This window comes from Psittacula echo, assembly GCF_963264785.1.
Source record: "Psittacula echo genome assembly, chromosome: 7".
Classification (NCBI taxonomy): Eukaryota; Metazoa; Chordata; class Aves; order Psittaciformes; family Psittacidae; genus Psittacula; species Psittacula echo.
This window is the reverse complement of record NC_137740.1, coordinates 47,347,279-47,491,457: the sequence shown is the minus strand read 5'-3', so window position 1 is coordinate 47,491,457 and position 144,179 is coordinate 47,347,279. Positions and strand designations below refer to the sequence as shown.

The 144,179-nt window shown below is 41.6% G+C and overlaps 1 protein-coding gene across 1 annotated transcript; it reads right to left on the bottom strand.

The window, feature by feature from the left end:
* Positions 1-37,564: 37,564 nt before the first annotated feature.
* On the bottom strand, positions 37,565-139,666 carry EPHA4 (EPH receptor A4; the record flags this gene model as incomplete). The annotated part of the gene is made up of 17 exons (XM_080622595.1): positions 37,565-37,679; positions 37,966-38,121; positions 40,566-40,759; positions 43,096-43,245; positions 45,760-45,969; positions 46,516-46,577; positions 50,472-50,657; positions 50,851-50,964; positions 51,760-51,818; positions 57,099-57,210; positions 58,196-58,355; positions 59,543-59,667; positions 81,273-81,611; positions 96,996-97,151; positions 134,022-134,685; positions 138,608-138,675; positions 139,576-139,666. The coding sequence occupies 17 exons, from the start codon at positions 139,664-139,666 to the stop codon at positions 37,565-37,567; spliced, it is 2,961 nt and encodes a 986-aa protein (XP_080478721.1).
* Positions 139,667-144,179: the final 4,513 nt, after the last annotated feature.

The window sequence follows — 144,179 nt, the reverse complement described above, 5'->3', positions numbered from 1 at the left end:
TGAAGCTGACTCAACGATCAGCCTTTATCTGGTTTGCTCTGGGAGAACAGGCTACAAGAACATGCTTTGTCTGCTTTGTCCCCCGTTGCAGTTTTACGCCTGTCATTTCAGCTAAATTTGCTGTAGCAGAAAGATTTGTGAAAAGAAATCCTGCAGATTTCAGTTAAGTCGAGAACAGAAGGATGTCATGAGACCTGACTCTGAGAATGGCCACATCATGGTTTCTCCTTATGAGACACCAGGGAATGCACAGAAACTTGATAAATGCCTAGCCATGAGAAGGATTCATGCTTTTCAGATACTGAATGAACAGCAACACACGACACTTGTGTGGGAAACTTAAGGGTCATACTTCATAAGGAATGAAGCTTTGCTAGCACTGGTGTCTGAACAAGTAAAGTTTTTTTTAAAAAATTGGTTCAGAATGACCCAAAATTGAAATTGTAGCACATTTTTATTTTGTAGTTCTCACCAACAAAATAAAACATTCCATTTAAGATCAAAAGATTTTGTGTCAAGCTGAAAATAAACATTTTGATTTTAAGAGAACACGCTTTCTTATTCACATCAAAATTCACAACAAAAATGGCATTTTGATATTGTACTTTCTTTTGACTGAAACCATTTGCCTATTTTGACCCTAACTCAGCAACTATTTTTGTTCTCCTTGAACTCCCTTTTTCAGCAAAATCCCATTGGTCTTTATTTTTTTTGTACAGCTGTATCTCACAGCATCAAAAAAACCTCGGTTTTGAAAAGAACTGTTCTCAGTACATTTGCTAGAGCCTCACTGGCCATTTTATCCTATAGACCGAGACAAAAGATTTCCATGGAACAACTTCTGGAGGAAAAATTGCTAAGTTTGACCTTCACAATTAGCAAACAGGAAAACAGAATGAGAACTTAGGATGAGTTTTCAGTGTGCATTCTTCATCCAGTGCTACCAGTTTTGCTTTAGATCACAGAGGCAAAAGTTAAAGCCAATAAAATGTTTCATCTTTATCTCCTGCCTTGTTTTTCTTTCCTCTGTTCAAAATAGCAGCCTCCCCAGTGTGGAATAATTCCCCATAAAGATCTGTCTTGCTTTTTGTATCCTGTGTTGTTTTTCTCTGTCTTTACACCAGAAGTATCCCTGGAGTGGAATAATGCCCTGTAAAAGCTTAAAAGTACATGTGCTACATGTTGCCTATTTGTGTTTTAAATGCCTTCCCAGTGTGGTATAACACCTATTAAAAATCTGTCCTGTCTTTATGTTCCACACTGTTGTTCTCTGATACTACTGAATTCTGCAGATGAGTAGTGTCAGATTCTTGCAAATGGCAGTGTAGTAAAAACAGGTACTAATACCGTGAAAATAAATGACATTCTGAAATGTTTCTCCATAATTTCTAGAACAGTAAGAATAGGTGATATTCTTCATAAACCACCACTAACAGGAAGTACTTCAACTGTAAGAGACTGAGACACAAGTGTACTGAGAATCTGGGGACAGACATGCAAATATAGCTTAGGTATAAAAAGCTTACATCTACTCTCAGACCAATTTCTGCAAGTAATAACAAGCAAAAATCAAGCATTCAGACTGCTGTTCATGGAACAGAAAAATTAAGTGGTAGGGCTGTACACAGACAGCTCTCCATAATCCAGAGTAGCAGGAAGCCTGGATATGGTAGATAATGCAAAAGCATGAACGATGTACGTGCTGTATTCTTCAGAACATGTTGCTGAGACCCCAGATATGCTCAGGTCCACCAAAGCTGCTTAGCTCCTGCTCAGCTTGTTCTAATATGTTCATTCCACTTTCTTTTTTTCCAGTCTATCTATGCATGCTCATTTTCTTTTTAACTAAAAACCCTTCATCACGCACAAGCGCAAAAACCAAGTCCCAGCAATGCTGGAGTTTGATGATCATTTTCAGTTACATGTTACTGCTTTATATATTTTCTGCAGCAAATCAGCATCTATTCAGAAGTAATTTTCTGGTCTAAACTAATGAGCAATGAGTGTTACAAATACTGATGTTAGCGATTGTGCATTTTAAGGCAATTTTAGAGTGCATGATCTCTGTGGGAATACTCAAGCACATTTTGCTTCTCTTACATATAACTTCAAGTATTAGTGATAAAGTCCCATTAAAAATATTCTACCCTCTTGGCTTGGGTTTTTATCTTTGCTAATGTAATGCTAGTGGCTCTGATGCAATGTGGATGTCGTTGGACCAGTTTAATTGAGAGGAAACCTTTCAAATATGCCACAGGCTAATTCACTTTGAGGGTTAAAACAATGAATAACTGTAGGAAATAATATATTAGTGGGTAAAAAGATGAATTAATGGCAGTACTCGAATATCATCTCTACAGCAACCAGAAGAGCTGAATTAATAACATACCAGGGTTTTATTGTGGCTTCAGAATTACAGCTGTGATGACACTGTGAGTAGCTCAGCCTTCCCCTTTATTGGACCTTTTAGACACAGTAATCCCTTGGCCCCTGGAGAATGTGCTCTTTTGCAATGATCAAGCAAGGTTACTCCATTTACACGACCACCTCTTCCCCTAACCATTTCTTGCATGCACATGCATTTCTCCCCCTCCTTCCTTTCTCTCCTTCATATTCACACATAGGCCACACACCAAAGATTTTAGGTTATACCTGAACTCATGGAAGTCAATAGCTTGGAATTTGATTGCCTTAACTTCAAATCATAGTTCTCAAGGGAATAAATGAGTTCCCATTCTGCCCACAAAAAAGAAGTTGCTTGCAATAAATATATAGTTATTAAAAGAAAAAATAAATCCTTCCTAGGTAATACTAAGAAATCAGGAGGCAAACTATCCTGTGATGTCTCTTGGCAAAAAGCTGGAATGGTTGTCTCTACAACAAGGTGAAGGATACCAGATTTACACTGGGGTTAACAGTGGACAGACTGCACCGTGCGCTTCTGTTATTTTAATCTAATGACATCTTTCACAGAGGCCTCTTCGTGTGCATCTGGCATATCTATCTTACTGTACTTTCTTCTGCAGCAGGAATTTCAGAGGAAAAATCCTTCAATTACAGCATTATCTTCAGCTGGCTAAGTGCTTCCCTGATTGATACAAGTGCCCTTTTGTATCACAGAATCAGGGAAACATTTTTACCAACGTCTAGTTCTTGCCAAGTGCGGGATGAAGCTGTTAAATACTACAGACATCCGCTAATGTTATCTGTCTCTTTGGTCAAGAACTTTAGATTGTTTGCTCTATGAAAATTGATTCAAATGCGCCAAAAACCTACAAACCTCATGAATCTTAGGAGCATTTGATTAACCTGAGGGACCAAAGGGTTGTAAAGCATCACTTACCATGCTTTTAAAATATCTTTCTTTCAGTCTGTTGGAGAAAAGAAGGGCTTTGGGTGGGACTAATGGAACCCAAGACTCTTGCTTAGTTTGGTTTTGGATGTATTTTTCTAATTAGAAGAGGAAATGCATGGTGCATTCAGGAATTTGTGTGACTACTCCCTGAAAAATCTGACAAGAAAACAAGGAAAAAGATGTGTAAAAACCAGCAGAGGCAATGGTGGAGGGAAAGGAAAAGAAGAGGCAAGGAATCTCATCTGTAAAAAACTGCTGTGTTAGACCTGATCAAAATTACTTGGGCAAAAGCAAAGCTCTCAGGGTGAGAGCATAGAGCCTGGTTTGGCTCCAGGCTTTTTTAAGATATATGTATGCTGTCTCTAACCTCTCTGCATCTGGATCCTCACCTGATACTGTGTTTGCTTGCCAAGATAGGTGCTTTTTTAGAGAGGAAACGCTGTTTTTCTACACTACATACATGTAGGAGTTTGAAGCATGCATAGACATACCCAAGCTAGGGCTTACAGGAAAAAACCATCTAGTGATAATAACAATTGGGGGGGGGAGAAGAGAAATTAAATAGCTAGAAATCAGTAATTCAATTAATTCAGACTATAACTAAAATGCATATTTTTAAATAGAGAAACTGACTAAGTCAATGGAAGACATTACCAGAAGAATGGTTTAGTTTCTCAGTCACTTAGGTCTTTGAACTGCTTACAGTTGAATACGTTTCCAATGCATTTCCCCATATACAAATCTTTTCAGGTGCAGTATCACTCAAACTGAAGTGGTAATCCTCATGCCAAAATTGCTAGATTGGGTGCTCCGACCCACATCAGCACAATGCCAGGTACACATTAAAGAAGGCCTCCTCTTACTTCAGAGATCCAGAATTAATTCCTGGGTGAAGTTCCAGAGACCAAGTAGGAAAATAAAAAAATCCAAAATATCAAAAAATTACCTTTCCACTTTGTAGACTGACGGTGACTCACATTTTGTATAACTGTCTGAATTCAGGGTGTTTAGGCTGAATATCACCCTAGTAAACCTCTTCATCAGTTGCCTACAACCATACAAGGAAATCTAACTTTGCAAACAGATACATGCGAGACTGAAAATCAAGTTAGAATTGATAGCAACAGGCCCAGCAGAGAGAGAGGGAACACAAGAATTGTCGCTCATTTGAGATAGGGCAAAAAACTCACCCTTTCCTATTACAAATATTGCCTGTGTCAAAGCAATAAAATTATATACCTTGAACAGAAATGTGAGTTGTTATGAATCTGCCCCAGGCCAGCACGGTATGAACAACGCATTGTCAATGTTGTGAGTGTAGCAGGAGCCGGTAATCTTCAGAGATTACAGGTGAGGGGGCAGGCCTGCCATTTTAAACTAACAAAATGCATGTTGTCTTTAACTTACAGTTCTTCACAAACACTACCCTACATTCATTTTCAAGCCATTATAAATTGGGCCCTCAAAATCAGGTTTTCTTTGAGGTCTAAATTTGAATTATTGGCACTCCTCAGGGGATCAGGTTACTAAACTTTTGCATCGGAGTAATCTGGAATGTTTTGCATGCTGTTTTCAGATCAGCTAGTTTGTCTAATGAATGAGATGTGAAATGAGTTCTTAGGGCTCAGGAGAAAGCTGAAGGAGGATTTCTCCATCTCACTGAAACGCATAGCGTTAACCCTGCATACACTATTGCATGTCAGTATGTAACAAACACCCAGACAAACCAATCCATCACCCAACCTTCTGCAAAGCATTAGCAGCCAAAAGCAAGGAAAAAGACAGGATGACTACTTACTGAATTCCAGGAATTTTTAAAGAAAATAAAGGTTGACACATGAAACTTTTGCCAGCATAACAGTGTCTGCTGGAGTTCTGATTCTGTGTGCCAAGATCCCCATATGAACACCATGTAAGATATCCCTAGGGCTGTTGGTAGTTTCAATCCCAGAAACATAGACAAGATTAACTAGTAAATGCACTTTTTTGCTAGTATAAAGAAGGTCCAGTCTGTGTCTGTTTGCCTGTGCAAGCATGCCAGTATTGCTAAAACACATCGAAAGTGCTTGAAACTATTTTCTAATACCACAGTCTGAACCTTTGCCACAGGTAGGTTACTGCAGGAACTGAACGAGGATGTAGATTAAAGGGGAAAAAAAAAGTTTCTCAATTGCAAACTGTAAATGCTTTGTCACTTATTTGCATGCATAAATGTAAAGCAGAACATGTGGGTGCCACCCTAATATAAATGTGTCTCATAAGCTGTAATAACATCATGATTTCCATATATAACCTCCCATATATAAGCACTGAAGAGTTTCTCCACAAATTCCCAGGCCTGCCCCTACCAGCCAAGCTGGACTCTTTCCTTCTAATGCAAAACACAGGGTGTGAGTAGAGCAGGGAGTCACAGCAGGAAGGTTCCCCAGGCCAAACTGGAGCTTCACTAACATCTGTGACAACTCCTTTCTTTGTGCCTGTAAAATCATCCTCTTCACTATGAAGCTGAAGATGCACACTGCGTAAAAGAATGCAGTACCTGCTTTTGGTTCTCTTCCTAAAGGTAATACAATTGACAAATATAAGGAGTTCAGAGAACTCACAGACAAATGAAATGAGGGAAGCCATCAGATCTGGGAAAAGGCTTATTTTTCTAGTAAAACAGGAAGAAAGCAGGCTTCCAAAAATCAGAATAGCATAACCTGTTGGAGAGAAGGGACAGAGCCAAAGCTGGCGTTACTGTTGCCTCAGGCATTGTACTGTCCTTCAGTTACCAGAGAAATTGTTATCATTGAATGCCATCAGTCATATTTTATGCACTGATATCTCTAGCTGTCCAAGATGGCCCCCCTTTCTGGATAGCGTAAAAATCAGACTGTTATCTTCACAATAATATAAATGTCTAAGAAGCTGTTTCCCAAACAGCATATGGATGACTAAAACCTAACAAAATAATTTATTAAAAACAAGCTCCATCAGAAGCATAACATTCAGGGCCAAACCCGATTCAGCACTTTAAATAAACATAAGCAATAATAACTGCAGCTGCTCAGAAAGTTCCCAGTATCTCAGATTTACTCAAGGTTCATAGTAGAGATTCTCCTGTGGCTAACAGAGTTTTAGGATTTAGCAAGCTGCATTCTGATATGGAGCTCAAAAAGAAACAAATCACATTACTTCGTGAGCAACTCTGAAACCAAATTCTTTGAACATTGCCTATCGTTTGAACTCTCTCACCACATAGTTCTTCAGCAAATAGTCTTTGTTACTAAAGTCACAGTTAAATAGTGTTCCTATTTGTCGTTTACACTTCATAGATATAAAGAAGTATAGATAAAAATCTGTTAGTACTGTATGGCACCCAACCACCATTCACTGGCAGTAATTAAATCCTGCTGTAAAACTGCTACAAATATTTCCCAAAAGCAGGAACAGATGTTTTGTTGCAACCAAGCAATGACGAAAATCTGACAAGCTCCATATACCAAAGACGTGGGCACTTCAGAGAAAACTTCCTCTATGATTTTGCTACCACGCTGTCTCAATTTGCCAGCAATATTACAGAGATAAAACATGACCATTTTCTGGTATTATTATTCTTGTCTTTAGTAACACAATAAGTGTCAGGGCAACCCTGGAGTAAAAAAAATAATCATCATAATAATGAGGAACAAGGCTTACAAATTTACATTTCTGTTTCCAAATCACAATAAATTAGCACAATCACTCAGACTTAGTTACGATTCGCAAACCATACCCTCATGTGGTTTTTATAAGCCATGATTGTCTAATTAATATTGGTACTTATAAACATCTCCTGCTTATTCAGTACTACCTTTTTATCTCTTTTTTTTTTTTTTTTTTTTTTTTTTTTTTGTAGGTATTGAAATTCAATGAGTTGTTCTAAGCAGTGCCCAAGGTGTGAGATAGTGAAACGCATTCAACATGGGGGTGGGAATGGGAAGAGGGGGAGAATTTTGCATTTTCCCAGTTTAAGCCTGCTGCAAAGGGAACCTTAGTCTTTCCTTCAAAACGTGCCATTAAGCCACCCTGAAGAACTGCTTTGCAATATAGCAAACCTCTCATCCTGTTCTGGAGTATGTATATTCACCACAGGGTTGTCATGATAGCTAGTCAGTAGGGTGAAATGAAGATAGCTATTTGATCTGCAGGGATGTAAATTGATAGCAGAGATACCATGTTCCATCAAGAGTCACTGTAGCAACTGAAAAGCAAAATTCTCAATCGAGCTGGCTTTATTCCAGTGAAATGCAGTTTAAACAAAGAGGGAGAAGACAAAGACCAGATTTCCAAGGATGCTCAGCACCCCCAACTGGGGTAATATTTTTAAAGAAACAGCTCAGATCCAAGATAGGCACCTGTAAAAACAAAGGGTTCTGCTCGGTGTCAAGAATTTATGAAAAGTGGGACACTCGGACTAAATGTCTGAACAGCAGCTGAGCTGCCTAGAAAACCTGACACATAAATTACCTAGAAAACATAGTGCCTGCATAGGTTTCTTGACTGAAAAGCATGATGACACCAGCTACCACTTATTTAAGCTAGTGCATTTCATTATGTCAGGGCAATTGCTACCCTGGTACATATCTTATTAGCGCTTATTTATTATCAATGTTAAGGAGGTTAACTGCACTGTTATTTCCTCTGCTACTGGGCTTTATTACATGTCTGAGGCACAGAGTTCTGACTAAGCTCAGGCAGCAGAGGAAATAACAGAGGCCGTGGCTTAACAATAAATATCTTCTAAAGGAATATAGCAATCAGGTAGAGGAAAAACAAAGCAAATTTCTTCTGAGGAATATCAAGACAGGAAACCTAGAACACCCACTCTGATGAGACCTAGATGAATAACCCACAAAGGTCATTTATCCAATAAATTGAATCTTTATTTCTGTTGCAAAATACCTTTAAAGAGTGTGATCTTACCTTGCTTGGCATATTCACAGTGTTCTTTGATTTAACATTATGGATTGATTCCTATCAGTTGCTGTGGAAAGTCATTTCCTACTGTACAAGTAACATTAATTAGTTGCTGCCTGGTCAGAAAAGTTACTTTGTACTACTGCTGAGCTATCATTGCATGACCGCAAAAGCACTTCCACTACTGGTACTCATAATCAATCGGAGCATTCACATGTTTAAAAGCCTTCCCATTACACCTTCGAACACTTGCCAATGTGATTACAAGGGTAAATGCTATCAATAGGAGTCCATCTCTTAGAAAATTGTGCAGGGAGAAAAAAGGAAAAAACAAACAAACAAACACGTTGCATGAGTAATAGCATCTTTGTATTATTCATTCATTTAATGGGAGCTTTACTACAAGAAAACAGTATAACAGTCCAGTTACCTGTACACAAGATATATTAAATAGACCGTAAAATTTTGAAAAAATTAAGAAAACTATGATGTTAATCAAGCAGTAAACCAACAGCTGCAATTTTTGTGCATTTCAAGCAGTTAATGACAAGTGTTACATTTTAAATTCCTTTACATATCGTTAAAACTAGATTAGATTAGTTGGGGTTTTTTTGCAAAAAACCTCAGTCTTGAACAGGGAGGAAATCAGATCACTTCACAAAATAAACCACTTGGTTATTACACAAAATGATGCTTACCCTCTTGCACTCTCAAGTAATTTGCATGAGCAGGCTCAGCTGCACAGACAAAAACACAGCAATCCCTTCACCAGTCCCTGGAGTTCCTGAAATTTGTGAGCCAAGAAACTCTTGTGTAGACCTGGTGTTTCTCAAGGGACAGAAAAATTCCAGTTCTGAACAGGAAAAAGCATTATGCTGCGTGTTATGATACAGACATCTTGCAGCTATCTGTGTTTGCAGAGACAGAAGTGAACACGCGACACACACATAACCACCTTAGCTGCTGCATGTGTTTTCTGGCTAAACAGACATTTTCCTTACAATGATACTGGGAACACTGAAGCCCAAAGCACATATCAACTGACAGCCAACACAATGACTACTTTAGCTGTTGATTTTTACCTAATAGAACAATTTGGAATATATTTGTCGGATTTACTGTTACACATTCGAAAAACACCTTTTATCTTCAGTCCTCTCATTCTGACTCCCTCAAATACATATATGCATATATCCATGGATTTGTTTGGTATGCATGTCTGTAAAATAGCTCTTCACTTTCAACACTACTCTCACCAAATCCTAGGAGGAATATAAACAGGAGCAAGTCCCCAGCCTGAGGAGAGGCACCCACTGCTTGGGTGGTACCCGATGACCCCGCAGATGCAGATGGGCAGATATGGGGGTCCAGTGTTCCTTTATGGCAACCCATGCACCTACTAAGCAACAATAGCTGAAAAAGGGGAAGGAAATCATCCCCTTTACCTTCAGCTAGCACCCAAGCACTTTGCTGAACACCATTTTTGCCCAGGCGCTGCAGTTTGTTTTACTATAGGGCTGCTGCAAGATTTTCAGTTTTGTGGAATTAATGGTATTAATACAACCTCCCAAAGAGTCATTAATGTTAAAAAAAAATAATAAAAATAAATTGTAAATAGAAAAAAGAAAACATTATTAGGCTTGGGAAAAAAAAGGATGCTTTGTGCAGATGAAATCCCTGCTTGCCTTTCCTTTGTGTTTTGCATTGTATTGGCAGCAGGTCTTGGAGGGAAGCACCTTCTTGCACCCCATCAGGTTTTTAACAAAAGCACTCACTGTGCACATTAATCCCAAAATAAAAAAAATACCCAGCTCACAAGAGAGCATAACACTGCAGGGGAGCATAGTACTGCACCCTCAGGTGTAGGCCAGCAGCCATGGGCAGCCTTGGCAGCAGAGGACACCAACCATCACTTCCCTGACTGGAAACTTTCCATATTCAGCTTTGTTTATTTGAAGAAGAACAAAATTTCTCTCAATCCCACCAAATCCTCCTGGTTTTCCTGTTAAATCAGTCCTTCCGTCCCCGTCTGCCACAGCCCAGGCAGCACCGCTCCTGCAAGGGGAGGCTGCTGTGGGGCCACTGGGCTTGTGGGAAGGAGATGCCCAGCGTGGGTAGCACCAGGGGGGCTATGCCAGGGCCCCCAGCTGGGCTCCCCAGGACAGGGCACCCCTGGACAGCTTGACCCCACCACCTAGCCCTGAGGAAACATTCTTGTCAATGCATTCCTTGGGGCAAGCTTGTCACAGCAGCACGACTAAGAGAAGAAAAGGTCTCCAAAATCTGTGATTCACTTCTGATCGAAGGGACAGGTAAAGCCAAGGAACAGATAGGAACAGCAGCAATGGGATGTGTGGAAAAAGAAAGCTCAGTCACCAGGGCTCAGTCTCCTGCACCCACTCCGCTCCATTTTGCTCTCTTTCCTTGACACACGTCTTAGAAGAGCACTATGTTTATGCCTTCTGCTCTTCTCCCTTCCAGATGCCTCTTTACCTTTTTCCAATAGGCATCTGTAGGGCTGGTTGACTAGATATTTCACTGTGCTGGAGAAGTTTCCTCTGCTTTTTGCTCTTTTTTCTGCATAAACCAGAGGTGGTAGAAGCAAAAAACATTGCACAGATCATTTGGGCAATCCTTTCAGGAGGGATAAGATTGCTGTCTATTGCAGGTTTATTGGTTCTTTAATTAATACCTATAGGATCAATTTTCAAGAATCCCTCACAGTCTCACTTGGGATGTTACTTGAAAGGCTGAAGGCAGTCCAGAATATTTCCTCTAATATTCAAATTAGTTTTTCTTTTTATGTTCATTCTACTGCTCCTAATTATATTATAGCTTCTATGGTGTGACTGAATCCTTGGTTTTCTTTCATATACATCAATTACGTTATTTTGCATTATTTTGCTCCTTAGATGGTATCTTGCTAAGCATATAAAATTTACCAGAACTCCTTATGTTTACCTCTATAAAGTGGCCATTCCAGGCCACTTTGTTTCTCTGTTATCAGTATTTTTCAGGTCACTGATATCTCTACAAGATATCCCAAACACAAGCAAATAAGGATGCATACAGTATCGAGGTCATGCAATTCCACTATGAAAGTCTGAGGACAGCTAATCTGGGGAGAAATAGATGGCATTAAAACCCCAAGCAGTTAAAGCAAGACCCACTCTATGGTTTATTCACTCCAGGACATATTCCAATGAATGCAGCCCTAACTTATGCTAGCCTTTCTTCCTGTTATATCAGATTGCAGATCAAAGGTAATTTTATAAAAACAATCAATCCCAACACTTTTTACTACATAATTTCTTGCTATATCCCTCTCAATTTGGAGCATGATGCAGAACAGATTTGTTCTCATATATATTAGTTTGCATTTTTCCACAGTGTATTTCATTTTATTTTCAGCTTAAGAGTCAAATCTGCGGAATTTTACTTGATAAATCAGATTTTGCCCATAAGCAGAAGTGGAGTGGAGAAGATGATGCAAAAACATGCAAGAAATAAATTTTGAAAGAATATTAATTCATGTTAGACACAAACTTCCCCAGTTATATTAGTATTCACAATACCTTTTCCTTCCTACAAATATCATTGAAACTGAGTTTCATAAGATTTTCTCTGAACGCTTGGGAAAGCAAGTCCGAACTTTCTGTTCATGATCATTCACACAGCAATCATTAGGAGGGTTATGTTCATCTACTTAAGAAGTAAAAATAATGCCTTACACTTTGTGGCAATCTGGGCCGTAGACTATGCAGAGAAATATGGAATTCAGTTACTTTGACTACAGGACTGAATACAAAATGAACAAACAGCCTGATAGTGACTGCTAAGTATGGAAATAGTTAAGTAAAGAGCAAGCAAAATTCATTAAATATTTAATCAAATTGTTTTAAAATATGAGAGAGTCAATAATAATCAAAGTCTTCATACGAGTACTGTGGAAAGGAAAGGAGAAAAGATATTGAGATATAGGAAAGATACTATTCCTAAAGATGTGCATACTTTCTTCTGCAAGAGGTTAAGTTGGGCTACACAGTGTTAGACAACAATCAGATGAAAAGACTTCTGAGGTATGAAGTGATAAGACTGGGGAATAACAATTTGATCTACTTCATTTGGATGAGAAGTGTGAGGAGAAGTAGATGGAAGGAAAATCCTACTGGAAGTCTGGGCAAGCAGTATCACATGGAGTTTTCTAACCATAGGAGATACCCAGCCAAGTGCCGTCATGCCAAGGAGCACATTGATGCTCAGCAGCTAGTTTGACCTTGCTGGCATTGCAGGCATCCTGCAACTACCTCCCTTTGACCTTGCTTCCCACCTAGGACATAGAAGCAGGAATGAACCCTGCTCTGGATGAAGCTAGCTCAAGCTTATTTCCAGATGCAGGGCCCAGATTTCCAAATTTCTCTTCAGGGTGCCTGTACTCTGCTTACCTGAACAAGCTGGTGGACTTAAATAGCTTGCTTGCTGCAGCTGAAATCCTGTTTTAAAGCAGCTATGCTTTCTGAAATAATGCAGTAGAAAAATTTTGAAGAAAATTTCTGTCGGATTCAAGGCTTTTCTTTAGACAGAAACAGCCCAGCTGCACCCTGAATCCCAGCGTACGGATAGTGTCATCATGTTACCTTTCTTCTCTGTTTAAAATGGACACTGGATACAGAGAACATATCTTTCAAGCCATTATGGATACTATATCCTGTAACAGGATATTATTGCTATAACATCTCAAAGGGGACATAAGATACCACTTTCTTAGGTGACCACTGTCAAATAATGTATAAGCAAATTGGTGGATTGCCATACGGGGTTGGGGGGGGAATACCTTTTTCCTATAAATTCCACTGTTGCCCCAGTCAAACAAAAGAAGACTTTATTTATTTAGGTGCTCAAATAAACTCAAAGGCCTTATCTATTTAGGTGCTTTTAGAAGGTGCCTGAACACCCCCCAGGCTGAGAAAAGAATAAACCAGCATTCTCTGGAGAACCAGCTCCTGAACTAGGGTAATATTGACTTTCATGGAGTTATGCCTACATACAAGATGTGTCCCGCAATTTTCCATCTTGCCAACCTAGCAGGAGTGCTTTGCATTGCCATACAGGCGATTCCGGGTTTGATTTTCATTTCCTCTTCCCCATGTCAGATAGAGGTGCCAAATCTACTCAAGGATAGTAATCAAAACCGCATTCTTACTCTCAACCACATTCTCAGCTCATTCAGCCTTCAAAGACAAGTGTACCCCACTATGAGGTCAAATTGGCAGGTGCTCTAGGAAAAGGCCTGGCAGGATGAGAAACACCCTGCTGATAACAATCCAGAATCTGCCAGTTATTGTAGCAAAAAGTCTAGGAAAACCAAAGCAGCTCTCAACTCATTCTGGGACCTGCCTTGCTCTGTGCAATACAGGGCTGGGAAAAATCCTTGCTTGGAAGCCTAGTTGACAGCACATACATTAATCACATAGGTGTGCAAGGAAATAAGTAGGTGCGCAAATTCTTGAGTTATGCAATGAATTTCCCAATGCAGGCTTCCTCCACTTTAATACCGACAGTCTGTTGATTTTTTAATTATGAACTGAAAACCCTCTTGCTATCAGTTATAAACATAACAAGCAGGCTGCTGTTTAACTTCAAATTCCATGCCACTCATACAAGTTGTAAGTTTAGTCACCTTAGTATCTCTGAAATAAAATATTTGCTGGCAGGAAAATGAAAGTTTATCTCATATTAAATGAATTCATAGTGATACGACCTGCTAGTGAAAATTCCAGCCGGATGACTAGTGTTACTCTTGTAATACCATTAAACAAATCCACAGTCATAAAGAGCTTCTCAGCATATTTTAAACAGTAAAAATGCATGGGGAAAGATACTCTTGTGATTAAGGAACAGATCCTAAGTTTCTGACTTCTGTTCCTGGTTTTGTCACATATTGTCTGGGTGACCTTTACTAAAATAACTACCTCTCAGTGTACTTCAATTCCTACTTTGTAAACTGGGGATAATGAAACGTTCCCTTTATTTATAAATATACAGGAGTATCTTCAGTAGAGAAACTGTAACTGGCATGTTTAAATAGTGGAGCCTCAAAGAAAGACTGAGACCTTCTGACATTTTAATAGAACTAACCTGCAAAAACAGTAAGAAAATGATCACTGTTTTCATCTGGGATGGAGGAGTTGCCAACTGTGGAAGTCAGTGAGGTGCTAAATGACTTTTTTTATTTGATGCATTCACTAATGTCAGTGTTTTAGGCAGACTGATGCATTCTGCAGCTGAGGTGTTCGCTTCTGCCCTGCTCTCCTGCTCTGAGAACCAGCCATCCTCCTCCTTTCCCTGCCCTCCCCTCAGGTCCTTTACCTCTGTCTCCTTCCTATGTCTCCTTTGCTCTATTTTCAAGACTGTCAAGGCTACAAGAGGTTCACATTTGAGAGCTTCTGACGCACTCAGAAGTCATAAAAAGAGGATGTCTGCCTTCTGCAGAGAAGCAGATAATCTTTCATTCTTCTTAGGACAGCAGTTTTGTAAGAACTCGCTTTAACACACCTTGACAACTACTGGGATCAACAAATCTGTGAGAGGGAAAAGCTGTTACCAAAAATATCTTTGAAAATCTGACTGGCATCCCTTTATTTATTTAAGGAGGAGGAACAGAAACCCTAGCCAAATCCTTTGCTTACTTGACAGATATGCTGTAGTAAAGAAAAGTTTCCAAAAATGAAACTCTGTTGAAAGGCAATACAACACCTCACAGCTACAGCAAGTGGCAATAGGCGCCATGCAGGAAAACAAGCTTGTCTTGAATTCATGAATCGACAAACTGGTTTCTTATAATAATTATGAATCATCATAAACTTTAAACTTCTAACTCATTATATATTATTAACTGCTAATTCAGCTCTTCTCTTTCTTGTCTTTTGTCTCTTGGGAGAAATGGGAAGGCATTTCAGAGCTTCCTTGGAACCTATGCTTTACAGTTCATTACTTCAGTGCTATTCCCAGGAGCATCTAGTTACTGTCTCAAACAGGGTTATTACTCTAATTTAGAATGATATTAACAATTCTGTTAATCCATCTATGCTGCAAAAAAAAGTGTCCAGACAGTAACAGCACACGCTGATATGGAAGGTTTTATAGCAGAAATATGCTTTCATATCTATTATCCTATTCTGAGTTTTCGAGGACTGGATAAAACTGTGGCTTTGTTATAGTCTTGAAGTAGGAAGTAAAATATTTACTAAGCAAAGATAAGCCTTCCTAGGAATACATGTTGTTAATCAAACCTCACCCTCATGCCAGCGAATCAATGTCATAGAGCAGCTGAAGTTGTGTTTCAGTAAGTGCCAGGCATTATCAGGTTCATGAGGCCTTCTGTGGCCTCAGCAATGTCTACAATCTGTAGCATCATTTAAGTAAGTAAAATGTACAAACAAAAGTAAACAAAAGCTATGTATTTTCTTTAAAGAATAATTACTTACAAGCTGAAAGTAGAGTCCATAATTTTTGCATTTTGAAAGACTTGCCACAAGAGGTATGCTTACGAAAGACCATCCCCTGCCAATCAAATCAAGCAAGTAATGAGTATTTCCCAATAATTTTACAGAAGAGGAAGCAAGACCTAGGACCCAGATCTTACATGAGTTTAAGCATCTGATCCCTAAAGGTTTGAAATTCAAGTGAAGTTTCTAAAAACCATAGAGGCATGCAACCTGAAGTGTTCATAGGCCTGAAAATACATGTCTCTGATGGGATAAACATTCTACGTTCTTTCACTACCCATATTGCTTTGTAATGCTTCGATAGCACTAGTTGTTCAACGTACACATCCCTTGAAGGAACTGGAAAGTGTCTTATAGACTTGATTTCTTTGGATCTTGAATGAAAGAATATAACTCTTGCAAACAGCCTATTTAGATAAAGTTATTGAACTTAATTATAAGTGCTTATCCTCTCCTTTTGAAATGAGCAGAGGCATAATCAACCCTCTAACCAAAAAAAGAAACTCCCTCCAAAAAAAAAAAAAAAAAAAAAATCTCACAAAATCTCATTGCTTCCCAGTGGCCATTTTTCAAAATAACACGTGAAAATGAACAGAATTATTCGGACTAAGGAATATAAAATTAAATTACAACTAGGGCAACGTTGTTTAGGCTTATGACATGAGCATGGCCATCTATCTACAGATTAAGGAATGGAAAGCTGGTCTACAGGCTAATGAGTAGGTAATTTCTGTTACATCAAGGCAAAGATCAGCCTCTTTCATATCATAATTATTAGTCTGTTCAGACAGTCCATAATACAACCCAAACAGGAAAAAACATTAGCTGCAAGAAAGTATTGCTTGTTTGAAACTGCTAACACAATTAGTCAAATGTCTTCATTTCAAACCCTGTATGTATTTATCTGAATCTAAGTATATCCATGAGAAAAAGTAGTTCCTATGGTATGCAACAAAATGCTATGCTTCTATTAAAGATGACTGAAAACAGTGGAAATGAAGCTTGTTTATCTCATTATTATTGTGTGCTTCAACTGTATCATGTCACAGCCTTGTCCACCTGTACCAACACTTCTGTAATTGATTCCTAAAAGTCCTCATATGCTATGGCTTCCAGTTCCATTTAAATGCAGATGTGGACTAATGGAAGTGCTGCACATTTCTGAGCAGAAACTCAAGAAACATACTACTTGCCTATTCAGTGATCTGAATGCTTTTATTCTTTTCCTTAACAGCCTCTATTTTGTTGTGTGTATTTTTTTTCTTTTAATTTAAACAACATGGGTTTTTTTCCATGCTCTGTTAAAAGAGGAAGGGGGAAAAGAGCTAATTATATCTGAACTGAAGTGTAACCACGGCCCTATTAAATAGGTAGCAGTTATGGGCTATTGATCGCAGTTCACAGGAAAAGCTTGTCATGTAGTGTCAAGAGGTTAATGTAATTACAAGAGCGGGCAGCAGGATCAGCTGTGCCCTCGAATAGGCGAATAACTAAAAGCTGCTTTAGAGACACATAATGTTGTCAAAGCATAAATAATTCATCCCAGCATTCGAGAAGAAATTACTGCTCCGTTCCAGCGTATTATTCAGCCATTAAAATCCTCCCCTTATAAAGTCTTTTGATGTAGTCATATTTTTAGTTCTAAGAGCAGTTTTGGAGCATTCAGCTTTTATTAAGCCTTATATTGTACAGTTTTCAAAGTAGTAAAAAGGATATGAAATAGACTTACAATTTGTTTAATAACTGCATTGCGATTCAGATAAGAGGGAGAAAGCTGTGTGGATTTATGGAGTGCCTGTACAGTGCAAAAAGGAAGCTGTGGCTTGATGTGATGGAATTTCTAACTCCCTTAAGCTGGCCAAAATTAAATGGGCTTCAGCTATTTACTAGCACTGATAGCTGCAGCAGTCTTCACAGCATTTGGTGACCCATTTCCTGAGAGCCAGCTAAGGAGAGTCATGAGAAGTATCTGTGTGCCCAGCTATTTGCCTGTTTACAGTCTCTTGACTCCAGCTCTTTGTTTGTCCTTATTAAAGTCTGTGGCAATTCAATATTGAATGGCTTCTACTCTTTGCATTTGTAGCCTGAGCTGTCTTGCTGTTGGTTGCAACGTCTACAGTTGCCCATGTTTACTGTCAGGGATATGGTGCTAATTTATGTTAAATTGCAAGAAAAAGATTCTATGTAATTGCTTCTTTACCAGATTGCAGCTAGCCCCATGCAGATGGGTAGTTTTGTGGAATGACAGAAGAAGAAGGACAGGGTGTTACAAGAAACTGCTCTCTTCTCAACCTTGGCTTCCCCATACCAAGTTAATCTGATGCTCAGGCACTTGTGTTACTCAGCCAAAGCCTCCCAAACTGCCCATCAATAATAACTCCTAAATGAAATTCCTATTTAAATTTGCAAGTAAGAGAAAGCTCTGGGGCCTCAACCCATCTATTCACAAACTTGGGGTTGCCGTGAATTTGACCACACACATAAAGGAATAAAATGTAGAAAATGAATACATCATTTTGATGTTGCTGTTTAATTTTTGTTTTAATATTCAAGCAGAAAAACAATCGTTTGTTTGAGAATAGACTAAGCAGTTAAGAACTCTAAGAAGAACAGACATGGCTTGACAGAGAAAACAGGCTTTCATTTCCAGCTGACCAAAAGGAAAGCCGCCCTTTATACACACCCCCAACCAAGTTCTCCCCACCATAATTATTTGTCTTACTGTTCTGCTAGAGCCTAGTCCCCATTTTTTGCCTGCCCACAGACATGGCTAGAGGTAGAAAGCTGCAGCTGGAGACATAAGCCTTACTCTCCCCTCTGCTAACAGCTCTTCTACAAGAACACTGCCAATATTATGCAGTCTATAGCAAGCTTTCAGATAATGATGGCCATGGACCACTGTTCATTTCTCACAAAATAAACTGACAGCCTCTATACAATTGCATACAGGGTATATAATTACAGAAAACAATCACAGAATGAAATACTACAGCTCTCGGATACGACAGGGATTGGCAGCAGTCTGACAAAGAAAGGAATAAAAATTTAGTTATAAAGTTATAAAGGAAAAAAGGAAAATAAAACAGAAACTAAAGATAAAACTGAAAAGACCACAACTGCATGAAGTAGAAGCTTAGAAACAACATCAGAGGAAGGGTTCATCTGCAGAAATAAAAACAGAAAAACAAAAATAAAGAGAGAAAACCTGCAGAAAGCAAAAAGATACAGATTCTCCATTATCTTTTGCCTTATGAAAACCCTTGAAACACCACTATTCGGGTATAGCAGTTACTTTGCCGGCTTATTTTCAAGAAATAAAAACCAAAGTGAAGTCCTACCAAAATCTGCTGTTCTAATTTTACATCAGCTTTTAGAATCACAGAATCATAGAATAGTTAGGGTTGGAAAGAACCTTAAGATCATCTAGTTCCAACCCCCCTGCCATGGGCAGGGACACCCCACACTAAACCACGCCACCCAAGGCCTCATCCAACCTTGTCTTGAACACCGCCAATGATGGAGCACTCACAACCTCCCTGGGCAACCCATTCCAGTGCCTCACCACCCTCTCAGTAAAGAATTTCTTCCTTATATCCAATCTAAACTTCCCCTGTTTAAGTTTGAACCCATTACCCCTTGTCCTGTCACTACAGTCCCTGATGAATAGTCCCTCCCCAACATCCTTGTAGGCCCCCTTCAGATACTGGAAGGCTGCTCTGAGGTCTCCACGCAGCCTTCTCTTCTCCAGGCTGAACAGCCCCAACTTTCTCAGCCTGTCTTCATACGGGAGGTGCTCCACTCCCCTGATCATCCTCATGGCCCTCCTCTGGACTTGTTTCAACAGTTCCATGTCCTTTTTATGTTGAGGACACCAGAACTGCACACAATACTCCAAGTGAGGTCTCACGAGAGCAGAGTAGAGGGGCAGGATCACCTCCTTCGACCTGCTGGTCACGCTCCTCTTGATGCAGCCCAGGATACGGTTGGCTTTCTGGGCTGCGAGCGCACACTGAAGCCGGCTCATGTTCATTTTCTCATTGACCAACACTCCCAAGTCCTTCTCTGCAGGGCTGCTCTGAATCTCTTCTCTGCCCAACCTGTAGCTGTGCCTGGGATTGCTCTGACCCAGGTGTAGGACCTTGCACTTGGCATGGTTAAACTTCATAATGTTGGCATCAGCCCACCTCACAAGCGTGTCAAGGTCCCTCTGGATGGCATCCCTTCCCTCCGGTGTATCAACCGAACCACACAGCTTGGTGTCATCGGCAAACTTGCTGAGGGCACACTTAATCCCACTGTCCATGTCACCGACAAAGATGTTGAACAAGACGGGTCCCAACACCGATCCCTGAGGGACACCACTCGTTACTGGTCTCCAGCTGGACATCAAGCCATTGACCACAACTCTTTGCGTGCGGCCATCCAGCCAGTTCTTTATCCACCGAGTGGTCCACCCATCAAATTGATGTCTCTCCAATTCAGAGACAAGGATGTCGTGTGGGATAGTGTGGAACGCTTTGCACAAGCCCAGGCAGATGATGTCAACTGCTCTGCCCCTGTCCATCAGTTTCGTAGCCCCATCATAGAAGGCCACCAAATTGGTCAGGCAGGATTTCCCCTTAGTGAAGCCATGCTGGCTGTCACCAACCACCTCCTTGTTTTTCATGTGCCTTAGCATTTCTTCCAGGAGAATCTGTTCCAAGATTTTGCCAGGCACAGAGATGAAGCTGACTGGTCTGTAATTCCCCGGGTCATCCATTTTCCCCTTCTTGAAAATGGGGGTTATATTTCCCTTTTTCCAGTCGTCGGGAACTTCACCTGACTGCCATGATTTTTCAAATAGGATGGCCAGTGGCTTAGCAACTTCATTCACCAGCTCCTTCAGGACCCGCGGATGGATTCCGTCAGGTCCCATGCACTTGTGTACGTTTAGGTTTTTAAGATGGTCTCGAACCAGATCCTCTCCCACAGTGGGCCTGGGGTCTTCATTCTCACAGTCCCTACATCCGCCTTCCAAGATTTTTGAACAGGATATCGCCAAAGATGGAACGTTTTGACAACGGTACTTAAAGAGACTACATTTCTATGATAAAGAACTAGTTTTTATCCAGTAATTTCTTTACAACAACAAAAAAAACCCAAAACCAAAAAAACCCAACCCACAAACAACCCAATCCAACCCAAAACCCACAGATTTTCAGAAGAAAAGACTCAAAGCAAGTAAGTTGGTCCTTACCATGAATATCCTCATCTTTGAACCACATATATACTACTTTTCCATTTCTACTTCCTGTACACTAGTGTACAGATGTTTGCTGTATTGAAGGCAAATTTGTCTTGGCTTTGTGTGTATCTGTATGGTGTTGACAGTGGGATTTTGATGCTTCTTGAACTATTTCATTCAGAGCCTGAGTAACAAAGCCAAGTTTATTCCTAAGGGAAGTTGCATTATCTTAAATTTACTGTATGAGTGAGATATTTCCGAATGTGTCAATATTCTTTATACACAGGTTATAATTCCACATAATTAAATAGAAGAGTAGACAATGTTTGAAACCGCAAAACCAAGCTGCATTTAGGTTGCTATTCAGGCTTTCTGATGGTTCAGAAGTTGCAAACCACAGAAAAAAAATACAAAAGGTACAAAAATAGGAGCTTGATGCTGTTTTGCTGTTTTCCTGTCCCTTAGGGTTTGTGTGGCTGTGGCAGCTCTGAAATCACATCAGTGTGCATAGGGACAAGTTAAAGGCCAATCCCATGTTGTCCCCATCAGGTGGAGATTTACCTCAATTTAGGACTGTACTTCTTATCATTCCTGTCATTAAATCTCATCACCCCCAACCAGCTGGCCTGGTTCACACCTTACAGTAACGTCTGACTTCCTTGAACTTATCCTGTGATAAGCAAGGATCAACACTTGCTTCCTGCACATGCCATGTAGTAAAAATGAGATTTATGCATGTGATCCTGTGTTTGGTTAACAGTAGCTCAGTTGTCTACCTGACTATGAGAGAACACGCTATTCATTGCCATGGGTTCAACGTAGACTCAAACCCTTCTTAGGAAAACAAGCTAAAACATGAAGTTTCCACCTGGGTTCTATTTAAAAATCTGACAATTCAGCAGTTTTGAATAATACCTGTCACAGAACATAATCTATGAAAAGTAGACAGAGGCTTGTTCAGAAGCTTTTTGACAATATTTCCAGAAAGCTCGTTCCACGTTTTTAGTTCACCAAGCAGTCCGAACACCATCCTTCCAACAGGGGAGCACTGGCTAAGCCGAGTTCTTTTAGTGCTAAGGGATTCACTGGATGACTGAATAAACTTACACACAGGTTAAAAATCTTTCTTCTTTTGAAGACAATGATAAATCTCCCAGTGGGCCTGGGATTTAACGTGAGGATTAGAGCTGCTGTGAATCAATCCTCTACCAACTTTAGAGGAGTTAGGCCAATTAACACCAGCCAAAGGCACAGCCCTTTCATTCTACCCAGAAAGCAATAATATCCATTATTGTTTTTCCCAGCCAGCACTCTGCCGTTCTTCTGCACCACAATTTCCCTTCCATCTCCCACCTTTTCAATTTCTCAGTTCTGACTCTTGACTTGCAGAGCCCTCTGAACCCTTAAAAATATTTGTTCTCTGAAAAGTAGTACAAGAAAAATGCTTGGGTTTTTGCTTTGTCAGGAATTTGCTTTACTCATGTCCAATTAAAACAAAGATAAAAAGTAATCTCCTCATCTTCAGCAAGGAAGGAGATGGGGCTCTTAAAATATACAAATCTAGAGAAGTAACAGCAGAGAATGCCAGCCCCAGATCAGATGTGCATGGAGGGATGTATGCAATGCATCACAAACATCTGCTCCACATCTTGGGCCACATCCAGGGATGTCTTGAGCCACTGTCTGTATTCTGAGTTCTTTAACACAGAGCAAACTTTTTATTTTTAGATTATCTTTTGCTTTGATAATTAGTAAATACAGTCATGCATTTTTAATTCATCAGAACAAACACTGTTAATTTGTGACTTCACTTTTCATTCTGACAACTCTAAAAATGAGCAGATTCTCATCTTTGTAAAACTTTGTAACTTGCTTTTTTCCACGTATCTGTGTTACAACTTTTTTTCTCTGCTCCTTTTCTCCTTCTCTTTCTTGGTTTCCTTTTTGTTTCTCAGCCTGGCTGCGTCTCTGCCCCAGCCACCTCCTACTCTTAGACAAGCTTTTCAAAGCCTGGAGCCTAGACTGAAGCAAAGACAACCTCCTAACTCATCAGGGCTGCACAGATTTATACCTGCTTACAATGCTTGGTCTGAACTAAAGTGCTGTAAGACAAACTGCACTAGCTCTGTGCTATTTCATGCCAAGGAAACCCCAGCTGACTTCTAAAGCCATCTTTAAGGCCGCTTTGCACTTCTGGAAATCTGGGCCACAGAATATTAACAGGGTTTTTCAGTTTTGTGCATTTTTCTTTTAAATTACAGTTTCTTGCTGAGAAAGTTTGATTGATTCAGGCAACATAAAAAAAAAATCCCATACAACTCAGTTGCCCAGTCACACACTGAATTTAAAAAAGCAATGAATCAAAGAGGACAGTTCATGAGCTGAATGCTTGGCAGTGCTCTTCAGCAAATCCATTAAAACAATCCAGTTTGGATTACAAAATGATATATAAACAAAAAGAGCAACACTATAATATTGAATATTATCTACAAATGAGGACACAGCTGAAATGCAGCTGCTTTAACTGGTTCCCCCTTGAACCAAAGCCCCAGAACACAATACTGATGCCGAAAAGAAAAAGCTGCAAGATGAAACGAAGCAGCGCAGCTCCAATCCCACCAATACTACCCTAGGTAAATACTCAACTGTAAGTCACCTCATCTGCAGGGATGAATGCTAGCTAATGCAGTTACATATGAAAGAGGCATGGTTTTTTGCACAGACTCAAACTTTACAATGAACACAAGTTGTTCACAAATAAGACCCCCAGTTGCTCAATTTAAGATTCCATATGCTGTTCCCACTGATAATGAGATATTAAAGATTATGGGATAAACCAACATGTCATTCTGATTCAAAAAGGTAAGCTTGTAAGTCCGTGGAAATCCCTTTTTAATACAAGCAGAATGGGCTTAGCATTAGCATAAGTTTGCTCGACAGTCAATAAAAATCAGAACAAGGGTCGATGAGCAAAAGATTTATATTCCAGCAGGAAAATAAGACTTAGTGTTACAGAAATCATCTGGTTACTTGTCCTGTGCTAGGAAGGAGTTCAGGTTACATGAACACTTGGAATTGCCTGGGCAGTCCTGTGTCTATTGACAATACCACATACAGCTTCTCAGTAACATAAAGAGGCAAATTCATCCTCAGAACACAGAGCACACAAGTAGGAATGTGCATGATGTTGAACAACTGCTTGCTTTGTAAACAAAGGGAGGAAGCATTCCAGCACCCTACAGCACATTGCCTTTATTTCCTCAATAATTTAAGTAGAGCTGCTTTTCATTTATTCTTGAATTATGTTTGTATCTGCATTAGATACTGTAGTGATGCTCTCTGGATGTATGTCATTATGACAAGCACGAGCCTCTACAGTCCTGTAATGACAGCAGAGCTGCCAGGAAATCATAGCGCATTCAGGACTTGGGAAAATGGAAAATCCTCACCAGTGGCAATTTAAGAGTGAGGGATGAGGGAGGTTTAATGACAGCAGAGAAAAAACTGACATAAATGGGAGGTGGAGAATTGGAAATATGAATCAGTTAGGACAAGCATAGGAAGATAGCAATAAAAGAACTCAAAACAAAACTAAAAACCCCCAACCAACCCAATAATAAACAACAAAACAATAAACCAGGACTTTATCAGACGAAGTTTGACTTCAGGTTGTCTGCATCAAGAATGAGCACACTGAGGGACTGAAGACTCAAGCACAGGAGAAGAAACCCAGTACTGGCACAGCTGATAACACTATGTGGATTAGCTACCAGTTAATGAAATTTTTCAAATGAAAATGTGCAGGTTTCTGGAGAGAGGAGAATTTCAGGTAAAGCCTGCCAAGTATACCTAGTGATTCCACTGACAGCCCAGACTAAGCCCTCGCTTTACTTATTGCAGTATCCGGTTTCTTTGATTAACAAATACAAATCTGATCTCAGGCTCAGAACTGGCCATATTCACTTCTGAAATGCAAACCAAGCCCATTCAGCTTTTCTTCCTCTGCTGTGAATCACAAAAGCTTATTTCAGCTGTCTCAGTGTTTGACAACAATTAACTTTGTGAAGAGACCATATCGGTTTTCAACAAACTGCAAAACTATAACCTAAAAATAATATGCCCCTGCTTCCAGTTAAAATACATACGCACACACATACAGCATGATTCTGCAGGTGTTTCTGATTTAAGCCACACTTGTTTGTTGTCTGCTGCTTTCCCCAGCCCTTCAGTAAACAAATGACCAACTAAAGGTTTTACTATAATACAAAACATAACCAACACTGAATCACCAGCCAAAGCCATCAGATCTGGTGCTTCCCAGCTTCTGAGCCCAGAAATGTCCCTTGGGAGACCCCAAGACACACAGGACTCAGGTCCCTCCCTGGCTGAGCCTGGAGGCACACTGTAGTCAAGAAGGGTTCTTGCTGCTTCTACAGTTAATTCACATAGAGGCAACATTTGTTTATCCTGATACCATAACAACTCCCACACCTGCTGCCCAGCACAAAGAGGAAAAAATTACCTTGTACCTTCAGGGAACTGCATCCTTGTGAGCTCCTTCTCACCTTCTGGTTGACTGAGGAGCCAAGAGCATGGGAGCACTGCAATTGTGGCTTGCAATTAAAAGAGATGCCCAGCAGCTGGGATACACCTTGGGTAATTTCCATAGCTGGCAAATGTTAGATGCACACTGACCACTGCTGGTTTTATCCACCTTGCAAGGGTCGTGATGGAGACAACCAGGTGCATTTACCACAGACCGAAGCAAACATAATGTAGCTGGAGTCAGAGTAGCAGAAAGATGCAATGGCAGCAGCTTATGAGTCTTTTGTTCTTAACCAGACTACCCCTGTGTGTGGATAACAGGTGGCCCCAGAAAAAGAATTTTACCAACTAACTCCCTATCATTTTAATATGTCATCAGATTAACCCAAACTCTTCAAGTCAGGCTCGGAGACAGACTGGTGTTTTACTTACGTTCTTTCATAAGAACGAGGTTGGGGTTTCTGTTTGGTTTGTTATTTGAATTAAAATGTTCCCAAGACATTTGTTACTGTTATTAAAGAAAAGAGGCTGAACCAGGAAGAAGTCTGCACTTTATGGGGAAGGTGATTGCTCCTTGGGTCTCTGATCACTTGTGGCAAATATTCCTATAGGTTCCGTAGCATTTATTAAAATGTTCTCCATTGATCCCATGGGAGCCCATCACCAGATATGCCTGAAAATTGAGAGTGATGAGTGAGTCTTGCTGAATGAGGGCTTGTACCTTTGTTTGGATCTGAGTCACCTTTTGACATGTTGCTCTGTATCATACCAAAAGCATCCCTGTTTATTATGCACATTCATTGCCAGCTGGAATTGTCTTACTGTGTTGAAAATAAACAATAATGACATTAATAACTGGCCCTAGAACACACACTGGCAGCAGCCTTGCTGCGGAAATTGTGCTTTGGCACTTGACAAGTTCATTTTCAGTTGTGCAAGTAAAAGCAGTTGCCAGTGAAGTAAAAGCAACAGTGAAAACTGACATGGTTGTTACAAAGCCTATCTGAATTGTCTCCTAAGGGTGGTCCTGGGACAGGTAAGCCCATGCACACAGTGAGCTTATGGTCATATCCTCCAGAGCAAGCTCTTGCATGCTGGCACACTTGGCGTGTCAGTGCAATGCCAAACGTAACTTCAGCAGTCATTCTGCCAGAGACACGGGTGGATTGGAGGTGAGATGCTTAGCATTGCACCATGACAGGCAGCAAGAACAATGCTGTTTTCATGCACACGTGTGTATACAAGGCAATTTCATGCACATGAAGATAAAAACAGATTTTGTACTACCTTGTTGGGATGAAAAGAGCCTCTTTTCGAAACTTCCACTGCTGGATGCTACCAGGCAATATTACAGGAACTTGTTACTGGTGAAAACTCCTCGAACTCTTTTCAAAGGATCCATCAGCTTGTTCCTCCTACCATTTAACTTGTTACTAAGCCAGAGAAAAAAACCACCCGCTGTAATACACCACAGCTCTTGCACATCCATCTGTATATTTTGCTTATAATTCTCAATCCTGTTGAATTCAAACACAGGTTTAACACACAACTTACAAGTTATTCCCAGAATTGAAACAGTTGTGTGGACTTCCTTGGGTTTCAGAATAGCTCCTTCATAGAAATGCCACAGTCAATCAATTAAGCAAGCTAAAAGTAATCAGTCACCCACGGTTGATTGGATTTAGCAGTTGGTGAATGCTTTTTGTTCCTGGATCAACTACACCCACTTTCAAAGCTGATTAAAAAATTTTTGATGATCTCTTCCACCTGTTCAGGATGACAAACTAGCTCCAAAACTAACCAGCTCCAAAGCTAATCGCCTCCAAAACCCTGGGTGACTCAAAAGTAGCTCTCAGCAGGCTGCAGCCTGGTGTGAAGACAAAAGCAGGTGGAAAGTGAGCCAACACCTGTGTAATAAAAGTTTCTAGACATCAGGTTTTGAAGCTGGTCACACTGAGGAAAGCAGTATCCTTGGGCATGGGCAGAGCAGAGATGCTGCTTGCAAACATTCAGCAGCAGCCACTGGCTTGGGCTCTGCTCCCTGCCTCACCCAGCACAGCAGGAGCTACCAGGAAAGTGCATGTGGTGTGGAACAGCATCGTAGTGAGTGAATCTTGACACAACAGCAACTGCACTACTGGTGCTGCTTCAAAAATAAGAACCAGCTTATTAAGCTGCTTTCCTTCTGTGAGGGATCAGCCCAGTCAGCAACTCATTTAATGTCATGAGGGGGCTGTTTAGGTTTCCATTTCTTTCCTCCATCTGTGGATGTAAGAGATCAAAAATAGTTGAATGATACATAGATGTCCTGCCCTTTCAACAGCCTTAATGGAGCACTCTGACTCTGCAAGAATGACAAAAAAAGGTCTCTGAGGACATGTTGCAATTCTAACCATTTGGCCAAACAAACCCCATCTGCCGTCAGAATGTGAACCTGAACACAAAGCCAACAAAGAGAGAAGTTTGGGGACTCTACAGAAACCTTCCTGTCTGTTCCTGGATACCATAATTTTGCATTGTTAAACATGTACTTCAAATATGAACAATGGTCACATAAAAAAAGATACAATAGACAAAATGACCTCTTCAGAATATGTTTTTCTGGTAAAAAATAAAAATTACCTAAAGTTGCATGTAGCTAAGGACTAGATCCTGAAACTGATGCAAGTCAGGGCAGTCCCAGTAAAAACAGTTCATACCACCTGTGGAAACAGATCAACTCATTCGTCCTTATTTTCTTATTGTCAGTGTCACTTTCCTAGGCCTTTCACATCATGCTGCTTCAATCAATCCAGCAGCCTCTTTGAGTGCAGAAGAACATCATCGGTCCATTTTAACCTTGCATTTTTTTCCAGAAGCATTTTTTTCCACGGGATTTTTAGCCAATCTTTCATAAAGGTGAAGATAAATGCTCTTCAATACTTGTCATATATTGCAAATCTGCTGGCTGGAAGGTCCCAGGTAAGCTCTCAGACACAGATTAACGAGATAAGCAGATAAACCAAGCACTCCCTTGCTTCTCTGGGGATTCGCATGCTGAATTTTTAAGTGTTGAGTTTCCTGGTGATCCCATTGGCACAAGGCAATGGGATGGCACCAAGCTCCACACCACTCCTGAAAATTTGAGGCCAGAGTTTTTAAGGGACTTTTGGATTTAAACCCACTTAAATCTCTATTTCTGATGCCCACGCAGCTCCCATATGTCTGTATTTTCAAAGCATATATGACCTGGTCACTCACAGTTGCTGAACAGCCGAAACGCTGATGCTGTCCTAGAGCTAATTACCTTCCCTCAGCCTTCAAATGAGCAGGAGCCCAGAGAGCATCTCCCAGGATAGGGGACATTCATCAATCTCTTCTATCATTGAAGGACCCTCCCATACCTTCAACCCTGCTCAGGGTGACAGAAGGCCCAAGTGGAAAGATAACTTCTGTGAAAGCCACCATCCCAGTGATAGTTTGTGAGAGAACTGCTTATGAAGGCCACAAGAGGCAGGAAGGAAGAAGGGCCTGCAAGGGCAGAACCTGCCTTGGGCAGCTCTCATAGAGACTGGTTTAAGACAAGGTCTGAGGCTCACTCTGAGGCAAGAGACACCAGAGCAGTATAGCAAGTCCCTCGATAGCTTTCCAACCTCTCTTAGCTTACACACCTTCTTGCTGTGATGGTTGGCTTCTGAAAAATTTCTCCTCCCCCGGTGGTGATGGAGATGTTTTGGGACCTTCATCAGCAAGACACTTAATGCAAGGCTGAAAACCCAGCTGTGAAGCAGGAGCTCATTACGTAGGCTGCTGCACCCCTTGGCTAAGCAGCTCCAAAGCGTCATTAAAACGTTGGCAGTAACCACCTACCTGCACCTGTAATTGCCTAACAGCCCTGTATTGCCCTGCCCTGAGATCTTAGTTATTGACCCCAGGGGAGGAAGGTTACCTTGGCAGAAATGGGAGGAGAGCAGGGTTCCTGATGATGGTTTTGTTCTGCTGACCAGCACTTCTTTGTATTTTAAAAACAGTCTTCAAAAAGTGAATGCCAGAATGCCTCAGCCCATTTAATTCATTACAAGAGTTTATGGAACAGAATCATGAGTAAATTCAAGAACACTATAAAACCAAGGATTTCATTACCTTTTGTTGGTCTGGTTACAGGCTAGTAATCCACAGCAGATTACTGGAATATAATTGCTGTCTATATAAATGTGTATAAAAGTAAGTTAATGTAGCTACTATCTCCATCCACCCATGGAGAATACATTTTACTAAGCTGATTGGAAAGGAATGCTTTAGGTTTTGTTTTTATTTTTTGAAGAAAACGTCTACATATTCATGTAACTTTCTCGGAGGCTCCTGTAAACAAAGAATTATGTTCAGGGCCATTGCCGGAAATAAGATATGTCAGAGGTCTGCAACCTAATCAACAGAGAATCAGTCAATGGCCCAAGGGTACTTCCTTGCAAGGGAAAGGGTAGAATAACTAAGGTCAAGGCCTCAAATGCAGCTCTAGTTTTAATCAAGTTGTTGATTTAGAGCATAACATGCTTTTATTTTTTTTCTTCCCAATTGTCAAAACCCATTTTGTTCTCCTTGACTTGTCTACAACAGCCCCAATGTCTTGAGATAAACCATGTCTGCTCTTCACACTACTCCATGCACAGCTCATGGGCAGCTATGTACATTGCCACTGAGATGCAAATATATAGGCTTTATATGTAAATAGATTCGCTTGCCTCATGCTCCTGTATAAATATGTGGAAAGAATAAGGGGCAGAGAGAGAACAAATGTCTTTTTGGTAAGGAAATATTTCAGTAAAACTCACATACTTGGAAGAAAATTAAACCATGGGGGTAGAACATTTTGATGGAATGATTTCTTAGATTTGGGAGCTAAAAGAAAAAAAAGAGCAGAGTCAGAAAGAGAAAGGAGAGTACCCACGTGTTCAGTCCTCACTGGACATTTTGAAATAGTATTTTTGCAAAAAGATTTAAAAGTTTTCCTTGCATTTTGTAATAAAACTGAAGAATTTGTTAAACTTCTTTGAGCGTGTGAAATGGAATCTGTTTTGCCAGCTATGACACATTCTCTCTTAATACGCCAACTGGCTGAATATAGGCATCAGAGAAACACCTAGTGGGCTGGCTTGCGCTCCCTAGTACAAAAGGACACAGTGGACTTGCCTTTCAAATACAATAACCCAGTGCCATTGGGACTTTCTTGGGACCAGCACTGTATGATATAGTGCCCCTGGCATCACTGGAATCAGTCCAAGAAGAATTTGGTTCAAAGTATTTTTCAAATAGACAAGTCAAAAGCTTGTGAAAATTTCTAGAGGAGCCACCATCCTTGCTGTGGTATCTGTGAACTGTGGACATGTGTAATTCACATGATTAAAGTGCCAAAAAGCCCGTATATCCTAAACTAAGCAGCAGTGTTGTAAAGAAGTGACGGTTCAGGACATTACATCCTTGGCACTCAGAATATGCAGCGTGTGTCCATATGTCTGCTACCATTACACAGCAATATCCTTTACACAATATCTACTCGTCTCTGGCTCAAAGCCCTCGTCACAGAAACTTTCCCTCTCCATTTTCTGCTGCTCTCAACACCCTCACACCTCTGGGTTACATTTTGTCCCTCAGCTTCTCACTTCCCTCTCTCCTGCTCCTTTCACCCTCTCTGGTCGTGAGTCTCCAACATGAGCCCACTGACCCACACAGAACAAGTAGTGCAGTAACTCAGCATCAAGGTCACAGTTCCCCAGTAGAGGCAAAACCCTGGCCCAAAGGAAGCTCTGAAAACTGTAGGATTTCTGCCGAGGTGACATCTGGCCCCAGGCAAGGTCCAGACAGCAGGAGACAGGAGGGAAACTATTCCCAGCTGACCCCAGGCACGCCAATGAAACACCATTATGATCTTGCATTTTTTTTTCTCAGGCATAGTGTCCATGGATGCTACCTGGTCTCCAAGGAAAAAGCACTGAGATCATTCACAAGGTCAGCCTGACTGCAGCATCCTTCCCACATTACAAATATTTGGCACACAACACAATCCAGATGGTAACAAGCAAAAGTAACGTGCTTTAACGTACGCGCGGGACTTACGTAGTTTAAACGTCCTTTGGGAGTGTGTTCCTGTGAAATCCACCGAAGAGAATCAATCCCTTTGGGGCAAACACCAGGATTATTACTCCAAGTTCTGTATTTGTATCTGTTCTTGATAAACACTAAATTACAAAAAGTGCAATAACTAGAGACAGTCCATTTCAGGTTTGTACAGCAACTACTTTATTATTTTCAAATGCAAATGTTTGCATTGTTTGCTATTTTACAATTTTACAAACTAGGTATAAAAGACCATAAATAAATGACATAAGTTATGTGTACCTAAAATTCATGGAGGGGGGAGGGGAAATTACAAATTAAAACAAAATAGAAAAATCTATATATCTAACCCAGAGATCGTTCAAATGCACAAACAAAGAAATGCTGTTAGATTTTTTCAGTATGAACTAAATTATAATATGCCTCATACATTCTAATTATAACCACAGTCCTTGCATATTCCAACATACTTGCAGTGATACAAAAAAATAAATGCACTCTCTTTTTACTTGTCTGATTAGTATTTCAGATTTTTTTTTTCTGGTTATGAAAATGTCACATAAAAGAAAAATACTGCTTTTTAAGTCCCATTTACTGGTTACTTACCAGCTTCTTGTATTTTTTACATATACATTTTTAATACATAAGATCCATCACAAAATTGGTACAGCAAGAAACCCGGACAAACATCAACCAGTGGTGTGCAAGCAGGACAATTTCTGAACAAACAGAGGCTTCTCATGTGAGACAGTCCTGGTGCTGACCTCTCCTCCCCGCCAAGGGAAGCAGTTTCGTCCCCAGCTCCCTCTGGAGCAGTCTGCCATGGGCCATGCTGAGCGGCATAGCTGGCACTTCCTGGCACCCAGACCGTACCCTCTGCCTGACAGCGCAGCCGCCTCACTTCCCTTCCATGACCCTGCAGGCGTAAGTACGGTTACCAGTGAGCTCGGAGGGTCCATGAGGAAGGAAAAGAGCAGAAAGCTGGAGCGACTTTGGGACACCACTTTATGGCTCTGGTCAAGGCTGCACCCACTTTTAACACAGCGGATCCAGCCTCCCCCATGTCTGCTGGAGTGAACCCCTGTCCCATGGCAGCTGGCTGTGCTGCACCAGGTACCATGGCAGATGCTAGTCCCCCATGGCCAGGAAGCAAGTGGGGAGCATCACCTGCCCTGCTCCAAATCCCTAGTGGCTGTAATGTTTCCTGGGCTCTTGGGCACAGCTCTTCTCAAGCTACCTTACATTGACAGTGAATTCTCCAAACACAGAAAGCTTTCCTAGGTAGTACCAGTAAATTGCAGCACTAGTCTCAGGCTGCGAAAGAAAGAGTGCCTTCTACTGCACTTCACCAGCTCTTCATCACCCGCAAGAGGAACAGGACACATTTCACAACTCTCTTGCTAACTACTGTAACCTTCAAAGTCTTGTTGCATTATTGTTCTTTAACTTTGCTGAGAGCAAATGAATTCTTTTGATTATTACAAGTTTTCACAGCTTGCACACAGAGCAAGGTCCTTCTGTGAACTGAAGAACTGCGTATATTTGTTCGCATTCAATAAGTCTTTAAAATCCTATTTCTGCAGATCAAAAAGGCTACTTAAGAGTCTGGTTCAGGGTTACCAGTGGATGGATATGCAGGTGTTGCCTCCATCACCTTGCCATTGAGAAACTGGTCAGTTTTGATCACGAACAGGGCATTAAATACAAATAAACAACACTTAAGAATATCTTTAGCACCCTTATGGAGCCCGTAATCCGTAACTCCAAAACTAACTTGAAATTGCCTGTTTCAGGCTGTAGAACTACCCATTAAGGTTAGTGGGGCAGCTAAAAAATACACTTGTAGATAGAGAAATTTAAACATCTTTTTAATGTGTGTATTCTCGCTACTATGGCAGACACCAGCTATTGGCCTGCTCTCTTGTGACAGGGGACTCCTGCACCTCCAGAGATGTTTTCGGCACATTCACAGGCAGTTCTACACAGGAGGTGACTCGCACACAAACATGCACACAAGCACACATACGCGCCTTTCAGAGGAGATACTAATCCATTATCCATTCAAGGAAAAAAAATATATTTATATCACTGCAATGGCACGTTCTGTGTAAAATGTCACTTCAGCAATGGATATGGGCAGCTCACAGGAACTGGGTTCTTTGCTGCGGCACCTAGTCTGGTGTCCATGGTAAGATGTGTAGTGCTCCGTCATCTGCATCCATTGGAGATGCAGCAGTGACAGCCAGGGGGATGAGGAGAGAAAATAACAAAATATATAAATAAAACCAAAGGTAGGAAGAGAAAGCAAAAGGAGAGGGAAAAAAACCCCCAAAACATCCAGAAGTCTGCAGGGCTTTGACACAGTACATTCCTCAAGTGACAACTGGGTGCTGAGTCTTAATGAGTTAGTTAGCTCTCAATGTAGAAAAAAACCTGGAGTGGGTGGCATATGAAAAAAAAAGAGAAAGTAAAAGTCACGCTCTCTTCAGCGACTGGTGACTGTTCAGCATTTGTTCTCCAGAATCAGTGCTACGGAAGATGCAACTGTAGATCCAGAAGGCTAGTCTATGTTTCTCCGTGGTCAATATGATCAATAGGACAGGCTATAAGGACGTGAAAGCAAAATCTAATTGCCCTGCACAAAAAGAAAACACAAATATATTAAACATGCAACAAGACGGATGGGCAGACCTGCCTGAATGCCTCCTCTTAGATTTTCTAGATGAAGCACTGCTGTTCCTTGGCTGCTGCAATTGCTGATTCACATCAAAGTTAAAGAGCTGAACTCATCTCTGCCCTGGTGAAGAGGTGACCTGGCAGCAGGTTCATGGAATAAAACCTCTTCCTATAAAGGGGAGAAGGATTTCCTAAAGGACAGAGGACTAAGTATCAAGAGATGCAATATTCACACGAAAGGGTGGCAGAAAGGCAAATGCAGGTGGATGCAGAGCATTGCCACACGGGCTAGTTCACCCATCTTGGGCAAGCAAGATAAATACAGCCATCAGTTCTCAGATGGTGAGAACCTTTTGCCTTCCTTGCCCCTTTACTTTCCCTCACACTGTTTCCTTCCACAGTGCCACATGTTTTGTTTTAATCTGCTCTCCTCCAGCTAAAATCGCATTGAAGTGGATGCCCCCTCATTGGCTGTGTTTTATCACAGGGAACACAACCATCAATGGCAGTTGTGAAAACTCAGCATCTCAGCTGCCTTCACAGTTTTCATTCTATAGGGACACAGTTTTCCATTTTGTGTGGAAAATACTGGAGCGTTTTAAATTCCAGTTACTAAACCCCAAGAAAGCAATTTTACAATCTGGCCAGAAAATTGGGTGCATTTTGTTTTTACGTAAAAACAAAATCTCAACAGAATGCAACAGATTTACAGCAAGAGGAAACTGAAAGTATCTCTGCACTTAAGAAGCAACAGAATTTTTGCTGCTGGAAGTACAAGTGTCAGGTCTTTAAAATGAGTAACCACTTCTCACCTTGCCTGGCAAAATGACATTAAAACATGCTGGTTTAAGTAGTTTTTTTAAGTTTGTTTTTTTTTTTTTCTTTGAAATTGAAAAGCTTTCATCAGTAATACTGCAGAACCGTTTTTACTAAGCTGTCATGACTTGACAGGATGCAAATTTAGCATCCCGTATTCTGAACAAGTTGTTCTCTGAGAAATTTGGGGGTGAGGGAGAGTTAGTGGTTGAAATCAGCAAGTTATTGTTCAAAGTGACAAAAAGTGATGTGAGTGATGATATAGTAAGTGTGACTTGTCCAAGTGAGTAAGCTGTTTTGGATCTAGAATAAATGCAATTATTAAAAACCCTTGACATACAAAGTTACTAAATAATTTCTGAATTTGCTGTCAGGTGCAGAGTGTGACAAAACTATTACAGACCAAAGAACCAGCCTTAGAGCCATCAAAACAAATCTCACCTTTCTGACATTGTGCCTGGCGCAGCTAAAACACAACGTTTATTCTAGAGGATGTGTCATTAAAATCCTCCTCCTACCCAGTACAAGTGGGCCTGATTCTGCCTCTTTTCTAAGGTCATCTCATCACTTGAAAGGACTTTAAAAGGAATCTAATCTATATACTCTGTTCAAAAAGAGCAATAAAATCTTTAATATAAATAAAATTCAAGCTTAAATGTGTTCAGAGCTTTACCAGATAAAGCTTTATCCTGAGTGACCTAATGAGGACAACCACATTCCTACAGCAGTCACCTCCACCTAGCAACCTAGGAGATGCCTTCACTCATGCAACTTTCCATCTGTTTCTTGTAGGAGTTGGAGGGCAGCTTTTCAATCAGGTCATGCTCCAGCCTGTTCGCCATACTTAAGGAGAGGCCCTTAGACCTTAGCCATGCAGCCTAACCTGGCACTCACACCCACAGCTGCCTTGATAATCCAACGTATGGGGATGATTTCAAAAGTGAATTTGGTTCCCACAGCTGGTGAGACTGCATCACCGTGTGTGAAGCATAACACTGCTGCTTAACATAGCACTATCACCATGCCCAACACCCAAACTATGCAAAACCAGGAAGGCTGCATGCATAAGCCCGTTTCCTTCTGCTCTCCCTCCCATAAAACCACTGAGACAGCAACAGAAACCGATTTTTCTAAAACATAAATATTGGCTCTACTGTTTTTCATGAGAGGGCAGGAAAAGTCCTTGGATCTTTGGTGCATTTATGAGTATCTCTACTTTAAAAGGTTATTCTTACTTTCTATACAATCTATGCATGGGATTTTCCACCCAAAAAATGTAAGAGCATCCCTGTTGCTTTTAGTGCAAAGTGGGATCAAGCTCTTAGCACTGAACTGGGTGAGCCCCAAGATGCACTCCTACACCTTGTCTGCACATCCTAACACGCAACAGCTTGAAAGCAAGACCAGGTTTCGAAAAAGTGCAATTTTCACTGTCATCAAATAGAGCAAACAATGGGAAACACTAAGCAATTAGTTTGGGAAACCAGCACAGGTTCATACAAACTAGTTGGGAACCCCAAATAATACATACCACAGCACTTTTTCTTTTTTTTTTTTAACTCAACAGTGATGAAATCCTAGCACAGTTTAAGAAAGAAAGCACCATGAACATGTTGTACACTGTACTTCCACTGACCTTCTTCATGTGGCAAAGAGAATTGCTTCTTGAAAGAGAAAAAAGGTCTGAAAGCTCCACAGCCACGATTGTCACAGCTGACTACTGGCAAGATCTTCACAAAATGTCTCTAAGTGGTAGGCTTCAGCACGGCACAACAACAGCCAATAAACTCCCCAAAAGTCCAGTTTTGCCCAGTAATCCACGAGATGGGCCATTTCATGTCTCAAGCCCATAAATGAGTAGATCACTAATCGGCAGGCACTGATTAGCCCAATGATACTCTCACTGAGGTTTCTGCAAGGTATTAGTGATGCATCAAGTCTGCAAAAAATATCCTAGGGCAGATTCTTCATTCCAGTGAAAGATGCACAATGGTGGTTTCACCCACAAATAAAACACTATGGTTGTAATCCTACAGGTCACAGGGAGAAGGAAAGTAATTTTGTTTTTGTTTTTTAAGCACAGTATCTGGCAGCAAACATAGCATCAAAACTTGAATGTGACTTTGTATTTATATAGATACATGTATTTTACATATCGTTGATCAACAGAGAAGTATGTTCCAAGAAACAATTTGTTCCAGGTCTGGTTTAAAATGACGGCTTGTCATTTCTGGAGGCTCTCCTCCCAACACACACGCTTGGTTTCCGCAATCTGTACATCAAGCAATACTGCAGATCTTTATTTCGAGGGGCGAGGAGACGAAGTAAAAAAAGTGCAGTTCTTCAATTAAAGTGCATGGATGAGGTAAACTAATTTCAAGAGTTTTGAGTTTATTCAGTACTGGCTCAGACGGGGACCATCCTGCCGTGCATCTGTTGCATTTGGGTGCGCATTGCTTGAACGCTGCTCAATACCTTGTTTTGGTGCGTGACGGCAGTGATCCCAATCCTCGCCAGGTCACTGTGGAAAGCAAGAGAAGCAAGGGGCTGAGAACTGTGGATAAGATGCTGGTGCAGAGAAGAATATTAAGAGTCAACCACAAGCAACATAGCAAAAGCAAGGCAGATGTACAGAAATGTTTAATTAAATAAGTGAGGGCATTATGGAGGCATTTTAAAGTTATTCTCCATCCAAATGAAAGGCATTCCATTCCTTTAATGAGTGTAATGATATGCAGCACAAAGGAAAAGAGGTTGATTAAATCCAGATTTACCAGTTTTTTTTTATTATATCATTGAGTACTTACTCCTGGTTCATATGCACCACAGCCTCTAGGGTGGTATAGCCAGCAGCTGTGAAGTTATCCTTGTATCTCTCCATTTTAATGGCTTGGAGCCAGTCACTGACAGAAACAACTGCTGAGAACTCAGGGGAGCTGGGATCCAGCAGGGCTGTGCTAGGTCTGGATGCCAAACAGTGAAAGGACAGAGAAATGGTGTCAACTGGACCATGAATCGCAAAAAAAAGAGTTTGGTTTCTGAAACAATTATCCTCAACAATTAGAGAAAGTAAGGACAAGACATTGTGCTTAGTGAAACTGGTGGTTCTCTACACAGCAACGTACATCAATGCAAGAAACTTCACAAAATGCAAAGTAATAGGCCAAATTTTTCTAAGAATGAATTTGACCTTAGGTTTCTATTTTTGCTTTCAGTGTTCAATTTGAACCACAAAGTCACTTACAATTTCCACCTCAGATACAACAGTTTATAGAAAATGCTTTTACTTCAAAAAACAAAGAAGACGGCAATGCTGGAAGGCATTAAGCCTACTGGGTCTGTATCTCACAGGCAGCAATGCAAGACCTTGCCAATCCTGCATGTGTCGGACCTCAGCTCGGCAACTATAGAAACACTACTGAAGTATGTGCAAAGGAACTGGGAGCTCACAACCTGCCAGACTGGTTTGGAGGCAAAACTCAAGGCAGGTTCAGATAAATCCTGTTTCCAGTCAGGTTTGCAGGCAAGCTCAGGGCATTCAATCAAACTCAGGACAGCAGGGAGTTAATCCCCTCTTTAATCAATCCATTCCTGACCAGTGCGTGTGCCAGAAGTGGCGGGAATCATGCAAGCTTTGATCTTTGTTTGCACTGTGGAACGTGCTTCTTATTTTCCCTTGCACAGATTTATGAATAATTATTTTTACCAAACTGGCTTCTTAGTATCTCATTATTCCACATCTATTGTAAATCACAGTTTCATTAAACCATTATAAATTACTATCTATCTAACCAAAACAAATATAATTTAGCAATTTATTTGAAAATGCACATTATCAAAGATTATATGTGCAATAGCATAGTTATGTCTTGCCTAAGGCACCCAGTACATGCTGGTACTACTTCGTACAAGTTTTTTAAAGTGCTATCTAACACAAGACCAGTGATGGCAACCTAATTATATGCAATTATGCTCCTCACATAAAATTGTATATTAATAATGGTATATGTATATTTGAAATTCATATTCCAATGAGAAGAAAAATAAAGATCTATAAATAGCCATGAACATGAAATGATCTTGAACAGGCTATTATTTTTTGTAAAATCTATGTATTTTCAAAGAGCACCTGTAAATTGGAAAGAAAGCAAAATGGAGGATATCATGCTGTGATTCTCAAATCAAATTATCACAGCAGATCATATTGTGATTCTCACCATGTAAATTATTTAAGTCTCAAGGGTGGATACATTTTTGCCAGGCTACCAATGCAGTTAGGGCAATCTGGAGATAATGTGGTGACAGAGGTTCTCACAGGGTTAATAGTCCCTCTTCTGATATTCTACATTGTAAGGAAAATTCACAAAGGGATCTACAAGTTTAAAAACAAAACCAGCTTTTTCCAGGAAGTTGTTCTGTTGGAGGCTAAAGCAGAACTTGTGTTACTCCTTCACTGATTCAAGAAACTTAACCTTGTATTGCCCTGTGGATATTTTTATATTTTCCCTTCTACTGAAAAATATTTTCCCATTATCTTCCTCTTGTTTCTTTTCTTTCAAGCTTTTTTCCATATTTGCTGCAAGTAAATCTACCTGACAAAGCAAAGGCATTTGAAAAAAATAGAACAAACCTGGCGTAAATTAGCCAAGCTCCTATTACCTCAGCAGTGTTTCACCAGCTTAAACAAACTGCTGATCTGTCTCAACAAAGATATTTTGGTTTTACCCTACAACTCTGGGAGTTTCCTTCCTACTGCACTTCTTTCGCACGTAGCAGGTATACTGTGCTTAGCAAACAAAACAAAACACCAATGTAATCCGGGATCGGTGGAGACATGAAACTGGCTTTCCACAAAATTAAATTCAAATTCACATAAAAATTAATCCACACCTTCCCAATGCCCGTAAGGCTTTGGCTGTAATGCCGTAATGCTCATTTGCAAATCCTACACAAATCTAGGGTTTATAAAACTTGACGATGTACTTTTCCTGCAGAAAACCACAGCACTCCTGTCAGCTACACTGCATTCAGGCTACCCTTCCAAGCCCCTTCACTAGGGGGGAGAGGGAAAAGATGCAGCCAACTTCGTCTTCAAACTGAGCTTGCCTGCATCAGAACTTTTGTTTAATACTATTCTCTGAACCTGGTGTGATACAGGAAGAGCTCTGCTCATTCCATTTTCCTTCTCACAGAGCTAGGAGGGTTGGGGATACCCAGTGGGGTTCAGCAGGGTGCCAGCACGACCCCTCTGCCCTCTTGCACAGTGCAATGTCTGCTGTGCAGTCAGGCTCTGCAGAGCCACAGAGCAGACTTTTAAGCCCAGCACAGAGGTTTAGGTGACATGCAGCTTTGCCTGTCATTTCCACTATGCTCCCTCGTACATCTCCATTACAAAAGCACAGCTGACCTGGAGCTCTCGCTGCCTGTTCTCTTCAGGCTGTTGGGGTTGCGGATGAGTTTGTCCAGCATGTTGACAATCTGTCCAAATTTAGGCCTGTCACTGCGCTCCTTCTGCCAGCAGTCTAACATCAGCTGATGGAGAGCAATGGGGCAGTCCATTGGGGGTGGCAGCCGATATCCTTCTTCAATGGCTTTAATAACCTATAAATGGCACAATTAGGAAGACATTAGAGAACATCAGACACTACTCAAATCTACCAGCTGAGTATCATTTATCCTAGGGCAATCCAAAGTATGGAAACAAATCCACAATTAAGTGAAACAACACGGAAAATGGCACTCAGGCTCAGGCAGTTGGTGGTCTCAAAACTGTTGATTCTCCTCAGCAATTCAAAACTAAAAGGGTACAGCATCCAAAACAGACACACAGCAGGGCAATGTTTTACAAGAAAGCACACGGGATACACAGATGACAAAATAGCCCAGGTTAGAATTAAGCAACTATCTTTATTGGACAGAGGATTGGAGAAGCAACAGTTCTGGGTGCCATATATTGAAGATGAAGTTTTCCCCATCGCTTTTAGGACACAGCAGATCAACCCCTTGTCCCCCTCCTCTCTGTTGGGAATACAGGCCTTGGACATGTTTTCTCACCACTTTATGCTCTGAGCCAAGAAATGCAGAGATGGGAGCCCTTTTGTGCAGCTTTATCAAGAATGTTCAGAAGTCCAACGCAGCAACTCAAGTATGTAATTCATACTTAATAGAAACCAGAAAAACTCACAAGCTGAAGCAATTTCAAACCCTCTGAAAAGGGCTCCAGAGCTCAGTACTTTAATGGCTTCTTAGCCCTCTCAGGAGAATGGGATGTGACCAGGACTCAATTCTGGTATGACCCAGAAGCCTTCAGTTTTTAATTAATCGATATGACTTTGCTAGCAGGATTCACCATGACACTGAATTGCACTAAATTCCCTTGTTCTGCTCTTGTCCAATTAGTGGCTAAATTCCACTGGGAGGACAGGGTGAGGGATATGCTTGTACTAACAGCAGCTATTCAGTGACTACAAAGTGGCTTGCACTACTCCAGAAAGCATAAAGATCGTTTTGATTTCTCTTGATTCAACAGACACAGAATAATTTGGAATTCACTTCTGCTTTGTTGCGAATAACACCGCTCTCAACATCATTAAAAAGAAAAAAAATGGTATGTCTATGACATGTATTAAAAAATAGGATGCAAAGACAGTAATACTGGCTTCCACTGTTCTGTTCAAGCCAGCTTTTCAACATGGTGTAGCACCACATGTTAGCAGTGTATACCAGCCTAATATGCTAGCTGTGTGTTTGTTGTATTGAGCTCCACTATGCAGTGTAGACATGCCTAACTGAGACACATCTGGTGTTTTATTTTCTTGCTAAATCTTGATGACTTCCTGTTAGCAAAGGAAGGCAAGACTGGATGCCAGAAGAGACATTTCACATCAGAAGGAAACTAAAATTATATCCTCCATTTAGATTAAATGCCATCCTCATCTAGACACTCTTTGAAAATGTTCAGCTCCGCATAAGAAAGCAGATGACTTGTAAAATGACTTAACCACTCCCATGACCATATATTCAGATTAACATTTTCTTCTTCCTTTGTATGTTTCTAGATCCCCTGGGAAAAGAATTATGGATAATCTATGCCTCATTTTCACTGGGATTTATTTTTTTTTTTCATTTAATAAAAATTCTATTAGCAAAAGCTCTTATTAGCATTATTATTAAATACTCTTCTAGAATAGCAGCCATTGTGCATGCTCCCCCTTGGAATACACTGAAGTAGTCCAGATGGTACGGTTAAACAGGACATGCATAATTTAAGAATGGTCATTTAGGAAAGCTGCTTTTTAATGTCCTCAAGGGGCAGCTATGCAATTGTCACAAGGATGCTCTGACTGATAATCAGAATTGGATTTCATATGTGTTGTTTTAGATATCCTACAAGAAATAAAATCATCTGGAAGAAATTACAAGTGCACTGGGGCTTGAAGAATTAACTACTAATAGGAAGCCCCATTAAATTAAAGTGGTTTTTCTTAAAGACTTTCAATAAAGTTGAGATTTAATATCAACATTCAAATCTTCCCTCTCTTGGCAGTATTAAGATCTGGGTGTTTAAATATATTTGTCTCCTTTTTCTTTATTCTTCTTTTTCACTTCAATTGCTTGTAATATTTTTCCTAATATATATTAAAAAAAAAAGAAAAAAAAAAAGGAGAAAAGAGAGACGCATAAGTTACAGACCCTAACTTAAGAATTCCCCATTTCCTGACCATAGACAGGCTTGAAATATTCAAGGAAGTCTCAGCTCCAGAGAAGTTCCCTGAGAAAACAGGAATCTACCACTAATTATATCCTTCTAAAAGCCTGGAGTAAATGTCTTATAACCATATAGCAGTTGAAACACATCAGCAGACATCTAAGGACAAAGATGAAGGCATGGGGGGAAAGGGAGAGAAAAAGAAGAGGAAGCTCAGGAGGAGACTCACATCTTGATTGGACATATCCCAGTAAGGTCTTTCTCCGTAGGACATCACTTCCCACATGACGATGCCATAGCTCCAAACATCACTAGCTGATGTAAATTTACGGTAGGCAATTGCCTCTGGTGCAGTCCACCTGATGGGAATCTTGCCACCCTGTCACAAATAAAAGAAACCGCGGGCTAGTGAGTCAGTGACACAGTAAAGCGTGGGCCTGACACAGTTCTACGCTGCCATTAAGAACACAAAATGGTTTTCTGTACGCAGTTCCAGAATCCTTCTTGAAAAGGCGTCAACTTTTAATTCTTCTTGCCATAAAACTGTCAGATCCAACCAGGAGGCAATGCTGCCCATCTGTTTTCTTTAGTCACAAGGAGGCGAACCAGTAAATTGTTAAATGTATTTTTATCAGCCTTCTAAGAGATCTCTGCTTAGGGCTATGATGAAGCATGAGAACAAGCCAGGGGTTTTACAAAGTATATATTAGAGATTTAGTTGACAAAACAAATAAGTACATGCTGGCTGTTAATTACTATTTCCTTGCTTGCCTGTCTGACCTGTTTGGCCTGTTTCAGAAAAATGGGATTATAAACGTTTTAGTTTTCAAAAAGGTAAAATAAAGAGAGGATAAACTAGGAAGATTTATGAATACTGTGGTGTTTCCCATGGGCAATATCCCAACTTGTACCAGAGACATGAGAGAGCAAGCAAGCCTCTGGGCTCTCCCAGTCCCCATGGGAGGAGCTCAACACCAGACCATGGCACAAGGCTGCTTTTAATACCTGTTGGAGAGAGCAGTCTCTCATTGCGATACTTCTTTTTAAACAAATAAAAACACTTGGGCATCTGATTTGGGCCACTGAGGTCCTGCACTGTTTTAAAAGCAACTCACTCTATCCTGTTTATCTGATTTTGCCTTAGCTGAGTGATCACAGGCCAGAGATTTCTCCTTTTGTTTATGCTAATATGCAAGGTGTTTTCAATTGAGCTTTTGGTTTCCTGCAGTTCCATCTGGGAACCGACTTAAACTGAACAAAGGTTTTAAGGTTCTTTCATTTGCTTTTATGCTTTTTTGATTAAGTTTATTTTGGTAGGTTTTTTCTCAGCAATCTTCTAGATAGTTTTTATCCATAACTAAATGCAGCCTGTGCATACTCAATGGCTTATTGTTCTAATATCTCTCTCAAGTGTTTAATATGGACTTGTTCCAAAGCCAAGTGAAATGAAAAAGGGTCCTTCTCATGTCTTCTTTGCCCTTAGCATCAGGCCCTTGGTGAATCAGGCTGAAGCAGTATTGCCTTGTGTGGCTATAAGATGCTCTCACTTTAATGAGTTAAACTACTAATGGGGGGCAGAACACACCATCTCTTAAAAAAAGACACTCTAAAAATTGCATTTTATTGCACCGTTTCTACTTATGAAAAAAATCTATTCCTCCTTTCAGACACAGATGCACGGACATTGCTTATACGTGGTTGTCATTCTAAAAATTGTCAATAAGCTCTTTTTACTTGGCTGCTCAAGTACAGTGGAGTTCATCCAAATTTTCCTGATCCTTCATTACTGATACCAAATGAAGACAATGCACTGTAAAGTAAATGTCATTGATTCCCTGTAGTTTACTCTCCAGAGCAAACATAATAACTATATCTCCACTCACTAAATTCAAAGGGAAGCTTTTCAGTCATTTCTGTCTTGCCCTTGTGTGTTCGTCTAAACTTTGATTTCCCTGAATACAGCTTTTCAGACTTCTGCTTTTTCTGCTTGCCACTCTTATGAGTGAGAAATACCAAGGCTGGCCAGCATTTAATACTACAGGAGTCTATCCTTCCCTGTAATGAACTGTGAATCCATTAAAGCATGAGTGTTGGGATTAAACTGCAAAATCTGAGTGCTGCAAACAAACCCTGCACTAGGGAGAACAGATGGAGAATGGCAGATATTTAAAACTCAAAAAAATAAGCAATTAAAAAAGGAGACTTTATAAACTCTGACTTTTTTTTTTACTTCATGTGCATGTTAATTACAGAGGTATTGGTAGAAAGGCTGGTAATAGTCAGGATGTTGTTTTGTGGCCAGAGGTACTTACATTAGTATTATTCCACATGCAGTATACTAAAATTACTTTAGCAAAATTAGTTAACAGTGGGATGCTGAAATATAGATAAAATGGGAAAGAAATAAAAAAATGGGAATGCAGGTTTCACACTTTTCCCAGTCCAAATTATTTAGGTCAAATTTATAACTAGCTTTGCAATGGGGAAAAGATGGACTTATGGGGCTTTATACACTTGCTGTATCAAACCTCAGTGGGACTAGCCACTTGGAAATCATTATACATGTCTGTAGATATCAGAAGGAATAGAAGCCTAAGCTCAAATTCCTGGCATCAGGTTCCTGTCATATACTCCAGCACACTGAAGAAACCAGAGGAATACATGGGTCACATCCTCACAAAAGAAATACTGATGTAGCCACTGATGTTGTACCAATACCACTACATTAATTTATACAAGCTATGGAGTCTGGGCCAATGTTTATTTTAGGTCATGATATAGGTTTCATTGTGACTGAGATTATTTTAAACAAACCATCGCCACCTCAAACACAGTCAGACAAAACCAATATGCAGGAAAGAAAACCCACTGGACGTTTTCTTTCCCTCCTTACCCGTGTGGTATAAGCTGCTTCAGGGTCATCTTCCAGGACCCGGGACATGCCGAAGTCAGACACTTTGCAGACCAGGTTGCTGTTGACTAGGATGTTTCGAGCAGCTAGATCCCGATGCACATAGCTCATGTCAGACAGATACTTCATTCCTGAGCCAATGCCACGAAGCATCCCCACCAACTGGATGACTGTAAATCTGCCATCATTCTTCTGCATATGGGGAGAGGAAGAAAATCACAGAGCATCAAGCTAAAAGCTACATTATTGCCGTTGCTGAAATTGGCAAAAAGCATATCTCTGGATTCCCATCTTCTCTCAAATAAAATGCAAAGCTATTTCCTCAGTCTCCTGACTACTGTCTATAATTCACCAGCAAAGTAAAAACTCAGGCTCTGTCACAGCTTCTAGTGATGCAGTATCCAGTTTGCAATGAATCTGGTTTTAATGAGTCTATGGCATTGCAATGCTTTCAAAAATGGAGCAAATCAGAACTGTTTCCATTAAACATGGATTATTTAAGACCCTGCTATTTTAAAAATTATGTTTATTCTATATTCTTCCACTTTATATTTATTCTGGTTTTCAATAGAAGGAAGCAACACCAGGAAAGAGAAATTTCCCAAGTTCAAACATAATCTCCTTTAAAAATGCTTAATTTTCAGTATCTTTCTACAAAAAAATACCAACTCAGAATGAAGACCAGAAAATGTCTCCCAGTATAAAATCTCCTTAGCTTATTATGAAGAAATCACCTACCCTGAGGAAAGCATCCAAGGAGCCATTCTCCATGTACTCAGTTATGATCATTACCGGTTTACCTAGAGTTCGCAGAAAGAAAAATACAATTCCTTGATGAACACCGATGTTAATGGGATAAAAATGGGTTGCACATGATTTTACTGCCAAGACACCTGGCTTACACAATCTAATTTAATTTGAAAAGCACCAAGCTTATGCCTCAGCTGTGGGGAGCAAGAGAAGAAATATTATAGGACAGAAACATTCAAAGGGCCCCATCTGGAAGGTTAACCCTTTGGCTGGCTCATTGACAAGGTCTTTAACTAAAGTGGCTCCTGTTCTCTAAGGAGTTTATGAATTGATAATTGAGAGCTAAGAAATAAAGATCTGTTCAAACTTGACAAATATCTTTAGTGTAATTAAATTGCTTGCAGACTAGAAAGCCTTCCTCTTTCAAAATGGAATTTGTGAATATTTTGGTCTCTGCCTCTTTCAAAAGATCAACGCTTTAGGCGAGTTAGAAGCTGTCAGCAGCTACAAGGTATTCCATGACAACTGGGTTCAAGAATGAAAAATACAGGCTGTTCCTCTCAACTTTATGTCCTGAATTTGTATTCAGTGTCTCTTGTTATTTGTAAATGAGCCAAAGCCATTTGCCTCATGAAGTCAACCACAGGATAAATGATTCAATGAATTGTGTCACACAGGCATAGCGCTTCAGCAGCACTCAGCTTTCCATGCTGCAATACAGAAAGCCAAGCTGGGCAATCTGAAGAGAAATGCAATGTAATGTTTCTGACATGGGGATGCTTTCCGGGCACTCTCCTGTGTAAAATAACAGCAAATACGTAAATAATGCTTGATGTTGCCTTTAAGAGCTTTCCAAAGTCATACAACACTGAAACCGAAAACATTTAGGTGCATATAAGTAACACTAATTATTTCATGGGGCTAAATCAAGCTGGATATTCAGCACCTAGATAGATATTTGCAGAAAAAGGTCCAATATCATCTCCATTTTAAAAGTAAGCATTGGGAGCTGTAGATAACTGACTTTATCAGAGGACAAGTAGCAGAAGCCTGGTCCCAAGATGAGCACTGTCAAGCCCACCTGAACCCAAGGGAGCACCTGATGATGAGTGCCAGGATGGGATGGCAACCCTTCCTCCCAGTTATGCTTTAGCTACAGGAACTACAGAATTTCTTCCTAAATAAAAGACGGGGTCCCAGAGAAACTCTGCTTTTGAACTTCCTGGAGCAGCTCTGAGTAACAGAACATTATGGGAAAAGAAGGGTTCAGTGGACATGTCACCTAGACTGCAGATAGCTCAATTCTGTCTTAGCATCAGAGGTATTAGAACTACTCAACCTTTCTTTGTGTTTGTCACCAGCAAGTACCTGCTCCAGAACAACCAGATGTGAAAATTACCCTACTATGAAATGTTGCAGCATTGAAAGTTCTCCTAATCATTTCTACCTCAGTGTGTTTTTCACGAAGATGCTTTTCTTTTCATTTGTCAGGGATTTCTAGTTTTGAAGTAATCTGGTTTTGTTTTCTTTTTATTATTAGAAAACAATATTCTATATTGACTGACTGTACTGAAAAATTTACATAATTTTACTTAGGCCAACATCCATGTGCAATACATTACTTATTTCACTCATCATTACTTATTGCACCTTTTCAGTCACAACTTATTCTTCACTGGCCTTTTACTATTCCTGGTTCTCCTTCCCTTCCCAACTGATATCAAAACTGTTACTGTTTTGGTCCCATGCAAACTGGTATGCCTGTGAAATGTCAATCTGGCAACTGAACCCCTTTTGATTTGCATGAGCGCAGCAGAGAAGTGATGGTATTGCATAAGTTACACTGATCTGGATGAAGGGCTTAGTAACCTTGAATGAGTATATGCGCCATTAAGGAAAGGGATGTGATAAAACATTGTTCTCCCCTTAACTCACATTTGGAGGCCTTCTTTGGCAGAAAGAAAAACTCCAACCAAATCTGCATATATCCTCATTTATCCTTTGCAACTGTGACCGGAACCCTTCCACTGAACAAATACAGCTAAATGAGTTTTAATTAACCTCCCTCAATCAAAAGATACTATGTCAACGTAGAAAGGAAGAAAGGGAGACTCTTTCAGTGCATTAACATGTAATTTCATTACTCAGGCACTTCTTTAGCAGGGGAGGGGGATAGAGAGAGAAGTTACCATCACTGAGTCAATTATTAAAAGTACTTGACTAGCAGCCAATAATGTATTCATGAGTTTCTGCTGCTTCTCCCAGCTCCCATCTACACAACTATTTATCTCACACTTTAATTTTCGGTTTATTAAATACATTCATTTATCACAGCATTCAGAAAACCTATGGAGAAATTGAGATAAATGTCTTCTTAAGTAGCCCTGTTTACCAAACACACCAGCTCTGAGGTAACCAAGATGACTTGCTGCAGAAGCATCACTTACTGCAAGCCAGGCAACGAAATGTTCTCGGGTCAGGCCACCACCTCCTTGGTGAAAATTTCAAATAATTTTAATTCAGTGACAACTGCATTATACAGATGCATATAGTCATTTATAACTGCCAGAGCTGTAATAGCTCAGGGGCTTCTGGCCTCAATGGGATTTCAACACAAAGATTCCCCTGTTGCCTTTCTTTTATAAGGGTGCTAAAAAAATTACAGTCTATAGCAAACACAGTGGCCTGACCACAACCACCACCCCTTTATTACAACAGCAACACAAAGAAAGACTCAGACCTTAAAAATTCAAACAGACTATTATCTTTTAATTTTAGTTTGGAAGGAAGCCCTCAGTAAATGATGGTCAAATGAACAAGGGTAAGTCTTCTAAAAACGCAAGTGACAGAGCAAGCATTCAGCTCCCACTGACATTCAAGAGGGGCAGGGCTTTTCAGTGGTATTGATGGCTTTGACAACCCTGTATGGGAGATACTTTACACTAGTATTTTACTTTTTAACTTTGCATCCATGTCTAATTTCAATTCCTCACACTATTAATACCTTCCATTCATGTTTATCATGCATACCACTAGCTGCAGAATGTAAGCTTCACAAATTCCAGCCTTTAACAGCAGCTCACAAGATGACTGCTTTCTTTCCTACCATGAGCATGAGCCTTTACGTTCAAATGGTCTTTTAAGATTTCTCATTAGTGCCAGGCTTTGCCAACATGGTACGTAGGGCAGTTGGAGTAGGGACAATAACTACACTATCGCAGTGGCACCTTATCAAGTCAGACTCAAGCACATCCGTCTCACAGGTGTATTTTCAGTTCTAGCCTACCAAGAGCATATAGCAAGCACTGTCATTCTGTTTCTAAGGCAGGGTTCATGGCACAGTGCGTGCTAACAGACTTAAAAAAACCCCAACCAAACAAACAAAAAGATCAGCCAGGTATATTCTGCAGGGTGGAATTATCACACCTGTAACTCAGAGAAAACAAATAAGCAAGTTTCACACTAAAATAGCCTACTTCATTTCAAAGGCTTGCTCCTTACATCTGTGCTTTGTACCTTAAACATATGACTCTGTATTTTTGTTTTAGTATTTTTCCCCCAACCATTTTAAATTCTTTGCTCACCATCTGCTTTTGCCTATCCTGTAACAATCAGCTCAGCCTAGTGAAGATGTGAAAGATGCCTGCTTGACATAGGAAAAAGAAAAAAAGCAACTCCTGCAGTATTAATTTCCCCTACAAAATCACATACAAGCTTCCTACGGATGGAGTATCAGTTGAAGCCATAAACCCATTTATAGCTGACAACAAGATTAATGACTTGTCCTGCACTGATTTCCTCCTATTAGCTATCAGTGGATCTGTTCCATCTGTCATTTCCCAGGAAAGAGGGCAAAAAAGAAAAAAAGAACCAGCACACACCATCACAGACTTAATTTCTCAGTGACTTCCAAATTGGCCTTGTCATGAAAATGACCTACTTACATTTAGTAACTACACCTTCCAAGTGGATGATATTGGGGTGGTCAAATTGTCCCATGATACTGGCTTCACTCAGGAAGTCTCTCCTCTGTTTATCAGTGTAACCAGCTTTTAGAGTCTTGATAGCAACACAGATCTCTCTTTTTCCTGGCACTTTGAGACGTCCACTGCATACTTCACCAAATTCCCCTTAAGGAAAAAGGCACAAGAATCCATGGTCATGAACATGAAACACGCACTTGTGTGTTGTCAAACTGTTATGTCAGTACATTTGGGGGAACTGTCATACAAAAATCACAGGATCTCAAGTTTTCTAAAAGCAAATTTAAATGCGTATTTACAGAAAAAAAAAAAAAAAAAAAGGCAAACTTCTGGCACTTACCCACACCAATAACTTTTTCAATCTTTATACAGGAGGCATCAATTTCTTTGGCAAATTCCCTCACAGCTTGGTTTGGATCCTCATATGTAAAAGGATCCACATATGTTCTAACACCTGCAAGGCAGAAATGTTTTATCTGAAGTCACTGATCTACATGCTGCTAAACACAGAACATATGAGACTGAAGCCTTAATGATATACAACAGCAAAGAGAGTGTACAATAAAAATGTACTGTAAGCCAGGAATGACTGATGAAGGAAGGACTTAATGTATTTTTCCTCCAGTGTGATTTTTTAAAATGTAAACACTTAATATTTCCTCACATCAATATTTAATACTGATGTAAGGGATCAGGCTTTTGCCAATAAATGAGGTTCACAAATCACTGCCATCCCTAACAGGCCAGTAGCCTGTCTACGGACCTGTGAGACTAAAACACATCCCATTTCCTTTTTGGAAGCCAAGAAATTCTGAATTTCAGTCCTAGGTTTGGTACCTGGATGACTGAGATGGAAATAATAGTAGGATTCAGTCCTGGAAAAAAGGCAGCAACGTTCACATTCCCTTTCCTGCAGGATTGCCTCTAACCCATCCAAAACTGCTTTAGCAGAGTATTGTGGGAAAAAATCTAGCTCAGGTATCACTAGCCAGGAACAGATGTTTTTCAGTGGAAAGGAACAACAGAAAAATTTGATGAACCTTTGTCCTGTCTGCCCACTCAGATCTTTTTACCCAGATACTCCTATTTTTCCTGTTACTAAAGTACGCATTTTTGAAGGATATTTGTAAGACAGGCAAACAGAAACATATTATCCCAAGAGGAGTATCATCCCTTATTTCACAAGCATCAGAACATGAGACATGTTTTACAAACCAAATCAAAAAACTCAAGCACCACTGCCTTTTACCTTGGTTCAAATGTTTCTCCTCATCTGCCTCTTGCTTAGCCTTACTGTACTTACTGCGCCTGTTGGAACAAAACAGAGCATTAGAGTTCCAAGTATCTCACTTTGAGGCAAGTTAAGTCTTCTTGACCTGCTGAGACTTGAGCTATTTGCACCTGCCACGACCTGTGCTCAGCAGCTCCCCTACAACAGCCCATGACACAACATACACTTACCAGAGGGGTGAGAGACTCCTCAAACTGCTCTAAGTGTTATTGGCATCAACAAAGCATTAAGGAAAACACAGATCTATTTTGCATCTCGGCATTTAAAGAAAGAAAAGAAAGCCTGTGTTTTGGCTACCTTTTCTTCAGATGTATATTTGCAACTCTGTGTGAAAAAGGGCCAAATTGCTTTTTAGTCCTATCATATATGGATTTAAATGCTACAACAAAGGTGTTTTGGTAGATTGATTTTCAAACGCAATTAGGCAAATACCAATACCAGCACACTTACTTAACTGCATATTTAAAACTGGAAACAAGTCTATTAACACAGAAATCAGGATGGCAGCAAAAAAAAAAAAACCCTGACCACCAAATAATGCAAATCCCAAGCATTTTATTTATTCTCTTAATCACTGTGTAAGTGAATGGGGGACAAAGAACAACTCACGGCAGGGCTGTTCTACTAACCCTCTAGTTGGAGACAATAATGTAGTATAGTATGTTAATTCTACAGATCACGATTTCTACACCTACACACATGATATTGTATCCAGTTATGTATTTAATTAATTCAGCTTTAAACTTCAATGGATAAGTGGTATTAAGAAAAGTTAACACAAGAAGTTAGTCTGTTAGGGAAGATATTGAAGAGTCAGCTCAGCCAAATGTGTACCGGGATTTAAAGCTCCCCAGCATCTACTGGTATATAGATGTAGAGCTTTGATGTGGGCTTTTACTCATCATTCACCGAAAGTTCAGAACCAGACATAAGAACAGACATTGTCCAAGAGAAGCACTTATTGTTGCTTACTCCTCAGTTTGCCTATTCCTATGGAAGTCCAAGTCTCCCAGCATGTCAGACCCATGCTAGCTAATTAGAAAAGTCTGGACTAGAGTCAACATGAGGGAAAGCAGAAGGAGAAACCAAGCCTGGAGCACAGGAGGCAAGAATGGCACTGCCTGAAACGTACAACCTGCTGCCTGAAGTAGGGCAGGAGATGACCAGTCCTGCCAGGGACACTGGGGTGAGACTGGGTTAGAAGTCTGAAAATGGTGAATGGGTAGAGGAGGAAAATGGGAGTGGGTGAAAGACCTATCAGCAGATATGAGTTAAAAGGGGTCAAAACCTAACAGATAACAGGAAGAAAACACATGACTGAGAGCCTCACTTGCAGCAAACCTTCCTGAGTCTCATCATTCCCCTCCTGTCAGCAAAACCTTTGTGCCATTAGCAAAAAGCATCTCACTTCCCACTCTGTGCCTGGCCTTCAGGGAATGGCAGCTTCCCATCACTGCCAGCTGAAAGGCCATTTCCCAGCCTTTCTCTTCACAGTCTTTCAGTGTTGGGTGTTAAACATGCTACGCCAGTAATAAACACTATGAATTAACCATGAAAGAGAAGGGGGAAAAAAATAAAATCCTGTTTGACATGTGAAGGTTACCTGATCTCTGAAACAAGCTTCACAGCTCCCAACAACATCAACAGCACTTGTGTTCAGACATAAAGAGCAGGTACCCATCCAACCATAAACGGTTGGGAGGTTTTTTTCTTGATGAAAGTCAATTAAACGTAAATGGCTCCAAATCACAAGAAAAGCATTATTAAAAACCACACTGGATCCAAACATCAATTTAAACCATTTATTTGCCTGAGGACTTACAGCACTGGTATAACAGTGCTGAGGTAAATAAAATGACTATGTTCTGCTCCCAGTTACTGACTGAATAAGAAGAGGTAAGAGGCAGCACATATCTCACCCAGTGCCATAGGGGACCAAGGCAGCTAAGGAGATTGCAGAGATTGTTTCAAGTATTATATAACTTCTCTCAGAGAAAAAAGTAGAAAACAAAACAAAAATTATCTGCATTTTAAGCAGGATTCCTTCAAATAATTTTATTAATGTTCAGGCACAGATGGGGAACATGAAACACAGTCTTTGCATGAACGCATTTTAGGTATGGAAAAATGCTTATTATCTTATTTTTGACTGTACAATCACCCTAACAATAGATAAAAAAATAACCTTCCCCCACTAAAACCCAAAGACATGCAAAAAGCAAAGAGAAACAAAGGGATTACTGTTCAAGCAATATAATTGTAGCTTATTAAGCTTAAATAATACCTTCCAAACTAACTACCTACTTCCACTTCTCCCTGTGTCACCTGTTGACCTCTCTTGCTTGGCTGGGGGCAGGAGGCTCCAGAGTGCCATTGTCCCGAGAGCAGCACAGGAGCCCCGCACCACAGGACATGCAGGGCTTGAGCTGCCTCTTGGGGCAGCTCACCTGAGCGGCAGAAGGGAGCCTTTGTCGCAGGCTTGAACCCCGTAATTACAGGGATTTTGGTGGTGGCGATTAAATAGATGGCATTCAGGAAAAGAACAGAGAAGCTTTCAGAAACCATGGGGGTCAGAGGCACAGGCAAATTTACAGGTGGGGGCTGGTGATGAAGAGGAGGCTGAAACAGAGGGTGTTAGCAGGCACTGAAGTGAAACAGTATAGACCTGGCGCCACAGCACTGCTCTCCCTTTCTCCCCAAACAAAAGAGGGGTTGGGGTGCTGCGGTGCTCAGGCAGCGGACTGGTGGAGCACCAGATCCAACACCATCAGCAAAGGTGAGCAAATGCATGCAGCTGTAGATGGAGCAGAAGACAAACCAGTCTATCAACTGGAAGAATTTCTAACAGAAACTTTCAGATGACCAAGGATTCTGTAGGGCCATCTTACTCTACCCCAAGTCCTTTCAGAAAGTGGGTCTTTCTGTTTTACACTTTCCCAAATACTTTAAAACTCTATTTGAGATACTGCAATTTCACTCAGTGGTTCCTGCAGGGCAGGGTTTAGAAACACTCACGCCACCTCCTGCACTCTGCTCTACGGATATGCTCATCTGAACCTCAGTAAGTTTAAACCAACATTTAGGCAGAATAGTTCTCAGGTTAACAGAAACACTGTGGTTGCAAGACAGAACCAAACAGCTAGAGGTGCCTGAAGGCAAAGTCCTTTGACAAATTCTGTTGTAAAGATGAATTTTTGGATTTGAGCAATGACTTGAAAAATGTAATGCTAAATTAGTAGTAATAACCGAGGGCTCAAAAGCGAGTGACTGCAGAATATGCCCGGTTCCCACATTTGGCTCACAGATGTAGAAGGGCCATGTCTGCAGGCCAAAGCACAGGTTTGATTGTACAAATATAACTTTTAGGTCATGGCTAGATTACAAAACCTCCTCATGGGGACTCTATAGACAGAAAAGCTTTTTCTTATCTGAAGTCATTTTGGAACAAAGTATAATTATTTTGCTATTAGCTTCTGCTGGGGTAAAAAAATCATGAAATATCCCCAAAGCCCACACTTCTAATTACATTGGTAAAGTGGTTAACATCGTTAAGAGTAATAGTGAATATTAAAGTAGGTTCTGTTTATTGAGAGCTACTTCCAGCTATTAGAGAGCTGTGTATTGAGGAAGGGCATTAATTAGCAAGGCACCATGCATTAGTATGCACAGACCAGTTTCACTGTCCTAGTATTCTATTCATCTTGCTATGTCTTTCCCATTTCATGGCCCCTCTGAGACCTACCAGTGCAGAGCTATGGGACATCTCTGAACCCATGGCCACCAGGATACCACTCCCACCAGTGGCTGGTCCAGCCTTTGGTCCCTATTGCCCACCTGCTCTTTGTCTTGTTTTTGTCCAAGTTGAACACTTGTGGGCAGAGATAACTGAACAGACAGCCTGAGTGGTGAGAAGACCTGGCTGAGCATACACCTGCATCAGTGAGTCTTTCAGCTACCTGGCTCCAGGCAGCCCTTCCTTTGACAGCTTTACGGCTGATACTAAAGAGAATCAATATGAGGGCAAGGGGCTGACATTTCATTTTCTAAAAAGTGATCCATTGAGGGCTAATCACCAAGCTGTGTTTATCAGCCTTGGGAAGTGACATTTTTTTTATAGGGGGAGGGGTGAAAGGAATCATCTCAAAGCAGCTCGACAGGCTCAATTCTCCAAGGTGGCGACTCATAATTAGAAATCCAATGTATCCTGCTATCAATCCTACCTTAAATAATAAAGTGATCAATAAGAGCAGAGAGGAGATTAAGTCATCAAGCTCAGTGATGCTATTTTCTGTTAGCAATGGCTTTTAATAAACCTGTCTCTCTGCATTACATTTTCATGCATTCTGCTCTCCTTTCTTCTTGCCAGCATGGAGGCTCCGAGTTTAACACCCACAGAAAGCTATAGCAATGAATGCCTACTTTCCAGATATTACAATCATAGTGACTTAACTGCCCTTTAAGACAATTTAGAGAACAAATCAAGAGGAATTTGTGGACATTTATGACTGATACCGTTAAAATGATCAACAGAGACTGACAAAATGTGCATCCCTCAGATAGCAGGCTTCAGATGCAGTAATGATACAACCAGTTTTATCACTTTTACACTGAAGCAAAATCATGGCGATCATTTTAAATGAGACTAAACACAAAGGTAAAGACAGAAACACACTATGTTTCTGATACACTATCCTCGTGTTCGCAGGATTGTTCCTGATGCTTGGGTTGAATTTGGGAGAATACTTCAGAGAAGATTACGGTCCTGCTCTGATGAAATAACCATTGATCCAGTCTGCTGTGTTACTGCATAGGATGCTGAATGACTGTAGCTTCTGTTTTATAGTCATACCCACTCACACTGGGAGGACTAACCCAAAAGACTAATGCAGACTCATACAGACTAACACCAAACCCACAATAATTGTCATCTGATGGCTTAGTTCACAATGGTGTAATTGTTTATTCCCTATCAGGAGTCAGTCCAAGAAAATCTACTGTACCCATACCCGTTAAACTTAACTTCAAATTACACTAACGACAGATCTCTAACTGGCTTGCTACTCAATGACAGTTATTGGAACCAGCTTTGCATTTGAAGGACAAATAGAGCTGGAACTATTGCCATTACATCACATGCTGCTTGGTCCTAATGTTGAGAAGATCAAAGCTACATGGGAGAAGGCTTGTAATGCAAATGTACTGTTTATGATGCTAATCAAAGAATTTAGCTTTGTTTGGAGGAGACAAAAAGCTCCCTCATGAAAGAAAGAGAGGGCTAGTGAAGCTTAAGTTCTTACCTCCTGCTGATGACAAAGGCTGCAATGAGAATGACCACAAGAACAACACTGCCAGCCACTGAAACAAGAAGCACTGTGGGATTGGTACCATCGCCAATGATGGGGGAAGGAACTGGAAACAGAAAATGGAGCATTAGTGTCAGACACTCTCAAAAAATCAACCTAGGTAGCACTCAATGAGGCTTTCTGGCTTGCGAAGGCAGTTAAGAGTAGCACTCAAATCTACTTTCAGGCCTTTATTATGCAGTCATTTGACACAATTTTCCAACAGGGCGCTAATGAGCTGAAGACATGATGTTTGATAATGACTTGGGGAACTTCAGTTCACTAAGAAAAAGGACTCCCGCTCCTTCTCCCCTTTGGTGTTGCTCGGAGAGTATAATGGCTCTGGTTTTTGCCTTTCTAAATGCTTTCCATTTTTTTTTCCTCCTTTTTTCTCTCAGTGGGACCAGATAATCACTCCCCAACTGACACAAAGTAAATAAGTTATTTTAAAATGTCCACCATCTTCTTCTTGGATTGATTATATTCAGCTTTTAACATTCTGAAGGATGTTGCCACTAGCTGGCATGACCTTAAATTGATTATGGTGTGTGTACATCCAAAATAAAATAGGCTTGGTCCCATTGCCTTCCTGCCACCAAAATGCAAACATTTTGGGGGCTAAATTTACATGTTTCCTTGAGCAAAGTGAAATACTATACTGACAACATAATTTGAACAGTCTGTCTTTATATGACTGTCTAAGAAAAAGTTCAACTATTTGAGTTGATATAGAACACCTAACTGATCTATGTCAATAACTTGCAAAAGGGAGTAAGAGCATTCTATTCTTCTACAAATGAGATATTCCAAAAACATGTGCAAACATGTGTGTCTCCTTATGCCACAGTGAAGTATTTTCATTGCTAGAATCCAGAATACAACATACCTAATACATGCCTTGGGTCAGATTCATGTGACCATGTAAAAATATTTTCCCATAACAGACACACCACAGTCCGAGCAACCAGCTGGGAACTCCAAACACACAGCTCAGTTACACATGCAGTCTTTGCTCAAGGAAAATCAAAAGAAATCAGTGGGCATGTCATTACCTGTGTTAGTTGTGAACTCAAATGGTCCACTGAAGTCTCCATATCCTGCTGCTGTCCTGGCCCGCACATGAAATACATATGAAGTCAGAGGGTTCAAGCCTTTGATGTCAGTATTCCTGGAGGCTGTCTTCACAATGCGATAGCTGCGCTCATTTTGGTCCTAACAACAAAAGAACACCGTGGTGATCAAGTAAAAATGCCTCACTGCACCGTGAATTGTGGAACACCACTTCCTTGCCAAAACTGTCATGATGAAAGAAGGTGAGTAACAATGATGGAATTCTCAAAATACATCCCAAAGGCTTCTGCTGTTGCCCTTGCTCAACACCCCTAGCACTGTGTGCTGCATGGAGCTCTGAGCAAGCCAAATAAGGAGGATGAGGTGGTAGGTATGATGCTCATATATCACTGATTATTTAACAAATCACACAATGAAATCCTTTGGAAAATAGCCAAGCGTTCAAACAGGATCCTCTTGATGAACAAGCAACATTTTACTCACACTTGCTGGTACTTTCTTTTGTTTCCTACCAGTCAGAAGCCATATACAAAATAAAAATTATAAAAACATTTTAAGAAAGCAAAGACATAGAAAATGTCTTCCAAAAAGTCCAGTCTTAAAAACTGTCCTTTTTTGGCTGGAAAAATCCATCAGAAAATATAATAATCTAGCTTCCCTGAAAATCAGATGACTTTTTCTGTATGTATTAGTAAGCAAATAAGTGATTATTAAAAAAATGCAGAAATATGCATGTGCAGGTGAGCAAGAGCACACACAAACAAGAGCAGGTAATTGCAATTGTTCATTTTTACAGAGAACCTTTGAAGAAATAGCTCTTTTCATAGTTCCAAACTTGAGAAGTTATTTGCAGGAATAACATCTCTCTCTAAATTGGAAAGTATGAAGAATGTAATTTTCTTTCCTTATTCTTTATTAAAAGCCATCCAGCCCACACTATCACTCTAAGTGAAAGCTATCGGCAAACAGATATTATTATTATTATTATTACCACCGTGTTATATATTTCATTGTTATACTTCTATGAGCTACTGTCTCACTTCTGAACAACATTATTGATTCTCATTATACATATGCTTGCTACAAAAGCTCAGTTCCTAGGTAGGAAAAAAATAAACTCATGCCATACAGCTGGAACAGCCTATGATTCTTACTCTTTCAAGCAACCATTCAAGTGCATGAAATCTTTAATTGGATTTTATCATACTGAATCTATTAGGTTTCAAATGATGGAATCCTATCTGGAAATAAACCACAACGAAATGAAGTTAAAAGTTCTCCCCAAACGCCCAAAAACCCCTCCTTGCTTGCCCATTTTTGAACAGTACCTTTTCATAGTATTTGACTTCGTACTCCAGGATGACTCCATTTGGCCTGTCAGGTTCCAGCCAAGCCAAGGCAACACTGTGCCGCGTTATCTCTTTAGCCTGGATCAAAGCAATCGGTGATGGAGCTGCCAGAATTAAAATATATATATATATATAAAAAATTATAAGCAATAATTTAGTTTTAATGAGGAAAATTTACTTTTAATCATAGCTTTCACAACATGAGCACTTTCAGAAACTGTTTTTCTTGGGGGGGGGTGTGGAGATTAGAAGCATTAAGTATTTTTCCTGTTTTCTCTAACAGCATCACATTTAATCCTCTCTAATAGTTCGTTCTTGGATTTCGGGCAATACTATACAAGTGGATTTTAAAGTAATACAGTTGTCTAAACACTGCAACGTTCATGACGTCCAGGTACAAACCTCCATAACAGGCTAAGCTACTAAAAGATTCTGCCTTATTTTTGCCCTTTGTTAGGCATAGCGCATAAACCGGCACTTTTGTTGTGGTCCACAGTCATTCTCTTCTTCCATCTCATAAGATTAACTGATATTACTTTGTTAGCTATTTGCTTTACAGGAACTCTGAAGTTCCTGAGGGACTACTCTGGTTTTCTCTAAAGCTGAGAAAATATTGCCACTGAATTAATTAAGACGAGAATAAAGCTGAATACACATGAATTTGGACCCTCCCTTGAAAACCAGGAAACTTGTATTTCAAGAGTCTGAGCCAATTTGTGCTTCCTAAACTCACACTGCTTACATCCGCGTCTGTGAGCAGTCCCTGGAGAATGGGGAAGCTCAGCACCCAAGGGCCAGATTCTGGCTTCGACAGCTCCTTCCCAGCCAAAAGATATCAAAGATTGGTCCATTGTGTACCAAATTGGCTTCATCTGACCCTGTCCCCTGTAGTGCTATATGATGATATATGCTAATATGATGAATAGAAAAAGCTGGAATACACTGCCAAGGGTAAGGGCTGTGTGATTTTGGGAGAAAACCTAGCAACAAGCTAAACTCAAAGATCTTTTAAACTGTATCTATGTGCAGTAATAAGGGCGGCAATGAAGAAGATAATGGAAGACATCTCATTGTGCATCCTACAGTTTCAATAGAGCCCCTGCTAATGCTGAAGTTCAGGTTTTTGACTGGCTGGAGGACAATGCATACTCCCTTTGACTGTGATAGCAGTAGATTCATGGCTGTGCTGGGGGAACGGATCTTCTGAAGATTTATGAACCCGGCTGCCCCTTTCTTGCTGTTGTGTTGCTGTGTGGTCACGTCTCTAGCCAGCTGTTATCAAGCTCTTTTGATGCTGACAATAGCTGGTGTAAATGGTGGAGTCTCCAGGGATAAAAAGGGACATTCATGAAATTTTTAATCTTATCTAACAAAGCTGTCCTGTATAACCAGAGATTAGAGGTCTTCCTAAATTGAATATATTTCTTCTTTTGTCCCCTGAAGCTGTAGCCATATTGCTCTTTTTCCCCTCCTTTCCCTTTCTTGTTGTTTCTTTTTCTACCCTTAACTTTGGGATGACAATCCATGAAAATGTTAGTAAAAAGTATCCTTGAAACATATATCCTTGAAAACTAGCAAGAAAGACAAATAAATAAAACAGTCACAATAAATGAAAGGAAAATTGAATGTTGAAAGCCTCAAACCTACTTGACTATATCAGACAGTTCTGATGGAAGTGAAAACAACCAGTATATGCCACACAGTCACAAAAGGGTGTCTCCTCTTGATGTGAAACCATCAGTGAGCTGCTTCCCGATTTACTATTTGATGGTTTGGCATCTCTGTTAGAAATGCCTCCAGAACCTTTATCTCTTTTTTCCTTGTTTGTCTCTCACATACAAAGGCAAATACTGGATGACAGGGGAGACTATAAACAGCCAACAGGGAGGATCCAGGTGTGCTCCATCAAGTTATATCTGTGGCATGACTGAGAACCTGCTTAATAACCTCACAGTTCCTCAAAGCAGGATCAGACTTTTTTTTTCCACTCTGCAGTAAGAATACTGCTCAGCAAATAAATTAGAAATCACATTTGTTACCCTAAAACACACACACACACGACATTACTGATAAACCAACCAGAGAGAAATCGGCTTAGTTAATTGGTCCCTCATGAAGGGCAAACAGGCAATTCTTTTTACTGAGAATCTGTCACATGCTGGTCTGACCTCAGGAATTGTAGACAGAAAGTCCCCTTTCATTCCTTTTTTTTAACCTCCTTGGTTTTCTGCTTGATTTCTGAAATTTGGTGAGTCCTTCAATATTGGGTGGATACATGCTGTAAGGAAATGGATTTCTTCTGTGCTGTAAAATGGCTATTTGCAGCAGAAGAATATATATTAACTACTGCTTCTTGTGAAAGATGCTTAGCTTTATATAATTTAACAAGTGCTTTCTCATGTCTCCCAAAAATAGACAGCTGATCTGACACACTACACCACACTGGAATAAACAACCTGCTCCTGGCCTCCAGGACAAGAGGCCAAAAGCATTTGTACATCCATTCCTTTGATATGATGGATCAAAGAGGATTTGTACATCTATTCCTTTGTTACTCCTTATGATTACAATTGTAAGAATGGCCCTATTTTTTCCTTCCTGTCCTTTACATGCAAATTCATCCTACTTAACTTTTAATCCCTTCTTTTGTCCTGTATTCTGTAGATGAGCAATTTGTTTCTGAGGTTTTCTGTTTTGATTGTACATCTTGTCTCCCCATATGCTATACAGAAATCCTAAGAGTGTTGAAGTCCAACTACAGGATTCAAACCAAAGTACCATGATTACAAGAGGCTGTCCAGGAGCAATTTGACATCTTTGCAGCACAGACCTATAGCAGTCTATGCAATAGGATGGTGATCTGCAGCCCTCTGGATCTTGAAGAACTGAGCTCAGTAACTATGGGGAGTACTACGGTTATCTCACTGTATCTATAAAATCCTCCATTACCAATTCTCTCAGTTCTGTAAATAGTTCTATGAATCAGGTTTTTTTATTTCCTTGTTTTCTAGGATCCACCAGCTGACCTGAGAGGGCTTCTAGTAAAAAACCAGGTCTGAGTCTCTTGGACGTATACTATGCAAAGGGCCTAAGAGTCCTGTCAATATTGTTCAGGACAAAGAGTGCATCACCACTGTCAGCTCATCATGGCAATATAAGCAGCAGTCACAGCCTTCACAGGGTGAGCTTCTGCAAAATATTTACATTCTTTGTTCTTCTCTCTTTTGCCTTTAAACTGCCTCTTAGGGATGATGTGAAGATAAACATGTAACAGGTTGTAAAATGATGCTTTGATCATAAGCAGAATAAAAGACAATCTTCTCTTATATGTGCGTGGGCTAACTGTTCATGATATACACACATTCCTACCAAAAACATACTGAGGACAGCTTGACTGAAAAGAATAATGTACATGATTAAGATGTTTGCAATAAGGTCACGGAATATTTTTGGATGAGAGTGGGTGATCACTTTTTCTTTCACTTTTTGTACTTTCCTCCTCCCTACTTGCTGGTATTTGGAAGGGAACACTAGGCAAAAACTTGCTTCTCAATGATCATTGCTTACAACAGCAACTTTTTCTGCCACACGTGCACAGACTGTACATACCAAATGCCAATTCCATCAGAACAGCCCATTTCACAGAGAAGAATGACAAGGTATTTTGGTGTCTAAAACAGGGTCCCCTTGAACAAAAGCACCAAGTGTAACTTTCTTTGGTTCAAAGCTCAGCAGTTCCTCTCCCTTAAAAACCCCACTCCCTACTGATGTGAATGTTGCAATTTTCTTTTATCTACTTCCTCAATAACCTGCCATTAAACACCTACTAGTAGTTTTATTACTGTGGTTCTAAGCATGCGGCCTACAGAGAGGGAAAGAGCACAGATGTACTACAAAAACTTCACCCAAATGCCATAAAGCCATATCCCAAGGCTAGTAAGTGCTGAATTGTAACAGTTTTGAGGCACTTTAAAGGATCACAGAAGTAGAGTGTCAGTTTTTCATTACTGTTTCAAATTAGGAGGGGGGGGAGAGAGGAAAAAAAAAACAGGAAATAAATAGATGCAATAAAGTCTCTGGCATGTAGGTATCCATGAGTGAAAACAGCCCTTTATAAAACTACAACACATGAGTACTCAGATATCAAAGATACACAATGCCCAGTGTTTTATTGAAGATGCCTTCTTAACCACAGCAGGGTTTACTTTCCACTCCCCATGATTTGAATTTAAGTGGCTTATATTTACTCAAGGGGTCTTTCACTGAGTGAAAAATATACCCACAGTTTGTACACTGTCTCAGCTAAATTCAAATAACATATTTAAATTTAATTACTTGAAGCTTAGGGGTTTTCATGCTTTTCTTTTTTTCCTTCAATTGCGCACACCACCACTTATTGTTCTTATCAATGGCTATGTGCTTTGTCAAGCATCAAAATTAAATGCTTGAAAGCACTAATGATGTTACTGTGATTAAGCATTTTTACCTTCCAGTGTAGATACCAAAAGCCTGCTCCATTATTAATTACTAAAAAAAAAAAATAAATTTCTGAGAATCTAACACCAAAGAAAAGTCCTCTTTGAAATCAAAACAAGAAAATAAAAACTCTTCTCTTAATTGGGACAAAAAACATTTAAGGGAACCCGGCACATTTCAGGTTTTCTCTTTGAATATTTACCTTGTAATACTGTGGGGTTTTACATGGGATTTTGTAAATTATATTATTAAATAATCTCACAGTAGAAAAAAGATATAAAACACAGAGAATCAAACATTTTTAACCATTTCTAAAGGCAACATTCTCTAGGCCAGATTCAGATAATTTTATTCATGTAAGACAACAACTTGCTCTACTAGCTGTTGCATTGACTTCAAATCAAGCAAAGGAAGAAGTATCCAGCCCTATAGAGTTACGAGTACCAGAATAAATTAAAATGAAAGCAATTGTGCTCTTTCTTAAAATGTTGATGTTCAGTTCTGCTTCCTGTTGGTTCCTTGGGCCTTTTACCCACACCTCTCTCTATTCCAGACAGAAATGTTCCCGTTTCTCAGTAACACCACCCCTGTGCTCCAAGAACTCCTGTCAAAGGCTTTGCAAACAAAGTAGAGTGCATTTTAGCATGACCAAATTTCCAGACACATGCATAGCACACATATAAACCATGTGTGTACATAAGAATAAGCACATGAAAGGTTTTTGCACAGGTGAACCTATGCGTGCACACACAGATTAGATGTCTCTGCATGTGTGAAGAACTGAGCAAGAGTGTAGCACTCCAGTTCTTCACTGCCAGTACAACAACTATGCCTATTTCCTAGTGACCAGCAAGAGTCTGCGAGCTGGATGTGCACTTCTAAAAACTAACCGCATGTTTTTTTCTTTCTTTCTTTCATTATTCTCTTTGTGCAAGTGGAGCAAACATTTGTACTAGTGATGACTGGGCCTGGTTAGGACTTGGACAAGGATCTAGAGGCCCTGATTGCTCAACTGAGCCACTGGAAGCCTCCCAAGACATTCCCAAGTCCTCTGTCTTCCCACCGTCTGCCTCTCCCTCCCCCAGGAATGACGACTGGCAAGAAACTCCTCCCAACCTGGCAACAGAGACACGCCAAGATTCAGGCCAGCACTTTCAAGCTTTAGTGTTTAAAGAAAAGACTTTAAATCTACACCACCGGAGTAAAGCGCCCAAGGTTATCCACCCACATTTGGAAATCTTGGCTAACGTAATGTGAAGCAGTGTGACAGCTGAACTTGGCCTCTTTCTCTCAATCCCTTCAATCAACCATAATACTTCTGAACTAAAATTTTCCCTTCTTGTTACTAGAAATTACAGTGCTCAGGAAAAGCACCACGGTGCTCTCACAGGACACCTTCATCCCAAAATGACAGGCACAAGTGATCTTCCCTTTCTTTCCAGGCTCCACAACCTTGTCACTGCTAAAGAGATCTGAGAAAAACAAGTGACAAACCTAGGGAGCAGCTCACATCAGTTATGCTTGTAATGATGTGTGCATAAAGAAAGGGACTAGAAAATGAGATTTTAAAGACTGTTAACACAGCATTATTATGTTTCAAACATTTCCTCTATATTTTAAAGTTTTCATTTCTTGCCTCTCCCAGAAGAACCTGTGCCGCAAATCTTGCCAAACCACAAAAGCTGGCTCTGACTTGCATCAAATCAAAAAATTGAAGAAAAAGCCAGGCTGTTAGCAGCAACAAATAGTAGTAGTAGAGAATTATTACTGCTGTAGTTTTACCACCCTACTCCAGTTTCAGTTGTTGGCGGCATCATAGAGACAGAATGGTTTGGACTGGAAGGAACCTTAAACACCATCTAGTTCTAAACTCTCTCTCAAAGCCCCATCCAATGAGGCCTTGAACACTTCCAGGGATGGGGCAGCCACAACTTCTCTGGGAAACCTGTTCCAGTGTCTCACCACACTCGTAGTACAGAACTTCTTCCTCATATCTAACCTTAAATCTACCCTCTTTCAGCTTAATGTCATTCCTCCTCATCCTATCCCTACATGGCCTTGTAAAAAGTCCTTCTCCAGATTTCTTGTAGGCCCCTTTAATTATGGAAGGCTACTACAAAGTCTCCCTGTAGTCTTCTCTTCTCCAGGCTCAACAAGACCAACTGTCTCAGCCTGTCTCTATAGGAGGGGTGCTCCAGCCCTCTGATCATCTTTGTGGCCCTCCTTTGGACTTGGTCCAACAGCTACACGTCCTTCTTATGTTGGGGGCCCCTGACTTGGACAGAGTACTCCAGATAGAGTGTCACAAGAGCAGAGTAGAGGGGGAGAACCACCTCCCTTGAACTGCTGGTCACGCTCCTTTTGATGCAGCCCAGAACATGGTTGGTTTTCTGGGCTGTGAGGGAACACTGCTGGGTCATGCTGAATTTCTCATTAACCAACACCCCCAAGTCTTTCTCCTAAGAGCTGCTCTCAATCCAGTCCTCACCCAGCCTGTAGCTGTGCCTGGGATTCTCCCAGTGCAGTATCTTCCACTTGGCCTTGTTAAACTTCAAAAGGTTTGCACTTTCCCACCTCTAAAGAGTGTCAAGGTCCCTCTGGATGGCATTCCTTCCCTCCAGTGTGTTGACCGCACCACACAGCTTAGTGTCATCAGCAAACTTGCTGAGGGCACACTCATTCCCACCATCTATGTCGCTGACAAAGATGTTGAACAGCATCGGTCCCAATACCAACCCCTGAGGAAGGCTACTTGGCACTGATCTCCACTTGAACATCAAGCTGCTGACCATAACAATTTGAGTGTGACCACCTAACCAATTCCTTATTCATCAAGTGGTCCATCTGTCACATCCATGCCTCTCCAGTTTAGAGACAAAGATGCTATCTGGGACAATGTCAATTGCCTTGCAGAAGTCCAGGTAGATGATGTCAGTCACTCTTCCCTTATCTACCAATGCCATAGCCACATCATAGAAGGCCACCAAATTTGCCAGGCACAATTTGCCCTTAGTGAAGCCAGCTGGCTGTCACTAATCACCTCCTTATTTTCCATGTGCCTTAGCATAGTTTCCAGGAGGATCTCATCCATGATCTTGCCAGGCAACAAGGTGAAACTGACCGGCATGCAATAGCTGCTTAATATCCACAAAGAGCCTGTGTATTTTCTGGATTGCATGTCCAGTTCTGCACAGACTACTTCAGCATGCCAGAACTGCTCTCATTGCAGTCAAACCAATTATAGGAGCTGAGGTCTGACCTCAATTCCTGTGGTTTACATCAGGAACTGCAATGAGACAGGGGTGACAAAGAAGATTTTGCACATTCAGGAGACGGCTTATTCTGGCTATTAATTTCTGAGGATGAGCTCTTGACAGCAATACATTATTTTCAGGTGCTGGCCTTCCAATTCTAAAGGCCAAATAATGATGTCAGTTAATGCAATGCAGGTCTGGAGTAACTCCAAAGATCTCAATCTGCAACCTGCAATCCCAAAGATTGCCTTAAACCAAAAGACTATAGCATCTACATAGCATTTAGCAAGAGATCTGTGTTACAACGCAAGCATGGGGTCTGTTTAGCCTGAGAACTGCTTGTTTTCTTTTTGCTAGCTCGCTAAGAAATCCTGTTGGCATGTTCTGACAAGGATAACTTAATAGTTGCCAACAGAAACATGGCAGAATACTGTGTATTTCCTGTATGTATGAATGCCACTTTAAAACAAACAGGAAAACAAGTCTTTCAGTTTGAAGGCAATTTATAAAAATCTATCTGAACATTACAGCCACTTAGAAAACACCAGCACAGAAACATTTCTAAATGCTTAAACTAGAATGATTAACACAAGAAGGGCGAGCGTACTTAGCACTATGAATTGCTCTAAGAAACTCTAGAGCTATAAGCAATTTGTTAAGATGGGGAATTAGTCAGCAGCTGTCTGACCTGAGCAGGTTTGAAGCCGCTGGTCACAAAGCAGGTCATGTTGCAGTTACTCTTCCCTCTAGTTGAGGTTAGAATCTGACCCAATATAAACAACAGCAAATTTTGTAGCCTGAAGAAGCCAACACTGATGCTCCACTTCATTGCTTGGATTGAGGGAAGCAGAGAAAATGGGCCATGCACTCCAGAGAGAGACTGTTGTAACTCTTGGAGTCCTCTCAGGGCCCAGATCAGTCATGCTTAGAGTTAGGATCCCATGATCCAGTTTTGGGTTGAACACTCCTGGGAAGCATGTGCTGTAATCATTCTCTTACTTCCCAGATGCTGGTCCAGCAAGCAGACCGCCAGAAACCACTGATGCTGGGACACAATGTGTAGCACCCCAGGCTATGGTAGCTCTGGGAAAGTCAGAATGAGAAATTAGAGACCATAAACTCTAGTTATTAAAACAGATAACAATGTTGGAAACAGGGCATCCCCTAACTACGCAAAATAGTTAGTCTGGAGCGACATGACCCACTTATCATCATCCCCTCAGGTCAACTCTACCTCACCCACATACCCTGCTGATCGTTGCAAGAAGCCCGAGGTAGCCACCATAGCTAATTCCTCCCCAGAAATAGCCACCTTCACCTTTGTATTGCTGCTGAGCTGCCTTTTCAAAACAAGCTCCTCCACTCCCTCTCCAGAAGGAAATCAAAGCTTCTCTCAAATATACATCAGATGCTCTCAAATGAGTCTCCCTCTACCATACTCTATGCCATTGCCCAAGCCAATCAACCGTCCAGCTACTCCTCCCATTTTCCCATCCTCCTGCCCACAGTCAGAGGAGTTAAGACATGTCTGTATACACTTCATGAGCCAACAGATGAGAAGGGTAGAGCTGTACAGGACCAACAAAATAACTTACTGTATCTGTCCCCTGCAAACCACTTATTGTGTGCAGCTTTTGAACAACTTACAATAGTGTAACAACAATCCATAAAACAATTATTAATGCCCTATTAATACCCCCAAGGAGCAACTTGTCTCATATTGCAAAGGACAACACTTACCCGATGTCTATTAGCTTTAAATAGAAAGCCTCATTTCTGCTCCTTGGTCCTTTCTTATACTTACCACGAAGTTACAATATAAAGCTTAACCCATGATAGGGCAAATGTGTGATCTGATAACCAAGGCAACACATCTCTTAAAGCTGTTGTGTCTCTGGTTCTTAAACTATTACTGTTTATTTGCTTGAATCATGGATGTCTAGATGATATATATATATGTGCTAAATAACTTCGTCACTTACTTTCAGCATTAAGAATATTAGATTTTGTAAAAATTTGCTTAAAGGCCTTTCTGAAATCCAGACAAATAAAAGCCTCTGCCCTATATGCCACTTAGATGCTTTGGAACTACTGAAGCATCTTCTAAACAAAATAAATAAATGCTATGACTCATTTTGCTAAAGCAGCATTTACTATTTGAATAAATAGATTTGGCCACAGTGTCTTGTCTTGGCTTGTGAAGCGCTACAGTAATAGCGGAGAATTAGACTTTGCCATTAGGGTTTCTCAGATCAATCACCCAAAGTCACAAATGCAAGAATTTGGGAGAAAGAAAAGATAAAAAAATTATGAACATTTTAATTCAATTGTGATACACAATCCCAACAGCAACTGCAGGCTGGGTCTCAAACATGCCCTCCTGAGCCTGCAGCACCTAAAAGAATCAAAACCCAGGATTCACCTGACAATAAAACCCACAATTCCTGTCTTAATGCTTGAGAGTAGTCAATTGCAAAGTCACCAAAGTTAAGGAACTTCACACCTTTATCCACTTTAAGCTCCATCACACAGAAGAGGCTGGTGCAGAAGGTTTGCATTTATATATTTACATTTCAGCTGAACAATCTATAAATTTTAATTACAGTTGATGTTCAGAGTGTTCAACTGGAACCCCAATATAGCACCTTCTGTAGAAAGGCTAGATGGCTTTAACATGATACAGTCTCTGCCTCCGGGCTCTTGAGAAACTCCTGAGAGTAAATCAAGATTTAGGTTTTCTGCGCTCAAGATAGTAGCACATTGTGAAGATCACTGGTCTGACAGCACTTGGAGATCCTCAGTTCTTCCAGGGTGCTACAAGACACTCTGGCATACTCACCACCACAGGTCCTCTTCTTAGAATCATAGAACCATAGAACAGTTAGGGTCAGAAAGGACTTTACGATCATCTAACGATCATTTTTACGATCATTTACGATCATCTGCCATGGGCAGGGACACGATACACTAGACCATGTCAGAGGAAAAAGGTCCTTTGTGCTTTTGGAAAAGAGAATCAGACTGCAGCACACTTCGCTTTCACGCTCTACCTCTCACTGGTACTGAATCAAGCCCCTTTTCCTTCATCCACAACACACATATTTCTTCAGGAAATTAAAAATCATTAATAGACCTGATGAGAGAGAAAACTACATTCTGCACACAGTGTTGCTGCAAAAAGCAAAGCTACCTCAAGTTAGATGACTTTTTAAAGAAAAAAACAAAGTGATGAGGGACAAACTGAGGAAGAGCCTTAAGCTTCCTGAAACACATAAACCTTAAAATTAAAAATCTGAGTTCATGATGTCAGCAACCCATTACATCATAGATGGCACATAATCAAATTTATAAAGGGTTTTCATTATTTTGGTTTGATGTTGGATACTGAAAACTAGTGCATTATTAATTTAAAAATTGTGTCAATTAGAAACCCCCCAAATAGAACAAGCAATTAAAAACTAAAGGTGGCTGCCTCAGTGGAAAACAGTCAAAAGCAATTTCAATCCTATAGAAATAAAATCCTATAAAATAAATAAAAAAAAAAAAAAAAGCAACTTCATGAAGATTTGGAGTTGCACAAAGAAATCAGCCACGTTTATCTCCTGGAGGAGTACTGAGGTACAGTCTGGGCAAATAAAAGACAGTGAAAACAATAATCCCCAGTTAGCTCAGTAATCACATAAATGGGTCTGTTTTCCGAGTCTGAACCTTCATTTTCAGCCCCAGATTTGTAGCAGACAGAAGGACTCTGCCCCTCAGTTCCTGATGAGATCTCTGCGGCAGGTCTTTCCTCTCCTCTGAGGCCAGAGCCTCAAAGACTACTTACAGGGTGGAACTGAGAAGCACACAGGATGGAGACTGCAATGAAGAATATAATCTCCATTCAGAACCTTCAATTTAAAAATAATTTCTTCTTCCAAGAGCACGCAAAGCACTCTCCTACCTTACATCTCCTCCCTGTAAGGTTCATAGTTTTGTTCTCAGTTCAGTTTTGTCATCAACAGGTCCAAAACTTTTACTGTCTTGTCATGTGATACAGATGAAGCTGGTAACTTCCAGTTAAGGATCAGTCAGACTGAAAATAAGCCAGGATATTCCTGTGCTGCAGAGCCCCTCTAACCTGTGGTGTTTGCAGCTTGTCAATGTAATAAATATAAATAAAAATATTCTCTGAAGAAAAATGTCACATCTGCAAGCAGTGCTAAAGAAGTCTCCCTTTGAGCCCAGTCCATTCTCTTCAAATCAGTACTTGCATAATTGTAGTTTTAACCTTCAGCATGGGCAGTAGTGAAAGCAAACGGCTGAGACACTCTTGGAAAGGCACCACTGGGTCTGCACATCATGTCTCTAGTGTGATGGAGAGCCCACAGATCTCTGCAGCTCTTACAGAACTCCCCTTGGCCACCCTGTCCCAGAGTGCCAAGGGAGCTTGAAAAACACAGGATTTAACACTCAGCCACTTACATATTCCAGTCACTTTCTGTCTTATTTATGTGCAGGCACAATATCCTGATAAAGTAGAAGGGAGGCTGCAGCCATTCCATCTGCATTCCCTTTTATGCTAAGAAAGATAAATTGAGGCTGATGCAGAGGACAGATTTAAAGAACACAGTATGTTACCGAGACAAGCACAATCTTCCCAGGGAGCTGTTGTAGTGGGTTGTCTTGAGATCATGCCTTTACTTGTTTGCTAAAATAAATGGGCATCACACAAAACTCAATTCATATACGGGACGCCTCTTCCAGTCCACTGTACCTTCCTCTTTTGCTTGGTCAGAACTGTCTTACTCTATTATTTATTGATGGGACCATTTCAAGGCACATAGAAAATTAAAAATAATAAAAAGCTAATTAAAACCTTCTGTGCTTTCCTTTTAGCCTTCAGTAATCTACGGACCTGAAAGACATTTATATCCAAAGCACATGACAGCTTAAGGGTTTTTCTGTCTGTAATAATCCAAGGATACTTTCAATGGATTTTAATACAGGCAAAACCAAAGACATTTTATGGAACAGTAGAAGTATTTAAGAAAAAATCAAAATCAGTCAATCACCTTTTTAAGACTAGGTGATAGAATTCGACAGCAGGGATAAAATCCTCATAAATTCTGCAGGAACGGTTCAGAAGGCTGAGACAATAGTTATCATTTCCTTTTAAATTACACTAGCACTTTTCCATAAGGAATGTTTTGAAATGCAAATGACCAGAGTAGTAAAATACAAATGCTTGAGCTTCCTACATCTCTCTAGACTGTATTAAAAAAAAAAAAAAAATTTTTAAAAAAATCCAAAACCACAATCAATTTTTGTTATTATCAATTTACAAATCACAACTTTCAGAGTCCCTGAATCCCTTCTCTCAGAGTGCAATACTAAGAGTTCTGGAACTCTGCTTCTTGAATTTAGTAATGAAGGCAGATTACCTTAATTTAAGGAGATGCCATGAAATCCTTCAAGTAGATGCAGATAGAGGCTACACATTTGCCTGCTTTGTTCGGGAGGGGAAGCCCACTGGAGCCCTGCCATACTAATAAAGCGCTCCCTGCACACCAGTTCACACGTGGGGCTAAATCTGAAGTGACATTTCTCAATGAAAGGAGCAGTATTCACTCGTGTGCTCAGCATTTTGATGTCCGCCAAAATCTGGCAAACATGATTATAGAGATCCAGCAGGCATGCCACAGCTCTGTTTAGTCCTCATGGCTTAATGCAATGCTCTGCAAAGAAAATAAATAAAACATATCAGGCTGCCTTGGGACGGCACTCTGGGAGCGTGATTTCATGCCAACGGATGGACTCAACACACGGTTTGCAACTCTTACACAAGGACAGAATATCTGAACCAAAGGGGACTGCTTTATCCACCCTTACAGGGGCAGTTCAGCATCCTGCCCTTCAAACTATAAGCCAGGGCAGAAACCCTGGGCTTCGGGGACTAGTGATGTTTATTTGTGCTACTCTGCATGGCATTTTAATTAGCAACTGTGTGCATTTAAAACCTTTGAATGGACACACAGGAGCAGTTGTGCAGCCTGGCTTTTGTGTTTCCACTCTCTCAAAAAAATCCTGTTTGAGGACATCAGCAGGGGGTTAATGGAAGCTTTGATAAAGTTCTCCAAAGCCTTTTATTGTTGCTCAACTACAGACTGGACTCTGCTGTCTCTCTGGCTGCTTTCCAATTAATTTAGTAAAGTGAAGACACAATGAGAAAATTTAGAAGCCCATCTAAACATTTGGTAGCCACAAACATTGTTTTTTTGGCAAAATCTCCTTTCCACATGGAAATATTTCCTTCACAATTGTTTGAGGTAAGCACTCAGACTGGACAGCAAGCTTTGCAAATGTGAAAAGTCAGTGTGTGCTGCCAGTGAAAAGAAACATGCAGTTAAATAGTCCAGAGCAAATAAAAGCTGCAGGACCTTATCTTCATCTCTGCCAGTTTGGTAACTATTCATCTGTACTAGCATCACTGGGAACATCACTGACCTGATTTGATGCCTCCTAACAGCAGATTTATGTAATTTAAATATGATCAATGCTAGCCAGTCCTGAAATAAAACATGTTTTTTCTCCAGGAGGATATGTAACTAACCTCCTTTTCCCACAGGAAACTATGAGATCTCTTTAAAAATGTAACCAAACTTTTATTTAAATGCTGCAATTTCTCCTTGGCTCTATTCAACATGCAACTTGTCTAAGTCGTTCACTGAACTCTGAAGCTGATTATTTATTAAAGGATCTTTAGAAAGCAGTGGGTTTTTTTTCCTTTCCGACCAACACTTGTATCCCCCACCTTGAATACAAATTCATGGAAATGGGTGGTGCAGGCAGATTTGCCAGCAAGCAGGCAGTTGTTATTTTAATTATTATTTCTTTGTGGAAAGCTGTAGTTACCTTAAAATAATAATTTAATCCCTCCCAACAATAGTTTTCCCGGTTTTGTTTCTAAGACTGGAGCACGTATGCTTATAAGTACGCATTCATTACAGACCATCAGTTAAACCCTGTGCAAGAACACAGGGTTGTTAATAAGAAACTCCCACTTGCATCTGTCAGCTTGGAGAAGCTTCTTACGCAGACACATTATCTTACACACATAATTAAACATGCAGAAGAAGAAATCTAAAGTGGTCAAGACATGACATCCCTGAGGCTCTGAGAAATGTGCCCATTCAGAAGTATTCCTAACTGTCTGCTTTCATGCAATTCCCAGATTTCTTGTGCGGGGATCACTTATCTTCTTTCTGGATCTCCCACTGCATTTATATCTGAAAGGTCTGTGGTTTCCCAAAATACACTGGTTTGCTTCAGAACTCCTCGCGGTAACTCCCTCCGATGTAAATCTTCAGACAAAAAAAAGCCAGAACACAACTCCCTCGGAGAGACAAAGCTAAGTAAAAATAAGGCAGGTCACTGTCCTGCACGACCTCACAGGTCACCTCACCGACTACAGCAGGTGAAACCCTACAACAGCCCACAACTTGTCTCAAGCCTTCTGCTTGAAAACATGCGTACAGGGCAGGGAGTGGAGCGGGATTGCTGTTTGTAACTAGCAGACAACTGTGAAGCCTTTAGAAACCATGCTGGTTTAGATTCAAAATGAGAAAGTTGCATAAAATTAGCCTGGAATTCTGCAAGATACTGCAACAAATCACCCAGAGTGTCACGCTTACAGATCACCCCTTTTTCATGTCCCTGCCTGCTAGTTTTGAATCTCTTTCCCCGCTGAATTCACGCTTGCCACAGCTCCATTTGAGGAACAAGGAGACTGCTGATCCATCATCCTGAGTACAAACACCTTTAAAGCAAAACACCCCTTTGCAACTCCCCTGTTCCATTACCCTGACATTTTGCAGAAAAACAAGAATGCAGCAGCTAGAAGTATCACACGCACATCCCATACTCTGGACATCTGGCATGCATTCAGATGTTTGCCAAGAGATTATTTTAAATCAGGCTCGTGGGGAACTGGGTGTCCAGGGTGCTGTGACTGTTTAAACACACCCAACCATATGCACGAGTTTCCTTCGGGGTTTGTGTGCCTGCAACAGGACTCCCGTGTCCTTTGGCTGCAGGGAACAAGTAACTGGAAAGGGTGGGACCATGCTGGTAGCAAGAACTTTGAAAAAAAAAAAGAAAATAATAATAATAATAATAATAATAATAATAATAATAATAATAATAATAATATTGAATTGACTCCTGGATGTCTGGAAAGCTGCAGCCAGGTACTACTGTGCCCAGCATCTGCAGTGCCTCTCACTCCTCTGGAGCTTACCCACCTCCACAGCTTCCCAGCTGGGCTGTGCAACTTGCTGCAAATCACAACATTTTGCAACTGATCCAAAACACTCTCCTTGTAACAGCCTGTCCCTGCACCTTAATCCTGCCCTCCACAACACCCTGAACATCACCAGCACTACCCTGTCCCCACACCTCCCGAGGGAGCCAGGCAGGGAGCTGGACTGGAAAACCCACCAGCCGTGAAAGGGAAGCTGATCTGCATGAGCCTCCTGATGTCCTCCGCAGGCACAAGGGAAGGCTGATGTCAGAACAGAGAATGACTGATTTGCCAGCTTACACTATTTAGAGGGCCTGTGAAACTGTCACACAACTGTATGAGGAATCCTGTATTCAAGATCACAGAGCTTCTTCCCTGGCTAGCTGGAGTTGATGTCTTCCTTAGGGTTACACAGCCCTTCCAAATCACGTTTCAACACAACAGTAAACAGCTCATCACCAGGACTGCGTTTAAAAAAAAAAAGGTAACTTTTGCAATAGCTGAGCATAAAACTACAGCATTCTGAACAACTACAGATCTTGCTGTTTCTGAAAGCAAAATTAACTTCTTTCATGACTTCCCTATCGATAAGATTCTGAGTATGCTCGTAAATATCCCCACATACAAAATCAAAAACTGTTATGTTCACTCTCAGTGAACAGAAATGATTTACTGTTACTTATACTGAAACCCGAACTATACTCAGAGAACATGATAGAGTGCAGAGAATCAGATGAATCGATCGATCTTCAGAGTATCTGTTAATTTTATTTTCCAGTAGAAGTTCAAGGGTATTCAGGCAGTCACCTAACAAAAGCCCTGCGACTGAAATCTACTTAACAATGGGTTTTGATGTTTCACTACAGAGCAGTTCTTTAGAGATGAGTTATAAATATCCAGGCAAGCAGCACATTAAAAAGAAAATACAAAAACCTTAGGTTTCCTGGCCTTGGCATGTGTTGCTTTTGATCTGCCTGAGCAACTATTACTTTGTCAATATGAGGAGTACACACTGACCAAGGGCAATGCATGCCCATGAATTTTTACTGGCTGCAAATGTAGCTCTGCACAGGCTAAACCACGCTGGCAGAATGTAAGACCTTATATGCATTTTCTGTGCTGTTCCGTACAACACGTGAGGAATGCTAATCAGCATTTGAAAGGCAATGTGGGCTTTCAAAGAAGACCCACCAAAACGCAAAATGGGAATATACATTCCCCTACCAAGAAGTCCAGTATAACTTGTTATTCATCTGGAAGCAAACAACTCCCACTTCTCCCCTCCGCCATTTCTAACTTAAAACAAAATCATTCTCAAAGGATCAGGATCTTTCAGATTTTTTTCCCTTTTAGTAATGGAATTAAGAACATAAACAACAAACAAACCTAAAGGCTAAATAAAATTCAGTAACAGTTGATATTTTCCTTCCCTGTACTGAATGTCAGTGTTTTGGGTTCATCACAATTTGGTCACTACCACTGCAGCCTGTCCCAGAAGAATACTCAATTCACGTGGATCTTCTTGGCAGTGCTCAAATCCTGGTGGCACCGTGACCTATTTTAGTTCCTGCCTGGAAATGGATACTGAACAACCGCAGGGCTCTGAGTGATGGTGAGGGACCAGGGAAGCATACAAAAGAAGGAGGGAAGGACTGCAGCAGCGCCAGCCACACTGCTCTGCTTTTGAGATGAAGCAGCTTTGAGACAGGTGAACAGACAGCTAGACAGGCAAGGTGTAGTGGATTGCTGAGACAAAGGAACTGGGGAGAAGAGAGAGAACAAAAAGAGGGAAAAGTGGGACAGAGAGCCCAAGATATTCATAAGAAAGATCAGTTCTGGATCCTGAGCGCAGGCAGCTTGAAAACATCCAGTCTGATGCAAAGGGAGAAAGAGTAAGTTTACTTATTTATACTGTATTTTATCCTAATTGGCACATCCAGCCTTCATCTAGCTGTGCTGGTCCCCTTAAGGAAACACTGAGCCCAAGGTAAGCTTAACAAGGTAACAATTCACCAGGCAGTCTGTTTATTCGGAAATATCAACTGTTTGAACTCCAACAAGCAGACGAGCCAGAAGGACACCCATCCCTCATAAAATGCAAACAAAACAAAGGCAGAAAAGCAAGCAGCATAATGAGTTTGGATTTTAAAATTGTATTTAAAGCTTGTGTAGGCTGTTCCCCTTCTCCACTGCTCCCTGCCCTTGTGAACGTCTTCAGCATCCGTGCAAAACCTTGTCCTTGCAGTGCTGCCCCCTCGGGCACGCACACAGATGAGCTTAGATGTGAGCCTGGCTGTCAGGTTGGAAACCTGAACAGCTCAGCTGTGATCTTTAATAAAAATATAAACTGTTTGGTGCCTTTTTAAACAGAAACCAAACAAAAGCTTCCTGCTTGCTGTGAACAAGGTCCCTTTGGTGAGAGATTTGCTTTTTAATTTTGAACAGCTTCACAGCACTACCCTCAGCAATAAAAAAGAAAAAAAAAAAAAGGCAAATGAAGATTTTGAGCTATTCAGTCAATTGTCTGGTAAGGATTCTCACTGAAATTAGCTTCTCCTAGCAGCATCACATAAGAATTTCTGGTTTACATCCCTTCCACAAGTCATTTCACATCTTTAAAAGATGGACAAAGTGCTGATTTCATTTGATCGAAAACAGAAAGCCACAAAAGCCACCACTGCTGGTGGAGACCCTTAATATCAGCATTTCTCAGTACTCATTGTGCTAAGGGTGCCGGCTCCAGGTTTCAACAGCTCAGTGTTCCATCCTTTGCTTTCTTTAATTTCTTTTTAAGCTTACATGGGAAAAGAATATCGGCTCTCATCTCAAAAGAAATCATTATACTAAACATGTAGAATAACGAGCTGAATTCACCATTCAGAATGTCTTAAAATGTCACAACATTGAAGTATTTCACTTGTAGATAGAAATTTTTACTTGGTTCGAAGCCTAAAATTTAGCTTCTCTCTTTTAAAAACAAACAAACAAAAGCTATTAAACCCAGGACCTTTTCAAAGGAAGCAAGGAAAATACATTTTCAAATGCTTTTTCATCCTACTCTGAATGGCAAAAGCTTATTTTCATTTAAACATTTTTCTAAAGTATTGGAAACTGAAAAGAGTTTCTAAACAAAGGGGGAAAGTAAACTGCCTCATTTCATTATCTCCAGGAGTAAAATGGCAAAAGCAAACAAACACCTGTGCCTTTCAGCTGCACCTTTTAAGTCATTGCAACACATTTCTTCAGTTTAGTGCTGAACACACCAGTAACTGGTTTATCATTGTTTTCTGTCCTTCTCCCAAGGCATGCCACCTTCTATAGGGGCTGGCATTCTACTGAATGCTGGAAAGCATAGGCATAAGATATCAAAACCAATAAAGTCATTTATAGATTTTCAGCATTAGTAGTCTCATTTTTATTAGCAAAACAGGGGAAGAGTGTTATTAAAGGAGGATCTTGGCTCTAATCCGACTTTAGAAATTGCTCCAAAGAAACCAAGGTAGCTTTACATTAGTGTAAGAACGGTGCGAGATCAAAACCAAGCCTGTGGCAGAGCTCTATCATGACATGATTTCTTTATAATGAAATATAGCGAAAGAAAATTAGTGGCACAAGAATTTTAATACACCCCAGACACACATTTACAATGATTAAACAGATCAGTACTCGTAAAACCCAAGGGTCCAACTTCACAAACCTTTACTCAAGCAAGCAGTTTCATTGAAATCAATGAGATTATTTGCATATGTAAGGACTATTTATTTCAGTTGAGATCTGTAGGTTTAGGCCACACATTTCTATTTAGATCTTCTATGCAGCAGAATACACACACTTGGATGAAGAATGGGAGAACGCTGGCACCTTGGAGTTAATTTTCATTTGTACCAGTACAGATTTCTCCAGCCCTCTGAAGCATTTGATAGACTGGGCATGTTTCAAAATTGGAAATGTTGGCAAAAATACAGATTTTCTGATGTGAAGAACTGCTACTCATGGATAATAAACAAAATCAATTCTTATTTGCATATTCAATCAGATTTCAGTTTGCATATTAAAGCATAAGATGGTATAATTTTCACACGGTAGATGGATCCCACTCACTTATTCATGCATATATGCATCCACTAATCCTTACACATGCCAAAATCAGTGAGAAATACTCTCTGCTAGGCATTCATAGCACAAAAACACTGTCCCTGCTGCTGTTCTCAACCTTCTTTTCGTATAGTGTATGACAGCATTCTCCCACAGCTTTCTCCCAAGACTCTGTAATAGCCACTGTTCTCTATTAGCCTTCTTTTCACCAGGCAAAGTGATAGTTTAAATTTTTGAATCATAATTTGAAAAGGATGCTGTCAACTGTATGTGTAAAGAACAAAAAACACTGGACCAGATTTTCAAAGGAGCTTCAGCGTGGACTTCACAATTTCACTTGTAACTGTCACTGCAAAACTGGATGTATCTCTCACTGTTAATATTGAAGTGTTCTTGACTACAGCTAAAATTTGTAGATTTAGACTATGCATAGCTATTTTTCACATGCATCTATTAGGAAACAGAATTAAAAATATTTATATAGGCCAGTACTATCCAAATACACAAAATTAATATTGTCCCATACATCATAAGTCTAACTATAAATGATAACCCTGTAAGCTATGCTGTAATGTGCTGAATGCTTGCAACATCTGTGGGACTGGAAGGCAATCAGCACTGTGAGTGATTAGATAACAGGTTTGACGGTCTTGTAGCCAGTCTGACAGTCTGGATACCTAATTTGCATATAGAAGAGTGTCATATTCAGATACATTTTGTGCATTAAATTAAAAATTCAACTGGAACCCTGTGCTTGAAACCCTAGCAAGCTGCAAACAAGAAATGTTTTCATGTAATTAAAGGGAAAATTGATACAAATGATCATCAGAACTAAACTGCAATCTGCTGCAGCAGCCTTTGCTAGGTCAAGCACAGGGGACTGAAAAAAGTAGAACTGGGTACCTGAAATAACCAGGTATAAACAGAAATAGTATACCACTCTCCCAGATGAGTGAAACACAAAAATCAGCCATCGTAAGATGAAGGTTCATATAGGATTTCTAAAGCAATGTCAGCTCTGATCAATTGAAACGTGGTTAGCAGCAGGTTAAGAAGGTATTTATTTAACAATGGGACAGAATCTAATTGACTTCGCTAGAGAGGAAAGAGGGCATGAAGGCAAGCCAGCATCAGCTCATTCTTCTTTTTCAGTCTTATTCAGCCCTTTTTGGAGGGGGCAAAACCACAATCCTATGCTCCCTAAGTGCACATTTTGCTCTCTATGAGCACCAAGGTCATATTTGTATCCATGTGCAGGATCTCCCCTACAAAGGGCCAAGCTGCTGGTGACCCTGGCTCAATTCCCTTGCGCCATCCAGGGCAGCTGTACTGTTCTGCCTTTGAAGAATGCCTCCCCACATCCAGCACACACAGCATGCTGCAGCAGAGCTCTGCTCCCAGCTACAGGAGTCAAACTCTCCTGTTTTTCTAGCTCTAAAGAATTTAAACTATCCATATAAATAACAAGAAAATAGGGGTTTGACCCAGTTACACATCTTATGACTCCTTGCATTCATTTTTAATGCTAAATGTACTGGAAATCACAGCTTTCCTCAAAAATAGGCAAAAGAGAGAGGAACAGAATTTGAGTTCAGGTTCCTACCTGCTTGGTTAGTTGTCACAGTGACTGACACAGCTTGGTCCTGGCTGGGATTTTGCTTGGACACTCCATTCACTGCCCAGACTTCAAAGGTGTAGTTAGTGTGTGCCAGGAGGTCAGTAATGGAGACTTTGGTGGTTTTCAAGCCATTCTGCTGGGGGCTGAAGTGCACACCACTGCCACAGGACCGGCAGCGGCTGAGGTCGCCAGCACCGCACCTCTTGCATACCACATTGTAGGAGACATCTTCCCGACCACCTTTGTTCTGCGGGGGGCTCCACTCCAAGTTCACTGATGTCTCATTGACATTGGAAATCAGGTTCTGGGGAGCAGATGGAGGGCCTAGAAAGAAAAAGTCCATGTTTTTAGTATGTGCAAAAAGCTTACATAGTGTCTTCAGGCTTAGGGTCCTGGGTGATACTGAGCATGTGCAACTCCTAGTTAAGTCAAGGACAGCAGAGACCACAGAATTTTATTTCTCCATGTTCTTGATAAAGGTGAAAAATTAACTGGTAAACCAAACTGATCTCTTCATCTGATCAATTAGCAGTATTTTCCAGATCTAAATGAGCCTGAAAGCCCAGTATTTTTTCATTTTCACTATTTGGACTTGTTATGAAAAACGTAACATTTACATATTTTACATTCAGTTTTCCATGACCTCCCAAGAAAAGCATCAAATGCACAAAACTCCTACTTCACTGGAGATTTTCAAGGTCCCCATTACCTACAGACAGATTCTCATTGAAATTGCTGATCTCCCGATATTTTTTTCTTAAGAACAGAAGTGCAGTATTTTCCAGACAAGTTGATGTCAGATGGTATTCAGTGAAGACTGAAGCCATCAACTGGGAAATGACACTTTGGGATGCAGGAAAGAGAGCTGAGTAGAAAGCTGGGCACAGGACTAGGGCTTTGAAGGCAGAGAATAAAGGTTACAATAGCGTAGTGCTGGAGAATGTGAAAGAACTGGAGAGGAAAATATGGTGAGCAGCTGAAAGAAGAGCTGATAAAAGAAAACTGGGCAAGAACAAGAGACTATACAGAAAGCTTGGAAACAAGGCTGCATCAGGGACACAACATCAGCTCTTGCACCACAGGGACAGGAGACACTAAGACTCATAAATACCCTGCCAAACAGTTCCCAGCTGGCTCCAGCACAGGGACTGTAGGATTTGAGCACAGAGCTGCTGGCAGGATGCAGAGGACTCCCTGGGCAAGAGAGGTGCAGAGCTGAGCAAAGGGAAGGGCAGCAGAGGCAAAGCAGAGCCCACAGGAGGCAGCTCCTCCAGGCACCTTCAGCGACCCGCTGAGACTGTAATGGTCGGTTCTGCCCGACAGGGCAAAGTGCCTCCAGCAGTGCCCTGCTTTGCTCTGTAACAAAAATCTTATTTATATGCTGAGATCCCCATGGGCCCGAAACCAGTAAGAAAACTGAAAATGCAGAAGAGCTAATCCTGTGACTCTTAATCTGATTTCAATGCAGTCGAGGTGAGACACTTCTTCTACCCTTAAATTTAACAAGAATGATTCTGAGTAACTCCATGAAACAGAGGGGTATTTTGTACATCACAAAAAGCTTCAATGAAAGGCAGCCTATTCTGGAGCAGAGCACGAGAGGACTCTGACTACACACACAGTACTTTGAGACAGGACATAAGGTAAATACTATATCAAATAGAAATGAAACAAAGAGTGAGAACAAAGCTTGCAAAATGTAACGATCCAGACCAGAATACAGTAAAAATAGCAAGTCTTAGTAATTACTCAATGTTTTAAACACAAATATTATTACCAGGAAAATACTGGGAATAATTTTGCAGAAAGTCCCAAATTCAATTTTTATTCAAGAAATAGGAGAGTTTGTGAAAGCTTCTTAAATTTTATCAAAACACATTTGATAGTTTGAATGCAAAAAATGTTCAGCCAGGTTTCCTGACAGAAAAGGAAGGGACAGAGAAAGTTCTGGCAAGTTTCATGCCAGGTTTTCCATTGCTGTTATTTGTCAAATGTTATGAAACTGGGGAAAAAAAGAGATCTGCCAACACCAATAGTTTAATTAAGTGTATAAATAAATCAATCAAAATGCCATATGCATTTTGATTGTACAAAAACAGCCATCAGGGTAAAATGGGAACCAAATACATTATGCTGAAACTCTGCTGAAATGAAAGCGCCTCAAGTGTAGCAAGGAAGAGGTTAAGCCGCTAACAGGTGACTATGGTGAAGATTAATTCTGATTGCCTTAATTCATCAGGTGCATCTAAAAGGAAGCCTGAGACCTGAGCACTCTGTGGAGGATAAGGTTTTGAGAGCTGTGGCCTGTCCTTGGGTCTGTGCTTGAAGCTGCCAGGATGTAACACATTTTCAGCAGGAGACAGAACTTTTCTTTCAAAAGAGGCACGTTAGAAAAAGAGACTTAAATTACATAGAGGTCAAATGTATCTAGTTATCTTCAGTATCTAAATGAAAGGCCTCTGCTGCAACAGTAGCGGACCAAAGATTATTTCCCTGCACTCACTTCAGAAATACAAAATTAATATATTCATTTTGAAAAGAGGGAAATCCTCCCTTCCTTCCAAACCTTTGAAGCACTCTGAGTTAATCAGGGCTGACAGGTAGAATGGCTGCAAGAAGATAGAGCTGGGGCCAGCCCCTGCGATGGGGAACCCTCCCGCTCATGGCACCACCGGGCTGCCATTCATGACATTTATTTATACACTGGCAGCATTTAGGACTCCTAACAACAAAACCCTTTTACTCAAAGATCAGTTACCAAACACAGTAAGAGACATTTCTTGCTCCAAAAATGCTGAGAAACTAGCAGGGAAATAAAAGGGAAAGAAACTGGGTTTAATCTCTGTTAATCACATGGAAACTGAGGTAGACAGATGCAGTGAGATGACAAGGGCACACAAGATGTGCCTTGCACATCTGGGAATCAGTCACAACGCTCCCAAGTCCCAGCCCAGTGCCTTTGCCCCATCACCATCCCTCCTTCCCCCAAAAGCTGGGTTTGCCAGCTCCCCTGGGTAGCAGAAAGTGTTCTCTGCTTAGCCTGCAAAATACATGAGCCTGCTTTTCAAAAGAGGAGCCACTCCAGCAAGTGCAATGAGGTGGAAGACATTCCTGCAATCATGAACTCGAGCAGCAGTGCAGGAACTGCTGAGCAGAAACTGATCTAAACTCATCTAAACTGATCTAAAACTCCTAAAAACTGCTTCACACCAGGGCTCTCTCTTCAGGGCAGGCAGGTGCACAAGGTGGCATTAGTCCCTCAGCACTATCAAGGAGTCAGGAGAACAAGCAAAAAGACCTCCTCAAAGGTCTGTCCTTCCAGAGGCCATTCAGCTCCTGGCAGCAGCAAGCCCTGCACAGAAACTGCTTCTATGGGAAACAGCAAGAGCTTAATGGCAAGAAAAAGCGAAAGATGTTTTCTTACAGATCATTCACTTGCTGCAATCACACAAGCAAGAGCATCGACTCGGAGCGCAGCCAGAAGGGCTGAGATAAGGTGGTGCCTGCGCAAGCACTTCCCCTCCCTGAGCAACGCCAGGCGCTGCCAAGGCTGCCCTCGTTTCAGGGGGATATTTATGAGGCAAAGCACTCCACATGAGTAAGGTTCATACTGCCACAGTTTCACAAAAGATGTGCCTTTTAGCTCAGACACAGCAGCCAGTTTGGGGTTAAACTCAGGCTTGCTCTGATGTCCATTAAGGTATTTTCCAAAGCTCTAGGTCCAGTTTCACATGGGAAAATGTGCCAGAATAAATTAAGCTCCTCAGAAGCAAAAAGTCAGTAATTAGTATGTGGGACAGGGCATTGCAGTGTCTAAACAGAGATGCAATGAAGCAGAAAACCAGGGAAGCAGATGCTTGCAGGTCACAGAGATGAGCACACCACCTCCAGCATGAAAAGGAAGATGCGGGGGAGTCTCCAAATGGTGGGCTGACATTACAGTGAGGGAAAAAGCAATTTCTTTTCTTTCTGGAGCATAGTCATCAATAGAGCTGTTGGCACTAGGAGTGGGGAATAGCTTCAGATTGATGGGCCTGGTTTCAGATGTTGAAACACAGGGCGTATCTGCTCCTTCCTTCAATGGTGATCAGGATTTGCTTTGTTTCTGACAACAGAGCCACTGCTGCTAGAAGAGAAGAAAACCGTTTCAGAGCCATGGCAAGCTGGAATTTCCAAAGCAATTCCAGGACAAACCCAGCTAGCAGGATCCTGCAGAAAGAACATCTTGCCAGCCAGACCACTGCCCTCACACAAACCCTCTGTCCTCTGTCAGCAGGATCTAGCTCCAGAGCAGCTGAAAGGGAAGACAGGGAGCTGTGACTCTGAAAATGGTACCAACATCTGTGATTTTGTTCTGAGTCCCATGATTTACAGCATTTTTCTTAGAACTCCTGCTGATGGAAGCATGCTTTTGCATGAACCATTTGGCGCTCTGGAAGCATGGAGCTAATACTGCCACACTGCCCAGAAGAGCTTAAAACTGTGACAGTTCCTACAGGAAAAATAAATCTAGACATTTTTATTTTGAAAAACTAATTTTAAAGTTCATTTTGTGATGTTAGGAAGCCAGATGCTCTTGCTTCCCCTGCCCAAGACAACAAAACCTGAGGGATGGAACTGCAGAGCCACTTGAACTTCTCCCATCAGCGACTGCAAAGAGGACATGGTTTGATCATGAGGCCTGAAAGTCAGATCCTCCAACCCAGAGCATTTACCATCACCATCAGCGGACACTGGGGTCTCCTCTGTGGGAACATAGGAAACGGAAGTTTTTCATTTTATTCCTTCCTGGGGCTCCATAAATCTTGTTTCACAATAAATCGATCGAAATCAACTGAGCCATGAAACAAATGGAAAGGCCCTGGGTGGAGCAGCTCAGCTTGTGTGTCAGACTGAGGAAAACATTGAAGAGTCTGTTTAGCAACAAATAATCTTTGTCAAGATAATCTTGCTATCTTCCTCAACCCTCCTATTAGATTTACTGAAACATATTGGGCAATGCAGATTGTTTGTCTTTCGCTTGCTGCAATAAGCTATAGCTATTACATCTATCTGTCTCTTTCATCCACAGATACAGATCTGTCTGTCCTAAGGACAATGTTGTATCACATGTCAAATGAATACTCAGGAAAACTAAAGCTTTTAAGGTGTTAACAGAATGTGCCTTATTTGTGCTAAAAAAACAAAAGTACTTTAGCGCTCTTACTACAACCTTAGGCTGCATTTTAACTTTTCATCTACCAGTATTTCTCTCCCTCCCTTCCTACAAAGCACTTAAGTCCCACTCCAGTCTGCACACCACTGCAACACTGATAAAGGCCTGATGAAAACCATGACAAGGGCATGTATCAACACCTGACTGGCTCCCTCCAGACCACACAACATCTCTGTGTGTACATGACCTGTGTGTCAGCTCTCTGCGGATTACAGGTCTTTGTGGGTATAGTTAAGGAGCCTCTATGATTCACACCAGGGATCAAGTCTGGTCCAAGCACTGAAGCGACTCACATACAACTTCCGTAGTGAAGACCCGGTAATGAACTCACTGCCCGGGACTGACCTGTACCTGTGGGGTACAGGTGGCAGGAGGTCACGGCTGTGAAGTGAAGCAGGCTGCAGACTAACACTGGACATAATGACATTTCAGTAAACTGGTTATTTGCAAGGAGAATAAATTGTTACCCTGCATACTGAGTGACCATCAGAGGTTGTCTGCTCAACCATCAATAGGTTGTTTGCCTGTTGTTCGAATGCCTGTGTTCCTGCTGAGGAAGTTATCCCAAAGCCTCTTTCTTCCTGCCACTAAGGGATAACAGAACAATTGTAGGGGGTTCAACCTAGTGGAATTGGCAAAATCATTCCACCAAGGAAAAAGAAAGTCTACCCTGAACACAATGAATGATTTCAAAGTCAAATAGCACAAAGGTGATTAGACAAAGAGGCCAGGTTGGATAGGGCATTGAGCAACCTGGTCATGTGGAAGGTTTCCCATGGCAGGGGGTTGGAACTAGATGCGCTTTAAGGCCCCTTCCAAACCAAATCATTCTATAATCCAATGATTTGCTGTAACTGAGTATTTCTGCTGTCCTCAGGAATCAGTTGCACCCATTCCTTCATGCATGCCAAAAGGAAAGTACATACACCAAGACCCTTGGCATGCCCAAGGACAGGGTCTAACCAGTGTGCACCAGGACTGCAAGTTCAGCACCACCATGAATCCGCAAGTCAAATGGAGAGAGTCTCTCCCTCAACAAACTCCATATACCACAAACCCATGTCAAAGAATATGCTGTGGCTGGCTCTGGAGCTGGAGGGATTCCAGCGAGACAGGCAGACAGGCATGATTTGTCTGGCATGCAGATAGACTCCAACCATGTCAGCCCATCTTTTCTCCCTACAGCTGTAAACCAACCAATCTACGCAACTGAAAAATACCTCTGGAAACTAACCCTGGGATCAGAAGGTAGAACTCTAAGTGCACTGTGCTTAAATGGTTATGACAAAGGTTTTAATATCCCTGGTTTTACATCTTCCTTTTTTATTACTGATCTGCCCAGCAAGGTACTTCTCTAAAAGTCTCTGTGGGTGGATGCAGTAAATTCAATTACAGTTTTCTACAACTGGACCAGACAGACTTGTTTGACACAAAGAATACTTTCTTCACTAAACCAGTTAATTTAGTTCAGCAACAGTATATGGTTAGTAGGCGTGGATTAAAGGACAGTGAAAGAATAAGACAAAGAAAAGGTTCCCAGCAAAACAGCTCCCAAGTGACTTTGCTGTCCCATAAAATGAGAAGAAATAAGGAGGACCTTGATGCTTGGTTCTCTGCTGCCCCAAGTTGACTGGATGCCAGAATCCCACTTTTAGACAACTAGCAGCTCCAAATTTTGGGCAAACAGCTTTTGTTCACCAAAGCTATAGGCAAATAAAGAAATACTTTTCTTCTTTTCTCAGAGGTCCCACGGACAAAGCACTGAAGATAAAGTTGTGGGCTTTCCTTTGGCCGATTTTATGAGACCTGAGTAACCATTATATACTATTTCTTAGGTGGAGAAACAAAAATATAACAAAAACTTAAAAGCCCCTCAGCACGGAGCTTTGACACTTGATGCCTTTAAAATGAATTTAGAGCTTACGAGAAACCCACTCTGATGGCACCCAAAATCAAGCTCTCCAGCCACAAACAGCATCCTGCCTGCATTTCTCTGCCCCAGCCTCTTCCCTGGCAGAGGATCCCTCACCAGGAGCTCCTTTTTTTGTGCCAGCTTAGTCCTCAGCCACTAACAGCAGTAGTGGATTACTTTGGCAGCAGTATTATCCAGGAGTAAACTGATATTATCAGTATTTGGACTGTAATCCTATCTATTTACTACTAACCCATGGTACAGTTAATATTTATTACCTTGAAAGATCTACCTGTGGGAGGAAATCTATTAAAAATGCAAGCTGAAACCCACATTCTCCATGGAAGTGCTAATGGAGATATTTCAAGTATATATGCTAAAGAAGGCAAGACTTCGCTATGAGCATCCTGTCAGTCACCAGATCAGTGTATTTAAAATGTACCCTCCTTTAAAAGAAAGATGCTTTCAATAGCTACGCATGAGGCCAAGTAACAAACAGGACAAGGCTTTTGAGCCCTAGAAGGAGAAAATTATTTAAAAAAATAATTTACTCAGTGTGTGCGTGCACATTTCTCTATCAAGTAACGGATGTCTCTGCAGCCAGGGCAATGGATAATTATTTTCAAGTGGGTTGTCACCCTGCATTCAGTCTGCGTTCACTGACAGAGTGAGATCGGAAGGAAGCTTCATTGGCAATTCCCACCAGACATCAGAAAACCTCAAGCATGCAGAAAAGACTTTAATCTTTTTTAACCATTCCCACATTCTCCTTGAGGAAAATATCACCTTTTTTTTTTTTTTGAGGCAGAAAAATTAGACCTTAGCTTGGTAAGAATTAAAAATTATTCTGACAAACAGTAAAAATAATATGATAACCTGCTGCAGTTTGAAGCTTCCCAACTTCACTCCCAAACTGAGAAAACCCTGTAAACATACTGTTAAATGCAGCAGAGAAGCAGCAGCTATGGGTGTTTGTTAATCAAAGTCAATCAGGCAGATCAGCAGGCTTCAAAAGGCTTTGGACCAGGACTGACAAAAGGATCGTCTTTATGAGCCTGCTCTAGAGACACTGACCCTCTTCATCTCCGGTGATTTCAAAGGGAACTCAGGGTATTCAGAAATCTTGAGCTAATTTGCTACATAATAAACAAGATTCATAGAACAGGGATGGCTGCTATGACTCACCGTCATTTAAAAGGAGCCTTGTATGAACTGGCCTGTTTTGAATTGGCAACTTGGCCTTGGCTGTACTACAGAGGAGCAGTCAAGTCTTTGATAAGTTACAGGAGCAGCAGGCATCTGGGAGTAAGCATCCAACCATCTAATAGCAAGAAAACCTAACTAGAATCGCACTATCAGAAGCGGTGAAAAGTTTAGCACATCTGCTATACAAGATCTGAAAGCCAGCTTTTGTGTACAACACAGCAAGAATAAAGAGAACAAATAAAGAGGTGTTAAAAAAAAAAAAAAAAGATCCATACAATGAACAACTCCAAAGACCTTTGGAACATATCTACAGAGAGCAATTAAATGTCACTGGAAGTACATCAAGTACCTTTGAAGGGGCTAGCTTGGGCACTAAGAGGCAGTATGGCTCTGCTAAGGCTTTTAGTCATGCTGCCAGCCTCACTGATGTAACCATACTGCTACTCTCTCAACAAGGCCTCATAATGCTGTTATTGCTCAGACAGCCTTTAACAATTCTAATCAATACTCTTTAACTTGATCATGATCCTAAAATTCATCTCCCTGGAGGCAGGGCTGAGTGTGAAATAGAGAGGTTACTATTTTCAGAGGAGATGCAAAAAAAGTAATTATTACATAATCAATGTCTTTAAACTCACTAAAATGTCTCGCAAAGCAGTGCCAGGCACAGCCTGCAAGAAAAAGCACTTTGGCCTCCTCTTTCTATCTCATAAAGCTTCATTAAACTTATATAACTGTGAAGCTGTCAATAATGATTCAGCATGTGAGCTGTGAAGCCCTTCAGATAAGCCTTTGTTGTTGATCTTTAACCATCTGAAAGACAAGTTATAACAGAGAGTAAACACCTGGGCTGTTTAAGTTTAGGCTTAGAAATAAAGCCCACACTTTCCTGTGACAGTTGTATATGTTGCTGCCACTAATTGCTTCTTTCAGCAGTTATGGACAGGTCTCCTGTTGCTGTGGGCTCATTTACACAAGTACTGACAGTTCAGACAGCCCTCGCCTCTTGCCTGCCTGGCTATTCCTGACCATTTATCGTTATAGATTATGTGTTTTTACAACTGGTGAGACCAAAGTCAACAGTCCACAAGATGCGGCAGCCACTTGAAGTATCAGTCATCTGCTAGATTTCTACCTCTCCTTTTTGTGCACTGTTAGCTTTATGACTAGGTTTTAATAAGGCAACTGACTTGGTAAACAATTCTTAATTTATTTATTTGGGCAAGATTCTTTTGATTTCAGTGGGAGTTCTGCCAAGCTAGGGATCTTGGATCAGCACCAATGATAAAATGCCCATTTTACTGGCATGTACAATTTCCTATTGACTTGCCAAAAGAACCCTGGTTACCAGCTTCACAATAGGCTTTGTTCCTTTTACCTGGAGAACAATCCAATCAGCAATTCCTCTTCTCTCTAGGCTAAGCGAATTAAGCGAAGAGGTCCAGTTACCACTGGCAGAGGTTTGTGAAACTGATGCTTGCAGGTGCCACCCCTGCGGGCTCTGGGGTTCTCTTCCAAAACTACCATATAAGAACATTTTGCATTGCCACGTACGCTAAAGCACATTGTCACACCTACTCTAATACACTGTGCTGCAGACAATACCACCTGTGCACTCTTTTGAGATAAAAAGAAGGATTCCATTGCGGATACCAGAAAGTTACCCGACAGTCTGACCGGAAAGAAATCCAGCCAGAAAAAGTAAGTTGTTCTGTCATTGGCCCAACTGCTGAATTTGTTACTCTGTTAGCCCTCTAATTTACTTCAACAACTCTGCAGAACTGGGTCCTGACTAACCAAATCAATGCCCCCACTTAATTGAATAAATGTCTCTGTTAATTTAAGGTTCTGGCCAGAAAATCAGAAGACAGCTAATAAACAGCTGCTGTATTTAAAGGAGTGATGATTTCAAGTCTACTGATTATAAACACACATTGTCAAATTACTCCCGTCTCTTCTCTTCAAGCCATAACCACTCCCCTTCTTATTCAACATTTTCTCAATTCCTTCAGCCCGTCACCACAGACAAGGGGAGACAGCCTTCTCCTTTGAGATTCCCATCACTCACAATCCTTTTCTCTCAGTCTGGCAGCAATGCATGGTCTATTTTTCCAGCCTGTGTGGAAAAGAAAAATCATTTTCTCCATACTGTCTACCCACTGTTCCCTCTGCTCTTGCAACTGCCGTACTGCACCTTAAAAGGCATTTTGACATACTGTTCACATAATGAACAACCTTATATGATGTTTTATGAACAAAATAAGATACAGACATATATAAAGAGGTGGAAGAATTATTACACAAATTTAACTTCTGAATATCTGTGTTGGCATATACTTTATATTATAGAGAATGGGGTCTAACAGCAGAGGTTAGACTGAACTGCAGAGTTCAGACTAAAGTAGTGCCAGGACAAATGTGCAAACCCTGGAAAGGAACCATGACAACACCAGTGCAAACCTACCTACAACATACTAGCCAACATGACCGCGTGTTGTACCCTACTTCCTTATTCTTCTAAAAGCTAGAACAGTGATAATCAGCGTCTGTCTGGAAATTTCGAAAAGGCACAAGTTCAGCTGAAGGAAAAAGAGCACATTTGTTTATTTAGTAGTCTAAGCAATCATAATAAACGTATGCTCAAATAATCAGCTCCTGTGTAATTACTCATTTGCAAGCACAGTTATTAGGTAGGAAAATTCACTCTTTTTTGAAAATGCAGGTCAAATATTTATCTCTGAGATATATTAAATGCAACAGAAGATTGTACTAAGGGTGTATATTAGACCACAGCATTTACAAAATTGAAGTGTTTAGACCTTTCAGACCTTTTTTAAAGCCTTGACCTTGGAAACAAATAAGGACAGTGTTATTTTAATGTGCATTCAAATCTTAACAACACAGTCACACAGCTCTAGTGGAATCTACATTGAGTTTCCACTGTAGATTGCTCATCATTTCATTATGGTTCATTATGCTGATAACTGTCAGAAAGCATTAGAAGCAGGAGCCTTGAGTAATAGCACTGAAATGGTAATTTAAAAACAATATACTTTCTGGAGGAAATACAGCAGTGCACTAAATTCAATTAGAAGAGGCGAATGTAAAGACAAGTAAGTGATGTTTGCTGTTTGAAGTCAGGCTGTTCAGTTTCTTGATAACCTAAACTGGAGGAAGCCCTTTAAAGCAGGCACTTTTCTCTTGTATCTCACTAAATTTGCTCTCATTATCTCTAAGATTCTCCAGTATAAACTGTCTTAAATGCAAACATTTTAGAAATATCTCAGGCCACGCCAAAATATCAATCAATCAGTCACTGTTTGGGGTGGCACAACAGACTAAATTATTCAGGGTCATTTACTGAGACAGATTTCAAGCTGGACAGTCTACGCTGGCAATCTCTCTTTTGTAAAAGGCTCCCAATTAAAAATCATTAATAATCTGAATCTAACAGACAATATAAACAATACAAAACTGTCCTGTTCTCAGTCATAATGTGATCATTGTTTGTTAAGAAACAGAGAATTCGACTCATTAACGGTGGGGACACAGGACCAACATCCATTAATTTGGGTGGGAACTGCACCTGCCTGCACCAGGCTGCAATTCACAGACTATCTCCTTACAGAGAAGGAAACTCAGGGATGAGGACCATAATTGAGACTGATTGTTTTTCAGCCTCATGGATTTGTGTATTGGCAAGGCAATTTATTCTCCATTAGATTGCTAACCTCATGAAAGACCCATTCTCTCAGCAAGTATGAAAATATAATGAAGGTCTAAACAGTTGCCTTAACGTTATATCTGTGATGCTTCCAAAAGGGAAAGGCAGCTGTGTTTTCCACAACTTTTGTTCAAATGTATTACAGGTCAATTACACCATTCCCATGCCCACTCTGATAGCTGATAAGCCCACTCTGCTTCAGAGCTGAAAGTCTAAATTCCTGAGTTAGGTCAAAGCGGCAGATCCAGGGACACTCTGCTCCTCAGTGGTGACTGACATGTTGATGATTATCCCAATGAGACAAGCTCAACGGAAAAAATGCATTAGTAAACGTGTATGTCAGGGTGTCTATGCCTGGCCTTCCAACATACCCCACTCCAGAGTTTCCTGTGCTCACATCCTGCCACATTCTGCTCTTACTTGTACAAGCTTTAAGCCAAACATAACTACACACTCTAGCAGACCTAAATTAGAGCAGAATACTAAAACCAGAGCTTGAGTTATTTGTTTAGATTGGATGCCTGGTTTACCTGAAGGTTAAGAACAGTTTGTACAACTCAGCAAGGAATGGAGATGTCACAGAGTGGCATTATGGAATGAGAAGACTCTAGAGCACCTCTCCAGACCAGTGTATCAGGAAATAGGTGTTGCTTTTATTATTTGTCATGGCAATTGCAAGAAAGGAAAAGGAAGGAGAATTCTTCAATTCCCTTTCACCCACTAGTACAATCAGGCTAATGGAAAGTCCTAACAGTCTTCCTCCCCCAACCTAGAAGGAGAGATAAGTGATGAGAACAGCCAGTTCTAAAGGAACTATAAAGGAAATCAATAGCCAAGGGTCAGAGCTTTACAAAAACACATCCTAAGAAGGCTCAAGTTCTTAATCTTAAAAAATGTTTAGAAATAATGAAGAAAGGATCAATCCACAGTCCATTCCAGGTGTCCCCTTCAAATTACCGAATGTTACATTTATTCACCTGGTCTAATAGTTCTCCAAGTGAACAGAAACCTGATTTTACAAGCCAGTGGAGCAGAGTCTATCTTTTTCCTAGAAGAATGGATCTCAGATACTGTGTTTTACTTCTTCATTAGTGCACCGTCACACTGAGCGATTACTAAATGCAGGCCTGAATGAGAATACCAGGGTTAAAGAGAGCGTAATGAACAAAGAAGGTGCCTTATTATTATGGCTGTCAGCACAAGGGAATTGGGCTTGTCACCTGGTTTAACCAACTGGTAAGAACTGATTAGACTCTGAATCCGTCTGAAAGAACCTTTGATGTTTACACTCCCTTCTGTTGCCACATCTTGTCAGGAAAGGCAAACGGGAAGCTTCTTCTGGAGGGGCTTCCTTCAGCAGAGCCCTCTAAGTATTTTCTGTCACTTGTCTCAAGTGCGTGGGCAGAAGGCTACTCAGTGTGGGGAGCGCGGTGAGCAAACGGCTCCTCCAAACCCCCTTGCAACCCACCCCTTGAGCAACACAGAAGTGCACCACACATGCAGGGCTTCATCCTGATCCTGTGCAGGTACCACCATCACAGCAATGTTCAAACGCTGCTAGGGCAGACCTCAAAGCAGGGATATTAGCAAGCACAGCAGTGAGCGGGGGATCAAAGCCGCCCCACGAGCCAGCTCAGAAATAGCCTCTGTGTCTTCCTTCACCTTGGATCACAGAAAAACAAGCCCTTAAGCTACATCAAAATGCAAAGCTAAGAAATGGGACCTCCAGAGACAGGCCTGCTTGCCAGGACCAGGTGTCTGTGGGATTGTGGTGTTCACTTGCTGCTGCAGGCCAAGTTCTCCTGGACTGCTGTAGAGATGAAACTGAGATGAGCACCATGGCCCTTTCCTCGTCTTCTTTCCTCTTCGTATTTTCAGGGTAAAAGACTAAGATCGAGGACTTCAACTTTGACTGACCTTTGAAGACAGGAATGGGGAAGGGTGCCAGAAGCAGGCCCAAGACTTGACAAATAAGGGCCAAGCTTGCAGGGGTACATTTTGCAATACAAGCAAACATACATATCATTTGCTAACAATTTCCCCATCTGGAAGTGTTTTGCTGTCTCCTCATACTTCACTCACTGCACATGCCTAGTTAAATTCAACCAGTTGATTACTAATTTGATTTCAATTTGGTCAGGGTATCTCTCACTAGGACTAGGGCATTATGAGAAACTTTTGCTGGTATAACATTATTTAGGGTGTAGCTTCCAAACAATAGCTTTATCGCTGTAAGAAGACCTCTTTCCTATCAAAATGGTCAAGCTTTAGATCTTCTTGTGTAAATTATACTATAAAAAGCATCTACATACCCACTTCAGCAAGGTTTCACCATACAGTTAGACCTCCATCCCCAGTCAATTTCTGCAAGGGATATATGAACCTCTCTTCTTTCCTACTAAGCAAAAGCAGCTGCTCCTGGCTATGCCCAGGCCTGCTTAAACACCACCCAGCAAAACTCACAGCTGAAAAGAAGATCACTGAAGAAGAGCTGGAGTCAAGGGGGTGTGGGGAAGGGATGAGTGCCGGCTTAGTTATGGACGTATTCTGTTTCTGCCTTGTAAGGGAGAAATTAAGATTTAAAGAAATGTGAGTCATCTCGCCAAAACAAATTTGGAATATATTAAAATGTTACAAAAGAAATATCTCAGCCTTGTCTCGCTCACAGACACACACATACTCTACATAAATATACAGCTGAACTCCAAAAATCTGGAAGCATTTCCAATAGCTTTCAGGAAAAGCCACAAATGGATATCCCCTGGTAAAATACAGCCCTTTCGCTTACTGTTTCAAACTGCCCTGCTCCTATAGAAGTGAAAACGGAAGAACTAAATGATCACAATTTAACACCAGGACATGCCTGGAATCCCAGGTCTTTGGCTGAGTGAGCCATTAGCCAACACATAAGACAAGGAGTTGTTCCAGCAACCCTGTGAGTGTGCTAATTGCACTACACTGTTTGTTCTCCCTGCTGGAAGTATTTTGGTAGAGCTAAAGGAAATTCCATTTGCTGTACATGCTATATTTATCTACAAAGGATAAAATAAACCATACTTTGGTGTTTGTTTCATTAAGGTTTAAGATTTATTACCACCACCCCTTCCAGATAAGCATTTTTATGTTCCTAACTGTAACCAGCCATAATTTGAGTGAATTAGATATATAATGTGATTATAAATATTACTCATTTACCCTAAGTCACACAATTATGAGACAAGCTTCCATAATTTCTACAAATACCAATGAAAGGTGATGTGATCACTGGACAGTAGGCCCTTCACACTGGAACGTCAACCTGTATTTTGTTTCCAGCTCTGTTACTCAGGTGTGCAAGCCACTCCTGCAGCTTTGTCTCTTCTCAGTCTCCTGATTTCTTTAGACTGTAAGAAGCTCTCAAGGGTCAGTGCAGCCATGTCACTGTTGGGAATTCAGGGCAGAGAACTGATGCTTTCTTTCCCAGAAGTGTGAGCCAAAATGTTAACCACCTGCAATGGGCTGTAAGAACTACTGAATGCTGCTCTCAGAAGCAGGACACTCCTTAGAGACGCAGGTCTCTGGTGAGTATTTCCTATATACATGGTGAAAGAAAGACAGGAGAAGAAATGGATAATAATAAAAGGTGAAAAGACTGTTCAAAGAACAACTTACGAGTGCAGGGCATGGAGGCAGCATCATTTTCAGCTCGGAAAAAGCCCCGGTCGCAGGTGCAGGAGGTAGAGCCTTCCCAGATGGAGTAGCTGTGAGGCGGGCATTTGGCACAAGCAACATCTGTTGAGAGAGCCTTGTAGTATCCGATTTTGCAAGCTAGATGGAGGAACAGGAAGGAAGAGTGTTACTTGCCCAGGCTGTGATCATAAATTGCTAGCTTACTTATTCAAAATCAAGGCAGGAGACATTTCAAAGAGATCTAATGATGTCCTCTTAGCCCCAGGCGAAGAATTAACAACGATGACACCCTTAATGAGTAATCCTACGTCAGGGGATACTGATTTCTAATTCCAACAAGAGCCATTTTAAAAGCTGGCTTGGAGATGGTAAAAAAATTATACTCTTCTATTGGCACTGCCAGAAAATCAGCTGCCTCTTTGTGCTTACTGTGGAGTTGCATGCTGTCTAACCCATGTCCACCTGCATTCAGGCACACACACAGAGCACGACAAAAGGGCACAATTGGTTTATTCTATGACCACTTAAGGAATGGCAGCTGACAGTCAGACACTGCCAATTTTTAAGAAGGAGTGGGACAGGAACCCACTTGCAACTGGCAATGAGGCCCCAGCGTAACATGCCCGGAAATGGCACATCTCCCTCCTGGCAAGGCAGAAGTCATTTGGCTCTTTCTCCCCAGGGGAGGAAATCAGCAGTGTTCTCCCCTCCTTGAAGCCACAGCATAGCATTAAGTGCACCACTGCCACCAGGTCCCACATGCAATTGGCAAACTTTCAGTGACATCATCTTTATAAATGCAATGCTTACACAAATGGCTACTTTTACATCGCTTTGAAAAAACTCATTAGCATCATTAATAACACATTTTCATAGTGGCTAACAGGTATGTCATCCTAGAAATTTCTCCTTGGCTAGAGATAAAAGCCCACCATCACCACTGGCTTTCAGCATTATGGAGAATAGAGAAAATACCCAGGCATGCAAACATGTAAAAAGTAAAGGTTGTTCCCAGGATTTACTGCATGACTCACTCTCACATATCATCATGTATCACCCACACTACCTTTGGGGTTCTCCTGCTACGCACAGGCTCCAGTACATGGGATGCAGACCTCTGCACAGCCAAAGCTCACTCCTTCTATTTTACTCTTGCCTTAAGTCCTCCCTATTCTTTCCCTCCTTTTCTTATTAAGCCCTCCAATGGGAAATGGACGGGGATTTCAGCAATGCATTTATAAAACAGTAAGTTACTCCACTCTTATTAACTAAAGCCATTATGGAATTTCCTTAACGAGTCCTAACTTTACAACGTGCCGTGTGCCATCTGTAAGAGCATCAGCAGATCGGTCCACTTTCGCTTACTGTGTCTGTCGCTTGACCAGAGGACGATATAAGAACACACTGCTCAAGTGACTGAGATTTATGCTTCCAGAATTTACATGTGTCACATTATTAGATAAGGTTCAACCTGGAAGGTGCTTTTTGGCCATGTTTCAAATGTCCTTGGGGTTTCAATTAAAACCAGAAACCACAGCTTTGATAGGAAGAATCACAGAGGTCAAACCCAGCCTCCCCACATCAGAGACAATTAGTCCCTGAACACAAATACAAACCCACTGCGTATGGCCAGGCATTCACAGTACACAATGGCAGCTCCTGTAAACCACCTTATTCTGTTTGTGATGTGAATTGCCCAGAAATAAAAATAAAAAAAATAAAAAAAAAAAAAAAAAAAGGAAAATTACCTTTCATTTTTGGATATGATTTGCACTACCTGGTGAGTGAGCTGTACTATCACTACATGTCATCTTGTGCCCTGTTTAACAACAGCAGCAGTCAAGTTGCAGGTACTGATCTGAGAGATTATTCCTGGTTTTCACAGCTCAGATCAGAAATATACCTAAGCCTGTATATGACCAGGGCAGTCATATCTTTCTGCCATATATAAATATAAGGCATGGAAAAACAGAATACAAGAGAAGACACCGGGCTGACTGCTGTTATCCACCAAATTATTTCTATTCTTCAAGGCTTTTAAAATAAAACATGGAAACTAACATTACTGTTAACATAAACATCATAGTTCACAGAAATTATTAAATGAAGGGTTGTCTTTAGCCCCTTTAGTGTTAAAATACTTAGATGATAAACATTGGGAGATCCTGCTCAGGCTGTAACATGATGTTTGAAAGGTAGGAAAATGTCAGAGGTAAAGATTTTTGCAACCATTCCTCCTCACTGTCTTTTCAGACATGGTGGTTTAAAGGGAATAGATGGATTCAGTAGATACTGCAAGGTCAACAGTTTGCAATTCAAGGATCTTTTTCTTCCCCATGCAATGTATTTTGATTTCTACTATATTAAGCAAAGATCATTAATATTTCAAGATGTGAAGAAAGCTCTTCAAATGCAGTGGCTGCTCCTAAAGCAAACACAGCCATTTTCCTTCAAAACCCACCTACTCCTGAACACTCGGTTTTCTTCCTTTTAGCGTGGTCAGAGCTTCACCGCATTTCAGCACATGGCATAAAAGGACATTAGAGAATTTGCTGCATTAAACCAGTAGTGCCTTGCCCTTAAAAGCTCCATGATACCATCACTTAAAAACTCGAATCTAATCCTGTAAAAGCTGTTCTTAGCATGAAGTGCTGCTGACACACCTATTACAACCAGTGCCTGCTAAGGCTACAGATGGGCTTTTTTTGAAAGCTAATGATTTAGTAGGCAAACAAGAAGCCTGTACAGAACCTGTTCCCTGAAAGTCTTTATTGCTTGCTCACGACAAATCTTCACGCGGCTGCCTTTCTAGGAAGGATTTGCCGTGTGAGATCCAGCATGAATGGAGTTCTTACACAGTTTTCGAAAGATACCATTGTAAAAAGATTAGTTCACATGTGCAATGCAAACTTTGAATTCAGTTCCTTAGCTTTGCCTTAATTAGTTCTTTCTGTTAGATTTGGGGCTTTTTTCTAAAGAGAGAAAAATCTTTTCTCGCATTCAGATTACCCACAAGCAGAACAATCAACTGCGTTAGATCCAAGGAGAATTCTCAAACAAATAATTTCAGCGTGAAATAGCTCAGTTTTTCCTCAGGACAAATCACACTGATTTTAAATGGACATCAGCTTGAAATAATTATGCTGAGTCCTAATGTTTAACTCTATTTGATTTCTATCTCTCTTAAAATGAGACAGAATTTGGCAAACATTGATGGTCATTAATATATGCCTTTTTTAATTTATTTCTTAATTTACCAGAGTGATACATGTTAAAACTGCAAAAATTGCTCTGAAGATTTATGGAACTTCAGTCAAATCTGGATGTCGGTTTTTCTGAAGCTATAATTCAAACTCCCATTTTAAATTAAAACCTGATTTTCAGACTCGTGGCTTTCTCAAAAAAAAAAAAAAAAAAAAAAAAAAGAGAAATCAAAACCAAAAACTGAATTCTTTTCTGTCACAGCTACAACAAAATAGATGTATTCAATTGTTTTTAACTATTTTTTAATAAGCCATGTTTTTTTCCGATTGGGGTTGGGTGTTTAAAAACATGACTCTTGCAAATTTAATGTTGTTGGAAAAAATCCCCCCCATCCTTGCTCTTTAAATTGTTCCTTTGTCCTTGCTGAAATGGCAATGAATCTTTTCATCATAGTTTGGAAAAGGCTTGACGTGCTTAACAGGTCTTAAAAGAAAGAGTGTAATGTCTTGCAAAGGCTTCAAAACCTTCCCAATCTCTTTGTTGACATGCTCCTAAATCATTAAATATGCAGTGCACATCTTAAAAAATCCCAGCAAGCTTCAAGCAGAGGCTTTGATAGTGCCATGGAGGCAGCGCTCAGCTCTTCATCAATGAGAAGGCTAAGCAGGAGTCTGAGCCAGGGAGGAAAGAGAACCTGGAGCAAGGTGGGACTGAGCTCTGAGCAGAAGATGGGATGGGGAAGGTCCAGTCCAAGCAAGAGCTAACAGCTGCTGGGAAGCAGCTCCTGCAGCAGCCCTGGCAACTATGGATGAAGGCCAGAAGTTTGAACCTGCTGCCTCAGCCACTGCTAAAGAGGAGAGCTCACAACCAATACTGATATCCATATTAGGAGCTACTAAAGAGAATGCGGCGAATAAACAAGAACAGAAATACGGTTTTGCTCAAGTAAATCTAGTTAAGTCGATGAACATGTCATAGAATCGCAGAATGATTTGGGTTGGAAAGGACGTTAAAGATCATCTAGTCCCAACCCCCCTGCCATGGGCAGGGACACCTTCCACTAGGCCAGGTTGCTCAAAGCCCAGTCCAGCCTGGCTTTGACTTCCAGGGATGGAGCAGCCATAACTTCTCTGGGAAAACTGTTTCAGTGCCTCACCACCCTCGCAGTAAAGAACTTCTTTATATCTGAACTAAATCTACTCTCTTTCAGCTTAAAGTCATTCCCCCTTGTCCTGTCACTACAGCCCTTGAAAAAAGTCCCTCTCCAGATTTCCTTTAGGTCCCCTTTAGGTACTGAAAGACTCTTGTAAGGTCTCCCTGTACTGTTCTCCTCTCCCAGCTGAAGAAGTCCAGCCCAGCTCTCTCAGCCTGTCTCCAAAGCAGAGGTGCTCCAGCCCTCTGATCACGTTTGCGGCTTCCTCTGGACTCATTCCAACAGGTCCAGGTCTCTCCTGTGCTGGGAGCCCCAGAGCTGAACACAGTAGTGCAGGTCGGGTCTCACAAGAACAGAGAATTACGTCACTCGACCTCATGCTAACTTATATTAAAACAAAATTTGATATAGACTTTCTAAAGTGCCTATTTGCAGCAGCAGCAAAAAACATAGCCGGATGGCAGTTCTGTACAGGGAGAAGTATGAAAGAGGCACAGGGATGCTGGACTGAAGAGCCACCACCCTACAGATCCCTATGCTAAAGGCTGTGATCTCAAAATGAGTTCTGCAAGGAAAGGCCCTTCAACCAGGAAAGGATCAGCAACCAAACACAAACCACACTCCTGCCGCACCTCTCCTTCCCAAGAGGGACCAGCGCACCACTCAGAAGATTTATTATCCCAGGAAAGTGAATAATATAGCTAAAAATCTGTGGAGTTAGCTGAAACTGCAGTAATCATGCATTTAATAGTTTCCATGTTTTGAAGCAGAAAAATATACCAGGTACGTACTCATGCAAATTTCACAGTTCCTTGAGATGCAATTTTGACTCAAATCTCCCTCCACACACAATAGAAAAGAGTAAACTTTTTTAAAGCCAATGATTGTAGCCAACTTTAATGACAAACTCTAAAATAGTATTCTTGGTGAAATGAAGAACAAAACAAAGAATTTAAGAAAAGGTATTTCAGTGTCAGACTCATAAACTGCAGTGAGAAAATAAATATGTGCTTAAAGACTTGAAAAAAAATACTTTGATAGCATATTTCATGTCTTTCATCACCAGTTATTTTTTCTACAGCTCTTCCCTGTCTAGAAATATTTTAAGCTCATGTTTTAACTGCACCCTTAGGAACAAAAAGTTACTTCTATTTTTTGCCTTTTAATGTTGTTCTTATTCTTTAAGAGGATGGATTTTCTTGCTCGGATGGCAACAAAACCACATCTGCCACATAAGTAGGCAGCATCTTCTCAGCTCTCTTTTACTGTTATTTCCATTTCTGAGCAGATTTTTGTGTGTTAATTATAGAACTCAATTGTTTGGATAGTCTCTTTTGATGAGCTTTCTGCCCCGCACCATGAACCCCTCCGTTATTGTACAGCTGTTTTGCTTCCAAATGCTCATCAGGGTTTTCTAATTGTCAAGCTGTCCCAGCAACTAGTTCTTTTGACCTAAAAGTCAAAGAAAGGGAGTCACCCTTGTCTCCCCGACATGAATACTACAGGAGTCCCAGTGCCCCCCCTAATACCTACAAGACAATGCCTTTCCAGATCATTGCCACTACAAGCATAATTGGGTTTTGGGTGAAATGAGAAGATTTTAAATAGGATGAATTAATGAGTTTCTTGTAAAATTAAGTCGTTCTCCTGGTCCAATCTAATTACTCAGTGTAATGCCCCTGAGGGTGATAAATAAAGATCCTAAGAAACCAAGGAAAAAAAAAGGGGAAGAAGAGAGAGAGAGAGAGAGAGAGAGAGAAAGCTTTCTCTTAAGCCTTTCTTAAAAGTCAAGCTGCAGAATTTGATGTGATGTACCAAATAATGTCAGATTCCTTTGATGTTCACATTGTAAGATCTTTGCCTCCTGTTAATAATGACCGTAAGATTCAGAATTCCTTGAGATGCTGTATGATTGCTACAAATTAAAAGGAGTTCCCCTTCTTTAACTTCTATCTCTGATGAGAAAACAAGCATTTCTATACACTAAGCATATATTTCTGTTGCATGAATGACGCAAGGAAACACAAACAATCCCACTGAGGAAAGAGCCTAGACTGATTTCAGAGCACTTTTATTCCATGGTTCGGTACAAACCTGAGAAGTTCAAAACAGAAATAAAGGGACCTTGGATGGACTACGCACTATGATGTAAAATCCAAACTCTGTTTAAGCTGTGGGAATTGTGTATGCAGGTACACTTGGAGGTACGCACACAGACCTCCTGCGCAAAGCTACAGCATAAACTGAGTGAACCTTTTCACACAGCCGATCTGAACAAGTTTACAAAAAAAGCCATCTTTGTTTTTTTCCCCAGTGGCGCAACCTTGGCTGCAAGTCCACAACTTGTGCTGCGGTTTGTTGTTTTTAAACACGAGGGAGGGACTGACCCCATGATGACAGGAGACTTGCAGCCCTGGCAGGAGCGGAAGAAAGAACAGCTGCCCCGCACAGCCCACAGGCGTGCTCCTCTGCTGGCTGTACCCTGCTTCCTCCGACGGCTCCTACAGCAGGGACCTGCAGTCTGGCAGCCAGTCGCTGCAGGTGATGTGACCTTGCTGCTGCTGCTCACCTCACACCCACATCCCTCCCAGAGCAAGCTGCATGAGAGCACAGCCCCTCTTCCCCACTGCCCTGGACAAGCCGAGCCTATGCACCCAGCTGAGCCTTCTCTTCAGGCTGAACAAGCCCAGTCTCAGCCTGTCTTCATAGAAGTGCTCCAGCCCTCTGATCATCTTTGTGGCCTCCTCTGGACTCGTTCCAACAGGTCCATGTCCTGTGTTGGGGTCTCCAGAGCTGGACGCAGTACTGCAGGTGAGGTCTCATGAGAGCAGAGCAGAGGGGCAGGACCACCTCCTTCAACCTGCTGGTCATGCTTCTTGTGATGCCTGCCTCATCCTTCCTTTTGGTGCCTGCAGAAGCAGGTGTCCTTCATATCCCTCACTAGGTCCCACTCCATCCAAGCTTTGGCTTTCCTAACTCATCTGAATCCTCAGGCAATGACTAGATTATACAGTCCTCCTGGGCACTTCTCTTATGTTTCTGAGTTGTGCCAGGGGCTCCGTGCCTATCCACCCTCGCCTTCTGCTACACCTGCTTTGCCTTCTGCAGCTGCAGCAGGCTGTTTGTGTACTTTCAACAGCTTGTCCTTTACAACCCCACATGGGCTTCTTCACCGCACTCCTGACAAGCAAATTCCTGAACAAGCCAAAATCTGCTCTTCTGAAGGCCAGGGCTTTATTTTGTTAAATATACGTGAAGTCCAGTGAAATAGAACAGGAGAAATGAGGAAGTAGCCAGCTCAGCAAAGGGCTGAGCTAGGACAACGGTACAGGTCATCTGATACAGCAATCTGTTCAAGAGCATGCTACAGGCACAAGCAAAACTGCCAGGTGTATGATACAAGAACTAGAACAGCCTATTAAGCCCGGACAAGGAGATTTTGTCCACTCAGGCATCATTTTCTTGATGCAGCCTTCAAAGTCAATCTTCATGCATTTTTACCTGATAGCCCTGCACACTGCATGCTGTGGGCACAGACCTGCAGCATCCCTGCCATCATTACGCTACCAAATCCTCTCTGTAAGCATAGGCTTTGGATTTTTGGAGTTCCACTCCTAAGCAGTATCAGTTCTTCTGATAGAAGAGAATTTTATGCAGAGAAATGCTATACTTGTCTTCTACAGAAACTTTTCAAACCAACTTGTATCTCATACAAAAGAAATGTAATTACACGCTGATAACTCAATCCTTTTAAAAGCTGAAGCCTACTTATCAGTCACCTTTTCTAAGAAAACTAGATAGTCAAAGGCATAGAAGAAAAAATTAAATACATACACAATTCATATGTTAAATAAGTTCAATAGGCACATACATGGAAAAGCCCCGAAATGAAAAATTAGCTTTTATTTTAGAAGTATGAAGAATTATTCTGAACTTTGCTACACAGCTGATAGATCACAACTGCTAAAAAGAAAAAACTCTAAAAAAACTTATATTAAAAACTCGTATTTCTATGAATTTATAGCTTATATATGCAACACCTACCTTTGCTATAGCTGTAGGACTGGGGGGAAAATAGCTGGGGGTAAGTCTGACATTTTCCACATGAAGATTGCTACTGATCTTTGACAGCGCCCTGATCTTACATTACCACTGCCAAAGCTGCCTGTATCCACTGTCTGCAGCCCCGGGCTAGGAGGGTCACCTGAAAAGTCTCATCAAGACATCATAGAAGAAAAACCAGCCCCCAGACAGAATATCTGCTGCACTGGGGTTTTGTCTGAAATTAAAAAGTAGAAAGCTAAAATTCAGGGTCTGGGTGAAATAATTTCTGACTGAAGAAAAAAAAAACCGGATCAAAGCTCTTTTCTCAGTGAGAAGTCAGCACTTTCCACGAGGAATGAAATCCCAACCTGCTCTGCTCTCTACAGGAAGATACTTGCTAGGGCTGGCAATCGCAAAAGAAGCGGCAGGCACTCTACCAGCGGGAAACAGAAAGGACTGTTTGTCCTTGCCGTGTTTCCAGGAGGTGTCCCTTCCTTTCCTCCTGGAAAGTCCCTTCCTTTCCAGGCGGCTGGAGGATCCAATTCAGCAGAGTATTAAACCCACGCGTACCTTCACATTTAAATGCCTTAACGAAGAGGGATGTACTGGTGAACGGGGGAGTTGGCACCACAGTGGCTTGCATTTTTAGTTCTATTGTTTTAAACATTTAAACAACAAGCAGTTGCCCTGGTATGATAAAGATGCTTCTTCTCAGAGACCACAGTTGAACGTCTGTGTCCTTTTTCAGTGCAAGGAGTACTAACACGCCGCTCACAAGTGCCAGCACACTTGCGCCAGTGCTAAGAGGATCTTTAAAAAACTACTGCCAGTCAAGTGTTCAGATGTTCTCCGTTTCGGAGTGCTGAGGCTGTCACTGTGCTCTATCACAGTCTTCATCTAACTCCGAAAGTTTAATCACCTTTATACAAGCTGTGAGATTTAAGAGACTAATCAGTTTCAAATAATTACTCAATTAGAAAAACAAGTTGATCGTTTCCCTTGAACAGAAGCAGCACAAGGAAAATCACAAAACTAACAGATTTTTAAGCAAACCTAAATTAAGGGTATTTGTATTTAAAAATAAAAGGACAAAAACCAAATCAACCCATAGAAAATAATGAATTTTGTTCTTTTAGCAACTAAATTTTAGGGGGGGGGGGAGGGTGTAGAATCACTACTTAAGTTTTACACTATACTCCAGTGAAAGCTGATTAATTGGCCTGAATCTCCACATTAACAGGCACTAATCCTCTTGTCAGGGGAGCTGCTTACAAGCTTCTCTCCCCGGTCAGGTAAAAGCACTGATGGGAACAGAGATCTGTTATCTCAAAGCACTGTCCAGCCAACCTGGGATTATCTCTCATCTGCTAAACCTTAACAGCTCTGTATAAAGGCAGTTAAACTTCCAACATTCGATGAAGTCAGATAGAGCACAGTAGCAGGTTGAGCAGTTTGACATGGAAACATCCAATGTTGCTGTTTAAAATGTCTATTTGCTCCTAAAACAAGCATCAGATGATGTCAGCTGAGGGTCTCAGACTCAGAAAAAGAGTGCACTCATAAGGTATTAAAGAGCATCCCACATGTTAATTTCAGTTATTTTACAAGTGCTTGTATTTTATACATGCTAATGAGACACTGCAAGTTGGCTGAAATAAGTATTACATTAACACCCTTTAAGAAATTGTCTATTGTCAAGGATTTGTGGATTGATCCTGTGTATTAAACCTTTAATGCTCTCTCTTTTGTGCAAGTGGAATTTCACTCTGCAGCATAACTCGGCATAGCTGCAGTGTTTTCTACTACTGCTTGAACTTGTATCATGAGTGATGGAGCCACATCATGCCAGCAAACTAAAAACTGCAGTGTTTTTCTGGGATTTTTTTATCCTTGGGTTAACTGTGAACAGCCCAGAAGAGAGTTCAAGCTCATGTCTCCAGAGCTACAGCAAGATGCCTTAATATGGTTTAATCATTACATCCTCTCTAAACTAAATGGCTGTATGACATTATTTTAAAAAGAAAGAAAGAAAAGCCACTGTGGTCTCCCCAGGGAATTGCTTGACACAAAGGTTTTGGAAGATGCCTAAATATAGACAGTTCTGGTGAGATCTGGGTCTCTGCAAGATAACAACTCTGCCCTATTTTTGACCATTTAACAAAGACACTGGGAACACAATGGCTTCAAACAAACACACTTTGGCTCTCCCCAGCACTACAGAAAATACAGAGGTGCTTACAGAATCATGGAATCATTTAGGTTAGAAAAGCCCTTTAAGATCATCTAGTCCAACTATTAACCCAACAGTTACAAGTCCACCACTAAACCATGTCCCTAAGTGCTGCATCTACACATCTTTTAAATACCTCTGCCTCTGAGGCTCCCATCATCATCACTGTAAAAAACTATCAATCCTCTACTAAGTAGTACATCAATCAAAATAGTGGCATGGAAATCATGATCCATTAAGTGCTTCACACTTGATTACCCATGATATTTTAGAGAGGGTCATACATTGATGAGTTGCTTCTCTCTTCTTTGCCCTTTGCTATTTGGAGTGCATGGCCACTTTTTGTTCATTATTAATGCAAAGTTTAGCACAAAGCTTAATTCCAACAAGAGGAAAACAGCAGCTCAATTGTTTGTCCTTTCCCCCTTAAGTTTGCTCAAGCTCTTTATTCTACACAGATTACACCTTTTCAGAAAAAGTGTCAGATTATGGGTCACATGCAGGTGCAGTCTTGTTTAAACATGGCATTCGCTACCAAAGACATTCTGAAAGTGGAAGAGGAAGACTCAGACCACCAGGATTTCACTAGATGGCTTTTTTCCTGATTCTACCCTACGTGCGAAAACCAGTCTGAAGATTTGCTCCTCATTGGGCTAATTTAGAAAACCCCAAAATACACAGGGAGGCATCTGGAAGCCATCATTCTACATTTGTTCCCTTTTACAGTGTGATGCCTCACAATGAGGTGCAATCTTATGGCTACAGGGGAGACTCAAACAGTCACCCAAGTGTAATCCCTGGCTGTGTCACAGAGGCAGAGGACAGCCTGCCTGACCTTCCTCTGGCATTTACAGGCACAGTGTGTATCACAGTATTAACAGGAAAAAAATCACCTATTTCCTTTCAGCTCAGCTAGCCTCGCCCTCTGCTCAGTAACATCCAGCTCATCTCCCTGAGGATCAGGGGAGATCCCCAGACGTGGATTACCCTTACTCACAGGAGTTAATGGCAAGAAAGAAGCAAGGAGCAGCGGAAGAGAAAGCAGAGCTGCTCTGTTGGACCCCCTAGATTGAAGAGTAACTACACAGACACTCAGAGCATAAATACTTCAGTATCCTTGCCTCAGTTTATCCACTTACCAAGTGGCAATAAAATTCACAATAGATACATCTAAAGCTGTTGTGAGGTTTAATTAAGCAATAAGTGCATATAGAGCGCTTGGAGATCTCCAGATAACAAGGTACAAGAGAGGAGGTGATTTCTTCTGAGGAAACAAAATCTCATGGCAACAACCTGGCAAACCTAGCAGGGAATATCCAGGGCTGTCTCAACTCTTTTACACCCTTGGTAGAGGAAGCTTGGGGAGATTGTTTACACGCACTTTTGCATCACAGGCTTTGGCAGGATGTTTGAGAGGATGCAAAGAAATGACTGGATAGGCTGAGCACCCAGAGCTGTGAAATACAGTCCCTATTTAAAAATCAAAGAGCTGGGAATCTGCTCCTGTCAACAAGCCTTTCAATAGAGAAGAATAATTTAGCAAGAATAGATGAAATCTCCCACCTTAGGGTGATCTGAGTGGCTGTGAGGAGAAATGCGTTTTGGCATATAGTCCCCACATTCTTTTGTTAAACTTCTGTTGTCTGGGAAAGAGCAGAGTGCCAGAAGCCCTTGCAGGTGAATACCTTGGCTGTTTCAAGCTCACTTGATTCAGAGTGATAGCATGTTTATCTAGATGTTTGGAAAATTATTAATGAGATCAGCAAATCCTTTCCATGTATAAATTATAAATCACCTTCAGCAATGCCATGCAAATTATCAAGTCAAGTGAGAGCATGCTTATTTATCTGTGACAGTCTTTTATCACCAATAAATAAAAGCAAGAGAAGGAATTATCTGGGGAGAAGTGTATCACTCACAGCACTGAAGAACAATCTGTTAGGTCATGAGCGGAAACACCAGTGCAGCAAACCCCCTGTTACGTTGCCTATCACGACCATCCTGAAGGAGATGCCAGCAGTTCCACTGTGCCAATCTAGTAGTAGGAAAGCAGCACGCTTGCTGTCCAGGCTGCTGACCCTCTTCAGAATGGTTTCTACCACACTAGTGCATCAGCACTTGCTCTGCAGAGAGCAGATGTCTCCCAAGCCCACACTCAGTGCCTCTTCTCATCATCACACCTCCCTGCAGAACAAAGTAAAGACTGGATATACAGAGCCTGGTCTGGGGGGGCCTGTTTTAGCAGCCCTAGCAAGCAAGAGGTTCAGAAAAAGAATAGCCAGAGAGATACCAGTTTTATGGGCAGCTGCTGCAAGTTCTGGAGAAGAATTACAATTGAGCTGGACTTTGCTTTTAAATCCTTTCCTATCCTGAATTCACATCATGCACTAATTCTTTTCAGCTGATGTATGGCATCTTTACACCACAGCTCTGCCCATCCTACTTTGAGGTCCAGATAACCCACAGATTTACAACACAGCTGCTGCTCTAAAAGTACAGGATTTGGCCCGGTTGTGCAACGGGCATATCAACTGGTAAAATTTGAAAGTAGGTTTGTTTATGGAGGCAGTTGTTTGATGAATGCTTTAAACCAAGCTTTCTTCAAGAGTTCTGCAGAAAGTCTCCTTTTGTATGAATAAGTACTTAAAAAAATACCCGACATGAAATAAAATCCTGGGGAAAAGAACTGCAGAAACTGGTGTTAGGCATGAGCAAAAATAGTTGTGATAGGTCTCTTCTCCCACACCTTAGCCTTTGTCAGGCAATGACAGGGAGGCTCTCAGCAGACACACCACTGAGCTGGTGGAAATGATGAATTAGGAGAGGAAGTGGTAGGGGTTCTCTGGCTTACTCCAGGTGAAGCATCCAGAATATGAATCTACCCATACTAGAGCAAAACTGCAGTGGCTGAAAGCACACATGGTGGAAGTACTTATTGCTCCTGTGGGAGATGAAGCTCGCACTCTGGATGCTTCAGGAAGCACGCTAACCAAGGCATGAGATAATGCAGCTTCAAGAGAAGACCAGCTGTGGCATAAGGAACAAGCCCCCCAGCTGACCCAATCACTAAAGCAAATGACTTCTCACTCAAGTAGCTGGGTTAAAGCTAGCCAGTGCTGAGGAACAAAGGAAGGGTTTCTTCCCTGTCGCCACACAGGTCACTGGAGGCCACTCCTATCCCTGGCAGGGCAGCGGATAAGCCAGCCCAGTGAGGCTTTGCCACATTGCCCTGAGCCTGCTGCACCCCCGGCCACCAGAGCAGGTACCCAGAGGGCACACCCAACAGGCTGGGATACGGGTCAGGATACAGCCCAGCCTGCAGAGCCCTTACCCCAGCAGTGGTGACACAGCAGAAGAAAAGCTTCCGTTCAAATTCCTGCTGGATGTCGTACAGCTGCTAATTAGGAGAAAGTGACAAAACAAACACAGTTTTGCTCCTAATCTGGAAAAGTATTCGTCTCCGACAAAACTATTGGCAAATAAACCTAACAATAACATCCCTTTTTGGCTCAGAGGCCCTCATAGCTGGCGTGATAGAGCTATTTATTTAAATATCTACATGATATGTAAATCAGTGCAAGATAATAAACAAAGAATTTAATTGTGGTAACCATGAAACTATTTAGAAATGGCCAAAAGCACCACTGACTTCAGTCCAGGCCACAAAAATTCAGTCTAGCAAAGAAATCTGGCTGCAAGTCTTACAGAAGCTTCACATGCTCTGGAGCTGATATGTTGACTCATGTCCGCCCTGGTCGCCCGCGCTCCTCCTGATATGATAAGTTATCTTATGAGTGCGCCTATTATCTATTCTCTCTAAACCATATCAAGACTCAATTTTGCCACAGCAATTAACAGAATGCTATCAGCAGCATCCAAATTGCATCTAAGATAATTTAGGAGAATGAGGTTTTACAATACTGTTGACAAGGGGATGTGACACCAGTTAAACAAACATCCTTGGGTATGCAAGACTATCTGTTTTCAGCACAGAGTCTGAGGCAGAAATATTCCCCTTTTTCTCTCTGCCTTAGTCACCTATCAGTGGATTCACCCTCAATTAGAGAAAACCACCCTGCAAAACTCCACTGCCTTCCTGGTGTTCTGTGACTATCAAATTTCACAGTAAGGCACCATGCAACTACAGATAGATGACCATCAAGAGCAGTCCCAGCAGGTATCTACAGCCACCAAAGACTTCTACCCTGTGCCCACCACACAGAAGGGCTACTTGCACTCCGCCTTTGTTCACCAAAACCGAGTTCACTGGGAATTTGTTAGGTTGCCCCAGCCAGAAATGATTCAAAGACCACCATTTGCTTGAATTTCAAGCACTTTGTCACTTGATTACCAAAATCTTTATTAGCCTATCAAAAATACACAGGAGAACTTGTTCTTTTAAAAACTAATCCTCAGATCAGCATATTAGTTTTCCATGCTCCTTATTTGCAATTACTTAGCACTTTTTCTTACCTGTATTCATTCATTAAGAAATACAAACTCAGATAAACAAACCCAAGATTTTTTAACAAAACCAAACCATGAAATTTGTACATAATCAAGACTTGAAGGAGTTAAGCAGAGCAGGAAGAAAAGTGCTGGCTGCAACGAATTAGTTGTGGCATATCAATTTTGTTTTCTAGACTTTTTTTCCTTTGTGGAGGTGCAGCTGAACAGCAGCCACTAATGGGTCAGTAAATTTGCACTGTACCAGGCAGAGCCCAAATACTCGAGATGAGCAATGAACTGGGCAAGAGGGGAGATGGTTATTTCACCATATTTTATTCTTATGCATTTGCTTACATTTTGTGAATGTGCTATTTATTTTTCAAGTTTTCATCATGGGACATAAACAGTTTTTTGAAAGACCTTTATGAACCTCATTTGTCAACATTAAGTTTACAAATGAGGTTTTGACATTGCAACTGCTTAGTGACTTTATTTTGTTCAGCTGCACAGCAGTCTTAAGAGGAATATGGGGCTTGAATATTTAACTAAAGAAGAGCAAATTCTAGGCCTAAATTAGATGACCCCTACCCAGATTGCCTTAAAACAACAAGGAAAGAAGGAAAGTCATTCCCACATTGGAACAGTTACCCTGGACTCACGCATGGCCTTAAAAACTATCTCCCCAAGACCCCTTGCTGAAGGCTTCCCAGGTCCATGGAAGTGAAACAGGAGCCTCCGTGCTGGAGCCATGTCCTGCGCTGCTGCTACAGCCTGCCCCAGCAAGAGCCCATGGGCTGGGGGTACACAGCTGCGTTCCCCCCCTGCTGCGCATGGGACCCTCAGACAGGGACAGAGGAAGCCCAGTCCGGAAGACAGAGCCGCTGCCCTATTATATTAAAAAGTTTCCCAGAACTGCTGTTAAGGCGCAGCCTCGGTAGTCAAATACTTTAATAGTTACCTGAACATTCACAGGGCTGCGCTGACTCATAAGCCAACTGCACTCAAAATTCTGCAACTGGGGATTAAATGCTGCCTCAGAGCTTGTTCACCTTGTTACACACACAGAGCCCATGACAAAAATAATTTGAAATTCAAAGCACTCACAGATTCAAGGTCAGATTTCTTTCAGTTTCAAGAATTTTTCCTATGTGCGAAGTCTAAAGTACTGATACCAACAGATTGATTTTTTAGCATCTACCTCAAGAAAGCCAAGATGAAGGCTATCATTATTTCAGCTTCTTGAGGGGGACTTCCCTGTCAGTGTGCGTTAGGGACTGCTAAAAAGAAAAATGTTTTGCAGTAAATCAGATGGAAATGTGAACTCAGCAAATGCCAGAGGCAATGACAGGCGGATATAAATGACAATTAGAAAGGTGTGTCCGGATGCTTGAGGTATGAGCCATGATAAAGTGCTTGTGAAATTTCACCTGCCTGGATTGGGACAGAGGTTGTGGCCTTCAGAGAAGAAGAAAAAAAAAAAAAAAAAAAAATCAGATGTGCTAATGAAAAAGAAAACTAAATGTCTGAACAGTCATCCAAATATTCCAACCTCAGCAGGGAACAGAACCTACAGATTGTGGGAATTAGTCTGAATCAGACCTCACTAAATGGTCACAGCAAGCCTGGAGAAAGACAGTACAAGCCAATGGTCACTTAGCTGGCAAGAAGACAGAATTCTTTTCACATAATCATTCATTTGCACTGACAGCTTCTAAAATGGATTTAGCAGATCTGTTCACCTTCTCTGAGCTGCTTTTGGCTTTTTACAAAATATATGGAGCTGATCACAATCCTTGCAAATTTTGAGAAAGAAAAGCAGACAGACATATACTTTAGCTGATTAAATGTTTAACATTAACAACATCCATTACCATCACCGGCAGCTAGAGATGACTAACAAAGAACATGAAATCGCATTAGTGCATTCAGCAAACCTTCAGAAAATGCTACTTTTCACAGTCAAAAATAGCATACCTTACCAGCCCAGATTTCATCAGCCCATTCTGTCAGCAGTAAAAGCTGTTTCTAGGCCACAGCATTTTCCATTAATGCAATCTGATTTGCCACTGCATTTTCAGAAAGCTAAGGTGAATGTATGATACTAAGAGAGAGCAGTGGGTAATCCAGAAATGAAACTCCTCATGTAGGGCAAGGTCAAAGAACAGCTGCCTATGGAAAACCCCACACAGAGGGATTTGCATACCATGTTCTAGCTGTGTATTCCCAGGCGCTTTGTACCAGGGATATTTTAAATAAACACTAATATATTTCTCAACAAATGATTTAAAAGCATGGAGATAATGACTTCTCATGTGTCTTTATTCCTGACTGTGCTTACAAATACGTCACCTGGGTAGTTTTATTTCCCACATTCCTTGATCTTCAAGAAGTTCTGATTATTACTCACATTGTTCTGAGTATCATATTTGTTTCTAGTAACAGAGAATAGAAAACAAGCCAAAATAAAACACAGTGGTATTGTCCTGGGTTCAGCAGTAGCAGTCATTTTTTTCTCCTTAGTAGCTGGTGCAGCGCTGTGGTTTTGACTTTCGGCCTGGGAATAATACTAATAAAGCCGAGGTTTTTAGTTACTGCTCAAATGTTTAGCCTAACCAAGGACTTTGAGAGTCTCATGCTTTGCCAGGGAGAAGGAGAAGCCGGGAGGAAGTAGGGACAGGACACCTGACCCAAACTAGCCAAAGAGGTATTCCATACCACAGCATGTTATGCCCGGGGATGTAACCGGGAGTTACCCGGAAGGGGCACTCTCTGCTCAGTCAGGCTCATTTCGGTGGGTGGTATCGTATTCTCTTCCCTTGTTATTTCCCTTATCATTATTATTGGTGGCAGCAGTAGTGATTTGTGTTATACCTTAGTTACTGGACTGTTCTTATCTCAACCCATGGGAGTTACATTCTTTTGATTCTCCTCCCCATCCCTCCGGAGGCGGGGGGGAGTAGAAACTACGTGGCTGACTTGCCGGCTGGCTTAAACCATGGCAGGTATTTATGCAGCTACTATGTAATAGTTATTTAAGACAAAATCCTGCCTCCATGTTTCTAAGAACTGTGGTACTATTTAGAAGTAGTGGTGAAAAGCTGCTGGTGGTTTTTGATAGAGACAACTATCATTCATAAGCTACCGGTGAACTAAACAAAAATTAACAAGCTCCATAAAGCAATTAAAATCCAAAGCGTAAAGTAGATGTAATGACTCAACAGCCTGATCACTACTCTCATAAAACCAGCCTAATAACACACAGTCTGAGTCTCTTCACATTGACATCAACATAAATTTAAGTAGCAAATTGAAATTCTCATCATTAGTGGAGTTTCACTGACATAAAAGTTGCAAGGCAGGAGAAGCAAACCCAAGGGCTGTGCACTGAGAAGACTCACAAGAAACCAGGTATGTGCATTGCACTAAATCTCCATGTGGTTACATTAGTTGTCACTTTACGGGCCAGAGGCCAGCTATCAGCAGTTTGCTGCATGAGCTGCACACTGTGTGTTGTTTGATCAAAATGTCGCTCTCTAAAGACAATTAAGTGGGCACTGCCACTCACATCTTAGAATCAAAGCACATCCTTCCTGGCAATGAAAAGAGCCTGGAATGGTGATCCAAATATTCTCCAGTCAGTTTATAAGAAAACCCAACACACACACAACCCTAACCCCAAACCACAGAGGGAAAGAACAGCACATAAGCTCACAGTTTTTGTAGTTTTAAACCTGTCTCATTACTGGGAGGACAGCCTTCCTCCCTCCATCGCCCTTCTGTACTGGCAATAGTAATAGCTTACAACTTGTATGCGATTCAGACTTAAAAGTTCATTCTCATTCTAGACTTGTAGCCAGCTGAAGAGTTTTAAACATGTTGTAAGACTCAATACAATAAAACAACTGTCCTTGGTCTCCCAGATAACAAGCAAGGCTTTTTTTTAGTGTTTAAAATAATCAATATGCATTCCATGCATATTTAAAGGCATCTTTGCATTGTTTCCTTGTAAAGACAACTTTGGGTCTCACAAAAGAGGCTGTTCATGGTCTTCAGTAATGTAGAGTATATTAATTGGGCAATACCTCACAGTTAGTTTGGAATGCTAATTCGGACAGGCCATGGCTCTCACTGCACTGACTGGTCACTTGCTACCTCTCTAGAGGGGTGGCAGTGAATTAGGGACACAACAGCATGTTTGTGAGGTGAATTTCAAATATGCTCGAGTATTGCAGCATGGTTTAGCAGTGCCCCTGAACCACAAAATCTGGTGGCTTGCTATTTAACAACCTAGTTTACACGCCAGATGTCACTGATAGGTTGAGATCAGCTTTTAACTTGGGATGGAGGAAGAGAGTTCAAAAATTAACTAGATACTTCCTGCCAACATCCATCACCAAGCCCTGCCAGGAATGAAGCAGCTATTATTCATTGCTTATGCAGCTCATATCAAAGTTAGCCCTCGAACTCATGATATTAAAGAGTCTATGCTACATAGTAATTTGGGACACCACCTGCCTTCTGAAAATGCAGGCAGGATGCTTAAGCAAATAGAGCAACCCATGAATCAGAAACTTCCACAACTTGGGTTTGAACAGAGGAGCTCAAAGCAGCCAAGGATTTGCATGAATGCCACTGCACCCTTCCCTCCTACCCCCCTGAGGCTGTGCCCTCAGCAGTGCCTGGAGGGAGGCTGATGAGGGAAAGTTGAGCATGGCTCAAGCATCACCTTGCAGTACAAGCAACTGAAGGAAGCAGAGCGGAGCGGTACCCCTCTGAAGTTGGAGGTTTCTCAAGGAGCCCAAAGCTCCATGATTAAATGAGGCAGCCTCGGGCTTCTTATGTGTGCTCATTGGCACTGGTTTCTCAGGACCATAAACCCCCACTGAAGCTGTCTACCTCCTTCTTTACTCTTTGCACTGCAGATGCTGACTCAGCAATGCCCCAGAGAGCTTTGGGCTGAGGATAGCCTTGTGGAAAGAAGCTTCCAAATCCACTCTTTAGCAAAGCCTGGGTCCATAATTCCCTTCCTTTCAGTATTTTCCAGACCAGGAACAGCATTAGTCAAATACCTTTGCTATCCTTAACAGTTTAAGTAACTCAATTTGCCCAGGTTATTTTGTCCCAGTACAGCCAGCAGCTACATAATATGGCTTGCAACATTACCTCCCCTCATATATTCATCCTTACGTTGCCTTTTCTCTTTCTCAAAATTAAACTTTGTTAAATCACCACAGATAAATTCAGAGAACCAGAAAGACACTTCTTTCCTTTAAACATTTTCCATTGACAACACACAAGTATTTTTCATGACTTATGTTTTTAAGAGTTGAGTAACCACATCAGTCTACAAAAGCCCACTTTCAGTTTTTCATTATTTATGTGCTTCTTACACAAATAGATGTACAGAAATACAGAAGCAGCTCCCAACCAATGGAAGCTAACACCTCACTGGGCCACAAGCTCCCTGCTTGCACGGCACTCTCCTGGCAGGTGAATGCCACCTCCACAGCTCAGCCAAGGGCTTCCAGCACTGGCACCTCTGCTCCACTGACACATCTTTTCTCACCACTCAGCATTGTCACTACTGACCCCAGCCCTTATTTCCTGCCACTCCCTCCCTGCTGCAATGACATTCCCAGCAAAAGATGTAAATAACCGCCTGGGGTACAAAAAGAGTGACTAATTCTTTACATTTCCACTCATACAGTGATCTCTTAACAGGCAACAGCACTGACAAGCCCTTCCTGCAACAGTCTGTTTAGCAGACATTTTTCTGTGGAAAGGTGTTCCTAATCATATCTTAGAGCAATCAGAAACCCAAATTATTTTTCCCTTTCTCCTCCCAGTGACTGGATGGCTATGCCCTTGAAGTAAAGCCAAGCCAGCCACCATGCAGCCAGGGAGGGTGGAAACAGGAAGGGATGAAGGACCCCAGCACAAGTCCCCGGAGGACACAACTTCAGCTAAACCTGCTGGGATTCAGGAGGATTGCTCTGCAAATGAGGACTTGGGCAGAAATGAGTGGGTCAGAAAAAGATGGAACAGATAAGCAAGACAGACAGATTTTTAAATGGGGTAGAGCATCCCAGTGGTCAAGACAAGTGACAACTTCAGATGTCAATACGCTGTCCCCGTAACTGCTCAGTGGTTTTCAGACAGGGTTAAATGAAGAGGTAATAGGGGACAAAGCACCTTCACCCCCCTCACATGATAAGAGTGAGGTCCTAATATCAGGTAAACAGGGTAACTGTAAACATGTCATATTTTATTGCTGTATTTTATTGCCTTGGTATTGCAGAATAACACATTGACTCCCATGAGAGCACTAAAATAGTCTTTATGACTTAAGAAACTGTAAAATGTTAATACTAAAATCAGTAGGATCTCTCAGCTAAAAAACACACTTCCAGTTTATTAAAAACTAAAACCCTGTGATTTTCTAGCACTCACATAATTCAAAGGAATAACCCTTCTCCAGCACTTCACTAAGCTAGCAAACAAAAACAAGTGTTGTAGGTTGAAGTTACTCTTTGATCTGGTAAATAAACCCACAGTGAATTCAGGTTCAATTACCATATTTAAATTTATGACATCTACAGTGCTGTAACAAGTTGGTGACAAATGCCAGTTTCATATAGAAAACATGCATTAACATGCACAAGCTACAAAAAAGAAAAATCAATTGGCTCTATACAGATGTATTAAAACGTACTTTGGCAGTTTTATACAATCTTTTATATGTACTTGTCAATGCATTTGATTGCAGTTCTAGTTAGTACAAGCAACCTACTATTACAAAGAAATTTCTAGTTTGGTATACTGAAAAGTAAAATTTGCTTTACTGATATTTGTGTGTGTGTACTTACATGCATATTCACAAATGTAGTCATTGTTACTGCTGAAATTTCATTTGCATGCAAAATACCTCTGGTGCAAATTACCAATAACATAAGGGAGCCCATGAAATGTTAAAGACTTCAAAGGATGAGAGAAAAAGTATTTGCATTTTGGGCCTGATCCAAAGCACATTAAAGTCAAGGGGAGTCTTTCCATTGGCCGCAACAGATGTTCTGACTTGAGGAAGTTTTGATGCAAGCTATTGACATAAGAGTAGGCCAGCAAGACCACAAAATCCACTTTCTGAAGAAAAAAAAAGTTAACTTTGCTGAATGCTGATTTACTGCTTTTTATCATGGCAGTTGTCTCTCAGGTTCTCCTAGGACAGTCTCTACTGCCTCTCTCACCACCTGTAACTCCTGTTTCTGTTCGATACCACACGTTCATTACAGTTTTTACACATACACATTCTTCTCATTGATGGCTTTTAAGTTCTTTCTCACTCTGCAGATACTTAACTTTGTAATACTGTTATTTAATTTGAAAGTGACTTATGAGACAAGAACCTATACAGGACAACATAAAAACTTCCAAAAACATGTTCTGATAGATCGCTACCTATAAAGCATGCAGATATCAACTGCTTTCAGTCTTTGAAAAACTGCTAGTGGTTCTCATAACAGAAGTAAACTGCTAGCTGCTCTCATCTATTTGAGAATACTCAGCTTAATATTGCTTCAGCAATCTCTGTCCTTTTCCATCAATATATTAGTGCAATTTTTCATCTGGCCTAAACAAAACAATACCTTCCTCACCAACACGGAAAAAAACCTGTTCACATAAAGGATAGGAAGCACAATGTGGTAAAAGCAAACAAGTGAGTGGACTTGCAACAGTGCAGGTACCAAGGAGAGGAAAAACAAGTTTATTTAAATAAGCTTGAATAATTTATTCCTTTTGCAAAGGAACATTTTTCCTGGCATGCCCCAAAAAGAAATGAGCTAGTAAAAGGAGCATTTTTCTAGCACAAGCATTATTAAACATATGCCATACCTATTCTATACGTGTCATCAGTAAGCAAAAATCAAACCCACTGCAATGGGGGGAGAACATACTAGGACACAGTGTACATTTTTCTTCCTGTCTATACTTCAAAGTCATAAGCACTCCTCATATTTCACGGTAAAAGGTTTTATTTCTTGGTTCCCGCAGCTCAGGTAATGATATCGTAACTCAAAGGCGGTACAAGGCTCGCTACAGCTCTGACCTCATAAACAATTTTAATATCCCTTCTCCGCATCCCAGGAGATACAGGACTGCACCTGAGCAGCCAATATCTCCTCAGTGGGTACTTGTTTATTCAACTTGTGAGCACATGCACTGCACATTAAAACCAACCTGGATGCAAAGAGAAGGTTTCTCACTGCATGAGGGAGGCCATCTTTCAATGAGCCGAGGTAAATTTGCCAAATATCCAAGTTGTGTGGGAGGGAATGTGAAACTGAGCCAAAACACAGCACAGACTCACAAAGCAAAGCGCACAGCACCGCATCAGTTACACACATCTATGCTGGACTTCTTGAAGTGTTAGAGACAGCATGTTGTTTTGGAGTGATGAAAGCAGTGATGACACTGCTGCAAACAATGACAGAGAAAGGACCCAGACAGAAGCAGCACTTCTCATCTTTCCAGGCAGAGCTCCTTGGGGCTGCTCCACAGCATCCCTGCCATACCATATTGTGACTACAGGCTCAGAAAAGGAAGGGACACTAAGGTCAGTGAAATGATGCTACCAACCTCATATGCAGAGCCACAATCATTTGGAAAAGCCAGGGCCTGTTCAGTAGCACTCTGGCTCTGCAGTAAGCTGGAACAAACTGGTAGAGGGGTATCCAAGACACAAAGAGGGTTCTGGTTAGCTTAAACTAGCTGGTTAGTTAACTGGGAAACTGAAATGCAGGGCAAGACCTCTTCAGCTGAGAAAGTTTCTCTTGGGGGAACACAATCAAGTGTCTATTTCTAGGTCAGACTTTGAGAGGTATCTTTCAGCTGTAAGATGATGGTGATCCCACAGCAACTGTGCAAGAGCATTTACCACAGGAGATGAGGCTGGAGGCAATCCCAGTTAGTCTATTCCCCTGTCCCACAGGAGGATAACCTGTACTTACACCACGGTACTAGGTGTCTAACTAACTTACTCTGAAAATCCTCCAAGGCAGAGATTCCCCCACATCCCTGGGCAATCTGCACTGGCAGTACAGATCTTTGTGATTATGGTTCATTTTCCCTACACACTCCTTGTGTCCAGCCTAACCTTCTCTCTTTGCAATTTAAGACAATTATTTGCTGCCTTGTAACCAGCTCCATCTTCACAGCCAACTTCTACACACCTCTGGTTAAAAAGGAAAGGTGAGAGATTTTTCAAGATATCTTCATCTCTAAGCAAATCCAAACTTTGAACTCCTTAAAGTGAGCTGGACAGTAAGTGCTAACATAGGCAGAAGGGATGCCTTAGTCTCTTAAGCCTGCATGAGGGCTACAAATCCATCAGTCAAGGTCTGGACTAGTTAAAAAGACACCACATAGCATTTCAATTATTTCCTTCTGGAATAAGGCCAAAAATACACTAGTTGATGTGGATAGACAAAACAGAATCCACTACCCTGAAAAACCTCTTCAAGAAACAAATAGCAAAGTGCTCTCAAAGAAAATTTATCTCCCCTTATCATGTGTACTTACTTGCTATCGAAGGTCTGCTTGCAAGATTCATGGTGCTGAGCTCAGGGCAATAAACAATTTATTCTGAGAAATCACATACAGACAACAAAGATATAGGAATTACAAGCTAATACAGGAAGAAGAGGCAGGTCAGATCAGCACTGGGCCATCCTGGTAGTATCTCTATAGAGCATCAGTAATGCTTAAAAAAATTAATTTTATATCAGGGTTCTGTTTTTTTCAGGTTTTCACTAAAAAAAAAAAAAAAAAAAAAAGACAACAAGAAAAACAAAGCAACAACAAAAAGGTGTTTGGAAAAGAACAGGGCTTATATCCAACAAAAAACAAAAGTTGTGAGGTCTGATTTTCTACTTGTTTGGCCCAACTCATCCATGGCCTCACCACCATGGCTGATTCTGTACAGAGAAGTTGTCAATCACAGCAGTGGCACCAATCAGGTCCAAGTCTCGAGACTGTGGAAAAAGCTCCTCAGAAATATAAAGAGACTTTTTCTGGTATCTGCCAAGACTGTGGCAAGGGAAAGGAGGAGCTTTCATCTTTTTCATCATAAAAAGTGCTAAGTAAGTTGCCACAGTATCACATTTCCATATTTGCTTCAAATTTTTTTTATAATGGGCAAATTCTGCCCTCCACTATACTTCAATATCCCCTACTAACTCTGTTCAAGCAACATAGGTATATTTGACCTAACTGAATTTTAAGACCAAATAAGGTTCTTGCACTCAGGCAACTTTTTTTCTCTGCCCTACCCACAAATCCCTGTGACACAATACTTCTAACATATTGCAAATTTCTGAAGAGTTATTCCTTCCAAACAACTATCTTCCTTGTTATTTAGCTGGGCTGAAGGGCAGTTCATCATCATTTATGACAGAGGAGCAGAGACAAGTGAATAGCAATTACTCAGCATTTGTTAAAACGATGGCCTCACCTTTAATAATTGCACAGTCACATTTCTTTGCGCAGGGTCAAGCAGAACCCCGGAAGGGAGACTTGCTGATTGACACAAATATGTTTGTATTTCAAAGGGCAAACTACAAAGTCAAATAAAAGGCAGTGTTTGCACAAGAGTTAAGTTAGCCATTTGGCATTCTCAAAGAGCTCAACAATCCCACGGAAAAATGTCTCTCCTTTGCTCTGCTACAGTATATCTTTAACCCAAACCTTAGTACAGGTGTACAGAGAGGTCAGACTACCATGGCCCCTGAAGAGGGCTAGCTAAACGCACAACCACAAGAAGAAAGAGTTTTAGTGACCTTTAAAGCAGCAGAGCAATATGGTGGGCAAAGCTCCTTCCTCCCAGTACCCCCACAGTGAGCTGGGTGGCTGATGAAACCTAAGTGCAAGTTAGAACTAGAGGGATTCTCTGCATGGACAAACAAACCAATGTCCAACCAAGGAGGAAAGAGAGAAGACCTCCTCTGTCACACTTTGACACCCCAGTTCCAGTTTGCCATGACTTAAAAGGACCAGCTCTGCATAGTCACTGTTCCAGTGCAACCTAACAGGAAGGAGATGCAACAATAAGGCCACATACTGCTCTTGCGACTGCACCATTCCTGTTAAGACATGGGCAGTTCCCTGCAGGGCTGCATCAGACCCATGGCACATCTCCTTCAGCCTCCACCAGAGCCAGTGCTGCTCCTTTGCAATGGACGAGGTCTTCTGCCCCTCTGTGGAACCTTCTTTGGCAATCTGTGGCCATGCTTCTTTCTACTACCACTCCACGCTCTACAGCAAGTGACTGTAGGTTGATTTTGTTCTCCTTTCTCTCACAAATTAAAGTTCTCTCTCTATCCTAAAGCTATAAATGGGTGCTTTCACAGTACCCACAACCCTTTGAGCTCACTTTCCCAAGCTATTGGGTGTGTTGAATTCAAGGTTACCAAGTACATTAATTTGGGGTACATTAAAACTGGGTACAGAGCACATGCCTTCAAAGAGCCACAAAGAACTTGAAGGTGAATCAACTAAATGGATAAAGGATCTGCACATGGGTAGATGCAGCCAAAAAGGATGGAAATAGTTTGCGGGCGATTAGCAACACACCTTAAGTTATACACCCTGACTTCACCTCTTTATGTGGGGATGAAAGTTGAAAGGAATCAACTAGAAAGGCCTTTGAACCTCAAAGCATTTCAAAACTGTACATTATCAGCTGTCTCTATATGCATTCATGTGCACCCACTGAACTGGTGTGTCCCGCCTGAAGTACTGGATCCAGTATTTTAATCTTCTGTGGATTTTCAGAAGTAGTTCAAATTTGGGTCAGCCTGACAGAACTGTGTTGGGGATTAGCACAGGAGGACAGTTGCTAATGTGCTATTGGAATGACTTCAGCAACAAACTGCAAAAAAAGTTCTTTCACATTAAGTGTAACTGTTGCTACTCTGAGATTAAATATTACCTGGAAATTACTCTCATTAACTGCAGAGTCCTTGATTAATGAGCACGTGGAATGTGTATAGGGACCTGGTCCTGATTTCAGCTGTCGTATTAGCTCTACCCTGGACACTTCTGATCACCACAAAAATAAATGAGGAAATCCAAGAACTAATTATGAGTGCACAAAATGTGTCAACCTAATAACTGTGTTATGGTACTTCAGAGATTAAGAGGAGGTTGGCAGATGCAAAACATGCAAACATCGAAGCCACTAAAAAGAAACAGCAACAGAATTCAGCTATCTTCTAGCATCTCTGGTGTGAAGACCACAGGAAGCCTCTCCAGAAATAGTCCCTGTTTCAGAATGACTCCAGTGCAATTTTGACAACTGCAATCTTTTGTTCATTGTTTTAACACTGATGGGCACAGGAATAACCTTCAGTGCTCATCCCCCTCCCAGGACACAGACCTTGAGCACTGCTCAAAGGCCCTGAGGAGCCCTTTGTCAGAGCACATGAGTTCAGCAACCAGCAAACCCAGGCCATGGGAGAGCATCACACCTGGAGCTCCTGGAGGGTGCCACCACAGGCTTGAAGGTACATAGGCTTGGGCTGCAGACCATGCACTCGGGAAACCAGAACCACCTTTTTCGGTTTGTCAGCAAATACAGTTGTATCTAAGCATCTCCTGCTATGCTTACCCAGCAGCCACTGCCCCCAAGCATTTCTATGAAACAGTAGGAACTACCCACACATGCTCTTTTTAATTTGTGTTTACTTGTCTCTTGAAAAAGCCCAAAGAAGCCTACCATACACACCAGCTAAACACAAAACTGAATACTCCAGCATCTGAAGAGGAGTTCAGGCAACCTGTGCCCTACAATTGATCTCCTATTTCTCCCTATGCTTTCCTTCTAATCCTCTATGTAATTACATGAGTTGCCTGATCTTCCCCAAGCTATCAATTCCCCCAAATCCATTTTCAAGTTGCCATCCTTGAAAGAGCCCGGGCACTGGATGAAGCCTTCTCAGCTTGATGCAACCCACGCTGCTATTGATGCCTCCCCTGAAACACACTGGGTGCAGCAGGCCAGATCCTGAGCAAGGGTTTCACTGGCCCAGCCTGGGAGAACAGGCAAGGAAAAGGTATTGATCTGGTCCTTTTAACATGCTAATTTGCCCAGTGGCTGCTTCACTCACTGCCAAGCTGGACACTTCAAAAGGAAACTGTTTTCAAAGCAACAGTGTGTTTTTCAACTGCAGAAAACACTTAAAACTGAAAACAAATGAATTCAAGTTCACAGAAGTGCTGGTCGGTATCCTTCAGCTCCCCAGACAGAGATGTTTGATGTAGGGAAAGACAGACTTGTTAATTAATGCTATTAAAATGTGGCCTGGCAAAATGCCCCTGGGATTTAAAATAAGAAAATCTACTCCCTTTAAGTACACACTTTAATATAAAGATAGCATGTATTAGTGTCAAAAAAATTCAGCCATAATCTCTTGAAGTGCTCCCCTGACTTCCCTCACCACTACTTCTCAGAAGTAAAATGTAGTTAAAACTAAATTTCTGTAATTTCTATAATGCAGCATCAACACTGGAGAACATTTTGGCTTTTCTTAGCATTGATAATGGGGAAAATAAAGGCAATTGTTCAATCTCTTCAGACCACTGAAAATGCACAGCAAAGGCCAGACAAAGCCCTCAGTGTGACAGAGACATTATTAACATATTTTGGAAAGCAGCAGCATTATTGACTTAACGCCTTTGCTACCAACACAGGGTCTGCAATCACAGGCATTCCTCACAATGTGAGGAATGGATACAATGACAGGATTTAACTAATGGCTAGTGGAAGTACTAAAATATATTACATACAGAAGATTTCCAGACAGAACACAAATCAACTGTTTAGCATCCCTGTTTGTGGCTCACATCATGCTTCTAGAGATGGGCTTTGAAAAGCAGGAGCACTCTCCAAGTTAAGGGAGATAATGAGTTGTAGCTCTGACCCACAGCATATCACCCTGTTTTCAAAGATTAAAGAGCTGAAAACTTGAATTTCCCTTCAAGTATGCAACTATTTCCAAGGCTAAAGTCAGCCTTGGTTAGTAAGCAAGAGCAACTGACCCCAAATGAAGGGAGAGCCCCAGCCACCAAGCCCAGCCTGCTTCTCTGGACCCCAGCCATGACACCTCAGTCCAAGCCTCATCTGCACCTGCAGCATCAGCCACCCAACTCCATGCTCCCCTACCCCCACAGCAGGAGGGAATCTGGGATGCTGCTCACCTCTAACCCTGGACCACAAGGGACAAAAAGCCGATCCGAAGCTGTGGGAGAGTACAGGCAAAGGGGGGGAGCTAATTATCAACCTGACATTGGCTCTGGAGCAGGCAGCATCACTGGAGCAAACTTAGTCACAGGAACAAGGCAAGAAGAGATAACACCAGAAAATATGAGCAAAATGGAACTTGTTTCTTTGCCACTAAATTGGTAGCTTTATGGGACTTCATGCTGAATGGTATGAAAAAGAATCCAATTTGCTTTGAAGCGCATTAGTCTAACATCCTAATTATTGTTTACATTGCCATTTGCCTTCTATTAAGAATTGAATAATTACTCAGCGCTCCATAGTTTAAAAATACAAGCAAACAGGATTATCTGGGTAATTAAGACTCTGTACTGCAGCTTTGTACTGTGGCTGTACAAAGTATTCCCATATAACAAGCAGAAGCAATAGCTATCGATTGCCTTAGTTCAAATGATGCTTTAAGGAGTTCCAGCATGCAAGATGGGTAACTCATTAGAGAATTCTGACAAGCATGGAGGGAGGAGAAGCTATTCTCAGAGCTAGGACACTAGCATGAGTCTTTGGTCTTTTACCAGTCACATAGAATAATAGAATCAAACATAGAATAGTTAGGGTTGGAAAGGATCTTAAGTTCATCAAGTTCCAACCCCCCTGCCATGGGCAGGGACACCACACACTAAACCATGTCACCCACAACTCCATCCAGCCTGGCCTTGAACATTGCCAGGAATGGAGCATTTACAACTTCTTTGTGTGTGCCTCTGGGAAAATCACCTGGTCTTCCTCCCTTGGTCCTCCAGCCACTTCAGCACAGAAGAACATCCCTCTTCCTGTTCAAGAGTCCCACCTTGGGCCAGCCTGCCAAAGCCGCAGCCCTTCTGCAGCCTGTATGGTGCTGTACCAGCCCATCAGTAAATAGGAGGTCTGTTTCCAAGCACTCCTCTTTCAGTGTGTTTGTATAGATGAACTTGGTTTTACCGATTCCTTTAGTGAGATTTAAACCCACCCATCTAAGAAAATGTAGACCAGCAACCTGAGTTTTCTCTAGACATCCGTAACTAAATGTGCCAAAGCAAATACCAACTGTCCAGGATAGCTTTTTTCCCTTCTTTCTCCCCCTCCCCAAACCTTAATAGCCCATCCATATTGTACTTTAAACAGCAGGACCACCCCTTCTGGGTGACTATTAGGACAAAAGCAAAGTTCTTGCACATCCCTTTGTTGGTTTAGAGAGCTGTTCCTCAATTTAATTACGCCACCAGGTTTCACACTGCGAAGTTTACTACCCCTGTGAAATTACCTTCAAGTTAAACACTAATTGGACATCCAACAAAAACAAACCTCTCTCACAACCTTGTTTTTCCTTCTGGTTTCTCATAGGATGTAGCCCCAACACGATCAGAGTCCCAGTGTCATACCACTGATTTACAAAGACACAGAATGAAAAACAGTACTTGAAAGAAATATAGTACATTCATGCAGCATGTGTTCTAACTTATATCAATAAACCTTTCAACAAATCCATTCTGAACAAGCCTGTGTTTTGGGAGCATTTAATGAGCCTCAGCTTTATTCCAAGCCAAAGGCAATTTTGAGTAAAGTTGAAATAAAGAAAAGTTAAAAAGAAAAGAAAGCCACTAAAACCAAAAATAAAATAAAATACGGGTTCTTGTGTAATGGTGATGCTTAAGAAAGCAGAACTTTTCTCACAGATTATTTTCTTTCAATAAATAAAGACAGCAGCTCATTTGTGCATGTTTACTCAAGTGCTACCAGCCTCTTTCCCCCTCCATACCAAAGTAAAACCATGGACCAAGTCCACTTCTGCAGCCAGACCAGCAAAGTGCAGGACACACCACCAGGGCTGAGGAGGTCCTTTACTCAACACACAGAAAATGTTGTAAAATGTCATGCTTTTTCATGCACGTGTGTGTGCACAGTCATAACACAGGCAGGTTCCTAGCTCCAGAAACAGGTCATCCCACCGGTGGAGGCTGTAGCTATAGGAGGGCTTCATGGTCACTGGTGACCATCTGGAGATGACACCCAAGGGCCTGCAACCCCACCAGGCACAAGAAATGGCACTCCCTGCATCTCCAGCCATCGCTTCACAACAGCGGTCAGGGTTTCAGAGCATCGCACTTTCCCACACACCAGCTTGAAGTGAGCAAGCAGGCTCCAGAGACAGGGAAAAGAGTGACAATCATAGTCAAGAGGAGACCTTGAGACATGAGGAGCCCACTGTGCAGATATTATACTATCTCTTAAACAAAGAGATCAAAAATATCAAAACAGAACCCATTTGCATAAAATCCAAATCTCTGAGCTCTGCATAAACAGAAGGAGATTTTGGCTGGCGTTTCCAAAGGAAGCTCTTATCTCCTTTGTGAAATGGGTGTGCTACTTTGCATGCTGGTTTATACAAAAGATGTAAATGAGGAATATGCTGCATGCAAAAGGCAAAGCAGCCGACAGCTGCCAATCCCGATTCACAGGGAGAAAGTGCTTCCTTAGTCTCCAGCAGGAAGAAGAGAAGGGAACCAACATGTCTGCTTCCCAGGGAGGTGAAGCAGGCTCTGAATATTCATAAAATGGCCATTTAGTCATAGGAGTGTTAATTGTGTCTGATTCACAAAACTGTGTGACCTCACCTGCTCCTTGCAACATATCAAAAGGATGCAGCATAATAGAATGAAACCAGGTAAGATATTTATCTCACAAGTTTGGGGGGCTTTTTGATGCAGTCTCAAGAGATTGAAGTGTACTGTTGAGCATTTCTTTAATGACTTCTCACAAGTGCAATAAAGACCAAGCTCAGTGGAGTATATTATTAGGCAGATAATAACCCTCATCGAGCCAGAATGTAAATACTGAAGTCATCACACACAAGATGAGTTGTCTGGAAAATTTTGTTTTGCCCCCTTGAAACAAAACAAAGCAACCAGACAAACCACACACAAAAAACAGAAGGTGGTCTATATGCTCCACAAAAGTCCACCCAGACGTGCCATGAAATTCATACCACCACAGCAGCTCATCTGGCTTTCATTCCAAGGACTGTGCTTTTTAGTAGTAACATGCAGAATAAGGACCAGATATTGCTCCCCTGTGTACCAGCAGAAATTTTGTCACGAATTCAGAAGGAAGCAATCCCAGCCTGTCTCCAAGGGATACATGAAGGGACAATTGCTCAACAACTGTAGCTTGACTTCCAAGAGGCCCAGGGAGGAGAAAAGCAATACAAAGCCTACAATAACATTTAAATGGAGATTTTGAAACACACCAGGTGGTACAAAAATCACAGAGGGAGCAAGCCTTGGAAGATCTATTGAGCTACATGAGAGCATAACATAACATAACCAAATCACTCCTTCAGCAGAGAAGAGAACCAACTAAATTTGGTTCAGACAGACTGTGTTTCAATATCGCTCCCATACTCTCCCTGGTAGCTTCCATCTTCGCAGCTCCTTTTAAAACGTAACATGTTGAGTCTGTGCATTTTTTTCCCCTGCCAAAAATAATCAACCTGAAAAAAAATCCTTCTGAAATCTCAGTTCTGCGCCGTCTTAGTCACCCTTCTGATTACCCTTTTGTGCAGCCAGACTGTTCATCAGTGTTACGCTGATGAAAAAGTTGTCTCCGACTAAAATGGGAAAGTACATACAAATTACTTCATTTCCCCACCCTTACGAACCCACCAGCCAAAATTCTTATCACAGAAAGGAAAAAAAAAACTATATATAATTACACTGTACCCTTCTGATGTACACTGAACTGCTGCTCTCAGTGATCACAGCCACTCTTCAAAGCCTCCAAGACAAAAAGAATCTTATCATTCAAATTATTACTTCTTAGGGATGCTCTTATCAAAGTTTGAAGGAAAATTCTAAAAACAGCAGTGATATGAAACCAGGATTGAGCCATATTTTAAATGACACTGGATTTTCTGCCAATTGGCCAATTCACAACTCAAAAAAGCAAGTGTAGATGAAGACAAAGCTGTTGGCTCTCATAACCTTTACAATATCACAGTAAAAATCTCAACTGTCTCACATATTTATACTAAATGGCAGGTCTAAAATTGAGATTTGTAATTTCACAGCATCAAAATCGTCACAGATGGCTACAGTCTATTGCTTCTTTAATCTGTCTTCCTTCCTGCTTTTTTCCCCCCCTCCTCCTCTGAGTTAAAAAGATACGTGTTTTATCATAAGGAAATCATAGCTAAATCCAAACCACATTATGTCAATATGTAACAAAACAATTTACACAACAATGATGCATAAAAAAGAAGTTTAAAATTACTTTATGTCTCAACTTTGCCCTAAAGCACTAATTACCTCAGCCTTGAGATGTGCCACTAGTTGAGGATGGACAATAATCCACATTTATACTCTCCTAAAATGATAGCCATTGACACAGGAAATTGAGGGAAGAATAAACAGCAATAAGAGAAAAGCAATAGCAAGTTTTTGGATTTTTAACATCAAGTACACAGCTACAAATTCAGCTATGAGGAAAGAATCAGTGCTCACCTAATAATTCTACAGATTGGGATCAATTTTTCATAACCTCTCCTGTGACACACCTGTGGAGCTTCTCAAATAAATACAGATTTAATACTTGGCTCCTTTCCCTTCCTGCCCTGAGTTTTTGCATACACACACACATGCACGCATGCTCAGTGAGACAATCATTATCAATAAAGTCAGCTGGAAAAAACAGCAGTCAGAGTAAGGAGATTTTTGTCATCATATTCCAACACCTCCAGACTACCAACTTGATTTTTTAAAAACCCTGTTCAAGGTCAGAGCGTCATTAGCTCCCACTGCAGGAACCACTTTAGATGTGAAGTGGCTTCCCATTATGCTTCCCACACGCATCAGAAATTAAGCAAAAGCCGCTCAAGGAAAATGTATTATTTAAGAATCAGAAGGCTGAGCAAACTTGAAGCAGCTTTTAGGGTAACACAAGTGCCAGTTGGTCTGTTCCAGCGCTGTGCAGCAAGGGCAAGCCCCAGGAGAGGGCAGGAGTCTGACATCTCCCAAGGATCTCCCAACAACTGCAAAGCCCCAGTCCACTGGCCTAAATTATTTCTGCCCACTGAGCTTTTGTCAAACATTTAAGATCTTAATCAATCCACACTCTGACCCTAGGATCACAGGGGAAGATGGATGAGGAAACGGACAACCTCTGACCTTCCCTTGTATTTGTCCTGCCACAGTCAACCTACTGAAAAACAATTGAGGTGAAACCTGCTCACCAGCTCCAGTCCCAGCCTCCCACCCTCTTGCAGCCTTTTCCAAAATCAAAGTCTCTCCCCCCATCCCCAACCCTCTGTACCAAAACCACAAGAATCCTCCTCACTTCATCCTCCTCCTCCCCTCCAGAAACCTGCCAGAGCAGAACATTTGCTGAACTACGAAGTTGAGTGGGGAAAGAAAACGGGAAGGCTCATTCAGTGGTGTCAAAGGCAAAACTGCTTTAGCAGCCTCACTGGAAACCAGAGAGTGAGCTGCATAGTTCTGGTAAACTTCATGAATTCATGAAGAGGAGCTTCCCTCAAAACTGTTCTGGCTGGAGAATGGCAAATGTGAGAAAAGGAAACCACAAATAACCGCTGATGAAATGCATTTAGTGCTTTCAAATTACACACTGGCTCGAATCCTCTCAAAATGACTAGTACAAGCCAATGTCACTCTGGAAAGCCCAAGCAACAGAACATTTCTATCTCCTTTGTAAATATCGCATCACCTGATCTTCGTTTTTCTTAGAAAGCATGAGAATTAGGTTTCCTAGGCCCAAACCTCCTTGCAGCTGAGAGCTGGTAGGTTAAATGACGTCCACCCCCAAGGGCTAGTTCAACACCACAAAAATAAGTTAACAAAAAGCATCCCACTATGACCACTGCCCACCTGCAAAAACCTCAGGAGATTTCCCCTTGTTAGGCAATTAGCTCATCATGTCTGGGCCACTGACAGCAAAAAAATTATAGATGTGTGTCAATTGGAGTGACCCAGTACTGACCTGGTAGGCTTCTAGAAGAAAGCTGAATAATCTCCATACAATAAACCAAGATGCTCCCCGCTACTCCTTCACTTCCTTCCACTCTCAACTCAGGCTGTAAAGTTAACTCCCAGGCAAACCTTCTTGACATCAAGAATATAAGAGCATCTCCTCAGTCACTAACAGCTCCCCCCAGCACCACCCAGACAGTCCCACAGCCACAGGTTCACAAGTTTAACACCACACAGGTTTTCAAGTGTCCATCTCATGGGATTCAAAAACACAACCCAGAGTAATTTAGCCCAGACAGTATGCCCTGCCAACAAGCTCATCTTTGAGCAATCTCTACAGCCCATGGTAATTTTGTTGCCAATATGGCACACTTTGGCTTTTTCCATACAGCAAAAAAGAAATACAAATTAAGGCTGAACTTCATAGTTAGCACTTCTGTCCTGCCAAAGCTTAATTTCAATGCATAATAATGAATTTCATACCAACTGTAAATTATCACTTAAAGGAAATCAAGTAGTACATTCAAAAGACACTGTCCTCTTAGGAGCCTAGCACAAAAGCGAGTAGTTACTTGGCTCTGCTATCTTGCTTTCCATCTCAAGATGGACAGAAAATGACCTAGTGAAAAATACACCAAGATGATATGAAGCAAAATCTGGCTCCAAAGAATTTTCCAAAGACATGCTTCCAAATCTACTAAGGAGTTGAGCACCTTCACTTCAGCACCCAGCAAAATTAAGCCCACTGACCTGTGCAAGAATCCATTAAATTCGATCTAGGTTTATGCTTACATGAGCAAGAGTTTAGAAGCTGAAGCTAAAGATATTTTATTTATAAACTTCCTCCTCTCCTTCCCTAGCCTTTTACAGCTTCTTTTTCCAGAAAGGGGAGGTGAAAAGAACATAGGTATTGAGGTTTCTTTCTTTTTAGGATAATCTGCCTTTTATACAGACTTTAATCCCTAATTTTGCAGCACACAGGATGATGTGTGTGGGAGGGTGGGGTGGAGACTTTTAGCATTTCTAAGAGTATCCTAGCACCTCCATTATTAAGCTGACAATAGAGACTCTCTGAGAAATGAAAATATTTAACAAAGGCAGCAGTGTCAAATATCAAAGGGTATTTAGTGCTAAAAAATTTGCAACAAGTAAAACACCAAAGACTTCCCCTTCCCAAAGTGGAAAAGTAATCCAGCTAAGACTCCTGTTTCCCCTCCCTCCCCCCACTGGTTCTTACCCCACTGCATTATCCAAATGAGTGGTTGCCAGAATTCCCTATGCTTAACAAAGTTCGCTTCAGATAAAACTTGAGAGATTTGTCTTTTTTAAACAATGGTAGCTCGACTGCCCTGCTTTGCAGCCATTCACATTTTGGTAACTATTGTGAGCCAAATCAAATTTAGGTGCCTGCTAGAAAATGTGTTTCCCCTTCTGCCTGTTATGGCAGTATCATTTGTTTTGCATTATATAATTCCTAGCCCTGCCACCTGGAGCTATTGGGCTTCTTCATTAAACTCCTCTGTCCCACCACATCCCACAGGGGCTGCTAATTACTGGCTTTACTCCATTTACTCTCATCTCCAATTCAATTATGCATTCAACTAAGCCTTAATGAAGAGTACAATATGGCTCATCCTACCTTGGCATTCACTGTTACTTTCTTCATAGCCAGCATTGCACAGACAGTTGCCAATGGGCACCAGCCATTCGCCATCTGCCCCACAGTACATTTTTGGCACATCCTTCTCTTCCGAGTTGTTAACACAGGAGCCACGAACCTCCACCAGAGAGGATGTATCAGCCCCAGTAATGGTGTCTGGAAACTGCGCCAGGTTTCGAACTGTCAACGGACACTTCTTATAGAAGACACGAACAGACACCAAAGCGATGCAGGCACCAACGTCCTGAAAAGCCAAGTAAAACCCTTTCTTGCTGAGTGGCCCAACATCCCGTATCTCTGTATTCAGTTTCATGATCCTGTCACCAATGTCCACTTGGGTGAAGCTCTCATCAGCAGCGATGGTGTCAATCTTGGCAAACTGGCTCTCTCGAATGAAACGCTCCTTATCATTGTTTGATTCATAGTAATAAAGGTTGAAAGTCTCTTTGCAAGTTCCCATGACACCTGGCAGGCTGTTGCAGTCTCTTAGGGTGAACTTGATTTCAATATATACCCTTTGAGCCCCCTCACGGGGAATCCAATCAGTTCGTAACCAATTATTCTGACTGGGCTCCATCACATTGCAGACTTGATAGGTGCGGATTGGAGTGTTCTTCTCATCCATAATGCTCACTTCCTCCCACTGCAAAGAGTGAAAGGGAAAGAATAATACATCAATATTAAAAGGAACAACAGAGCTTCACAGCAAACAGGATCTGTACTTCCACAACTAAGGCAGAAACCATATTTTTTCCATTGGAGGAAAACAAACAAGCAAACAAACCCAGCAGATCAAGTCATAGCCAGTAGACATTAACTACTTGGACATTAAAAGAATCTTTTCAGAGAAACAAGCTTCAAAACAAGTAACACCTCAAGGAGCAAGCATGTGTTTTAAAGGCCTTTTGAACCAATTCAGGAATGTTCTACCAACCAACTACGTTTATCTGCACTGCAGTTTTGTCCATAGGACCCTTGCCTAGGTAAGGACTATGCATGGCACTTTACAGAATCGACAGCAGATGAGGCAGGTAATGCATGGACCTTGCAGGTAATGGCCTCAAATCAAGTTCAGGCACCTTCATAAGTGTCAGACTAAAGGGCAATATAATTAGGAAACAACAATACAAGCACTCCAAAGAAGTTATCAGAAGAAGAGATCTTACCCTAATTCAATAGTTCGGCATAATGAACTTAGAAAAGGAAAGCACACATAACCAACAGCTTTTAAAAAAAACTTGTTTTAAGGATTATCATAGACAGAAGAAAGTTTATCACAGAGCTCTCCTGGTAGACAGAGAAGAGGAAGGGGCATTGGGGAGAGATATTTTCCCAGCATAGCACTTGAGTATCAGAAAAAAATCCTTCTTAAAAAAAGAATATATATAAAAATATATTAGATAATGATACACTGTCTGGGTTTGCAGGCAATAAAAGGAACCATACAAAATTATCCTTGGAAAGCAGCAGTAACTTTAAAGAGACTCCCCAGAACTGCTTTTCACAACTACTGAAGCCATGGCTTTGATAAACAGAAGTCTTCTTAACGTTAAGGGTCTTCTTGTATAATATCCTGCATTCTTCTCACAAGGATTGCTCTTATGCAAGTGATTTTTACTTAAAAAGATTCCAGCTTAGCTGAATCCGTTTATAGAATGACAGTAGTTAGCACCATGAGTCACTAGGAGCAGAAAGAATAATATTTTATTTGCTGCCTAGAGATAACTGCAAATTAAAATGAAGGGGGGCAGAATCAATACCCAGCATGTCACTCCTTTCCACAGAAAAGGAAAAAATAAATCTTTAAATGTCATCTATCAGTGTAAGTGTAACAAGCTGTTAATAAGACAACAGTGTTGTTTAATTTACATCTGCCACAAAGCTGGTTTACTGTTACAAGATTGTCTTTATGATCCATCACTTTCCATTCTGCTTATCTTCAGAATGTCTACACTACCTATATTGTGTGTGGTACAAGAGAAAGGAAGAAGCAGAGGGAAATAATACTTGTTGATGGGATTTCCTTTAGTGTATTTACACAATGGAGGATGCTGCTAGAGGATTCAATAAAGAGACTGCTGAGGTCAATGAACAGACTGCAACTAAAATCATCAAGTTTCAGATCAGGTTCTCAACAAATTCCTGTCTCTTAACAAAAATACAAATATATAGGGCTAGGTTTCTTATTTCATGAACACACACACACACACACACACACACACACACACACACACGTGTCTTACTGCCAGAGATAAAAGTAACTACAGCCTCATGTTTCCAGCCACTGCAAAACATTTGTAACTCTAAATATACGGACTGTAACTTTCTGTTTTCAAGTTGAAATTAGCTTTTGTAATTCAAGTTTCCTCACGGTTAAATGATGGAAAATAAAACATTCTGGCACAAAACCTACCTTTTAACTGTGAAATGCAAGAGTAAATCATTAATTACATTTATAATGCAATTCATTAATTCCTCCAGGGCTACTGTATATTTGGTTACTGCTAATCACCCTTAAATGACTACGTTTATCTCCAGCCCTTCTTATTCACACAATCCTCTCACCTCAGAAACTGTGTGGTGTAGATCTAGAATAATGCTTTTTTTTTTTTTTTTTGTATGGACAAAAAGGTACACACAGTTGAAGAAAAATCAGCACCGAATGACAGAATCTTCCCAGGAACATAAAGGAGTTCATTTCTACTGCTTGAAATAAATCTGCAGCATATGAAGTTTGAATAAATGCTTTCCAAGCACTGTATCTCAGAGACAGACCATGTACTCTTAAATTTTTCACTACTGCCTTAAAAATAGAACACACATATGTAGGTTTAGTGAAACGAGTCACGTCCACAATAAGAGCACACATTTCCTTCTCAAGCTCACATGGCGCTTTCAGAGAAAACATAGGGGAAAAGGGGGAATCCAACAGCCATTAATAATACACAGTTGTCCTCTGATCATCAATTCTACTACCAACTTCTTAAAACTTTTATTTTAGGTCCCGTTTTAATACACAGCGTAGATATCACTTGGAGAGCTGTATGAAAGACCCCGTCTCATTAGCTGACATTTCCAGGGTACAGGATTAACAAGGAAGCCCGACTCTCACTGAGATAGAGCTGTACCTTCCCACACTGTCAAAGGATGAGGGCAATTGCCTGCAATCAGCAGTAAATGTGCACCGTGGGCGCTGCTAGAGGCCTGCCAATCACCTCCCCACTCTTTGAAAAGCCGAGAAAAACGAGCGTCGGTGACAGCAGTGTGCTCAGGCGGAGCACAAGCCAGGACTGTAGTCAAGTTCACTCAGAACAACAATGGGGGAGCAAAACAATCCCCCATTCTCCCATGTTATGGTTATTCAGAGCTTATGCATAATGCATCACCAGCCGATGCAACCTTGGATTCCTTCCACTCACTTCTGTTTCCTTAGCTCTGCTTCTGCTAATTACAAGTGGGAACGCACACAAAACAGTAAATTTGTGCATTTCCTGAAGAATCCACTGCTTTGTTGTCAGCAGGTCCTGATCTTTCAACACTTTCATTTTTCAGTCAGTTTGACTTAGTTACTTCTCCTTAAACATACAAAGACATTTTACTCATTTAGTATTTAAAGGATTTGGGATGGGTTTCTTTATATTAATATTTAGTGGGCATTGCTGGCATTTTTCTGAAATTGTTTACTTGAAGAAAAAGCCTTTCTAATTGCTTATTGAAAAAAAAAAAAACAAAACCAAAAACAAAACAAAACAAGAGATCTCACAAAGTACAGTCTCCATCAGACCCTACCAGCTCCAGTGTTCTCGAGAGTTTCCCCACAGAGGTCACAGGCACCCTACAAGATGAGGATGCAGCAAGGTGCCCATCCGCTAACAGAAAACTAGATCAGTAGATATACCTGGCCTGCAGCCCACTAGACAAAAGGGCTCTAAACCCCCAGGATGGATATGTGAATCTCAATGTCATCGCATCACTATCAGCCAGTGGACTGAAGCAGTCTTCTCCTACAATTATCTCTTTGAAAAAGTACATAAAAAGAATCTCCAAGGAATCACCATCAAGCACTGGGTGTTTCAGTTTATCTGGTCAGAAATTGAAACATATAATGTTTACAACCTAAAACAGGACAACTGTCTCATCACACCAAAAGGTCTCTCTTGTATATTGATCCCTACTCCTTCATCCAGAAATAGAACAGCAATTGTCCTGAGCATCTCCCAGCCAAGACAGCCTATAGATATAATAATTACAGCCAAGAATGCCAGTTCAATCGCCAGATCACATTTCTTGTTGGTATTTCAGTTTTAAATAGCAGCTAAGCCCATGCCTCAACCAATCTCCTAATTCAGAAACCTCTTTTCTGCCCTTTTGGTTTCCACTTCTTCCATGACAGAACTATCCAAAGGGAGTATAGAGTTTCTCCAACAAAGAGTAATTCATTGGGTAAGCCAGGGAAGAAATCTGACCTTCCTGCCACAATCAACAATAATCGAGCCATTAGGACTCTCTGAAAGTTACTAATCACCCCCTTTACCCTTTTGATCAGATAGCGGTTTAAAACTTACCCCTCCTTCCAGGGGACTCGCTATCCACCCCAGTTCTCCCTGAACTGATCTGGAATCCAGCAAGGTAACTGCAGAAAGGTACAAATAAAACAGATTAAATTTCAGCTGCCAAAAAGGCAACATTAAAACAAACCGTTTACCTGAGCGTTTCCATATGCGTGAAGCACGATCGCATCCACCTTCAACTTGAAATGAAATGTTATTTCCGACTGCGCCAATACCTCGTACACTTTGAAACTCTCTCTGCTTTCGAGCTGAGGAATAGCACATCCATTCCTCCGCGGGATAAAGCCGCTCACAGGGCGCGGGGTGAGCGGTGAATCCCCCCCGACACCGAAGAGCGCTCCTGCCCGGCAGGAGAAGCGGACGGCGTACCGGCCAGCTGGGACCGGGGCGCTCCCGCCGCGCCTGCAACCGGCGCGCCCGCATCTCAGCGGGGAGAAAAAGGTTACAACTTATTGGGACCGCGGGAGCTCGCGCAGCCCGGTCCGGGACACCGAGCACCAGGAAACCTCACGAGGGGCTCCCCAACGAGAGCGGCGCCCCCCGCCCGCCCGCGCCGCAGGCTTCCCCCGAGGGACGGGCTGCAGTACGGCCCCGGGGAACGGCGCCGAGCAGCTGAGAGCTCCCGGGAGAACCGGTTTCAATGAACCGCCCTCCCGGCCCGGGGAACCCGGCGCGGCGGCGCCGCTCGAAGGAGCACTACGGTCCGGCCCGGCTGAGAAGACCGGCGGCAGCGCGACGGGACCGCTCTGCTCCGCAACACCTGTGCCGCCACCGTCGAGGGACCCCTGGAGCGCCTCTGGGGCAGGTCAGCGGCTGCCGGACGCCCGGGTAGCGGCCGGGGCAGCGCGGTTCCGGCGGCCCGGGGAGCGGCGGGGGGATGCAAGGACCCTCGCCCGAAACTTTCCCCTCGGCGCCCCGTTGAGGCAGCGCAAGCCGGCCGCAGGACGCGCGCGGCGCCTCACCTTCGTTGGCGGGATAGACCCGGGAGCCGGTGACGGCGCCACAGACGCCGACGAGGAGCGGGAGGAGGGCGCAGAACGGGACCCCGGCCATGCCGCCGCCGCTCCGGCCGCTCTATCCCAGCGGAATAACTGCCTACATGGGGCGCGCGGCGGGCCGTAGACATTGCCAAGGGGGCGGGGCTCCCCCTGTCCGTCACGGCCGGTAGCCAATCGCCTCCTGCTCCGCGCCGCCCGCCCCGCCCCGGCCCGCCTCCGCCGCTCGGCGGCGCGGAGCGGGACCGCGCTGACCCGACCTGGCGGAGCGCAGTGAGTGGCCGCGGTCCCGGCGGGACGAGTGGGCCCCGGGGCCGGTCTTTAACGTTGACAGTGTCCGAACACAAAAACATGACTGAAAATGAGGGATAAAAAGGCAAAAATAAAGGGTTAGGAGCAGTCCGCGCGCTCTGCCCGGTGCTGCTGGGGGAGCCGCACACACGCACCTTCCTCACTCCCAGCCAGCGGCTGTCCCAGCTCCCGCGAGCCTCCCGCCGCTGCTCCCCGCCCGGCGAGGCGCCACCGTTGAGCAATAGCGCCACCTGGCGGGAGCAGTGCGCCCTCGGTGCCCGGTGTCCTGGGCCGGGGGGTGCGGAGGGCGCTAGGCCGAGAAGCAGTCGCGTTCCCACCGCGCCGGGCGACGAGCGAGCGGCTCGGCCGGACGCGCAGCAGCTCCCAGGGGAGCTTCCCCAGGCACAGCGGCAGAGGGCGAACCCCCCCGCCTACCGCCCGCGTGGAAACGTTAATTCCTTTATGCACCACGGCAGCATTCGGGATGGGGTGTTAGGAAAAAGAGGTCGGAGCGATTCGCTCTGCGGGCTGAGACCGGCCGGGCCGCACAGCGTCTTACTGACCTCCCCGTCCCACATCTCGGTGGAGACCAGCGCCGGTGAAGCCTGCGGAGCGGGCAGCGCCGTGGCAGCCGCGGTCTGCCGGGCAAGGCGGGTACGCCCCTGCCAGGAGGTGCGCAGCTCCATCCCTGCTTTGCCCTAGGCGCTTTGACCATGAGATTTCTAAAAAATACTCCTTAAATGCTCGTTTACGGTAAACCGGTAGTTGTCAGAAGTCCGCTAACCCCTCCTCGGTGTGTGTCGGGCAGCGTTAGTGAGCCAAACGCTGTTTCTGAGGGGTCCGGATTTGCCCGCGGCCTGCCCACCAGCGCCGGCTCCTCGGGCAGCGCTGAGGCGGGACGGACAGGCTCCACACACCGACACCCAGAGTTCTGCCCGGCCGCGGCTTGCGGGCTCCGCTTCGGCACTACCGTACCGATAGCGCTGTTCGCGACAGTCTGCGCTGCTTTTCTTTCGAAAAGCTTCACAAAAGGCGTTTCGCGACGAGCCCTCTCCTCTCGGATGCTTCCACCCGAGGTACTTGGTGGCGCTGCCTCAGTCTCCCCGCAACGAGCCTTTTCACCCCTGGGTGCACCCCCTAACTCCCTGCGCCTGGGCACGATGTCCCCTCGGCTGGGGCAACACCCAGCTGGAGCACGTGGCGGCACCCTGTTCACCCCTGCATCGCCCCGTTCACCCCGTCATCGCCCCGGCCCCCCCCGGAAGGTGGATCTGCTGCCCCACGCAGGACACAAATCCTCCAGTCTGCATGCTAGCATACCTTGTTCATCCCAGCACCCAGCTGCATCCCAGCACCCGTCTTCGCACCCCGACTCTCTAAAGACTTTTCCTCTCTCTGGGATACAACGAATTATTGCCACCACTACCTTCAGTTTTAGCGCAGAACCCCTGCAGAAGGTCGGTTAATATATATATATATCGAATGCGTCTTAAAGTTCGACTAACAATTTTGTGCAACAGGAAACATGCCTGTCGTGCATCAGTAAGTCACCCTACTTTTTCCTCAGATTCAAATATCTACAAAACGGAATAGTTATAAACACTAGTCCTTTTTTCCTTCAAAATATAGAGTGTCTTTCACCTGTTTTAATTTTACGTAAAGATCTAGGCAGAATGCATTATTTTATTTTTAAAACAGCGTTTAAAAGGTTGATTAACACAGTATTTACAATGAGGTTTCTATGGGCTGAGGCTCAGATTCTTTCCCTTCACCTTAAAGGTTTCTTTTGGAGCACCCGCTGGCAGAACCTTCAAGGTAACTGCAAAGATAGCTGGTGTATTTTTCTCTTTTCGTAGGAAATAAATCTTCTAAGTGGCTGCTTGGATAATGGAAGTTAGAAAATAGTGCAGCACAGTAAATGCAATTGTTAAAACTAGAACTTCCTGACTTTAATTATCTACAAGAATTCTTGGCCTAATGAGGAGGAAGAAAAGGATTAGTTCCTTTTTTATTATTTACACAAAAATATAGGCAGCCCTCAAAGCAATCTGAGTGTTCTTGTTTTCATGTCTTTGATGCAGACAGATCTACTAAAAGTCAGGACAAACTTTATGGGAATGGTGGAGCATCAAAATGCCTTCTTTTTTAATTGAAGTTATTCTTGTTGCAATGCCAGAAAAGTCAGTTGTCATAAAAATATTAAATGCTTTGAAACCTTAAAAATATTTCTATTATATTAATGCAGTTTTAATTTGTTAAAGAATTCACATAAAATAAACATAGACAATGTGGAAGGGGCCTGCAAATGTCATAAAGTAAAATGTTCACAATTCTACCAGCTCTACTACTTTTTGGCTCCTATAAAAGTTCGGGATTTTTTAAGAAGCCTTGCCAAAATAATCACAATTCCCTTACTTTCAACGGATCGTAAAAGCCCAGCTTGGTTTTAGCAGATGTCATTGATACTTGGACTAAATTCTGTTCTCAGCTTCAGCAAGTAACTCCACCTTACAACAAAGTACCTGGCATCAAAATTTATTCCAGCCATTGGATCTGTTTTATTTTTCTTAACTGCCTATTACCTGCTGCTGCCAACCTGCCGGTTGTCTGGAGTGATTTGGCTTTGATAGGAACTAATCGTGTTTGCAACATAATCAAGTTTGCACCATTTAAAAGGTCAATTTAATGCGGCTCAGAAAAGCACAGCCAACGTCTCTGATATTTGTCTCAGATCTTCTATTTGTCTCAGCTCCTTAGCAAAACTCTACTCACTTGCAGCACACACTGTAGTAATTATGACAGTGTGTTAAATGTTTGATCCTGTCTGCTTCAGAGAGGTCAACCCCAGCTGAATTATTTAGAGATCTGTTTATAGCACACGAATGGGGGAGACAAGCAGGCACACAAGCACACAGACACGGGGGTTCTGAGAAACTATAATTTGTCTTGAAATGTAGGGACTGAAAGATTGTTGTATTTCAGGCTCATTCACAATTTGTTTTCCTCTTATTTTAAAACACCAAGGGAAGATATGAGTACACATACAGCTGGGCATTGGCACATGTGGATTGTCTCGGATGATTTCTGTAGTTAATATAATTTCTACTATGAGCATTCTGAATCGATATTGTCTCTCACATACATACATTTACATACATATACTTTACATTTTTTCCCAATCACAAATGCAACATTCCTAAGTTAAATACATTACAGTCCCAGAAACGGCTGTGATTTTGGATGAACGTTCTGTTCTATTTTTACTTTTATCTTTTCATTCTCCATTTTTCTACGTCCACCTACTCGTGCTCGTCCATCTCCTGAGAAGCTTTTTGCTGTCAGTCAAGTGACAACCTCAGTAGGAAGCTCTACGTGTTCATGGGCCTCCAGAGGCCCAGCACTACATTTAGATGGGTGGAAAAAAAAAAGAAGAAAAAGAAAAAGGAAAAAGAAGAAAGGGGAGGGGGGAAGGAAGCACAAGCCCTTCCTTTAGTATGCAATTCCACAGCCTGCAGGGAAAAATTCACCCAGCTCCTCTGAAAAGCCTTTTCCTACAAAAATGCAATCCCATTTACTCCACTCCCACACAACTTCCACTCTACTCAGCTATTTGCAAAAGAGTGTAAAAAAACCCCAGGAAGTTTAACATACACACACACATACAGAGTCTCATTGTCAATAGGAATAATGCCCCAAAGGTGCACCTTCATCAGGCTGGGCACCAGCGAGCTTGTTCCCAGCGCAAGTGCTCAGATGTGCCTAGCTTTTCCCTCCCTGGATTTACTGATTCTTAATGGACCTGTGAGTATTAAACATTTGCTGATAAGTTACTTAACAAAATTTGTTGCTAGCTATTTGAGAAATAACATATTTTTATTTGATATGAGTACAATTTCATTCCTCAGATCATGTTTACATTAGATGAAGTTGCAGCCTGTAATACAAAAAGCCGTAGTGGGAGAATATCTACCTGAAGGTAATACACATTTCTATAAACATCAAGCTGGCAGAATGATTTTGTTTCAGCTGTGATTAGCAGGAGTTGTGCTGCTGACCTCAATAAGAAAAGGATGATGTTTATAGTTGATTTGCAAATCCACTCTGCAAAAAAAGGGAGCTTTAGGCACTGCAGATTATTTACACTTCCTTTTCTTAATCGTGATCATCATCATCACAAAAGTTTCCTATTTCTTACTGCCTTGATGCTGATTACAGGACTTGTGATGGCACATGTGGTGATTTGACAATATACAGACAGATGCATAGACTTTGTTGCCTCT